The sequence below is a fragment of the Salarias fasciatus genome, chromosome 4 (genome assembly GCF_902148845.1).
Source record: "Salarias fasciatus chromosome 4, fSalaFa1.1, whole genome shotgun sequence".
Taxonomy (NCBI): Eukaryota; Metazoa; Chordata; class Actinopteri; order Blenniiformes; family Blenniidae; genus Salarias; species Salarias fasciatus.
In genome coordinates this window covers 7,070,742-7,210,580 of record NC_043748.1, presented here as the reverse complement: position 1 = coordinate 7,210,580, position 139,839 = coordinate 7,070,742, and the positions used below count along the sequence as shown (strand labels likewise).

Below are 139,839 nucleotides of genomic sequence, written 5' to 3'. Positions count from 1 at the left end.
TCTTATTTGAAGTGGGCCAGACCTTTGGGTCATCAACGAGCCAGAGACGACTGGAGCGGCGTGCAGGAGTTGTTAGCCGCATATTAATATTGATAAAGAGAGCACAGGGCCTGTGGGGGCGGAGGAACCAAGCGAGCGGCGCTATTGAGATGCTTGTTGATGATTTGCAAGGTAACAGTGCTGGAAAGCTCCGGCACCGCCAGCAGCCATTTTCTTCAGCTTTCAGCTGTTTAGTCAATCAGCCGCTTGCCAAAAGAGCCTCCCACACATCGCCACAACCCCAGCAGGATAAAGGCAGCTTTCAACAGTTGCAATTCAAAATCACTAATCGGTATATTGAAGAAAGTGGCGTTTAACTCTGTTTTCCCCTCATGCTGTGTGAGACTTGTTTTATTTACCCGATCGCCATCAGGTTCATGTTCGGGACGAAGGTGGTTGATATTTTCCCAGACTACGAGCCACACGTGTGTGTTTCTGTTTGTATTTGCTCTCACCAGGCTCCAGAGACTGCGGGTAATCCTGCGGGGGTTGTCCCTCCCCTCTCTTGTCCTGGGATTCGGCGCCCTTGAGCATCTGAGGCGGGGCGGGGCTGATGGCGGGCGAGTGGGGCGCCGCCGCCACGGGGCTGGGCGCCGGGCAGGGCGTGGAGGGGGTGCTTTTAGGGTGCTGCCGCAACGAAGGGGACTGACAGCAAGGCGACAGGTGGGCCGTGCAGGCCCCCGGGGGCGAGGCGTTCCTCTGAGGGGGGTTATACGAGTAGTCTTTGGTGGATTTCGACGTTCTGGGTTCTGAAATGAGTTCCTCAAGCTCCACCGAGGGCTCATCTGGTCTCTTCTGCATCTGTGGCATTAAAATAAAATAAAATGTGTTCATATCTACAATCAGACACGTCATTTGGAAGTGATTTTTTTTTTTGAAGAATCAAACTCCTTCAGTGGCTCAAAACTCTTGATTTTTCTGACTGTACTCACTTGTGCACTGTGAGGGGCTTGATGCTGCATGCTCATGCCGTGCACAGCCCTGTGTTGCTGCTGCTGCTGCTGCTGTTGCTGTTGTTGTTGCTGTTGCTGAGGCTGCTGTTGCTGCTGCTGCTGCTGAGGCTGAGGCTGCAGCTGCGGTTGCTGGGACTGGTGGCTCTGGTGCTGATGCTGGAGCTGCTGATGCTGCTGGAGCGCGTACAGCTCCTGTTGCCGTAGAAACTGAGAGCGGGAGTACACAGCAGGATGCTGCATGTGGGAGGGTGGGCCCCGGGCGCCGTACACAGGGGGCCACAGCCCTTGCTGCTCCATCACATCTAATGAGAAAAAGGAGGAGGAATGTGATAAGGGGGGGGGCTACCATAGAACAAAAACACATGCGAGCATACACACACACACCCAGAGTTGTGCACACTAACACAATGCGCAACGCTGGAATATTTTAGCGAGGAGAAAACGACTGTTTTCCATATCTATCATTATGTACCTCCCACACAACTTTCTCAAAACAGCAAAAACCATAATGGATCATTTAAAAATCATTGTATATTTACATTTTATAGCAACAACATCTATCCTTTGAAAAAAATGAGTTTTGACTCCACAGAACAACATCTCCCCAGGCAGCAGCAGCAGCGATCCCACACCCTCCCCCGCTCCCTTTCTTAAGAAGTGCTTCGAGAATTTTGGAATGCTGGAAAAAAAAAAAAAATAAAGTTACGACAATGATGAACTGTGAACAGATGACGACGGTTCTAGAGTTGATTAGAGGTCACAACGGTTGGATGAGAAAACATTTGAATCATGGGAGCAAACAGTGTGGCCCTGATGCCAGAAAGTCCCACCTGCCCCACCGAGCCAGCGGCGAGGGACCAGCAGTCAGCCTGGTTCCCAGATCTGTGTTCAGCATTCTTTTATGCCGAACATCCTGCTTCATCGTGTGGGTTTTTCAGAATAACTTCATTTAGGCGATATTCACTGATATAGGTTTCGCTTAGGAAGTGGAAACCCGGCGTTTCTTTTTCCTCTTTTTCACTCCATCAGCAGCATATTACACACTTCCCATTAACAGTTTACTCTAAAATGACTTGATCTTTCACCCAATTTGCAAAAGGCACCCCGCGAATTCAGGCACATAAACTTGGATATGTAAATGCTTCCTGTGGGAAAGTTTCTCTCGATGCACTTCCCCTCTCAGCCGAAACTCCCATGGAGCAGGGAAGGAAATGTTCCGTCAAAGATTGCGGCTAATTAAATTTCACAGCCTGCTCGCTGAATTCGAGTCTACAATGACTTTTGAAAAGTGATCTTTCCCTCGCTCCATCACTTCCTCACACTCTAACTCGTCCTCTCCTGTTGTGGTCTACCGTGAGGCACATACAGCCAAGCATGAGGATCCTGACCCACTGTGAGCATTGCTTCTGAGCTCATCAGTGTGTGTGTGTGTGTGTGTGTGTGTGAGAAGCAGTCTTTACAGGAACCTCCTGATTGTGAACAGTGCTCTTAACGTGAACAACAGATTAAAACTTCGTTAGAAGTGTTCCTTTGTTTTTTAGTCACGGTTTAAAGGCGGGGTCAACAGCCGCTTGACAATGATGGCAACACACGATTTTTTCTATTCTACTGTGAATAGAAAATATGATCCTATTGTTAAATTCTTTGTACTTTGCAGGGGAGAAAGCAGGGTTGTGTCGTACCCAGGTGATGGGTCGCAGGGTGGGCGGGAGGCTCGGAGGGCAGGACCACCAGCTGGGCAGAGGGGTCCTGGGGCAGGGGCAGGACTGGCTGCAGAGGTCCCGGCATCGCCGCCGAGAAGCCCGGCGGGAGATTCTGGTGCAGGGTTGTATGACCTATACCTGCTGCATCACAAAGATTTTTTGGTTCAAACCAAGGGCACATTGTGTTTTTTATGATTCAGTTTTCCCAAACTGTTGCTGTTCTCTCACCATAAGAGTGTCCTGTCATCCAGAGAGACGGGCTTCCAGTTCTTGGCATCCAGTGATGGTGGGCAGAATGTGCAGCGGGGTCTCCTAACTGGCCGGACTGGAGCGACGTCCCGCCGGGGACCATGAGATGAGAGGTGAGGTCTCCATGACAGCTGTTAGAGGGGTGGATCCTCGCAAACTCCACCCTCTCTTTATTATCCCTGCAAAAAACACAAGCCCATTGTAGAGGAGATTTCCTAAAGTGTATGTTCATTCCTATTCATGGTATTTGAAGCTTCACATCCGCTCACCTGATATATGCATCTCTCTCTCTGTCCAAGCAGGTGAGACCTATTTGCTCCTCGTTCATCCTCTTCCTCTCATCCTCAGCGGTGGGATCTGAGGGATACATGGAGCGAGGCGGTCCTGACGGACAGACAGAAGCTTGTTTTTGTTGTGTGTTTTATGCTCAGTCACATATCCAAGTTTCACATGCTCCACATACCACTCCTGATCCTATTAAGGATATCACTTAAAGAGTAAAAAACAAAGTCTCATTCTTCATACTTGTTTGCCATCGGTCAAACATTTCAGATTTGAGTCTCTCACTTAAAAAAAGGCTGCACAATATTTAACAAAAAGAATGTAATTCAATCATATGAAAATGTGTAACATAGATATCAGAGAGACTAAACAGCTGTAAATGTTACCAGGCATTATGAAGGGATGCTCTGGAAACTCAACATGACTGAATTTCAAATATGAAAGAAAGAAAAAATTAATTCACATCGATTGTCAATAAACTGGTAAAAAAAAATTGGAGCTCTGATATTTTTTTAATGCCTGGTGGCCACAGAATAAAAACAAGCAGCAAAGTCAACAAACTGATGGTTAAAAATGGTCCAGTCACAGCCGGCGTAAACTAAAGAGCGAAGAAAACACTTTAACTTAGACGAAAAAAATCCCAAAGCACAGACATTAATACTGTTATCACAATACTGTAGAAAAATATCACACGGTCAGTTGATATCGAGCATAGATGCCTACTGGAAATGATTCCTTTTATTCTCTTATTCCATCTTGGGAGTGAATTACTATACTGTATACATCCTGCATGCCTGCAGTGTGGGCTGTGGTGAAGTCAAAAGGCTTATGTTTTATCTTTTGTTACGTTTTCATTCCTGTCGTGACTAATCTGTAAAATGTTAAACCATTCTGATACGTGATACACGACTTCTGGATGAACCTCAAGTGATGCGGAGTATGAAAGGGCCGGAGTGGTGGGTGAAGAGAGAGGGGGAGCTATTCATAGACTCTCACAACTGTTTGTGATGAACAAAGGTAAAGGTGCAGAGCTAAATCCAAAGAAACAGGTGGGAGTGTTTTCCAGGCAAAAATGTGAGAATATAATATGTTGATAGACATAGAAAGTGCCTTTAGGGTTAATTGTGGGAGCTTAAAAGTAAACTTACTAACAAAGTCTAATCAAACAAGAATTAAAAGACTTTCAGAAGTTTAGAGAATAAAACACACTGAAAGGAGTTTTCAGTAATTAACTTCTTTGTCATCCGTCCATGAAATATTTGACTTAACACTATTTTTTGTTTCTTACAATATTTTCGCTTCAGAGCATTTTTCTCACTTTTTGTTTTCTTTTTTTCCCTGCAAGGTCATTGGCAGGTCGCAGACTGGAAAAAAAAAAAAAAAAAAAAAAAAAAGGGTTTTGTATTCCTTTGCTCTCGCGAGGCCGTCACCCAGACTGCTTACCTTTCACGGAGGGATGTACCCTGCCCTGCCGGCTGTTGGGATGGCTGTCTGCTGAACGACAGGGTGGCTCCCTTTGTCTCGCCACCGCCACGGCGATTCCCACCGGCGGCTGTCGCACCTCGCCTTCCCCGTGACCCGCCTCCCCCATGTCCCGCGCCCGCCCACTGTAGTCGGGGCGCTCGCCGTCATTGGCCGGGCCCTTCCTGGAAGGGAGAGTCTGTTTGTTGCTCTGCAGTGCGCAGCTCCCCCCAGACGGACCTGATTTGAGATTTCCGAGCCCCCCGAAGGGGCTCTTCTGGGAGAGGAGCAGGGGCTGCTGCTGGTTGCTGTACTTTAGTAAGCTTTTCATGGCGCTGCTCTCGCCCTGAGTTGGACCCTGGGGATCGGGTTGTTGCTGCTGCTGCTGCTGCTGCTGCTGCTGCTGCTGACTGTGGGGGGGTGCAGTGGGGGGCTGTGGAGGGGGCAGATTCATTCCTGGCTGCTGCTGCTGTTGTTGTTGTTGTTGTTGTTGTTGTTGTTGTTGTTGCTGGGAGTGCTGCCCACCAGTGCTGCCTAACTCCATGTAAGACTTCCTCTGCTCCTCGTCGGGCTGCGACATGTGATGCGGAGGCCTCATCGCCCACGGCGGCACCAGCGGCTGCTGGTGGTGGTGCTGCTGCCCGCTGTTGTTGCTGTAGCCGTAAGGGGACATTTCCATTTTCCTTTTGAGTTCCTGGCTGCTGCCCTGGTTCATCTCCGCCGGAGACAGAGCGTCCGGGCCAGGTCGGCCGTGCTGCTGGTGGCGAATCCTGGCCACCTTCTGACCGTCTCTCTGCAAGGAGCAGCTGCCTCCAGGACCGTGGGGGGCCCCCGCCCCCCCGCTGTGCGGACCCATGTTTTTACTTGCGAGTGGTGAGGAGTTGGGCGGGGGTCCCGGATGGGAACAGTCTCTGTAGGGAGAAGTGTTGACAGAATGAGGGACAGAGTGCCCCGCCTTGGGCCCCTGGGGCAGTGAGGGCCGGAACGCGTCCATGTCCACGCCGCTGTTGATGCACTCGGCGCTGCGCGATCGCACGACCTGGTGCTGCTGCTGCTGAGGGTGCGACGGCTGCTGCTGAGGGAGCGGAGGAAGCTGCGACGGCTGCATGTGTTGATGATGTGGCTGCATCCAGTCTGGAGCCTTCTCCGCCTTTCTGTACGGGTGTTGCTGCTGCTGCTGCTGCTGCTGCTGCTGCTGCTGCTGCTGTGCCTGTTTTCTGTGCCAACTGCTGTGGTGCCCGCCGCCATTCTTTTCTACCGCCTTGTCCTTGGCGCTGCTGCCCCCTCCGCCCCCCACGCCCTGGCAGTCAGGGTTACCAAGCTGGAATGGACCACCGGATTTATCCCCTAGGTCCGCCACAGATGGCACGAACGTAGGCCCGGTGACTTTCGGGTCTCGCCCCACATTGACGGGCCCTCGTTCATGTGAGGCCGGGTTGGCGAGCGGAGCCGGCGGGGGCGGGCAGAAAAAGTCCGGGTGGTGGTGTGTGTGGTGGGAATGGTGCGGGTGGTGCGGATGGCTGGGGTGGAGCTGCAGACAATGGAAGCCTCCTGGATGGGGGTGTGTGTGCGGGTGCGCGTGCGGGTGCGGATGGGGGTGCGCCCCTCCGGCAGCAGAACCCATGTGAAGAGGTGGGGGCACGGAGTAGGGCAGAGAGTGGTGGAGTGGTGCCTGACCCCTTTCTAAACAGTCTGAGGGTTGTTCACTGATCCTCATCTCCCCACTTACCCCCTCTTTGGTGCAGCGACTACTGCCACTTGACCCCATATGTCGACCCTGGCTGCTCCCCCCGCCCCCCATGGCCCGGAGAGCCGTGCCCTCCCCTCCGCAGCTCGACATGGAGACCTTAGCTGCCGCTCCAGTTCCTGCATCTCCATTTTGCATCTTGCCGTTGTGCAAACAGGCACTGAGGGGCTTGGCCATGCTCTGCGGATTCTCTTTGCTGTACTCCATGGTGAGGGCGGCCTTGTGCCGCTCCAGAGCGCGACTGTTGACCTCCTCCAGGGGCAGCGGGTGCTGTGGGTAGTGCGAGTGCTGCTGATGGGCGTGGGAATGGTGATGGTGTGTGGGCTGGGGCGGCTGGTGGTTGTGGTGCTGCTGCTGCTGCTGCTGCTGCTGCTGTCTCTCTTTAGCCTCATGTTTGCTACTGGTCCTCTCCTTGTCTTTGACAGACACCACTCCCCTCTCCACCGACCCCTCCTTAAGACCCTTGTGGAGGCCGGCGCCGACTCCCGGATCCCTGTCTCGACTGCAGGACCCCTGAGAGTGTCCTGAGCCGGCCCTGGACATCGGCGGTAAACTGTGATTGGCTGAAATCAGAGGTGGCTGGGATGGGAGGCCTCGAAGATAGAAGTTCTCTACAAGACAAAATAACAAGTAACAATTACTCTGCTGAGAAAAGGATGGTTGATTTCCCAGTACATGCTACTGCATTGTTTATCTGGAATCAAAATGTCACCTTTTTGCGTGTCGTAGAAACGGTGCTGCCCGTAGAGAACTCCACTGTTGGCGTGATGATCCAAGTGGCTCATTGGAAGGAACGTGTGAGCCAGACTCCCTGAGAATCGAGGATACCCTGGACCTGCTGAAAGGAACGGAGGGAAAAAAGGGAAGAAGAGACAGGATAAGACAGGACAACAGCCCCTGAGATGCAGTTATCCAGTGTAATCCTTCAGGTCCAATGCAGCTGGTGGTGTTCATACGCAAATAAGTACTGGCTCTGCCTCCCTTGTTTGCCTTTCCTGTCTGAGTTTAGAATGCAAACAATAAAAGACAAGCTCAGGGATTGCTGTATTATATGAAATTTGTCTTTGAAACATATGGCTCTCTCTTTATCGCGCTCTCAGAACTGGCAGTGACACATCCACCCGTCTGAATTGGAGTGACGGGGACGGATTTGAAGCCCGAGTTCACAATGAGCAGAGAGCTTCATGGCTGACCTTTACTGACCCACATCAGAGGTAAAAGGTCACTGGGATGTTTGGCCTCTAAGCCTGTACACCTGGGTTTATTACATCAAGCCCATCTGGAGGGCTTTTCCAGCACAAATAAACAAGACAAAAAAAAAAAAAAAAAACCCTCATTCTGCAGCGGGACGTTGGAGAACACAAAGCACTTTGGGTGGAGGGTGGAGGGTGGAGCATAGAGAAAAGATGGACGGAGATGAAAGCCCTCCGCAATATTAGGACAAAGAAAACGCATCACTATGACAACCCATTCTCACTGCAATCGGGTAACTATAGCATCTGAACGTGGCAATAAGAATTAAATTAGCCTCTCTCTGCTGTCCAATTTATTAATTATTATCAAAGAAGTGCAAGACAGAGATTGAATTTGAAAAAAAAAAAAAAAAAAAGAAAATCAAAGAACTGTGAAGCACAAAAACGGGGCAGTGTGGTGATGAAATTTCTGGCTGACAGCAGTCCTATAGAGCTGCAGTCGGCTGAGCAGATTATGTAATGGGACGCCGAATGAAACACTGTGAAAAATGTGGCATTGTGTGCCTCCTAAATAAATAGCGGACGGAAATGTGCACTTCCATGAGGAGTAAACCCATTTCAGGAGAGGGGAAAAAACATAAAGACAAGACAGGTAGTCTCATTTCGCTCTTTGAAATTGACTGGCAGGCCAATAACTGCCACAAGCACTGATCTCTGTAACCTCGGTCATCCAGGGAAGTCCAGCAGGTCTGTCTTCATTTTCACATTTTCCCGCTCGTGCACGTGTCCCACTCTCCGGCTTAACTCTCCAACACGACTTACAGCAGGTGTTAAGGAAGAGGGACGAGGAAAAGCGCGGGGAAACGCCGCTCCATACACAGTAAAAGAAAGACGGACGCGTTTATGTTGGCGAGCCTGTCACCTGATCCCGTAAAGCGCAGATGCAGTGTATGTGTGTGTGTGTGTGGCCTTGATTTTTACAGCAGCTTGGAGTGCTGGACGTCTCACTTTCTGCCGGTGGAACAATGAGGCCGACTCTGGGGAGGGAGGAGTGTTGTGGTGGGCTTAATGACCTCGTCTCAGCGCGGCCTCTGCATCCTCCCATCTTAATTAATGAAACGCACAGAGAGGGCAAACAGCCCCGCAATAACACAGGAGGTGCTGCTTTCTGAGGAGGGCAACGGGGTGATAATTACACACTCTCACTTGTTCTTTCTTTTTCTTTCTTTCACCTATTTTCTACCTCTCTTACTCTTTTTTTTCCCCTCCCCCCTTTTTTTTGCATCCTTCTCTTTCTTTGTCGTCATGATTAATAAGCACACACGTTTGTGCCAATTCATCTACCGAGGAGGAGGAGGGGGGGTATCCTTTGTTTAAGCAAGACGTTTCTCTCTGATTTTGGGAGAGAGAGAAAAGCAGAGAGCTGTTTGGCAGTCTTTATCCAAGCTGGGAGAGGTCCTTTTTTTTTTTTTTTTTTTTTTTTTTTCTGCGGCAGCATGTTGTTTGTGAGCGTGACGATTGACGGCGTAATCCCTTTTCACAGTGTGGTCTGGCTGTGCCCGATAATGCCAGCCCGCTCAGTTTCAGCATGCTCTCCACTGGGGCGGCAAGAGGGGGACTGCTGGGCACGGCAGAGCCCATTCAGCCATTAATCTGCCCGGGACAAGGGAGGCTGCTGCCGCCGCCGCCGCCGCCGCCGCCGCCGCCGCCGCCGCCGCTGCTGCTGCTGCTGCTGCTGCAGGCGACGTGAGCTGGGTCTTAGTGCAGTCTGCTGACTGCACAGCAGCAAGTGAATGACAGAGGGGGGAGTTCACAGCGCACGCCCTCCTTTCCACGGGGAAGAGCCGGGGCGAGAGGCAGAACAAACAGTGCCGCATCCCGGGGAGGGATTTCCAGAAGTTCTGAAGGTATTTCGCACAGCGTGGCGGAGCGAGGGAGGCGGACCGAGAGAGAGAGAGACAGAGGACAAAGGAGAGGGGCTCCATATAGGACAGTACCTAGAGGCAGGGGAGAATTAAGCCCGCTGCACGGAGAAACAAAATCATCATCCCTCCATTTATGCTCGCTCCTCAAATACCTGCGATAACATGAATGAGAATGCTGTATTTTTCTCTTGAGGAACGGCTATAACATTACAGAGATGAAGAGATGGAAGGACAGAGAAACGGGGAGAGCACGGCGGAGGAAGACCGAGAGGAGAGGAGGAGCAGCCCGAGCTGCCTGTCAGGTCCGCTAATTGAGAAAAAAGTGACAGAACCATCAAGACACAGAAAGGGAGGAGAAGCAGAGAGGAGACGAGAGATGTTTGGCGGAGGAGGGGCAGCACACTGGTGGATCTCTTCAGGTTTGACTAATTGAAAGGAAGGGATGCAGGCTGGCACAAGAGAGGGAGAGAGAGAATGAAAGGAGCAGGAGTGTGGAAGAGGAGAGTCGGAGGGGGCTGGGGGAAGCTGCTTAAATCCTACAAAAGGAACAGCCAGCAACTGCAAGGAAAGATGGACAACTGAAGATAGGCTTGGAAAGGCGTATCAAACAGAAGTGGATTAGACAGGTGTACGCCGGCAATTGTGTGTGTGCGTGCGTGCGTGTGTGCGTGTGTGTGTCTATACGTGTGGACAGAGATATGAGACAGCGATTGTTTGTGGCATAATGTACGAAGTCATTTGGACCACAGCCAGCTGGCCTTGGGCCTCAGAGGAGCCTGCAGTTTGTTTTTTTTCTATATTTGCTTTTTTCTTTTTGATTTTTCCACTCAGTTGATCCAGTGGGGTTTACTCAAATGTTCCAAATCTAGAAAATAAATCTTTCACAAGCTCAGTGGGCCTAATCCATTTTTATCCAGGTGTTATGAAAACCATTTCATATTTATTAAAGTAGTCACTACCCTGCATCTGGCCGTGTTTTTGGATTATTTGTTGGGAATTTTTTTCACTCTCAATTATTTGGCAGTGCCGTTCTTTCTTTATCTTTGTTAACATGGAGCCCACACATCAGCTGGGCGAAGACAACATACTGTACATACAAGGGCTGATACTGTGTTTGGAAAACACAGTCATTCAAGCATGGGATGCCTTCACCCACCAGGACTTTTCCTTTTAATTTATTTTTAATGAAATTACAAAACTGAGAAATGCGAAAGGTAAAAATCTTTTATTTTTATTAAAACAAACCTTTCTAGAATAGAATTTATTGTATTTATTGTGTTCAATTTAACCCTATATAAATGCCTGGATTTAAAAAAACAAGCATTAAACACATAATTAATTTTGATTTATATTTGTTACTACTTGTAAAGATCTGTTACTATATTTTAAAATCTATTTTTTATTCCACCAAATAGGTAATTTGTAACATTATTACAGGGGGTGCAGATTATATATAAAGATCAGATTAAAATCATGCAGCAAGCACTATAAGAATTATTATTATTAAATGTCCCTTGGAACAGCTACTAACAATAACATCTTATGATTTGATAAACACGCTGAAGGAGATCAAGAGTCGTGGTCCAAACTCAGTGTGAAGTGGGAGCTCTTCCTCTCACGCGCTGAGAACCCCTGGCTTGGATGTAGTGGTTTGAAATTTTTTAAGACTGACGGAATGGTTCACACTTTAGTCCAGACAAGGCATCAGGATCTTTCTTTGTGGAGTCTGCATGTTCTACCTGTGCGTCTGGGGGCTTTCTGCAGGAGATCCAATTTCCTCACAAAGACAATGAATGGGCTGTACTGTCTGTGTTCCCTGCACTGTTGGCTCAGATCGACTGAAGCAGTCCAAACAGAAGACTGAAAGATAAACCCATGTTGATTTTGTGGCTTTGAAATTTAGATTTTTGTTTTCAAATATGTCCAAATTAACCATATTCACACTAACAAAAGTTAACGTTAGCAATTCAGCTGACCTGGAATCCAGAGTTTGAATACTGTGTTAGGCTCATTTTTGTGTGGACAGTGAAGGAAAACAAAATCAATAAATACCAATGTGGGTGTGTTCCTAACAGTTCCAGCATCAAACAGTCTTCAAGCAGATTACCATTCTGCAGGGTTTATTGTTGCGTCAATCAACTTATGACATGCAGTCTAACAACAAAATGAACAACAAATAACTCGCTGCATGTCAAAATTATTTATTCGCCGTTTCATAAATATTTATTTTTGCTGTGAAGTGTATTCTTAGATTGGCAAAGTGATTTTAAAAATAAAGTTTTTGATATTCAATTCTTTTAATGTACTTTTCCACTTCACAGAACGAAAACTGTATTTATGAACTAATTTTTATGATCACTAATTTAAAAAGAAAATTAAACATGTCTAACCTTTGCACTACCTGCAGCATGAGGAGACAGACTCAAAAGTGTTATCTTTAATTGAAAAGCCTTTATCTGCAATATATCTATTTTTTAATGTGTATGATAATTATCATATAGAAAATGTCTTTTTTTTCTTTCCATCAATCCAGTCAGTGACCTCTGAGATATTCCATCCAATTCAAAATGTAGCAGATGTAAAAGTTGATCAACATGTTACAGACGTGTCAGTGCACTGGCAAAACAGAGACTTCCTGCACGGTGACAGGTATATTCCAGAAACAAGACAATCACAAGTGAGGTTTTCAATGCAAATTCAAACTCCGAGGCTTCCATTTGCATGTAAGCAGCCACTTTAAAAACACACTTGGAGAGAGGGGAAAAAAAAAAAAAAAAAAATCAGGAGCACATCTTTGAGGTTACAAGTGAGACACTACTGCACACACACACACACACACACACACACACTCACTCACTCACACACATACAAGCCAGTGCCTCCTCTGCTGCTAGTGGGGTTCTGCTGACACCCGGAGAGAGGAGGCGAGAGTCTGGGTAATTGTGCCGCTCATTTTGATGACTTGCTTTTTATGCAAAACAGGAAAAAGACAATATGCAATTATCTTGAGGAGGGAACAGCTGAATGTGGTTGATGAACAGTCTGGATTCAATCATGCTCTTAGTGCGTTATATGCAATTAAACTGCAATAGAGATAATGGCCTCCATTGCCAACTGAGTAATAATCCCAGTCATAATCACCTCCATTACTTTTATTAGGCTTGGCATTATCATCATCATTCTTAATATTATTTTACTTTTCTACAAGAAGAAAGTGTTTGACAATGAACCCTTGAAAGTATGAGGTAAAAGAAACATTGATGCTCACAAAATGACTTTGGAGCGAAAATGTTTCTGACTGACTGGATGCTGCAGCCGACGCCTCTGTCGGGCCGACTCCTGCCGTTCCCTCGTGTTTTTTTCCAAGAAGTTGAGCCTCACCTATTCTCCCATCTGTGGCAGCTGTTCACTGACTCAGGGAGTTCGCTGTGAGGCATCCAGTCCCTCCACAGACTCAACAGACTCAGCTGCAGCTCAGCTCCCAATCACGGCAGGCAGGGCACCACTGATCAGTGACCACAAATAACAAACACTCCCCCACTGGCGCATTCAGACCTCCCTTTTTTTTTTTTTCTCCATTAACGAACAGCTGGGCTATTCTTAGAAAGAAATAAAAAAATTTAAAAAAAAATGTTATTGCTGAAATAACAGAAGTCCATCCACTTCAAAGAGCGGCTCGCAGGATGACACCGGGTCGCCATCGCGCCGCGTAATTAGCGAGAGATTATGAACATGTATATTTCAGCGCGACAGAGGTGAGGTCCCAGGAGAGCAGACCTCGCATTAATATATCAGGGGGGTTGATGGCTCCTACATTTACCTGTCATCCTGTTCATGTCAATCCCCAAAATACCCAGCCAGATTAAGCGCACTGATTTATCCTCATCTGACTCCCTGGCCGAAGGAATGCGAGGTGGTGAACTTGGTGTGTGTGTGTGTGTGTGTGTGTGTGTATGTGTGTGTTTTGTATTGCTGAGTGTTGGGTGGAAACCACCCTATTAAGCTGAGATGGAGACACCAGCTGAAAGCTCTGCAATCACTGCAAGTTTTTTTTTTTTTTTTTTTTTTTTTTTACTGGCCCGCACTCTGGTGAGCCTTGAGTGACATTCCTGCTGACGTGAATCGAATACCGCAAGATTCCTTGGCTGAACTTTTGACCCTGTGTCCGTTTTCAGAAACCATAGCACCATAACATGCCGGGCCGGGGCCTATTTCGGTGCACAAATAAAAGGGTGGGAGCCTCGCTCTTGCTAGACGATTACAAGCTGCGCTGTGGTGGAAAGTCCAGAAATACACAATATCAGAGTAACAATACACCCTGCAAAGCCCTGCTCCCCCAAAAACCGCCATCGCTTGAGGGAGCGGGTGTGTGTGTGTGTGTGTTTGTGTCCACGTGTGATTTGAGGTACCTTCATGTGAATGGGGGAACCAGATTTGCGAGGCGCTGGAGTGCGGCCCGCCCCGGAAGGAGGGTGAAGAGGGCGAGGAGGGCGGCCGGGAAGGGTGAGACGGGTGGGAAGGGGGGGAACCCAGACTACTGGCCAGAAAGGTCCCCATGAACGAGGCGGAGGAATTGCCCATCAATCCACTGCCTGCATTCCCACAGGGGCAGAGGTAAAGGAGAGAAAACATGGTTAAAGTTAGAGGGCTTCACACACACACACACACACACACACACACACACACACAACAAAAATAGAAATAAAAACCGCACTGGATGTCAGAGTGGATGTAAAACGGTGGAACTCATCAGCTATTTAGGTGGAATCATTAAGCCATGGCAGATTTGATCACTGCCCATGGGGAAGAGTGAGTGAATGAGTGTGTGTGTGTGTGTGTGTAGTGAGAGACTCTCCTCCCCCTCACTGTCAGCAGAGTCCTCTCCCCTTGTCTTCTCTCCCCTCACACCGCCTCTCCCCATGGGCAGACAGAGGTCTCATCTCACAGCTGAGTACACACTTTCTCAGGCTCTCTCCCTCTCGCTCTCACACACTTTTGCTCCAGCTCCCCAGTGTCCCTTTCTCAATTTCTCTCCCTCCCTCCATTATCTTGTGCTCTCCATCTTTCACTTTCATGCCCTCAATCTCTTTTATTGCTTTGCTCCATTTCACCTCCTCTCCGTCTCTTTTTCTTTCAGTCTTGCGTTTTTCTCTGCGTGACTCTGACAATCCTGTCGTCGTCTTTCTTCTTTGGTTCCATTTCGGCGTTTCGCTCCTTTCCTTCCTCCCTCTGCTTTCTTACAACGGCGGCTTCCTCCGCTCTCTTCCCTTCTTCTGTCCCATTTTGATGAGCCGAAATACGCCGCGTGCACGCCACTTCCAAATCCTCATTGTCTCTTCCTTCCCTGCTTCTCTCTGACACATAGTGTTGCTTTGCTTTGTTCTTTACCATAATGATGGCACCAGCAGAGCAATCTGTCCCTGGCTGGCTGAACTGTGTGTTTAACAAGACTATGATGAGTAATTGACCATTTGTAGCAACGCCCGTGTGACTGGGGGCTGATTGTCTATTATGCATTGCTGGGCAAGCTGGAGAAAACACACTGATTAACCACTGCTTAAATTGCATTCCCATTACGCGCCCGCCAGTGCACTTGAGTGAGGGGCCCGGGTGCCCGGGCTCTTTGCACATTCATTTCCCCCAAGTCACACCACCGTGAAGCCTCATGCATATGTATGAACGTGCCGGGATGAGAGCACACATGCACATGCTTCCACAGACGCACGCCATATATTGCACACACCAAACTAGCTGTGAAAACATAGGGGAGACCGACATGGCAAAAATTCATTATCTGCCTTCTGACGAGCCGATCCAACAAGGATTGCTGCGTGTGATTTGATTTCTTTAAGCATGAATCAGTCCAAACATGAATCGATCTTTTTCTTTTTCTTTCTTTTTTTTTTTTTTCTGAGAGTGTGAGAACGATTGTGTGGAAGTCTTAATCAGCCAGGCGCGGAGCGAGCACATCCTCTGGGCAGACAGGAGGGATAAACCCATCAGTCTGCCTCTCGCTCTGCACCCAGTAGCCTGTGGCTCACAGGTCAGAGCGAAGGGAGCGTGCAGAGGCGCACGCGCACGCACGTGCACAAAGAGATCGCCACGAAAAAAAAACATCACCGCCGAGAAACACAGAAACGCTTCTGTCACACCCTGTGCTGTCGACCCAGACAGGTGGAAATCCCCCTCAATCCCCAAAGTTGGTGCACGCTTCCTGCAAAAACTTCTCTTAACAGTTTTGTTTTGGTAGAGGACCTTAGGAGACAACTTTCAGTTTCGTTCAGTTGGTCATAACTTTACCGTTGTTCTGGTTATGTCCTAAGACGCTGCAGGGATTAAAATAGAGGACACAAGTCTAGGCTTACAGTTCTTGGTTAAATTACTTCTAAGTTTAAGTTTTATTTGCTATGATACAGGAAGTGTGTGAGGTTTCCAATCAGATGACAGGCGCACCTGCTGTTCCACCATGGAAGCTCCGCCCCTTTTATGGAGACCTCTAATAGGATCATTGGAGAAAAAAAATATATGAAGTAAAAGATTAATGCAGTTCTAGGAATGAAAAAAAAAATAGAAGCATTTTCAAAGAAGTGAAGAAGACTCATAATGATATGCAAACCCAGCTGGTCGGGCTCTTGTAGCGACAATATTGTGCATGTTGATGGGAGGCATTGTGGAGTAGCCCGGTGGCGTTGTACAGTATCTGTTGTTTTCCAGCCACCCTCCTCCTCCTTCCCCTCCTGCTGCCACCTCCTATCACCCCGTCCCTGCGGAGCACTCCTGGCACGGCCCTGGAGTTCAGGGTGGGGGTCGGGGGCCAGTCGAGGGTGTATTTTGGCGAGCGTGCTAACCAGGCACACATCCAACCCACATCACCGAGACACCTCGGGCTCCTGTACGCCACCGCCGCCGCCGCCGCCGCCGCCGCCACACCCCCTGCACGCTGCACACTCACTGCCGCCCCTCCTCTCTTTCTGCCTGTCGCCCCCAGGAACCCCAGCTTTCCTCGCTGCCTCCGGCTCACATAAATCAGCTAATCCTCCTGCATTATTAACAGCCTTGCCTCAGAGAGAGAGAGAGAGAGAGAGAGAGAGAGAGAGAGGGAGAGAAAGGGTGAGAGAGACATAGAGAGTGACAGAGAGAGGCTGCGAAGCCCCTCTTAACACACCGAGAAAAGAGAGAGCCTCAAACAGAAAAGCAGCAAAGGAGAGGGACAATACAATAAAAAGGGGATGCATAGATGCCAAGCAAGGAGACGTTTGAAGTTTAAGACGGAATTATGGGGAAAGGAGTTTGGAGTCGTCTTGGATCATGATCATCTTTAGTCGAACTTCCCTATTGGTCCAGTTCATCTGTACTGAGACGGAGACTGAAGCACTGGTTCGAGTAGTCTGTTGGTCAAAGTAAATGACTCGTAGTCAGATCCACTTGGTAGCCTCTCTGTGTGGAGTTTGCATGTTCTCCCCATGTGTACTGATCACTCTCACCGGCTTGTTGGTGTAACTGTGAGTTCGCCTGGTTGTCTGTCTCCCTCGACCCCAATGTGCAAACCAGATGAATGGATAGATGCCATTTCTTTTCTGCAGCTGTCCCAAATTATTCCATGCCAGTGGAGCCCATGCGCATGAACTGGACTCACTCGGCGCTAATAAGACGCCCTCCGTGAACTCATTCGAATCCTAATGAACCTGAGGTGTTGGTGAAAAAGCTCTCGGGTTATTGAAGGGAGCTGGCCTGCTTCGGCGTTGGGACAGTTTCAGTTCAGGGCAGAACGAGTGAAGGTCAGATTGAATGACAGCATCAGTGCTGGACTCAGCATAATTGTTTTTTCAGTGGCTTATTAAATGGCAACACGGATCCAGGAAGTCTGCCTCAACGACACCAGCTCCTTGTTAAAGTAAGGTTTTTTTTTTAATGCTCGTGTGTTTTTCAAAAACCATGTTTATTTATTTCTCCAGTTCTTAAGTGGTGCCAGCAGTGCACTTGTATGGGCTCTTAAGAAAATCGGGTCATGTGCATCCTAATCGGCGCCGATCCCTGACAGCGATGGAGATTAATCCTATTAGGGAATTAAAGGAGAGGGGAACACTGGGATGGGGCAACCCCACCTCCTTTACCGACATCTAAACATCCCGCCCTGACACCCTCACTCGCACAATTATCTTCAAACAGGCCTGCATGTGCAAACGCAGAAACCAACACAAATATCGCAGCACCTCTGGAGGTGGAGGTGTTAACGGGCGCTACCGTTTGGCTCCGGCGTGGGCGTGGAGGGCGAAGGAGACCAAGTTTGTGCACGACTACAAAAACACTCGTGTGAGTGTTTGCACACAGTGATGTGGGCCCAAGCAGAGGCCCCTGAGGACGGCAAGGAGTGAGCAGCAGGCGGGGAGGCGGAGCAGGGAGAGCGAGGGCCCAGTTGTCATGGGAACGAAACAGAAACAGCGCTCCAGGCAAGGAAGCTGAATACAAGCCATTACAACAGCAGTGGGCAGATGCAGTTGGTCAGCGTGCTGCTCAGCAACAACAGTCCTCCCAACATACCTTGAAACCACATCTAAATTGGAATCACACACACACACACACACACACACCTTTCTCTGGATATTAGTGTGTCTTCAATTATACAGCTGCAGAAAGGGAGAGGACTCATCATGTCTGACCTGGATCGGTCACCAAGCTGCTCTGCGGTCACTATTGCCAAGTAAATTGAGAGTGAACGAGAGGATTGTTGTTTGGTGTCCTGACAAGGACGCGATTCAAAAATAGAATGTATAGGAAATTCTTTTAATGAGGACCGAGCAGCGATGTGAAGAGGAAGACAACAAACTCACAAACACAACACGTTCTTCCAAACTGTGGGAATCAGATCCAAATGTGTCCCACGCACTCACGCACAAGTGCAGATGAGTAAACACACACACACACACACACACACGTTTGCACTTTTTCCAATAAAGGTACAGATGTAGATCTGTTTCAATATGCATCATATTTTCCTGCCTGTTCTCTATAAAGGAGCCAATGTGGTCCACAGCTCTCTGCCTTGTTTGCAGATGCCAGCCTGGAGGGACGGATGGACGCGTCGTCTAGACAAGGACACCAGACCGGAGAGCCGAGAGTGATGGTGACGAGGGAAGAAGAGCGGCAGAGAGAAAATTGCAGGTGTGACTGCATCAACCTGCTCTCCTCATCTCAATGATCAGCGAGCGGCAGAGAGAAGAGGCTGGAGGAAGAAAAACTACTAGGAAACAGACACACACACACAGATACACACTCAAACATCCGATCACACAGACGGAGAAAGTTCCTGACAGCTGAGGTTGCACGGTGAGTGGTCAGTAACATGCAGAAGCACACCCTGAATAATTATAACTCATATTGGCCGCTCATGACGTGTCCTTTCCTCACATAATCTAAAAGGAAGCGAGTATTTTTCCATTTTTCTGTAGCATCTGGGAGTTATCTGTAGCACCCAAAAGCAGCTCAACTCGAAAATAAGACCCTAAAACACGTGTTTCCAGCCACGGCTTTGATTTTGATTGGCTTATTTTCTTTATAATTTAAGCCATTAGTAAGTGCTGCGTTCAGCTGCTAAATTCAATGGTTTGGCTCCCAAAGTGCTGGACATGTTAGGAAGGAGCCTCGCAGTAAAATTAAGACACACAGACAATGATGGAATAGACATCTGAATATTGACTTACCAAGTAAAAACATATTGAGCAGGACGCCTCACTCCCAATCCAGTGTCCTTCAAATCAGACTTTCCTACCAGCACAGCTCCATGTTCTGCCCAGGAATTCATCAAAAAAGCAGCCAACCAGACTTTCCACACACACATGCTCACCCATAAACACACCGAGTTTTTGACCCTTCAGTAACACACGGATCCCGGGCTGGAATCGGGCAGCTGTACGCAGCGCCAGCCCCAGACAGACTGCACTCGCTTCCCCGGAGGGCCGCTGACTAACCCAGCGCCGACTTCCTCACAATAAAAGGCAGGAGGAATTTGAAATGGCTACTAAAGTGGGGGGATTTCCTTCAAACAGTCAAAGTCATCTTGAAAACATTAGCACAACTGGTAGCCAAATTCCTCTTCACTTCGGAAACAACTGCAGCAAGAGGGGTGCTTTTTAACTTGCCCCCCTGCTTGACAAACTGCCCCCCCCCCCTCCCCCCCCCCCCCCCCCCCCCACCCCCCCGGGGTGTTCTTGCTGGGTTGGTGGGTGGCTGAATGGCGGGAAGGAGGGAGTAGGCATCGGCACCCGGGAGGCCGGTCTGATCTTGAGAACTCGAGCGAGGGAGCGAGCGAGGCCTGGAGCCGGGCCCAGTGCAGAGGTGGGGGAAAGTGCCAGCAGCGCACGCCTCCGACACTCTCCACACTGCGTGCCTGTGGAGTGAGTTTAGTGGATGTGGTCAGCGCGGGGGTGGGAGAAGTGGAAAGGGAGCGGGAGAGGCGGTCGGAAGGGACGGATGGAGGAAGAGAGCGAGAGAGGCTCTTTCATCCAGGGCAACATCCAGGGGGGGGGGCGGGGGTAAGAGGGGTGAGAGTTGAGAGTAGAAGTGTAGATAAGAGTGTGAGCAACTGTGAGAAACTTTCAAAGTGAAAGAGAAGTGGAGAGCGTGTGGGAGTGTGGGTTGCTGAGCATATGCGTGCCTCCGTGTGTGTGTGTGTGTGCGTGTGTGATTGTGTGTCCGTATGGTGGTCGTTTCGCCGAAGTTGACAGCATGTGTTTGCAAAGTGGCTTCAGTGTCAGCCTCTCATTCACTATTGAAGTGATGACAGTGTTTTTTTTTGTTTTTTTTTTTGCAGTGATACAATGCAAAAAAAAAAAAAAGAAAAAAGAAAAACTGACTGGGTGATTACAACCAGCTGTTCATACAATATATCAATCTACATGATAGTGGTAGGAGAGTCTAATCCCAAACTAATTAGTCCAACTGGCTCACTGTAGCTTGGCATGGAGTCTGAAAACAACAATACAGCTTCAAAGAGAAGGTTTTCCTGAGGAGGATTAGGTTCCAGGTGGGGTCAAATAAGGTGGGAGACTACACATCCACCACTGCATGCTTCTCTCCATCTATTCTCTTTATCACTATAAAGCTTTTGAACCAGCAACCTGTCCAGACAGCACCCTGCCTTTGCCCATAGCCAGCCTGAACTGTGTTTTTAGCTACATCCACTTCTCTTCAGCTTTCACGATGCGACAAAGCAGCTACAAACTTTCCTGCCTGGCCAGCCTCCTAATGCCCCCCAGTATTAATCATTCATAAAGCTTAATTTTCAGAGCGGGATCTCACTGGAGAAGAGGGAAGTTCATCTCCAGTCCCATCATTTCGGGGCCAGATTTGGTGCAGGGGGCCGCGGCGGGCCGACAGGATGAGATAGCATTGTCTGGGAAAGTTCCTGCTGAAGAGGTGTTTTATGAGCACAGTAAATAAAGAGGACACGCAGCTCCTTTGCTGTTGTTTTCTTTTTTTTTTACAAGGAGGCAGATCAGGAAGTGTGCCATTTAAGAAACAAGTGCGACTGCAAGAGTAGGAGCTGGTTCTGGAGTTAAGCATCGTGGGTAAACACGAGCGGAGGAAGAGCCGCATTGTCAATTCTCAAACGACAGAATATACGGTGAAGGTTTTTTTTTTTTTTCTTTTTCCAACAAAGACGAGTCAAGTAAGGTAAAACGTGCACACGCAACCTGTGTTTAGGTCTACACGCTGAGTTCTCCATAAAAAAGCCCAGTTGTTGCTGAGTCACTGGCCTCGTCTGTGGAGAACGAGCAGACATTCCAGACCTCGACAACAGAAGGTGGGAGGATGGACTCAGAGCCGCAGCGCCAGGCCAGGACAAATGAGCTCAAGGCCCATTACCTTCCTTTTACACCCACCCACACATATGTGCACACACTCGTTCCCTCAACGTGGATTTAACGGCGCTCCCAAAAAAAAAAAAAAAAAAAAAAGCCATGTCACAACACATAATCAGCACATATTGTTTTCACTTTCTTCTCGCTCTGTCGTTCGTCCAAGGACCTAAATGTTCATGATGTAACAGGAAGTCTGGATATTACGCCAGTCCAGCGCCGTTTTCCTTGGAAAGGAATTTTATTACGAGGTGTTTTCTCTCCAAGCATCACATTGTTGTTTCCATCAGCGTTTTACATTATTGAATTTCCCTCCATGCTACCAACTGAACCAACTGCTCTTTCTTTTTTTTTTTATATGCAAAGAAACGCAAGCGTTTTTCTTTGCGAGCTTGCAAAGAAAAAGTGGTCAAATCATCTGGTTTTTTTTAGCTACACACGCCTCTACATGCAACATTTTCAATGTGTAGAAACTTTAGCGAGGGTTTCTCGTTAACTGAGCCGTTGTTACGTTGGAGCATTTGAGCGTGGTTTGTTGTGTCTCTATGTTCCTGAGGCATGAAATTGTGATTACCATAGAGGGGCTCATCCACACACACACACACACACACACACACACACACACACACACACACACACGCACACGCACACGCACACGTTAGCATCATCAGCTTTTCCATTTTTCATATTCTCTGCCATATCCTCACTTCTTCAGTTGTTTCTGTCGTCCTCTCCTATACTCCCATACACACACACACACACACACACACACACACACACACACACACACACACACACACACACACACACACGGCAGTGCACCCAAACACAAAAAAGAGCCGCCCACAGCTGCGTCAGGCCATCTCTCTAACAATCCAATCTGTTTTCTTTCCCATGATGTTTCCCATTGGCACAGGGAGGAGAAAATCAGATTTACTCCCCCACAGGGCCCATGCAGTTGCACTGATATGGAAAATGATTTCAGTGCTGCTTGAGCCCATAAACATTATTTTGGTCTCCCCTGTTAATGACACATTTCTTCCCAGCATTGTGGATCTCACAGAGGAAGAGATGAGTGCAAGAAAGAAGGGGAGGGGATAAAAGAAGGAAGGAGGAGGAGGCGGAGAAGAGGAAAGGGGGAGGAATCCTCTTGGGCCGTGCGTACGACAGGGGAGTCCTTCACCCCTCAAAGTGCATCCTGACATCCGAACCCGCTCTCACCCCCGCCTTCGTTCACACGCTGTAACGCAGCCAGTCAGGAAATGAAATTGTAAGAGCCCTCAAATACACAGTCAGTAAAGTAAGTAAGTAAATAAATAAAAAAATCTAAAAAAAAAAAGAGCGGAGTCAAGGAGGGATTTCTCCTCACCTTTATTCCCTTTCACTCTCTCTCTCTCTCTCTCTCTCGCTGTCAGCCCGACTCCAAACACACTGCATTTGGCTCCAGGGCTCAAAGCAGCCTCGCTACAATTGTGTCATGCAGCCTACGTATCTTTTATTGGCGGGAGCAGCCAGTATAGCAGCCCCTCTTCTCCTCTTTAACACAGATAAAATTTATACTTTTAGCGGTAACTTACAAACACTTTACGCCCAGGGCGCGCTGTCAATGAGAGGAGCGTGTTGTTCCCCCCCCCCCCCCGAAGTCCAAAACACAAGTCATTTAATGTGATGGCGCTAAAAAAGAGGCTCCATCAGGCCAACAGTGAAGCACTAAACCTCCCATTTGGCATCCATTAAAACCCATCTGCAGGACCAAACATGAGGGAGGCTAACAGGAAATAGCCACGCTAGGAATGACTAAGAACTGTCCTCCAGTTCGGAGCACTCTCTCACAGGTCTCCAACACTTCCAGACCCCCCAAAAAAATGTGATTTTCACGGCTCTCCCTGTTCCAGTGGAAACATCAGATGGAGCGCACTGGATCTGGTTTGTTTTACAGCTGATGACTGATCCGTCTGAATCCGGCCGCTTTCGTGTTGCGGCCACGGGGACGGACGGGTGACTAACAGCAGCTTGCGTGCCATGTTTCAGCCGACGCAGCCAAAGCTCCGGCAGCCAGGTCACGGACACAGAAAATGCCTGGTAGTGGGGAAAAAAAAAAAAAAAAAGCCCGACAGATTTAAACAAGCGCTCAGCACTATTCTATCTAATTAGTCCCCTGTTAACTTTTGAACTTAATTGGTTAATTGAGATGTGGTTAGACTGGGCAGGTTTCCCCTCCCTCAGGGTGACCATACGGCTCCAGCGTTTCAGCCTGGCACCGCCTGGCGCAGGAGGTGGCCGCCTCCCTCTCACTCTCTCTTTCTCCTCCCGAGCATCCCCGCCGCTCTGGTGACGAGCGGCGACGCCGCACAGGAGGCAGTAAAAATTCTGTTTTGCCAGTGTGTTTCAGCAGAGATTGCACCCATGCACCGCACATATGCTCGCGCCACATCAAAAGCAGGCGCTTGGACGACCCGGTCCTGGGTGGTCTGCAGCGCTCCTCTCTCCGCCCGGCAGTGCTAGGTAGACGGCTTTGGAAAAAGCGGAGTGTGTGGATTGTGGGTGGATGTTCCTTCACCGCAGGCGAACGTGTTCTGTCAAACTCAGAAGTTAGGTTTGCTTTTGGAGTAGACGCGAGGTGGGAGAATAAAAGCGCGGCGCAACGGACACGCGGATAAACACACGCCGCCCCGTCGGCGTCGCTGCTCGAGTTTCTCCGTCTCGTCCGCTTGATGTATAATGATACCCACAATACCACATAAATCTGCACGCAGCTCGATTGATTGGGGCAGATTTTGCCTGCTGTCTTTCCCTTTTTCACTTTCATCCCCCCCCCCTCCCTCCTCGGCTCACTCCTTTGAGCCCCATCACTCACTCCCCTTCTCAGTTTTCCCTTTCCGTCCTCACACCCTCTCCATCATGCCTCCATCACTCTCCCTCCTTCCCCTGCTGCTCAGCTCCATATTTCTGTCCTCCCTCATCACTCTGCTCGTCGTCATTGCGCATGCTTCACAATAAAACACTTTTTTGGGGGGGATTAATAAAGTATTTCTATTCTATTTTAAAAAGCAGGTTCTCTCCCACTCCCCTGTCTCATCAGTGTCTCGTTTTTCTTCGCCGGTCCATCCATGAGTTTCCCCGAGGCCTGTGAGCGTAATGAACGTCTTATTTTATGAGAAGTCGCAGGTTCACCCCTCCCTCCATCAGAGCCCCCCCCCCCCCCCCCCCCCATTAATCAACATTCCAGTGTTCAACTGGCAACCCGGGCCTGTCAGACTGTCCCGTTCTCCCTTGTCCTCCCATCTTCTCGCCCTCCCCTGTTCTATCTGTGGCTCGGCGCCTCCTTTAGGCGGCGCAGAGCAGTGCTGGACACCAGGGGGGGTCTGGACGGAGGCACTGCCTCGCCGCTGCCGTCCTCCGAGTTAGTTCTCCAGGATGAAGCTGTAATATGATAAAGTCCTGAAGTGATGTGTGTGAGAAAAACAGAAGGCAGCTCTCTGCTCTGGCTTCTCTCTCATTCTTATGTAGCCTGTCAGAGACACAGAGACAGAACAGTGCAGATAACAGAGCCGGGAGCTGCCGTGCCAGCCCGCCAGTCCAAGGTCTCTCTGTAGTCCTGAATGTAATTTGCCATTATTTCACAAGAGGAACAAAGGAGAAATGTTTAATTCTTGTAGCGCTGGCTGAGATAAATGCGATCCTTTTTTGTTCTGATATCATACAGACCAGAGGAAGCGAGGCACCTGGGTGACCAAGGCCAGAATTTATACAATATTACCTTGTAAAGAACACACTGTAGAATATCATGTCCATCTCCCTGATTTCTAGTCATAATGACAACACGGGAAATCCAGACATATCACGTGGTAGAATTATTACTGAAAGCATCTGAAGAACTAAAAATAAAAGCCTCTCAAGTGCTGACACCGGTCATCTCTACAATGCTCCTGCCAGGGCCTGCTCAACATCTGCGTTTCCCACATCTGCATAGAGGAGAGAAGCTCACATGGAGCAGGGCAGACATGTTGACTTTCCTCTCCAGTTATCTCAGTGGGCTTTAAGAGGACGGAGCGGAAAAGACAAAATTCAAGGACAAACGACGAAGAAGGAGGGGCCAGTATCTTCCTCACCTGCTTTGTGCTGTCTGAGGTTTTCTGCACAGCCAACACTGAGGTCCTCTATCACCATTTCAGAGATCACATTTGATGTGCAGGGACAGGCAGGCAGGGCTGAGCGGTCACATGCTATCCCTCTCGTCACTCCGTCTTGTGATCGTACGCAAAAAAAATGGCAGAGAGGGAGACCTTGTAGGGTTACGAGAGGCTCGCAGCATCTGATCAGAGTTAACAGATGTGCTGCAGCTGCTCATCTGGTTCGCCTTAGCACATCCTCCAAAACGCACACTCACTCAATGAAAAGTGGCGCAGAAATACCACGCTGCAAACACATGTCGGAGGAACGAAAATTAAAATCATATATTTTCCAGCCGGCTGTGCTCGGTAGCACCGCTGGCACTGTTTTGGGTCTCACATAAAAAAGTCAACATCCCATAGTAACTATTAAATGGACTTTGAACAGCCCAGCTATTCTTACTTTGCCTTCAATATATGCTTTAACCCTTGTGGTCATAAAACATATCAACACCGATGCATCGAGCCAGAGAGCTTCCAGCTACACAACGGTTCTGACCGGCGAAACGATCCGGCGGATCTCTGGGAGGAAAGGCAGCGAAGTTACAGTTGCAGAGCTAAATGGCAGGAAGTCAAGAGAGAGAGAGAGAGAGAGAGAGAGAGGTAGTGCAGAAAAACCTCAGCCGGGAGTCTGCATATCCACAGGAGAGCAATAGCTTTCAGCAGGTTATCACAACGTCGGTGCAAGCCAAGCTCGGGCTGGATCTGGCAGAGGCCATAATGGAGAGGGGAGGGCGGGGGAGACACGAGGAGGGAGACTAAAGAAGAGTTATTAGGGTGATGTGAGGCAATGAGGGTAAGAAGGGCTACTGAAATGTTTTGACACAGAAAAATAGCAAATGTGACACAGGTACTTAAACAAGCGTTTGAAAAGCCAACAACTGATATTTCTTTTCGTGTCTGCTCTCATCTAGCCCTCTTCCTCTTTTTTTCCCTGTTTATTTTGACACACTTTCAAACAAGCGATAGCTGCTACCGCGGCTTAAAATTGCTCGTTCACGTAGGCCCAATGGCAAAATTTGTCTTACGACTGTCAGGCTGCCCTTCATTCTCTGGCAAGCCGAGAAGTGGGAGAGCGGTCCAGGTCCTTCAAACAGATTACTGCGATCTTAAACACCCCATTATTTTCATGGGCTAACATGAGCACCAGGAAGTCTGCTTGCATGAATAGCCTGCGCCGGGGCCACAACTTGATTGTGTTAGCGCTGCGTAGTCCTGCATTATCATTAATGCGCCCGTACGTGCCATATTGCATCGGCGGCGGCGGCGGCAGCTTTTTACTTGAGGTGCCAAGCAATTCATTCCCTTACAGCCGGCGTGTGCGAGTGTGGATTTGTGCGTTAGAGAGTGTGGTTTCTATCCCTTACTGTATTTGTTCTGGCACGGCGCTCTATTGTGGGGCTGGGCTTTGCACTGCTCAGATAAGAGAGCAGTTATGTCAACACCGGGTGCTGTGAAGGAGCCGCCTGGCCGTGTTGACATTCTACAACACTGCTTATTTACTCTGACCACAGAGTTCAGCCATCATCTAGCCTCTAATGTACTAATGACCAGAGGTCTCCGAGGGTGGAGCCCCCTCCTGGCTCCATGAGGTAGTGACCTTCTCTGTGCATGCAGAGAAGGTGGGCCAGAGGAGGGGGGGGGGGGGGGGGGGGGGGGGTAACTAACGCCATGAGAAAAGGCCTGACTTTAAAACAGACTGCCGGCAGATGTAGGGGAAAAAAAAAACAAAAAAGCTTGACAAATGCTTCTTACAACACACACAACCCCGTGTGGACTCAGGCGGCATGAGTCTGCATATTGAGCTGTGCTGAGCAGCTCTATCAGTAAAGAGCCAGTGGAGCAATCTATGAATAATTAGGGTGGGGGAGGGGGTTAATTGACTTCTTTGAGAAAGATCCTGATTTCTATCAGCCAGTCCCATAATCATGTGAGCCAGGGCTCTCATTAAGCCCCCTCCCTCATTTATCTCTCTTCTATTCTCCTCTCCCCTCTAACCCTTTACCCTCTCCTTCACTCTCCTCTCACCCTCCCCGCTTTGGAAACGGGGGTGAAGCCCCAACTGCCCCCGCCGTGTCTCCGGCGGCCCGGGAAACGGGCGAGGCAGATTTATGGCCAGCACCTGAATGAGCGCGGCGCACATAAACACACTCCGCACTGGCATTCACGTGCACACGCGTGCACATTAACAATCCAGACTGCAGTTGACCTGACTGTGACCCCCTCCCAGTGCAATAATGTACTTGCTAGCAGGTATTAGCAGCAAACCCGGTTACACGCCGTCCCTGTGGCCAGAAATGTCAGCGTTACACCAAAAGATCCGGAGCCAATTCTATTTTATCATTTCCAACAATAACACTCTGCACGGTAGCAGGAGCAGCACCATAACAAGAGCTTTGGATTGCTTATTATTAGAAAAGATACACGTTGACGACACGCGTCTTTACCGCAAGCAACATACTTCATGTCAGCACCTATGAATATTCCTCAAAATATATCCACGAAGACGTAACATTTGTTCAAAGTTGGTTTTCAAGATCTGCAAAAAAAAAGACAGCAGCTCCCTGCTGGCCGCTGTCCATTTCACGTCCCGTCTCTTCCCCCTGTTCTCTCCATCTCTGTTCTATGGAAGTATTGAAACATTTGGAGGAGAACCAAACCCCACTGAGAGGGAGCGAGAGACGAGGGAAAAAAAAAAAAAAAGTGATGTGTAGAAACGAGATGAGAAGTGACAAATGAGAGATTTCCTTCACAAGCTCATAAATCAGGAGATGCAGGCTGGGACAGTATGAAGCCTCCCTTCCCCCCCCCAAATTTTTTATTTTTTTTGCACAGCCACTGCTAACCACCATTCTCTCTTTACACATGCACACATACACACCTACAAAAACATATGTGCAAACTCACATACACAAGAACTAACACTTTTCCCTCTCCCTCTTTGCTCAGCCTCCCAGATGGTGTGTGCTGGAATGGCGTCTCCGCAGCTCTACACCAATCTGGTTGTGAAACAGTGGCACAGAGGCATGTCTTGTAAAAATCCCGTTCAGTTATGAGCGGGCTTCAAAGCAAGACGGGTCCAACCAAAAGCTTGCAAAAACAAATCCTTCGCATTCTGTCTTATAAAAAAAAAATAAACACAAGGTGGAGGGAAAGGTGGTGCGGTGGCTGCTACAGGTACGAGTGATCAGGCCGAGAGCGGAAATGAGTCCGCTTTAAAGAATTATATGCGCACAGTGGGGTGCCTCGAAATGGGCACAGAAGTGTGTGAGTCCAGAGGCACCATGCTGGGTTCGGAGGTGCTTTCTGAGGTCATGGGGAGACAACGGGCTGAGTAACGAGAGCAACTGTCAGCTGCCCCCTTTTCGCTCCAGTGTTTGTGCGAGCTAACGCACACTGTTGTTGGATGTGCCGCTGAAAAGCACTGCTGTTCGACTCTCGACATGTGTGAGCAGAGAGGAGAAGGCAGCGGCAGCGTGAGCGCTCAGTCTGTGTTTGAGAAACTTGAGCCCAGCACAGGACCGTCCCGGAGACCGGCGGACTGATGGAGATCCAGCAGGACTTAGGATCTGCTTTCATTCTGAATGTTCGCCATCTGCTTGGCTGGAAAGAGAGCCCATGAAGCTAAGGAAAACTCTGTCAAACGACAGATGAGACAGTGAGTGTAAAAGTGTGTGTGTGTGTGTGTGTCATATGTGTGTACGAGCGCAGACAGTGTGTCGGTATTGATCCTCAAAGCAGCTCCGCTTTCTGAAAGCAGATCTGTCAAATGGGGATACACACAAGTGCTCTTACACACACACACACACACACACGCGCGCGCGCGCGCACACACACACACAACTGAGTACACTGCGGACCTCATAGCATAAATAAAATTCACTCTCCAAACTAACAGACATCTGTATCACCATCACATGTTCCACTCTGCCCGGCGTTGCTCTGCTTCCCACACGGCTCCACACGGTATTGATCCTTCCAGGGTTCGTGTCTCCAGATGACTGTACCCTGGCAGCGTCCCATCACCGAGGATGACCGCGTCTCTCGCCATACTTTGCCGCTTTGTCACACACCAAACTCACAAAGCACAGACCTGAGTCTCCAAAATAACTCACAGGTCTCACTTTATTTCTTAGCAACTGTATGTGACTCAACATGTGTGGAACCGATTTATTATTATATTTCAGCCACGTCAGACACCCAAAAAGCCCCGTCATAAGAAAAGGCCTTCTGGAGTTTTTCTTTTTTTTGTGTGTGTGCAGTCTCTAGAGCAGTGGTCTGAAGCGGTCCAGTCCACCAGTGCGGCCTGACTAACCCAGGACGTAATCAACAGAGACACACACACAGTGAAATTCTTGTGACTGTGTTAACGTTCCCTCTGACCCGCCGACCTCCGGAGAAACACGATGATGTCTGTATTCATTCTGCGGCGTTAAGAGAGAGAGACGACACAGGGCCGATGAGCAAACGGCGCATACGCTCCCGTAACTGTCATCCCATATGCTGGGAATGTGATGTGATTTACAGCACGGTCCAGTTAAATGCAAAAGAGGCCTTTCTTGCAAAATGGGGCATGCACACACCCACAGAAAAAGAAAAAGAAGAACCTTGTGCCTTCTTTGATTTTACACCTGATTATTTCTGCCAACAGATCTATGATAAAAGCAGTGTGAATCCATCTGTATATTGCTGATTCCTGTCACAGGCGTACCAGTTAATCAACACTGTAATTGTGGCAGGTGGATTAACCACATCCTCGACGGCCCTGTGCATGATCGTGGAAACGAGAGACCAATGGAATAAAAATGGATGAGGTGGAATCAGGCACCTGCATCAGCCCCCCCCCCGCCCATCCACCCCCACATGCTGCCCTCTCAGCTGCTTGCCACTCGGTTTCCTCTCTCCTTCCTTTTATGCGATCCCTCAACCACACAGCTCCTTTGATTGCTGTTTCCTGTGGGCATGCACACACAAATACAGCGCGTTGTACACAAAAACTCAAAACACACTTCCCCTGTGCTGTTCAGAGACAGTTGCACCAGCTGAGTTTTGATTTGGAGAGAAAAAGTTGCTTCTACTACAAATAATGACAGGCACTCAAGAAACAAGCGGCGTGCAGTTATCACATTGGAAAAAAAAACATACACACACAGCCGCGCACACACACACACCCACACACATATGCAGGAAAAATGCAAAACTGACAAAAACATGCAAAAAGCACAGAAAACCACTCTTGGAGGAAAGTTTAATCACAGATACACACAGGCAGCCACCCACACATTGCAAACACACGCACACAAGTGCGTTCACACACCCTCCCATTATGCTGTTTAACTGAAAGGCATTCAGCCATTTCAGCAGTGTTCTGAGAGCCAGCCAAGTAAGAGGTCTGTCAGTGCATTAGCCAGCATGTAATCATAGCCCAACTTCACAGCAATTAGAACTAGTTCTAATTCTTCACTGGGAAGACTGCCTTCTCCCAGCACTAATAGTTTACTTTACTCAAACAGCTGACAGACCCAACCCGGCCTCTCCCCAAACACACACACACACACACACCGCCACACTGTTAGCCTGGATCCTGTAGCAGACTTCAACAGTGAGTAAAACCAGGACACACACACACACGCATGCAGATGTAGTTCACAGCTGTAAGGCGTCTGTTGGTGGAGAGAAGATCCGATGGGTCTAGGGAATAGTCCCCAATCATGTCCCACTTGAGCCACATCAGTCCCGTGAGTCTTTAGGCTGAGCCACAGTTCATCCATGCAGCACAACAACAAGGGAAGACTTCTGTTCTCCCTTGGCTTTCCGGCTTTACCAAATAAAATTATTCTGAATTTAAGAAACAATTTCACAAATAAAAAACTGAGTCGCTAAGGGTTCTCTTCAGAAGAGTCAGGACAGGATGGGGCAGTGGCTGGGACAGTGCAAGGGAAACGTTAGCTAATGAAGACTGAGGAAGAGGAAGCCCTCCCTATACTGATGGTATTGCTATTAGCCTGTGAGCGGGTGCACTTGGGTGTCACTTCAAAGCATTCCCCACTATTAATCAGAGACTATCCAGCCCTCCAGCAAAGGCCCCGCCGGCTGTGCCGCTAACTACCCCCCTCAACATCAGCACAATGGAGCTATCATTACGGCCGTTACGCTACGCCTCGGCCAGACAGTGCACCTTTATCTCGGCATATATGTTACATAGTCACAGCCAATTAATTTACCTGCCATGTCTCGGAATAAAGGAGGTGGGGTGGGTGGTGGCAGCGGAGTATGCGAGCGCACATTACCATCACGTGGTGGTTTATGTATTGGGTTGGGGGGGGATGGGCGCCACCTGGCTCAGGTTGCATTCATCAGGCTGTGCATTTGGCCTTGGGGGCTATTTATGAAAGCACCTGCAATGGGCAGCAGTCGAGCTTGTCCAGACCCACAGACCCCACCCTGCCCTGAACTGGCTCTCACCTGCACACCCCCCCTCCCCCCCCTTCCCTGTGAAGGCGGACACCCTCCTCCTCCAAGAGCCCCCTGGCAAACACCAGCCACTCAGCTGGATATCAGCCACCGAGCTGGAGGATTAACCGTCACACTGGCCCTGCCTCTTTAATACTAGATACATTTTATACAATGCTAATCCCCAACATCAGCTCTTTCTTGCTTTTGTTTTGACTGCTGTGATGGACAGCGCTTTCTACTGGGTCCAACCAAGGGCCCAAGGGGCAGGGGTGAAGAATTTATTCTCTCTTTTTTGTTCTTTTTTGTTTTTTTCTGGGTTTATTGTCAAGGCTAATGGAGAAAAGGCTTCGCCTTGTTTTGCTTCTTGCGTCTCGTAAATTTGCACATTCATGTTACATGAGGATGAGAGGGCTTACAATACAAGACACTCTCCCCCTCCCTCTGTGTCCTCTTGTACTGTACTGAGAGACAGCAGACTGTAGCAGCGCTGAGGGGATGAGATAACCGCTCACCATTGTGAGAAAAGGCTGTCAAAGCTTTGTTTTTTTTCCCCTCCCTCTTCTCTCTCTCTCTCTCTCTCTCACACACACACTCCCTCTTTCTCTCTCTCTCTCTCGCAAGAATATAAAAAAAGCTAGAGCAGTAGTTGCAGAAATAGTCCTGTTTCTATAATTAGATGTAAACAGATGAACCAGACTCTCAAGCTTGCTCTGTCCCACTGGCCCCACAGCCTCCTGGGAAGCAAGACGTGTGAGTTAGTGTGACGTCTGCGTGCGTGTGCGTGCGTGCGTGTGTGTGTGTGCGTGTGTGTGTGTGTGTGTGTGTGTGTGTGTGTGTGTGTGTGTGTTTGCAATGCACCAGTAAGTGTATGACAGCATGTGACAGTGTGCATCTAGTCTTGCTGTCGCTTTCCTCTTTGTCTGTCTGTCTGTCTCTCGGCCTTTTCCTCTCTCTCTCTCTCTCTTTCCCGGGCAAACACGCAACCTAACTCGCCCTGCACCCCCCCCCCCCCCCCCCCCCACCCCCCCTCCACCGGAGGGTAGGTCAGTGGCCATGCATAGCAAGCGGAGAAGGCTAATGCATGCAGTAACAGCAGACAAGCACACATCTGTTGCTGTGGAGCCAGTCATTTGCCCCAGATCCTCGGGACGCACACTGTATCAGAGAGAGGAGGCAGTGTAGCCTAGTGGTCACACCAGGCAGAGGGGATGACAAAAAAAAAAGAAAGAAAGAAAGAAAATTGAGAATGAAATAGTGAATACCCACTCTGTGGGGATGAATGGAAACACAGAGGTAGGCGATGAGGGATCAGGTGGAGCAACTTCAGGAAACAATATGGACCCGGATCATCAAAGACTTATTAAGAAACTTGAAAGAATTTAAAGTGTACAACAAATGACTTGGAAAACAAAAATCTGACATTGATTAGATATCATCAGTGTCACAAGGCACTTAGAAAATCCGAGAGAGAGTAAATAGTAGAGGAAAATTCAGAAAGCGAGTTCAACAAGTCCCGTTTGGAATGAGAACTCCGCATCTGGTTGGTTGGTCCCAGGAGACTTATTAAAATGGAATTCCTGATGCTAATCTTTGTTTTCTCACAAAAGGACTGACACAACCTTGAGAGGCATGCTACATGTATATTTAATGGCGTTTTTTTTTTTTTTTTTGCATATATTTAGCAGCGCACCTCATTGTTTGGTACCGTGTCTCACCACCGCCCACCGCTCCACCGACTGCCACCAAACCGCCGATCGGAATTTGAGTTTTTCCTCACATACTATCATTTGCAGATCATACTCATTTGAAAAGAGGAAGCTCAGAAAAACAGAAAATATACAGTGAGGAATATAAACAAAGACAAAACAGAAAGGAAGTGCTGTACTGAAACAGCTGCTGAGTTGTATAATTGTTTCCCTGTCAAAATGATTTCCATACGTTAAAAATACGGTGGAGCCACGGCAGAAACTGGCATCCCCTGCACTAAATTGTGAGAAATTGTGACAGTCAAAACTCATCTCACGTGCCGGGAGAAGAGATCGCTCTAAGAGCATCGCTGCTGGTTTCTAGGAACGCAGGAACCAACGCTCGGGCTGCATCGTGAGCGTGAAACGCTGCCAGGAGCACTAACAGCAGATCCGGCAGGGGCAGACTCAGACGTTAGAGGGTTAACAAAGCACCTGTCTAGGCCTCACAGCCAACCACAGGGTGCCTCGGCGCTAGTGGGGGGGCTGTCTGGAGAACGCAACCCAGGACACACACGCACGCATGCTAACCCACCCACCAACCCAAACATAACCACACACACATACACACACACACTCATACGGTGTCGTCACTGACCGCAAATCTGCTCACAACAATAGGGCAACAGCTCTTTTTTTTTTTTTTTTTGTTCTTTTCACTGAACGATTACAATAATAAAACTGAAATTAAAAAACAAGTAATCTGGATTTTCTGCTTGAGCCGTTAATAATGTCTAACAGCTGTCACATGCAATACGGCCACGCACAGAGGTGGGCCCGGGGCTGCCTGATGAGAAGCAGCCTGATACTGGGGGAGGGAGGGAGACCGAGGGGAGAGGAGGCAGGGGGGGGAAAAAAAAAATAAAAAGAGCAAGCCAAAGAGGGGGATCCGAATTCCAAACAAAACAGCAGTGGCTGCATTCGTCAACGTATCAGTCAATTCAATCAGAATATGTATTTATATAAGTATATATATTAGTATGTGCCAAGGGACGTGAACAAAAGAGTCATCGGATTTCTAATTCAGCTCCTCACTTCCTCATGTTGGGTGTAAAAATAGAAAAGACGGGTTTGAAATCCAATGCCTTGAAATCCAGTACAGGAAGGTATTGCCCTGCCCGTCACTCTCACCCGTGGGTCTCCTTTGTGTTTGCCCCGCGTGCACACCCCGTGCTCGAGGCGAGGGCTCTGTGGCACCGCGCCACATGGCGTAGTGTGGGTGGCGGTCTGTTTGAAGGACCTGCATCTGAGGCAACATGGCCACCAGCGAGCCAAAATCCTCTAGCAAGGAAAAAAAAAAAACAACCCTTGTTTTAAATTCACAAAGTATCTAACTCTGAGGTAGTGCCCTGTTATCAGAGATGACCTGGAATGATTACAAGGTATTAAGAATAGTTTTTAATCATTTAAGCTTAAAAATGTTAAAAATCATTATTTTTTCTTCTTGTTAACAAAGAATTTAATGATTTCAAATATGCGGAGGGCTTACCCTTGTCAGTTTTCAGAGGGAGTGTCGGGGGAAGGTGACAGATGGCCGCAGAAACGGGCAAGGTGCTATTTCAGCCAGGTGTAGGACGCCAAGCAACAACTCCACTATTCAAGGGAACTCCTGCAAGCGGCAGCTGTTCTGAAGTGGAATATCTCACAACTACGTACAAATGAGGGTCGATTCTTAACTTGTTTAGCAGAACTGGAACCATAAAAAAAAAGAAAAAGAAAAAAAAATGGAATGGCGCTCACAAAACCAGAGCTAAATGGAACCTGGCTTCTGACCCATCTCCTGTCGCTGTATGTCCACCATAGGGGCCTCTTGTCTACAAGTGGCTTTGCAAAGATAGCTGAAGATATGAGACATGCTTTTTCACTCAAGTAAGGCTCACCACAACCCATAAAATTGTTGGACTTCGAGGGGAAAAAAAAAAAACAAAAAACGACAGGCGCACGTTTCAGTGGGGCTTTGTAATGTGCTGCTAAATAATTGCGCTGAGCATGCAGCACACTCCAGCCACTACTCTTGTCTGGGGTCAAAAAGGATGGGGGCTGGGTAAAAGGGTACGAACTCTGAGTGCTCACAACATTGGAGCTACAAGGCCAGAAAAGAAGAATCTTTCTCTCTTTCCCACAAACAACCTTCACCCACTCACTGAGGTTTATTCTCTTAAAGACCCTGGTTGTAACCGGCCCATTGCTAACTCCACCAAACACCTGTGTTTGTCTTTGAAGCGTCTTCCCAACAACCACAGACCCATGGGATATTCTAGCAATGAGACGTTCAATAAAAGTCTCAGTAAAGTTATTTATTCTCCTTTGGAAAGAAAAAAAAAATGTGAGAAGGCAGACAGCACGGCTAACCTTTGAAGGGGGGGAGCTGCTCAGATATCCAGCGAGGACATAAAAACCAAGGGAATGACAGGGACATCCTACCAGAAAACAATAAAGGGGGTGGAAGGGACTGTTTTTTATCTTTAACAGCAGCTGTAAAACACACACAAAGCTGGGGTCTGCAACAATGGCCCAGGGGCAGGACGGAGTGGCTAAAACAGAAGTGGCAGGAAGACCACCGCTTCCCAGACACAAGGGTCTTCCTGCTGGAGGGGGGGGAAGAAAGAGGTGATGAGAAGAGGGAGAGAGAGAGAGAGAGAGAGACGAGCGCTCATGGAAGGGGAGACAGGGCAGATGTAGAGGAAGGAGAGGCCGAGCGAGCGAGATGACACAAGTATGACCTTTGATTACATGGGGTGTTTAAAGCAGAGCTCAGCCGTGGACGGCCGTCCGAGCCCCCCACTGCTTTCACACAGCCACACCTCGGCCGGAGCAGGCTGATCAGAACAATATGGCTGAAAGATGAACCCCCAGCCATAAATGCCAGCAGTAAAGACAGCTCCACTGTGTCTCCTGCTCTGACACCATCCAACATCTGAATCCCGGCCTCGCGGCCAAGCGAAGACCCACCCCTGCCTCCGCGCCGGAGCCGGCGGGAGATAAAATTACTCTTTCAAAAAGTCCTTGTAAATGAACCGGCAGAATTAAACAGCATTAGGTGCGTTTACAGGTCTGCGTCTCGCCGTTTCTGCGAGCGTAGAGAGGGAGAAGTTGCTCCAATGTCACGTTCCCAGAACACAGTGCAAGTGTAAACGATAAATTGACCACCTGACATGCATTACAAAAGACTGGCTTGTAGTAGGTGAAGATAGACAGAGGCAAATGCAAACTGACAGAATCTCTACCGGCTCGAAAGTAACATGGTTCAGTGGGCAAGAAGGTAGGAGAGGGCGTTCAAGGCTGCTGCTGCTGCTGCTGCTGCTGCCTGATTGTTAAGAACCGCACCAAAAACAAAAAAAAAAAGGGGGGGGGGGGGGGTTTTCTCCCAAAATATGCTAAAATTCTTTAACCCTGCAAGGAACAATGCGGAGGGAGTGTGCGCTGCGACTGCCGTCACTTTTTTCGGCAGCGAGGGTAAAGGAAGCATTCACAATAAATAACTCTGCAAAGTCAGAGGAGCCCTTTCAAGGAGCCACATCAGAAACCTGCCTCCGAACGCATTTTTACATCAACCCTGAAATATTCATGCTCTTTGTAAAGTATTCATGTGAACCAGTGTGCAAGTTAGTCTCCAGGGGGAAAGTGCAGAGAAACTGAGCACATACTCAGCAAACAACATGTGCTAATGCTACCAGCACACAGGACACTAATGACCTGTCCCGTCCTGATGAGCAGCGTCACACAGCCAGCAAACATCACAGGTTTCACATGTGATATGACTTACTCGCCTTTGTTTAACTGCATAAAGAAAATCATTGTGCGTAATAAACAAAAAAGGATTTAAGTTTAAATATGTTGTGTTTGGTACTATTTTTAATTTTCTAATTCAGAGTAGAACTTTTGATGATCATCACATACATGTACATCTTTATGCTTTGGTAGATGATGGAGCACCAGTAATGCAACACAAAATGCCCAGAAAGCAAGAATTATGAATATGTTTTAAGAAAATCAATCAAGTGTGTCATTTTTACAGAGAAAAAAAAAACATCCCCTGTTTTTACAAAATACCATTTTAGAAATTTATGCAGTGAATAATATTGAATTATGCTTCCCGTCTCATCCGCCTATATGTATTACGGCATGCTTGACATTTTCATTATTATTAAAATAATAAATCAAACATCACACATCAGCAGATCGCAATAACAAAATAATCCCAGTACAGCCAGGAGAAGATTGTGAAACTATGTGAACTTATGTCAAATTATCCCTTGTGTTAATTTAATCAAATCGCTCAAATATAAAGGATTAAATGAATTTTCCAGATCTTGAGGATATTAGGCGGCGCTGCAGTCACGCCCATGTGTCAGTGGCAAGACTGAGGAGAACAATAAACCACCTGTGCTGCTCATTGAACAGTGATGACATTTGGGAGGTAGGTCTTCATGTTGGTGCAGCGCAGCACTACAAAAGAAACACCAAATGTGGGGTTGGGGGAGCACCTGTGCCCTGTAGCCAGCATTAGCCTTCATGGGCTCAACAAAACATCTGCAGAAAAAAAAAAAGGTGTGTGTGTGTGTGTGTGTGTGTGTGTGTGTGTGTGTGTGTGTGTGTGTGTGTGTGTGTGTGTGTGTGTGTGTGTGTGTGTGTGTGTGTGTGTGTGTCTACTGCCAGAAGCAAACATGAATGGTGAGGGATGAATGGCGAACAGCACCCATGAATCCTCCTGAATGACTAATTACGCCTCATGTTTCGCATGATTTTTGCAAATGGATTCGGAATTTTTATAAACATGTTGAATTTGAAAAAAAAAAAAAAGAAAAAAAAAAGAATATCTTGTGCTAGCCTGTCACAATACTGCCTACAGTGCAGCCATTTGGTAAGATGTCAAAAATGTAAATAAACAAATGAGCAAAAAGCAGTAATATCATGCAGGACAAAGGATATTAGAGGGAAATGTTGGAGGTGGCCATCATTCTGTATTCATCCACCTACACTGAGCACGCTAAATTCTGTAATGATCTGAGCAGAAATATAAAACAACTTTAAAGGACTGAATATTCCTTTGCTTCCCTGTAACCCAGAACTCCACAGCTGCATCGTAAACGGGTTTTTAGAGGCCACATTAACATATTCTCAAAGAAAATTGCTTCAGAAGCGTGGCTGTTTGATGCAATCAATACGCCACTGTTTTGACTTATCTTATTTAAATCTCTTTTGTTTTACATGGGTGGGTAAAAAAAAAGAAAAAGAAAGATACACTATCATGCATTTTTGTGTTGCAGCATCTATGCAATAAGTACATTTTTGTAAAACACAAAACATACTGTTATTATTTAATTTGAATCAAAATCAAATAATACAAATGCATGGAGAGCAATAACAATAAAGAAGAAAGTAAAACTGCAAGTGCAAGCAGAGGTTGTGTGTTTTGGGACTGGCTGAGATGCTGTGAATTGTTTAAGCTGAGCTCAAATGTTGGGATTGTTCAACATGGACACACACGTGTGTGTACTCATCTTGGTAAATGTGCACGTTTCATCATTGTACACTTGATACCCAAGTCACTTGTTAAACCTGACGTATGCACAGTGAACACATTTGCACCCCAGCACTTCAAAGGGCCAGGGTACATGGAGGATTTTCTGCTGGTGCTTGTCTTCCTATAAGCACCATACATTGTCACCCAGGAGGACCTGTTCATCCAGCTCACTGCCCCCCTCCTCTCTCCGGGCTCTGCATATGGCCCAGGGCCCCCGTGGCTAAGCGATGGCATCGCTGTGACACTTATCAATTTAACCTGAAGTGACAAAATCTCATTTCAGATTCAGCTGAGGAGCCAGTAGGGAAACCAGTGCCAGTATGTCCTGTCCAACTTCCTACCTTCAAACTAAAACACATCCTAAATGACACCCCCCACCCCCAAAATGCATGGCATTTACTTAACTTATCAATTCCCTATTTGTTTAACAAAAATGTCTTCATTACCTTTGACATATTCAAGCAATAAATGTTGATTCAGCCTAATCAGGATTCCTGCCATGGGTCCTGTGCAAATCAAATTTAACCTGATTTATTGGCCAATATTTGAATAGAGAATTTCTGTCAACAGCCACACCTGAGCAGTCCGTTATTTATACCAAAGAGCCGCGTCTATTATTCTCTTTTGTGGAAAAAAAAAAAATAATAAAAAATAATCAGCTTTGCGCGACACCATGCAGCCCATCGTCCATCATTCACTGAAAAGAAAAAAAACCGCACACGGGCTTTATGGGTAATATTATGAGCAGAGCAAACTAAACTCCGCTTAGAGGGAGAAAATATTTTAGAAAAATCAATTGCAATGTTGCAGTTGGGAGGAAAGACGTGGGACTAACCTGAGTGGGGAGCCATTGGTATGTGTGAGGGGTAGTATTTCCCCGGCGGGAAGTGACCGGCGTGCTGCACGGAGCCGTGGCCCGAGGGAGCGATCCGAGAGGCGGCCCGGTGCACCAGGGCGCCCCGCTCCGAGAGGAGGTGCGCCGGAGCAGCGAAATCCCGTCCTTCCATCCCGAAGAATGCGCAGTAATCCCAAATCCGGATGGGAGCAGGTCAGGAAAATCAAACGCAGCCCATATAATAATCCTCTCGTCCGGATCTATGTGTTGCATTCAGTCGATCGCAGGCTCCTCCAGCCAAAAACGAAGCCCCCGATCATCTTTTCTGTCAGGGGGGAGAAATTCACAGCGATTTCCATTAGCGGGAGAAATGGAAAGTCCATAAGAGAAACACGATGCAAAACACTGGCATCGCAGTCTTGTACAAGCCTATAAAAAAAAAAAATGTGCGAGAACACAAATCATTAGTGCCGCTTCATTGAATCCTGCTGTCACACCTTTCTGTCATATTAAGGATAATTCTGCATCGGGCTGGAATCTGCCTTTTCCCACCTAAAAACTGACGCAGATGCAAACGGCCAGCGAGGCGTCCAGAAGCCCACTGATCCGGGCTCTCTCCAGCTCTATCGATCAGCCCGGGATACGGGCCTAATCATATGGAGACGTGCATTTCATATTCCACACGCACAACCAGCATTTCACTGCTGTGTACTAAGTTCCCTTTTTTTTTTTTTTTTTTTTTTTTTTTAATAATGCTCATATTATATTCAACGCAGACAATTGGTTTAACAACCACGTCAGCAGTAACCAGCTGTCAGTCTTTATTAAAAAATAAATTAATCAATCACCATATTCGTGCAACAATCCCCACGGTTTGGTTAAAAGGGGGAAGTGTGCTGTCCTGTTTGGGTGGGTAGGGATGATGGAAGCCTGCTCAGCCTACATCTCAAGGTGAACAGGGCTGCCTGCCTTGTCCTGCTCGTCCTATTGTCTCGGATTGATGCAGGCGTTCCTCCGCCTCTGTAATCTCCATCCGGCTCCCATCACACCTCGCTCGATCCCCCCCAAAGCTGGGAGATGGACACATGCATTGTGCAACTTCTGCAAAAAAATGAAAAAATAAAAAAAAAAACCCGTTTCTAATGATCTGCCAAATTTAAGAAATCACCTGATGTCACACATCGATTTATTTGCGGACCTTTCGGGCAGAATGAAAGCAGCCCGAGCTGTCAGATCACAAAGTTTAGAATCGGATCATGAAGTGGGAGGTGTGATATTTAAAATTAGAATATAATAAAATACAGCTGCATAACAGAGATGCAGCAGCTCCTGAAAGGCTTGGACACACACACACACACACACACATACACACACATACACCCTCAGTGTGTGTGCGTATTGTACGCGTGCGCGCACTCGTGCGTACGTGTGTGTGTGTGTGTGTGCATGTGAATAACTGCACTCTCACTGTCTTCATCTGCCTTGACCTATTTCAGGTCAGGTAATCAAATGGAGTAGTAAATACATTACAGGCTGCATCCTCTGCGATACCACAGAAATGGCATTATTTAGTCGAGATGAGGGAAGAACCCGGTTTGTAAAGCGTAAATAAAACATTTTCACTGCATTAACAAAAATGAAGCTCTTCTTAACGTGATAGGCCACCTTTGTGCCTCGGTAATAGCTGTGAACAATTCAGAAATAAAGCAGAATGGTATTTTAATTCAATATTTTCTATTAATTAAATATATACATAAATATTTTTATCATAAAGAGTCTCAATCTGGGTTTTGAATGACTTGAGTTGTGATAAAATTATATTTCCAGTATAAATTAAATTACTTAAAAAAAATAACCTTCTGTAAACGTGTATGGCATGTTATTATCATATAGACTTTTCCACTGAGGGTCCAGTCCCCTCCTCATGTTTCCAGTTCCAGTCTTCAATCCAGAGCTCCTACAACAACAATAAAAAGCTTCGCATCAAGCCAGCATTTTCTGGGACCGTCTATACCGTGCATGTACATGTACTGAACGGGAAAACGTTGAAAAAAGGATCTGATCCGGGCGTGCGGGACCGCCGAGTGTCGAGGCTGGGAGCTGCAGAGGACCCGGGCTGAATGGCCGCCCAGCAGCAGGACTCTCTTTGTCTCCACGCTGGGAGAGGGAGCCTTGCGGTCGGCCATTACCTTCCCCTCGCCATGCTGGAGCAGCGAGCCTCTCCTGCGCGCCCAGCCACCGACAAATAACTAATATCAAGCGATCCACGCAGCGGAGAAATGCTGCAGCTTCGTACATGCTCGAAATGTAATTTATGGCGTTCAGCTGCTGCTGCGTAAATATTCACGGTTTTTTTCCTCCCATTTTATCCGGAATTGCGCGCTTTCGGCCGTGAAAAAAAAATTAAAACCTACTTAAAGTTGTGCACAGGCATGATGCAATTCATTACGCAGCTATCAATTTGATTACTATAAACGAGTGCAAAAAGGGGATAAATCAAATTATTTAGCAGAGGTCGGATCCTGCTGGGAGACAGGCGGCCCTCCTTGGCTGAGCTGGCCGGCAGAGAGAGCGCCTCGACTGGGCGTGTTAAGACGCGTCTCCCGCTCCACATCCGGAGGTCTTCACCGGGAAGTGTTTACCGTCTCCGGGAAGCCGGATTCCTCCTCGACCGATAGATTTTCAATCTATATAACTGCGACTCTGACCCGATCAATATGTTTTAACATACATAACATCCTGTCTGAAAATATAAAATACGTGATTTCTAAAATGATGGATAATTACAAATAAAAATTTACAATGCAGCAGAATGACTGAATTTTATATGTGATCCCAAGAAAATTTTGTTAGCACGAACAACGTGCAAAAAAGACAAGAAATAAGAATAAAAAGCATATAATAATAATAATAATAATAATAATAATAATAATAATAATAATAATAATAATAATAATTTATTTCACATGTGTTCATTAAATCGTAGATTTATTCCACACAGGATACACCTCATACATCATCTTTTGTTATTTAGAAAATTAAAGCACTGCACTGTGTTATGCCTGTCAAGACAAATATGACATCTTGGACTAAATACGACCCCTGTCTTTTAACAACCCAGTCACAGGCCCTTTAATATTTTATTAAATTTAAAAAAAATCAAGGATATAAAATTACTACTTACTGGTATGTTAAATCCTTGCATAACAATAAATTATAAAATCACAAAACTCGGGGAGGGAAGGTGCAAGGCCGAGTGCGACGCCCATTTAAAATCAAAATCTGAAATAAAGCATGTGGCTGAGTGAGATCCTACAGTATTTCCATGTGAGGCTGCTGGAGCCTGCTGGTTCAGTCTATGGAAGCAGTGGAACTGGGGCTTCCGGCCCGGCTGGATTGCGGCTCGGATCTCCGAGCAGCGGTTTCTCTCCCGGTGCAACTGCGTACCTCGCGTCTCGGGGCTGGGTAAACACGGCCTCCCATTGGTCGGATACCTGCATGTTAATGAGCTCGTGCCGCCTGCCTGCGGACAGAGCGCGCTGTGATTGGCGCGCGGCGCAGACCAATGGTGTGGTGAGTGGCGGCGCTAAACACAGCGAAAAGCGCCAGATTTAAAGCGTTGGCTGGTCAAATCACTTTGAATAGAGCAGCTTAGTGCACCCTGAGCAAAGCTTAAAATGCACAGTGGATGAAAAAAAAAATCTGTAGAGAAGGGGAATCATAATGTGAGCAATTTAAAAACACATCAAATAGATTCGTGTTTTCATATACATGTGTGTTTCAAGATTCCATAGTATATAACTTCAAGACTAATTAATAAGACAGTTAAAGCTGTTTTATTTATTTACCTCACAATTACCTTAAAATCCTAACAATTGCAAAAAAACAAGAAGAAATTACAAGCATCTATATGAGAAAGTGAAACACAGGAGACATCTGCAATTAAGTTTATATTTTTTCAACAAATGTGTGCATAACTATAATTTAAGATTCAAATCAAAATGATTGACATTACCCCAAAAGCTAAATAAAATGTGTATACACATGGAATTTTCATATAAGAAAAAGCTGTTACAAAGAGAGCATGCAACATTCTGGACACGGTGCAGTCATAAGGACGTTAAGTATAAGTATTTTGTGAAGTATGCAATACACTTTCAGTGATAAGGCAATGCAGTTAAAAGCAAAGTGTGTTTTAATGCCACTTTCAAATGTCAGTATGACTGAAAGAAATACATTTCACAATATAACAATAACATAGACGATTTTAGTTCTACAATAATATGTTTGATATGCTATTGAAGCTAGCCTTATCTTATGTTATTAAAAAATAATTACCTAAAGCCTATTCATATTAGTCAGCCACTGTTTTTTAAAAACATATTTGTATATATTGAATGTTTATTTACTTTTGAGAAAAGGTTCATCTTGTATGTCTGATACACTGACTCACACTGACTAACTCATGATTTCAATATCTCAAAATATGTTACTACTATGGATTTTGGTTATCACAATATTCTAAATGTTTACAAATGAATCCCCCCTTGTATGTGAGGCTGTGATTGGCTGGCGCGGGGCCAGCGCATTGTCACTCACAGAATGTAAACAAGACTGTGATTGGCTGTTGGCCAGTCCGCATTGGGCTGTCCGGAAAAAAAGGCAATAACCGACCGCGCGGTTTCAAGGCGTCCCGAGTTAGATGATGAAAGGGGATAAGAAGAGGCGGTTTCAAGGCGCCCCAAAGGCGGACCCCTATTGGCCCTGAAGCCATATGAGTCAAGCGTGAATCAAAGGGAATACAGCAGAGAGGGGGGAATTATATGTTGGATATTTAAAATAATCGAGGTTAGTTTTCGACTAAATGCGGAGCACCGATGTCTGATCTTGATGAAAAGTTATGAAAACAAGTGAAATGAGCCTCGAAACAAGATAGGTTGTATCCTGCACGGGAGGGTGAGAGGAGCAGCTCCGGCTGCGGATCACCCTGCCGAAGGAGAAAATCTGCATGGGATCTTTCACCTTTTCTTTTTTTTTTCCGTAAATGTTGGCTGCATGAGGTTTGTGCTAGGTTTCTGTGGTAGAATAAATAGCGAGTGGAATTAGTGGAGTCGATTCTGTAGTTTCAGTAAACACGGTGATTTTGTCGCATGCTGCATGTCGCTGCTGTTGTGTCGATAGATTCAGATCAGGGTGTAAAATGCATGCAGTCAGTCTATACAGCGGATGGATCGTGTGTGTGAGGGGACAACGTTCAGACGATCATCCAGGGGAGTGCAGATACAATATTGCTACTCCAGCAACATTTTTAAGGCTTTGTTTTCTTCACTTTTTCTTCGAATAATTGGAAACCTTGTGATTACAACTAGAATAGAAGGTAATGGGATATAAGGATTTATTTATTTTGCCTCCTTGCTGCTTGACTGTTGCTTTCCATGCATTCAAAAATATATTTCTCCCTTAAAAAAAAAAACATATTGTCTTTTTTATTTTTTACTGTTGTGAATCATGAGTTTAAAAACGCCGTCAGTAAATGGTTTAACCTTATGAAAATAAAATATATACAGAAGACTGTTTCCAGTTTTCATTTTTAAAACAGTTTTCCATTGTGTATTTTGGGAGGATATTATGATCCCTAATGTCATTTGATGGAAAAAAAAAAATGTACTGAAAAGCAAAAAACTCATTTCAATAGTGTCTGGTCAAATAACTGCAAATGTGAAAAGAAACACAGAATATTCCTAAATTTAAAGTAAATATTGAAGGATTTTTTTTCAGCGCCCTCAGTGTCTTCATAATGTGGATCCTGTGTGAGGTTTTAGAAATGCTCGGTTGAGTTGCATGAATACTAACTTGTATTTTATCAGAAGCTGCTGGAATTTCACCTCATCATGAGCTCTTCTCAACTGGGTGCATGCAATGTGAAATAGTCAAACGATGACTGGTTGCACACACACACACACACACACACACACACACACACACACACACACACACACACACACACACACACATATATGAGTGCACCCACGCCCACACACAACAGGCAGAGTGATAATTGATGCAGAGTGAGTGATTTCTTTTTTAAAAAAAGGACCAGTTTTATGACTAGAATTGTCCTTGATCAATGAAGCGTGGATGATTGACAGCTTGTGCCTCCCACCCACATCTACATGCAGATAAAGGACTCTTGGATATTAAGGACAGAGAAATTCATTCTCTTTATGTTTTTATTTCCCCACATAAAACACCCAAGAAGACTATAAGTGGCAGATCGTGTAGAAACGTTTTCCCCATGATGAAGGATTCATGTTTTGAAAATATTTTTAAATAGGGAATGAAAATTCACATCACTGCCAAGTTAAAGATACTGATGATTTCATTATTTTCCCATGATTTAGGAATTTATAAAAACGTGAACATTTTTCACAACAATCAAAAAGCAGAGCGATGGTTGACAGCAGATGACCTGTGACCTTGTGTGTGTGTGTGTGTGTGTGTGTGTGTGTGTGTGTGTGTGTGTGTGTGTGTGTGTGTGTGTGTGTGTGTGTGTCCTCTACATTAGAAGTGGTTGAATCGCAATGACATATGGCGTCACCAGAAGCCTGCTGAAGATGGGCACTCTATTAAAAACTGCACCCTGCATTGATCTGTTCTCACTTGGAAAGAACGGAGGTTTTGCTGTAATCGTTTTCAAAAATTTTCAAATGATATTTTTAGATAAATGTAACAGGGGTGTGATGCTGTAAAGGCCGCCTCCTGAAACACCTTGCGATTGTAACAGCAGACCGAACACGTATGTTTTGAAGCAGTCAGTTCTCCTTATTTCAGGTCACACCTGCTGTGACTGAAGGCACAAGATCATTGTGCATGACTGTGCACGTGACACACACACACACACACACACACACACACACACCAACATGTATATTTCAAGCATCTTGCTTTGATGAATGTATTGATCGCATTACAATCAATAAAATAATGGAAATTATTTGCAGAGATAGTATTACAGAGCTAATGCAGTACTCGTTTTTTGTATTGTAATACACCTTTAACATTATTTGTATGTGAAATCTAGTCTCTTGCATTACACCAATGCAACCGTGCTGCATCCCCCGGCACGTTTGCTCTTTACCTTTTTGTGGACCAAACATGATGTCACTTTTTAACCCTCTCATTACCCCCGCGGTGATTAGAGAAGGTTGTGGATGTTTCCTCTGCAACACACAGACACATGATGATGAAAATAGCAGTAAGAGCAGAGTTCATCACCAGTTGCTAGTTCAATTCCTTGCTAATATAGTCAAATGGTATGCTTTCCAACTGCAGCTTAATGCGATGCTCATGTAAAACGTAGTTCTTGCAGGTAATAAATTATCCAGCATCCCCAACCTTCACAGATCAATAAGCCCTCTTAATGTCTTAACTTGATGCTCCCTTGGTCATGGGAGAAAGATGGCTGAAGCTCCGAAGGAGGTTGGGGATGTAGTTAGATGCTGTGACAGATTTCTCCATCCACTCATGTTACACAAACATTGCCTGGAATCCCATGGCAGTGCCGTGCAGCCATCATATTTTGGGGTTCAACCTTGTGCGAGCCCATCTCGTTGCCTCCCTCCTCTCATTCACTGGACTTCTGCATTCATTTCACACAACTCACTCTTTATTCTCCTCCCCTCTCTACACCCGAAATGCTTGTTACGGCTGATTTATTATAATATTCTGATGTCTATTGCAAGCTGGAAAGAGGATTAATACCATGTCATTTCAGTTGGTAGTGAAATAGTGCAACCTCGCCCCCTAAAAAAAACCCAACATATCTGTTGTGAATGAATTTCTGTATAAGTGTGATCACACACCAGTTTAGAAATGACAGAATTGAGGTTGTTAATACATAGTACAATGCAGAGTTAGGTTTTAAAAATAAAGCTTTAGCATAAGTTAAGACCTTGCTTCTCTAAAATCTGAGCTTGGCTGTAATCTGGTATTTTTATGAAGTTTAAATATGATAGCGTAAAATCTGTTAGGATGAATTGGCAGATAAAGGCAAGACACAAGGGAGCCATTCAGTAAAAAAAAAAAAAAAAAAAAAAAAAAAAAATCAGTAATTTTCATGTTATTTATCGTTTACAAATATGGATTTATGAAAAGAGTGTGTTTTAGGCCAGGAGATGAAACCAGAGCCTTATAGCAGCAGTATCCAGGCTCAGTGGACTGCTGCTGAAACAAGAAGAGGCTGAGACTGAGCCACCGGTCACTGATCAATAGAGACTCAGTGAGTCGGACCTTGCAGCACAGCGGGCAGCTGCCACAGCTAATAATGTGTGACTTGGTTAAAAGGTAGTTAAATGCCTTATATGTTGCGTAACAACAGCAATAACAAGCGTGTGCTGAAGTCAGGACATGTTAAAATGTCCCGGCCTCTGATAACAAGCGGAGCAATCAGAGGCTCACTGAGAGCATTTCCCCACTGTTATCTGAGGTACTGCTTTGATTGTAAAGTAACAACAAGATCATGTTAACAGTGTCTGGGTGACTCATTCATTTACTTTTACCCTCTCTTTTTTTTTAAGCAGCGTAATGTCCTGTGGCTCTCTGCAGCCCTGTGGTAAATCCAGCTCAGCCATCAGTCCAACAAATCAGTTTATGTGACATGTATATATTTTTGCATGAAGGATCCAATTAAAAATGTCCTCTCTGAGGCCTGAACCAGTTTTCCTGCTTGCCGTTACTCCCTTACAGCAGATGGGGCTTCTGTCATATTAATTTCACATCCCAATGGTCGATTGTGGTTCCAACATAAAAGTGATGAGCCGTATTTCAGGGTCCCGGCTGATACAACTCCCGAAGATATGAGGGCCTTTTTATGGATTTTCAAATATGCAGTTATCATCCCGCTTGCCCACCTGACAAGCCTGCAGTGTCTGCCAAAGATAAAAGTTTGACAATGCCAGATCATTGTAACAATGCTGCAATAGCGGAGTCGGCCACAGACTTGTTTCGTTGAGCAACACGTGTCGAACAAGTCGAAGGTAACCCTTCAGGTAAGAGATGGGATGACGCACAACGGATTTAGTCGTCATTCACACACAACAGATGACTTCATGAGATAACAGAATTCAAAACACATGCAATTACCAAGCATCAGGGTAACATCTACGGTAACAGCCTTTCACAATAATATCTTACTACCCAGCTTCACAATAAAGCACCGTCAAATTCCTGTTTGCATGAGATGTTTTGCTCTCAGTGCATGCATCTCCTTGCTTGTGTCCTTTTTGTGTCTTTTTTTTTTTTCCAGAAACCTAATAATACACTTTTGTGATTACTTGTAATGAAACGCCAACGCTTCTACCTCCCTGCATGTGTCCACATGCATCAATTGCCACTCTTGACGGAGAAATTGCGAGAAGATATGATAATTGTGTTGTTTGGTTGAATATGATCCAGGGACCGTGCTCTCCAGCCTGAGGAGGACATGACACATGGCCCCGGCCAGAGGATAGAATAATGTGTGGCGGAGTGAATGGCTGCACAGGCTCATTAGTATCATTAATCACCAGGGACAGAGATGCCTAATGATAGAGAGAGGAGGGGCTTCGGAGAGGAAGGAGAGGAACAGGATGTGACAGAGATGAAGGATTCCTCAAAAAATATTAACGTTTTGAAAATAAGTCGCCTTCACATTCGTTTGGATTTGTCTATTTCGAGCAATCCCGGGTCTGGCGGCGTCACGGGGATTGCTCGAAACAAAAGGAACAGTGTAATTATTACCAGGCTTAATTGTCACTCTAAATTGTCATATAACTCTAATTTAATGTGACGTTCTCACTCAGAGTGTGAGAGAAAATTGGACTGAGCGATTTCCCTTGTGGGAGAAAAGATCTCTGTGGGGATCAAATGGGGTGTGTGACATTTTCTCACAGGCGTTTGTGTACTGAGAGATCTCTCTCTCTCTCTCTCTCTCTCTCTCTCTCTCTCTCTCTCTCTCTCTCTCTCTCTCTCTCTCTCTCTCTCTCTCTCTCTCTCTCTCTCTCTCTCTCTCTCTCACTCTCTCGCTTCGGATCTTCTTATTCTCTCCGCCTGGCCCTCGGTTACCCGTTCTGGTGAGCAACTAATGGGAATATCTGGGCCTTGAACCAGATCTCGGGGTGGAGTGTGTCGGGCGGAGGCTCGCAGGTTTCCTCCGTAGCTCCGTGCGGTGAGAGCAAGAGGCCCTGAGCTTGACCGTCCCTCTGCGGCGGTGGAGGCTCCGGAGACGGTGGAGCATGGCGAGTGCAGGCTGTTTGATCAGCACATATTTTTAATTGGCTCCAGGCACCCTGGAGTGTCAGCATTGCCACGGAGTAGACTCATACCGCACCTTTCCTAATTAAAATCATTACAAATTCAAGGCGCACCATAAAGGATTAAATGAGACTTGCGTGTGACTGTGCGAGTGTGTGTCTGTTTTATCTATCGGTGTGCCTGTGCAAGGGTGCGTTGTCTCCCTGATAGCGAACATGTATAGTTTAATTGTTTTTCCCCTCAGTAATGGTAAATGAGGGAGGGCTGGCAATAATCCTGGTCCACTAATCAAAGTACAAGGAAGGAAATCTCGCCATGTATTCACCGGGATTGAACACATTTCTATAAATCTCAGCGAAAAAAAAATCACCTCCCAAAACCCCAAACCTCTACTTTTTGTATTATTTACCTGCATATTTACGCCTCCAAATGAATATTCACATCTGTCCTGCTGTGCATAGCGTGCTTAACAAGAGTAGTTTGTCTCATTTTGAATAATTGATGTCAGAAAAACTGTGCAACTCCATGGAGAATTATTCTGAAGTGCTTGGAAAACAATATCAAGAAAACTTATTTTACTTCAGTGGATATTTAATTCTTCCGCTGGAAACATAATTCTTTCTTTTTTTTTTTTTTTTTTTTAGTATGCAGATGATGAAGATAGTTTACAACCCAGCAGCTCCACTACGCTTCAGGGAAAAAGAGAAGGAGTGGCTTTAGTCTCCAGACAAAGGAGGCTTAAATCCCTTAAATATCTAGCAGTGCCACTTTGCCCTTAGGGAGCGCAGAAACAAGGGAGTGTTTCTTTGGTCTGATATTGAAAGCCGGGGTTCATGGGAGTGAAATACAAGAAATAACTACAGAAGGGTTTTGAGAACGGGCTCTGTCAGAAAGCATGTGCCTCAAGCCTTAACATACACCCTGAGAAAAACACTAAAATCATATGACGGAGAAAATTACCACAATTTATAAATGTAATAACCATGACCAATGCCTGGGATGAATATCTCAGTCATGAGCCATTGTGAGAACCTCTAAAGCATTCGGGAACAATGTGAAAGTGTTGGGTAGAAGCCTCACAGCCAATAGTTATGGTGATGGAGATTGATAATGCCTCTGCTGGAACACAATAGGACTTCTATTCACATCAACAACCAATAAAACTACAGCAACCCATATAATAGTTAATGGTGGGTATTGTCCGGCAATGAATGAACATGCTATGGCGATGTGGACGCAACAATGGACGGCACAAAGACGTTCAAAGGTCCAGTGTAACTCTTCTGGTCGGGGATGTGAGGGCTGAACTGTTTGCAGATTGAAATGTGTAAACACGGGAGGGAATGCAGCGTTTTTAGACGTCCATGTTGGAAAAAGTTCGATTTTTTTTAATTGTTTTGTTCAGTGTCAACACAGATTACTAAAAGAAATTAATTCAACAAATGCTTAACTCAATTAAACAAAATGACTTAGTTTTTATCGACACAACAACAGACAGCGCAGAAAGCTGATGGGGGGGGGGGGGGGGCAAGAAAGTGAAAAATGCATCGGAAAGATGAGCGAGGGTGGGGTGTCTCCTCAACGATCCCCGCTTCCTGTCCGGAAAAGTCCATTCATCATTTTCACGTCTCGGTGTCACGGCTTACTTTGGCAATAGCCAGAAGTGTGGCAATGATGACACCCAGGATTGATGAGGTGCAGGTGGGGGTGGCTAGCAGGGGTTTTGGGGTGAGATGGTCAAACCAGATGTGGCAGGAGGTGGGGCTAAAGATGGACTGAGGGGGGGAGCTAATGAAGGTCATGATATTACCCACAGTCCTCATTACCATATCCGTTTACAGACATACTGTACATGAATGTAGGCCGTGTAGAAGACCCAGGCTGTGTATCGAAGTGTACAAGAAATAAAGCTTTCTTTCCTCTCATACTGGGAGCCTTCGTCAGCAGAGAGGGTTCTTCTTCATATTATAGACTGGCCTGGCTTTAATGATGTTTAAAGGACAAAGAAAAACCTGTATTCATTCAAATAAAAATAAAAACCTTGACGCAGACAATAGAAAATGAAAAAAAAAAAAAAGACGTTTGGTCATTCTAACATGTGACAAGTACGCAGAGATTTTAAGAATTCTGATGCTAATGATAACGGGCGATTCATCATTTGATGAGAATGTCAAGGATAATGTGCTTGAAAACAGTTTCACTTGGCTACACGTATTGGAGTTGCATAATTAATCAGTTATGATTACGTTGAAGTGCTGAATGACAATCTAGAGAGAATGAACCAATCTGAAGATTTTAGCATTTTCACCCATGTCTACAGTGTTATGCACGCTCCTAAACACAAACCAACACACTGATGGATTTATCTGGAATATTTTGGCCTTTTCCTTGACTTCTGTAGCTCCTTTTTTTTACTTTTTCGGCTGTCATTTACACATCACTCAAAGTAACGTCACAGCAACGTTACTGGCCGTAACGCCATTTCTCAGGAAGTGTGTTGTGTCACTCGAATCAGTCCAAACTGACTAACTACAGACTGTTATCTCCCTAGAGTGAATTGTCACATGTACATTGTGAATCTAGTGAATAAATTCAAGCATCTCACATAATATTTCTTGAAAAACGAGTTGCCTAGTACACTGCCTAGTACGCCACAAAAAACAAATACACCAGTTTACAAGGGCTGTGAGGCCAAACTGATTGGAAATGTCTCATATAAACATCTGAGTCGATTCACTGGATCAGATTGAATTTTCTGCCCCGCTTGACAGTCCTTTTGATGCCTCATATAAACAGCTGAACACGCCAGATCGCGTTCTATGACCCAGAGTCACATGATGGCATTAGCAGAAAACAGGAAGTAGGAAATAGCAAAGGCAAAACCGAAATGAGCAGAAGAGCTGGAGGGTGGTTGAGAAAAACTTCCTAACTGAAACCCGGGTCGCCACTGGAACTGTTTGAACGCTTGTTTCAGCAGAAAAAAACACACTGGTAGGCGCTGAAGAGTTCTGACGTTAAAGGTAAAGATCAGCTTTAAACTGCGACCCACGTACACGAGGATTAAACGTGGATCGCATTATTTAGTATTCATAGTATTTATATCGTTTTCCATCAGATTGAAAAAAACACCCATGTACGTAAGTGGGGCCCGCTGAGACAATCTCACACTCACACTAACCCTGGGCGTATTTATAATCTTAATTAACCTTAGTTCTGAACCCCTGACTGTGTGCACTGCAACAACCTATAATGTTTCTTAACAATGAAATAGAAATCACATGAACAAAATTTTTAAAATGACACATATTTAATCTGTTTTCACTTTTTGAGTTTGTTCAAAATGGCAGGCGAAAAGCCAAAAGGCAAACTTGTTACTACTCCTTTAACAAACTACCGATAAACAAATCAATTTTGAAAATAATATTTCAAATCTGTTTCACGATGCCTGACACATTATGAACAGTATAATTTTTAATGTGAAAAAAGTTCCCTTTGCCTGATATCAGCTGGAATATTTTGTCTTTCAAATTAAATAGAATTTTATTGTCACTTGAATGAAATGCTAGAATATTTGGCATTTTTCTTTTCTTTTTTTTTTTTTAAATGTAATAAAATAAAATAAATGATGTAGTACCTGGCAGTGCTGTGGAGATGGATGCTCTTGGGTTTACAACATGAGTGTCCACTGCCAGACTCCCCCTTGTGGTATAATATCAAAACTGGAAGAAAAAAAAAAACTGGCAGAGAGATAGAAACACGAAAATAAAGGAGGGTTAGTGATCTGAGACTGATTTTAATGAAAGTCCAGAGTGGCATCAGGAGGTGTGGGCCCTTCCTTCGCTCTCTCCGCTCGCCGTGCCGTTCATCCTCCGCTGGCACTCCACACACTCCACACACTCCACAGAGCGAGTCTCCGAACTCGGTAGCTGATCAGAACCAGGTGGGTCGGCCTCCATGTGCTTTCCATTTGTCCAGGATGTAAATGGATTCAATTAGATCCAAATGCACAACCTGTCAGCCAGGGGGAAGTGGCAGACTTTCAAAGGCCATTAGATTATGGACAGGATTTAGAATAAAAACTTCACTGGCCTGGATTGTGCCATTAAATTGGTTGATGTGAAGCTATTGAAGTGATTTTCAGCTCGCATGCTGACTGCGTGCTATTTATGTGGGGTGCAAATTATGTCACACAGACACACACTCTCAAATTAACATCAGCAGCACCCCCCCCCCACCCGATTTTTTTCTGCCTCGCTCGTACACACGATCGCACGATGATTCCCATCGAGATGCGGCGTGTTGCTGAGACGCGGCGTCACAAACTTGACTCCGTTACAAACAGGAGCTCTTCACAGCTTTAAAGTCAAATGACTCCCATCAGTCGTGGCTGTTACGACGCCTTACCATAAAAAAAAAAGTAAAGACTGACTGACTGCAACACGTTTTCTTTGTTTTGGGTGGCTGGAACGGTCCCCTCTGTGGATGTGTCACATACAGCGTCTTGAAGGAAAATGCTGCAACAGAGTAATTAAACCTTAAAGCTTTTTTTTTTTTTTTTCACACGTCTGTTCGGGCATGTGCTCTAACCAGATGTGTTAAATACAAACCGGCTTCACTCATCGGGACCCGGGGAGGGGGAGGGGCGGGTGAAAACAAAGGGCCTGCCAGCCAACGTACAGGCAACACACAGGAGAGAGGGTTCAGATGACCTCTTACGATTTGAATGCAGAGAGCCTTCACTTTACACGCCTGATATAGAAGTGAATCAATGGGACATTTCTAAGCCATTATTATCAATCACCATTGCTTAAGACACCCTAATGAGCTCATTAGATAAAATGAACACCAGATTGATTGCAAAATGGGCCAAGTAAAAAAGTAAGATGTAGAGTAGAAGGTGATGGAGGAGAAAGGAAATAGGTCTTATGGATCACTCCAGAAAGAAGAGCTGGGGAGTGAAATTAAATGAGTAAGAGACAGGTCATGTGTCTTGGGCTGTATTTCAGATTCTGTTTTCCTCCCTGAAAATGTCATTATTTTGATCTCTTCGGTTCGTTTTCACCAACTCATACAGATATAGCACACCGTCAGTCTGCTCTGATGGAATATTATGACTTACTGAGCAGATTGAAAACAGGAAAAGTCATAAAAACGTAGTAAAAGTAAGTAAATGAGCAAGAAAGGGGAGAACGCAGAGTTTAAAGTCAATGATTTGGGTGAAAAAAAAAGGAAAAACTCCATAATCTTGGGCCAACCTGGAAGGCCACACATGTGGAAGTGACCCCACAGGTGATGGATTCTGGCCGCTGAGACGCCACCGCGGATTGAGGATTTAAAAAAAGTGTAAGTATGGTCAGCGTGAGGCAGCGGCTTCCCACTCCGTTTCCACCTCGGATGGAACAGATGTGCTCACAGCTCCAGCTGCTGCCAGATGTGGATTTAAAAAAAAAAAAAAAAAAAAAAAAACATCTGCGAGAGCTGTTACTTTGCAAGCATGTATGTGTCAAAAAAAAGAGAAGAAAAGAAAAAGGCATGAAAAAAAAAAAGAAAAGCGAAAGCTTACATGAGTCAAATTGAGTAATGTCACTATTTTAGATGATTTGATCCTGACACTTTCCTTTCCAATTATTCCCTTTCGGGATTATGGAAGATCCCGATCGCCTCAGGGTGCAAGTTGGCTGTTTTACAGGAAGAAAACCGACTAAACGCTTAATTACTGGAGCGCGGTTTGAAGAAGACTTTCAGCACCTTGTCTCATTTTTACCCATCCAAAAGGCAGACGATGAACTGAAGCAGCAGAGAGTTTGATCTTGATTGATCCCCAGAACTGTACCGACACACAGACAGCATTCATATAGGGTGGCTCGATGCTGACGCCAATAGAGCCTTTGTGTGATTGTACACATTTTATTTTTTTTCCAACTCTGGCGTTCATTCATTTCAGCTGAAAGTCTCAACCCAATAGATGTGATACCTATAAAGCCAAAAACGAATTAAAAGGGGGAAAGTCATCTTTTGTATGATCCCCAGCATATAAAACCTGATGAGACATATAAAGCCATAAAGTGTTATGAGACCCCCGAAGATGGCAGATCTAAATGTGCGAGGGCGATTTCCACCAATAAAGGTGGAGACAGCGGTTGCTCCACCGCTGTGTTCTGCTCCGCCGGGCGAGGAGAATGGCCTGAATAGATTTCGGCAACCTTCATAAAGCCCGGACTAAATCCACCTCACAAAGAGGAATAGAAACCAAGCCGATCAATTAATGCCCCCCAACAATAATGAGCGCCGGCCGGGAGAAATGCTTTCAAACCCAGTGAGCGCCTGAAAACTTGCTGGGTTCCAAAGTCCTGTGGCATTGAGCTGCAGAGTCAGGGTCTCCTCTCTGCGGCTCCTTTCTTTGTGCATGTGCATGCGTGTGTGTGTGTGTGTGTTCTAATGTATCTGAGTGTGTATGTCTGCGTTGAAAACCCAACCATTGAATGAGTACATTCAGCAGAGCCCCGTGCTCTTTAAATGCCAATGAAAATAAAGAAAGGGAAATTGTAGGCACTCTGAAGCAACAGGGAAAAAACCAACAGAGCGAGACAGAGAAAGCAAAACCTCACAGAGCCAAGAGGGACTTCATAAGGCTCCGAAGCCCTCCACTCAAATATATAGAGGCCATAAATCCTCCACTTAATGTCCTCTGGGCACCACTTTTTATGGCTAGTGACAATGACAGTGAGTGACTCTTTAAAAGAAAAAAAAAAAAAAGTTAATCAACACAGCAGATTTCAACAAGACCGTCTGGACAAACTCCAGCTTTAGTCTTCGAAAAGCTCCATTCCAGTAATGAAAGTTGACATTACGCTCTGTTGCGCTACACAAGACATTCACAGGGATGTAAAATATTATGTTTCCACTGAAGTTTGGAAGGAGTAAATCATTAAATACAAGGCAGCCAACCCCAATACATGATACTGTGGTGCTGAAAAGAACATAAACACTGATGCTTAAATTTGTGTTGGGTTTCTTTCTGGCATCCTTTCTAGATGCCTGTTGATCCCCTGAACCTACAGTATCTACAACTGAGCAACCGTCCAAGATGTGTTGTGTTTAAGTGTCAACTGTAACATTTTCTAACCAGGGATCAACAGTATCAGTGATCTTTGTGAGGAGTGGCCTCTTTCAGAGGGGTAAATTATTAATGCACAGAGCTGTAAGGAGCGTTCGAATGTAGTTGAGAGAACTACCTCATGCACTGTTGGGGAGTCTCAACTTCTTACTATCACTGACGGAGAGTAACTCTAAGTTCTCTTGCAGTTAATTCTGGAATCAACCAGCTTAAAAAAAAGCCTACTTTAGTGATATTTTTGCCCTTTTTTCCATGAGCTGAATTCAAAGATTTAAGATTTTTTTTTCAATTTACACAAACGGCACATTTATGTTGTTCACAAATTTGTCTTTTTTTGTGTGCATAGAAAAAGCCTTACATCTCTGAGTTCAGCTCATGAAAATGAGAATAAAAACAAGGGTTGCATTAATAATTTTGTCTTGAGTATTTTAAACTGAGACAAGAGTCACTAATAGGAATGGAAATCTTAAATAACTAGAGGAACATGGTTCATCTTTAAAATCAAAATAATCACAGACAGTTATATAATAGGTATGAAGGTATTGGACGTTCAGTATATGCCATATCAATTATTTCTGTTTATTAACAGTAAGACAACACGACCCTTATTATCTTGTAAATATCTTCCTTGTTTTGAATGAATAGTAATAATGCTGGCATTATGTACAAATATATGAGTTTTAAACACAATTAAAGCCGAACAATATCCATCCCATTTAAGTACACTTTAGTTCAATACATTCAGTCATACAGAAAAAAAGAAAACACAACTTTTATGGCAATGCAAAGGGAGTCGCTTCACTGATGACTGACATTTATCTCCATCCTATGTTTCTGAAACGCCAGCAGGCTTTTAGGACAGAATAATGTTGGACTTTGTGTATATTGTTCATGGGAACCTGTTACTCTTCTACTTTAATGGTTACTCTTGTTTTCACTCCCCCCCCCGTGTTGTAACTGGTCCAGCATGGACAAGTGTGCACCATCACTCACTGCGGCACTGACGCGTCTCAACAATCATGCGGATTCCCAAACAATGTGCTGTCCAAAGGATTACTCACTGTTTTTTTTGGAGACTCTGTTTTGTTTTTCTATTTTCTCCATATATCCATGACCGCATATATATCCCGTCTCCGTGATGTCAGCCCTTTCTCTCCCTGTTTGTGGTTGTTCACAGTCGGTTTTGATGCCTCATCAACTTGTCAAGGCCTTGTAGCTTTTATAGCATTCCTTTCTTTATGTCCGAGAGGTTTTCTTTTCTTTTTCGGCGGCGAACACTGGCTGCGCCGTAAAATAACGCCATCAATAGAGCAAAAAGGCTCCGAGGTGCGCTCAAGGCCAGGTTAGGTTGTGCTGATATTGAAGGAGTCTGCTTTGGGCATTGTGCGGGAGAAAACAAAGAGGCTCGTCCTGAAACAAAGCCGCGTGGGAGTGAAGAACACGAGGAGCGGGCGGAAGAAAGTTTGGCCGCCGCGGCCTTGGTTTCACGTTCGGCGGAAGAGCGATCATCAGTAGTGAGAGGAAAGAGGGGAGGGACGGTGACTGAGTGACTCTGTGCCCACCAGATGTGATAGATGCCTTTAATAACCTCTGGCTGCTGTTTTAGTGTCCTCCAGGATTTGTTGTTATTAAGAACCAGGTCTTATTATGATGACCACCTCTCCCGCCGCCTCCCACGTGACGCCGGACGTCAGTCCAGACAGTCAAAACAAACGGAAAGTCAAAAAGCCCCCTGCGCTTGTGTGCTGATGTGGCACTTGTTGATCTTGCCGGCGTGTCTCGAGGAGCGTGTGGCTTCAAACAAAACAAAACCTCCCGCTTTCCGATCACCTGTTGAATCAGTAGGAATCTGAACCCCGTGGCCGCTGATGCAACGTCACTAAATTACGGGGGGAAAAGAACAAAAAAAAACTGCAAATGCGTCTTCAGGTAAACGGCGTGCGATGGTTTCAATAAGTGTTTTGCCATTATGATGTGGATGGAGGGAGGGAGAGGAGCTAAATGGGAAAACACGCAGGACCGCGGGAGCCGTAAGAACTCCTGCTCATCACCGCTGAAAAAACAAATCGAGAACATTTTATTGTGCTTCCATTTCTTTTCGCGAATAACAATCACAAACACTCTCTCCTGTCGTGTGTCTAAGTAGCTCCAAGCTCTATCACAGACGTGGAGTTGGTGAAGACCCATGTTTTATTAATTTGCAGATGAGCTCAGCTATTGATGGCGTTGGCCGCCCATGGGTTCAATTAGGATAATACAGGGAGAGGGGCAGATTATGGGCGGCTATTTAAGTGAGGGTATATCTCTTCCTGACAGTTATAGTCCAAACGCAACAAATTGCACCTTGGCGACTGTGAGCGGCGCCATATCGGTCCTCTGGCGATGAAACATGCCAGTGTGGCAGGTCAGCCGTGCGGAGGCGACACGGGGGCCGCGTGAACCATGTAGCCTGTCCGCTCTGAGCTAACAGCACGGGCCTGAGTGCAGCCTATTCCCATTCAGTTAATAGGGGCCATTTAGAAAACAGCGGTCTATACGGCGGTGCGCTGAGTGCACGCTCTACCCAGTCAACCCTGAACAGTCCCACTTAGCACGACTCCCTCTAAACTATTGCACTTCTTCTCTGCAGCACTCTCCGGATTGAAGGCGCTGACAGCCCAGCAGAGCCAAGCTGAGCCGTGTAAACATCACGTTTTACAAATGCGAGACAGCTTGTGTGAATATTCTCCTCGAGCATCCATAAAAAAAAACCGAATGGTTATGGCCGCTACGTGATGCACAATACTGCTCGCAATGTTTTGTTCCGTCTTCTGGGGGTGAACATTTATTATGACGGATCGGAGGCCTTGACAGTAACTCCGCTCGGCAGTGAAAACACTCGACTGTACGCCGTCACAGCAATGCATTGTGTGAAACTGAATACAAAGGCCGTAAAATGGAAATGGAGACGGTGACCCGCGCACTCAAAGGCCGCCGGTTTCCTCGCTCTCCTTCGTCTGGTCGGCTGAAAGCTTTAAAGCCTGCGGACGGCTCCGCAGGGCAGCGCCGCTGTTTGCTTTCTTTTGCTTTGGGGAAATGGCGACCGCTTCTCAGCCGCATGTTTAGGCTACGGCCGCCGAGATAGCCCGGTCCGCCTCTCCACACCAGCTCGATACAGGATGAAGCAGAGGTGCTGATCTTAAATCGCTGTGGTGTTTTTGTTTTAAAGCTAATGGCCAAACTCCTGCTTTCCTTCAGATATTATGAAGAAAAAAAAATAATCAATTCATGTAAATTTAATGAAAATAAAACCCAATGTCCTGCAACCAACTAAATATCCGTCTCGATTGCCGACCTGTGAATCACTTCATCATCCTGACGCAGGAACAATTCCCTCTCCTTGTTTGCCCGCCTCTCCGTGCTCGCCGCTCCAGCCAGGCCGGGGCAATAGGGCACCGCTAATGTGCTTGGTGGGTCATTAATTTTTAGGACGACCATGGGGGCACCGGAGCAGGCCAGCTTTGTTGTTGGAATATTAGGTGAAATGGTGGTCGGGAGGCAAAGCAGATGTTTGTGTTGGCTTGCCAGAGAAAAAAAAAGAAAAAAAAGAAACGCAATGCCAACCCAATCACCATCTCAAGCCGGGCAACAGCTGCTCAAATATATACTTCAAACAAGGGTGACCGGATCAACTCGAACCACCCTGATTTCTCTCCTCACGTGTTTCGGCGCCGACGGAACACACGGCGCACCGGAAGGTGTTTGTCTTCTGAGATAATCCAGGGCGAGCACGACTGTTCAAGGAGTTTTCATGTTCTGCGAGTCTTGAAGCTGAAGGTGAACCGGACACTGATGAATGCAAAACACACGTAAGGTTGTCTTGCCTGCCCGTATTGTGTTTCTCTGGCGTTCGCCGCGCTCTCAACCTTTTGAGGAGAGATGGGAATCAGCCGCGAGGGCACAAGACGGAAAAGTAGGCATAGACTAACCTAGATTTTGTTGCTTTTTTTTTTTTTTTCTGGCCATGGTAAAAATATAACAATGTATGCGCATACATAGACCCAAGAACAAGGACAGTGCGTTTAACTCTCTCCCGCTCCTCCGCTCAAGTGATATGAGCCATTCATCATCGCCCACCTTCATATCTGCGCGCTGCGAGGGAAGGACAGTGAGAGAGTGAGTGTCTGTGTTTTGTGCGCATGAAAACAGATTAAAGATAAATATCTTCTACATAGGCCACACGTCTGGATCCGGTGGCACCATTCCAGGACAGTTGTGAGTCTTACACTGCCAGGAATGCTGCCGAGTCCAGCTAACGCTCAGAGTGTGCTGCCCTCTACTGTTTCCAGCACAGCTGTCTGTGCATAAAACATCTGCACTGGGATGGATGCACTGAAACCTTTGTAACTAAAACGCATATTGGATCATTTATAGGTTAAAATAACACATTAATGGAAATAAAGAAGCACGTAAAATACAAAAACATGACTGTTATAATCAATTTAAGGCTTGACTTGAATGTAAGGGATCTTATTTGAATCTGACAGAAAAGAGAAGCATTTCTGTGATGCAAGTTTCAAGGACTTGCTGTGCTGGGAACAGTAAAATAATAAATAAATAAAAATCATCAAGCATTTCAGTATAAGAATGAAATATCTGGTTCTGTAAATACACTTTTGATATTTTAAAAAAAACTTGTAACAAAAGTGATTTCGGTGTTTAAGTTTCATCATGTTTCATTCTTTTTAAAAACTAAGAGTAGATAGACTGTTATTTTTGGGATGTCTCCACTATGAGACACTTCTGCTGATCCACAGACAGTAAAATGGATCAAACCATTCTGAGGGAGATGTGGGGGAGGATCTATTCTTTAGAATAATGTTTTTTGCACAGGCGCTTTCACAATCCTTACCAGGATACAATATAATGTATTTAACTGATGTCATAATTCCTCCTTTTCCAAGTAAAGTTGTTTCCACAGTCTCTCCCTCCTGTGATCTCCGTGTTTGGGAGTTAAATGTTTTACAATACAACTTGAATCAGGTGCAGGCTAAGTGTTTTAATTCTACACTTAAGAAAAGCTGCTCAAATAATAATAATAATGTATTTATTTTTAATGGACATTTTTCATTATCAGGTGTTAAAAATATTAGCATAAGCTGTTGGTAATTGCATCCTTCCCAGTGTAATTACACATCAGCTGCACGGCTCTAATGTGACTGTTGTGTGATGATACAAAAGCATTCCTCAAACAGACGTATTGCAGATGATAGAGACTCCCATACAGCTCTCTAATCACCCCCCTCTCTCTATATGTTGCTGTACTTCAGTTCATAAGGAGCCGCGCACCTGAGAAAAGAGCTTTGTTGTCACAAGGCAGGGGCATTTCTAATCCAGAATTTTCAATGGCTCATTTGTCATCTCTAATTTTGCAGAGGTGGAGAGAGAGAATCAAAGGAGGCACGTATAAGGAGGACCTGGCAGCAGCCAGCATGGTAACCGTGGTTACATGTGGTGCATTAATGTATGTAATCTGTTACTGTAGCCGTAACAAGGACACGTAGTGTGCTAATTAAAGAAACCTTTCACTGCTCCTCCCCTCGACTCAGGTCATGTCTCATTAAAGACGGTCGAGGTACATAGGGAGTCATTCATTACCGGCTATTTGGAGAGAAAACAGAAGGGTCGAGGGAGATTCCTGTCGGCACAAATATTACCCAGCATGCAGCCCTGCGAGGTATTTCCTATAGTATGAATTGACAATAGTCAGCTCACCTCTTAAAGAAATGCATGAAGTTCATCTCAAGAGTACTGGAAAGAGTTAAGAATTGCTTCAAGGTACAAACTCTGAATGGCCTGAAGTTAATCTTTAAGGAAAAAAAAAAAAAAAAAAAAAGGTACTCTCTCAAGCTGTGGAAAATATGTGGGAGGAAGATGCTCTATATTCTACAGGTTAGTGCTTTAGGGACAATTAGGCAAAGAAAAAAAAACCCAAATTAAACCAGTTTTGTTCAAAAACAATAAATTTTATTTTTGAAATGAGGAAATATTCACAAGAAAAAAAAAAGCAATGGCTGGTTATTATCATGTACAATACTAAATTACAAAAAATATAATTAAAAAAAATAAAACCATATCTTCAATACCATTTCTGGCACACTGGATAAAAATATCAAGCAGCCGAGCTTGTTCCTGGGTCAGTGCGTCAGTAACAGAACCAATCAAAGAGAAGGCGCCGCCTCGCACCGGGACCCCGGGAAGCCTCGCTGGGTGTTCAGTGAGCAGGGACATTCACACAGCAACCTTTTCCAGTGGCGGTGCAACGGCTGGGTGGCGCGTCCGCAGGTGAAACGGCGTTTTAGAAGGTTTCAGGAATACTGTGAGTCGAGCCTGAGGAAAGTCTCTATTGTTCATACAAGCTGTGCTGCCACCCGCCTGACAAGAGGAAGACCCCATATGCTCCGACACCGCAGCCTATAACCCCGCCCACCCCCCCATTGATGAAAAAAGTGGATGATTGAAGAATGGATTATGAAATTTAGATTGTTCCTTGATGAGTGAATAATGCCTATGATCACTGTAGTTTTTCATGATCACAGAAAAAATATTCTGTTCTCTGAGGACCTCTGGCATTCACATCACTGCTAGAAATTCAGTCCAACATGTATAATTGTGTAAAACAACATAATCTCAGTCTGGGACTGTTGGATTATGCTGGCAGCTGACTGATAACGGTCAAACCTTAAGAATGTAACAAACAGGCTCTTTTCTGTGTAGTTGCATCACTTTAAAGGTAAAATCTGATCAGATATTTCAACTTGTAACGTTCAACTATTTGATTTTATTAACGATATCTTTGAAGTCACAGTGTGTGTTGTTACCTAAACGTCAGGAGAAAACAGTGATCATGTCTCAGCTCACCAATTTTGGAAATATGCATAAGAGACAATCTTACGATGAAGTTTTGCTTAAAAACAAACAAAAAAAAAGAAACAAAAATGCTGAAAAGCCACAAGACTGAAGTAGTATGTTTATGAAGTTTTCACTCTGCACATGACCCTGGATGTGCTGATGAGAAAAATGTTGGCAAATATGTTAAAACAATAAAAAAAAAAAAAAATCCCTGTGTAATGAAATCTAAATGCATGAGCCACTGTAAAACCAATCCCTTTGTCTATACCCTGAATCCTAAACACTACGCTTTGCTCAACTCTACTGTCAGTTTTTGGAAATATTCTATTCGCTAAGTCAGGACGTAGAACTGAGCCTCATTGGCCAGGTTATCGCCAAAAGGTCTCGCAGTCCCCTGTAAAGGATCCCTGTCTGAAGGTCGAAAGCACATAAGCAGTTCGAGACGAGTGCAAATCCTTCCCTGAGACTGGTCCAAGCACGCACACACACACCTGATTCAACACCACACGGCCCAAGTACCCCACTAGAAGACTAAACGGGTCACGCTGACCGGCCTAAATTTGTTTTGGTGCCACTTTTGCAGCTTCACTGTTTCCAACATTTAAGACAAAAAAATACGAGGATTCATTATTATTAGTCACGACAAGGCTCTCGGAGCAGCATGTAAACCAGACTGGTCAGAAATTAGACATGAACAAAAAAAAAAAAAAAATTTTTGGAGTTGGTCACACAGTTATTATTGCTAAAATGATTATCACTTTGATCTATTTGAATGATGAGCCCCTCTCACAAAGACATCTGACCAGACGCTGGTATCCACCCACAGACCTGTGAGATGCCTCAGTAAACTGGAGATGGGTTTAGGGAGGAGCCCGGTGAAGTGGTTCAGCACGTGATGCTCCGACATGCTTCGGGGCATCGATCCTGGGCCGGCACGCGGGGGAACGCCGCGGCATCATGTGTCTCTGAGCTGGGCTCGGCTCTGCAGGCTCTGGAAGTGGGCCTCCTTCAGGATGCGGTTGATGTGCAGGTACGTGATGGGGTCCGTGGGTCCAGCCGCCTCCGAGGAGTAGCCGGAGCTGAGCGGGCTGCAGGGACCCGCGGCGCACTGGCTGCTGCAGCTCCCGGCTGCATGCTCGGGGCTGCTGAGGCTGCTGCTGCTCTCACTGTTGGACGACTGAAAGAAAGACAGTGCTCCTTAAATATGAACATCAGTGATGAGGAGGGTTCAAAATAACCTGGATATCAAGGACAAGTGAGGTAGTGGAATACACAGCCTCAACACAGATGATCTGATGTGTTTTACAAAATACCACAGAGGCCTCACTGACCAGGGCCCTGAAGAGAATTATAAAATTAAGTATTTATTCTTTTCAAAACAAGTCTCGTTTAGTTCAAAAGAAATCTACATGTTAGACCAAATTAGTCAGTATTATGAAAGCTGTGAGAGCATAACCCAAAAAATGAAATAGGTGATCTTGCCAGCTGTGAACAAACCACCATCTTTCTTCAAGAACAGCCATTTTACTTTTCATACAAAATATGAGCCCAAATGGTCGCACTGACATTAACACAGGCTCATATACACGAATCTGGTTGTGTTTACATGTGTACGTTCTGAAGTTACCGTGAAACTAAGGTTAGACATATTTTTGAAGGAGTGTTGCTGTGAAAACTTTGTAAAATGGTTTCATGTGCTTCAGGATTGTCAGCGAGTGTTGTTTGCTGTGTTACACAGGAGTCAAAACACACTGAGATCAGAGCACACGTCTTCATTTGACCCCATCCAGTTGACGTTTTGGCCGATCGCCTTTCGGAAATCAATGACTCAGGAAATAATTTTGACCAATGAGAGATGTTTTACACCATCAAAAACCTCATGAGGTGAAAACAAGTCACAAGAACAATACTGCTGCGACTAATAGGAATACTGATACGAATGGAATTCCTACCTCAGAGTCCCAGGCATCCCTGCCTGGTTCAGGAGAGAGAGGATGCGTGCCGCTTGGCCTCTTGGCTTGGGGCACCAGGTGGCCGCTCTCCTCATCACCAGCACTGCGCTGTCGTTTCCTGTTAAGGGCAAAATCCAAATAAATCACACACATGAACGAGGAGGTACCGACTTCACAGTAGTTCAACAAATCTCTAAAGAGTAAGTGACATGTAGGATCGCCAAAGATCTGAAGCTGTGGGTGAGATGGGTTAATAAGAGAACAAAACTATTTTTCCATTCTGATCTGTTTTTGAAAGGTCAAAAACCTGCAACACTGTTCTTCATTAGTTTTTAATATATTGACATCATGTTGAACAGGCTTACAGTTGGGGCTGGTTCAGACCATTTTCTAGTTAAGCTGCAATAGGTTGAGACCTATCTTTCTCGCTCACCGTGCTTCACCATTACATGTCACTGAAATCTGTCTCTACAGTGTAGTTTGGGTGCTCTCTTCCCTTCTGTAAAATATCAGACAGTGAAACCGGAAGTTTGTGGTCTGAGCCTCATGTCTCCAACACATAGTTGCCATTGCTCTGAATCCTATCATTTTATCTCATATCCCCTGAAACCAGTCAGAATGCCAGAAAATCTTCACCTCTGAGTCTTATTCTGAAGGTTTCTTCCCATTGAAGGGGAGCTTTTTCAATTCACCCTCAAATGTGCTTGCTAAAGTGGAATTGTTGGGGCTTTCCTCTAAAATGATGTCTTGAGACAGCTGTGTAGTAAAACTGAACTGAACACTGACGCTAATAATACCTCATCTAAAACAAACGAGGCAGTTCTCATAACTATCGTCACTACAGAAGGACTAATTAACAGACAGAGGCAATCAACTAACTATCAGTAGATTTCTGGTCTGACCAGCTGCTGCTTGAATGTGTGATTACATTACCATATACTGACTGCTTGAAGCTGGCCATAACGCTGATCCCGAGAGTTTGAGACAATATTTCATGATATAAACTTATAGAAGCTGAATGTGTCACTCACCTGCTTTCAGTCAACATATGATGGCACTTATTGATCCAGAGGTGTTGATATGTTTGTGCTGTGATCAGTCCAGGCTGCAGACCTCGTTATCGCAGTTTGTTGATCAATGGCCTGCTACCTTAGTAAAGCTAACCTCGCCTAGCTAGCTCGTTATGCCGAAAAACGAAGCAATCCTGACATCCATTTTAGAAAAAATAAACAGCTGTCGTTGTGATTTAAGCAGACGCTTCGGGATGCCGTTAATTGTTTGGTAGTTTGGTCGTTGACGAGCTACGATCCGCTCCCAGGGGCTTTATCACTGCTTACAAGCTAATGCTAACCGCGAGCTACCGCTAACATTATTCTTGTTTGCACTCTAATAGCTGACCGCAGTTTATAGTACACACATCGCACCAACTATGTCTTACAAGAAAAATAATTTCGGCGTATTAATTTATCGGAGCAATGGTTTAATCTAAAGAAAAAATGGCACTAGCTCCTTACCACCTCACCAAGCGCGACTGTTCTGTTTACATGCTACTGCGCCTGCGCGGAGACCAGTCATGGGGAGTTCACGTACTGCTAGAAAATTTTGCACTAAATCTAACCCACCCTAACCTCGCGAATCAAAGCTAAGATTTCGAGAATCAAAGTATAATAAACGCTAAATATTAATACGTAAATATTTAAAAAAAAATGTTTTATATGTTTGTTTTCTATGTATATATTAAAACCCTTGAATTAAAGATGTTTTAGAAAATAGCTTAAACGTACGAGCCGTGCTAAAATGCAACATCAAATTGCCCAGGCGCACACTCTTCATTTGAGTACAATTAAGTTTCCAACCGGTTCAGGCTGACTTTCATGAATTTAGTCACGTGTTTTATAATCACACTGTGATTTTACAACTAGTCTTTATTTGAGTCATCCAAGATGTCATCAGGGAGAAGAGTGTGAAACGATATTCACTGTCCAGATGATGCCGCTGTTGTAATAACAATGGCATTTTTTCGACACATTGCAACTTGTTATTGATACAAGAATTGAAAAAATGAAAATAAAAAGATAATTATTTAAATAAATGTGTCAGTCATTAGTCTCGTATTTTATTGCTGTTTTAATTAAATATTATACATTTCAAAAATCATGACATTCGATCTGCTGTTTTTTCGACGGTATAACATTTAAAAGGTTTAAACAGAGGGGGAAAAACAGAGTATTATCAACCCGGAAGTTACACCCTGTAGTGCAGCCTGCCCGTCCAGCCAACCAATGGAGTAAAAAAAACGCCTCCGCCAATGACTCAAGCGACGGACGGAGGTGAGATTATCTGGGATTCTCTGCTGCAGCGGTCCTGTTGGGATCAAGAGAAATAATCGCAATGGGCAGCACCGACTCCAAACTGAACTTCAGAAAGGCGGTGATCCAGCTCACAACCAAAACACAGGTATATGGATATTGATTTATATACATACGCGTCTCTGCAGCACTGAGCCACGGAGGCAGCGCGCGCACCGAGGAGCAGCATCTCCGAGGGGATGAGACATGACGCTCATGATGTGCAACACAAATAACAAACCGTTTGTGTCGCTTAGCTGGAATATGTCTTTATTTTTCATCAAAAATGACAATATCTATAAGATGTGTTGCTTCAAAACAAAAGCCCGAGTGCGCAGAACGTGTCGTGCTTGTCGCTGTCTGGATGAAATGATCGTCGATCGCACGTTAAGATAAACCAAACAGCCCAGCTCCTGATTCTGAGCCGAGACAGTCGTGTCCTTGGTGGCGTACAGCTAAATCACAGCGGATGACGTCCGTCCGGACGTTTGCCGATGCGGCAGGTGGACTGTGCTGTTTGGACAATGTGCCTCATAATAATGCTGCTCTCTGTTTACACTGTCATCACGCAGGCCCGAGATGCTCTGTGCGATTTGATCCACATCATCAAACATATGCAGGAATATAAGAAAGAGCAGGAAGACGTTTTTATTAAAATGCAAAGCAACGCCCACCACGTCATTTAATTAAATCTGGCAGGAATAACATGCTCTATTTGTCTCAAGGGAACTGAAATGTAAACATCTTCTCTCCAGCCAGTAGAAGCCACAGACGATGCCTTCTGGGATCAGTTCTGGGCAGACACCACCACCACGGTGCAGGATGTTTTTGCACTGGTGCCAGCTGCAGAGATAAGAGCCGTTCGAGAGGAGTCCCCTTCAAATTTAGCAACACTCTGTTATAAGGTACACACTAAATCAACATTTGTCACATCCGTGCAGTACTGATTGGTCTTTTGAGTGGAAATCACACGTGAGCACGGCTATGTCCAGTTTGTGCTATGGACTGATGTTTTCAAAGTACAGATTTTTGCCCAGCGGAGCCGTGCACAGGCCTTCAGACCTTAGAATACATGAGTCAACTCCCCTTCCTTTCCCCGTGCTTCCCGTCTCTTGCTCTCAGCTTCCTTTTGAAGCTGCCTATCAGAAAGAAAACAGACATAATGGGGCTTGCAGCTTAATCAAATAAAGAAGAGACGAGAGGCTTCAAAGCCCAGCTGGTTTAAAGAGTTTGCTTCCTAATTTAGTCTCAGGCTTCATCAAGCTGTTGATGAAATCTAGATAATGACTCATCAGATAAATAGGTGTGAAGGTAGAAAATGATTAACACATACCTTCCTTTGTAAAATGTGCTTTGTCAATGTTAGTGTTAAATAAGATTACAAAAACACAAATTGTATTGACGAAGTACAGGTGTCAACACGTTAATGAAATATTCATATACTGTTTCTTCAGTTTTAAATGACTGAATAAACAACTGCAACACGTTTTAAGTAGTTGTGTACCAGCTCTAATATCACAAAGTGAGTTTGACCTAAACACACTTGCAGAACCCAGCAGCTGTGTTTAGAATGTTCCTGAACAACCACCCTCAGCTCCCATGTTTCATGACTGCAGGCCGTGGAGAAGCTGGTGCAGGGGGCCGAGTCAGGCTGCCCCTCTGAGAGGGAGAAGCAGATTATCTTGAATTGCACACGGATCCTGACCCGCATCCTTCCGTACATCTTTGAGGACCAGGACTGGAGGGGATTCTTCTGGTCCACAGTGCCTGGAGCTGGGAGGGCCGGGGTGAGTGGGCACGGGAAAGAGGAGCCGGATTTGTCAGTGATTCAAAATATGTGTTGCCCAATCAGTACCTCTGTTAAAATAAGATAAAAACGTGATTGAGAATATACAACAATGTGATTTATGTAATAATCTGACTTTGGCTCACTGCCAAAATGATTTGCTTCGGCTGTTTCCTGAGTGCCGTTGTCTTTCTGTTGATCATTTAAGTTTCCTCATTCTCCCCATGAGGAGGTGTATCGTACTTTCCTCTTTCACAAGCAGAGCAGGAAATATCACTTAGTACAATACTTAATGACAAAGCATTTTTCTTGTTTCACATTTTTTGCCACTGTAATCTCAGTGAAAGGAGAGCTCCGTGTGTCTGGATGTCTCACTCCTGTCGGTTCTTTTCAGGGAGACGAGCTGGACGACGATGACGGAGCTCGACCGCTGGCTGAGTCGCTGCTTCTCGCCATCGCTGACTTGCTCTTCTGCCCTGATTTCACTGTGCACAGTCACAGGAGAGGCCCTGTAAGTACTGTACCCCGTGTACCGTCTAATGTCCCTAATTTGCCATTGTATCGCTAAATTCATTACAAGACGCACAAATGAGCAGCTATTACCTTGACCTCACCTCAACGTTTGTCAAGGTTTATTTCTGGGCTGAATCTCCTTCTACCTGCATCATAGTTGCTGAACTAACCAGTCATTCGAGTTTACCTGAATAAACAACTTGTCCGTCATACCAAGAGGAAGCCATCATCCCTCATGACTTTAGCATGGAAGGAATGTTGCACATCAGACTGCAGTGTTCTCACTGTGAATGCTGTTTATTGTTTGTTAGTTATTTCACCCCCTTTATTTCACAAACCGTGAAAAAAAATGCTGTTTCCTGGCAGGCTGGGTCATAACCTTGCTAAAGGTTAGCTTTAGCAAAGGATGGTAGCATTATTATCACAAATGAGAAGTCAAAATATCTTCTACAATCAACATCAATGACAGATCCAGTCATCAAGGCACCAGACAAAGAATTAACCATGCTGAATTTTTGATGAACAAATGTGGTGAATGTCTAAGTTTCCATTTGAATTAAAAATACTGACTGTGCAGGATTCAGTGGAGAGCATGCAGTCTATAGACAGCTGTGAGTACATCTGGGAGTCAGGAGTAGGATTTGCACAATCTCCGCCTCTCAACTACATCCATGATCTGAATCGGTAAGTGAGCCACTTCAGTGTAACAGTGAAAAACAAACCTCTATCCTAAAATGTCTTTCTAACTTTTTGTGTGTGTGAACCACTTTGATTCTTCTCCCTCCTACATGTTTTGGTCCTTTGCAGGTCGGAGTTGCTGAGATTATTGCTGACCTGCTTCTCTGAGGCCATGTACCTGCCTCCCTCTTCAGACAACAGCGTCCTCAATCCTTGGGTGACGTTCTTCTGCTCTGCAGAAAACAGGTGAGGAGATGAGATCCGAACATGTTTTTAAAACCCAGACACACTCATAAGTATTCCTATTTACCGATTAAAGTGATCTTCCTTTAGTCTGATCTTCATGTCTTGGTTCTCAGACACGCTCTGCCTCTGTTCACGTCCCTGCTGAACGTGGTGTGCGCCTATGATCCGGTGGGCTACGGCATCCCCTACAACCACCTCCTCTTCTCCGACTACCGGGAGCAGCTGGTGGAGCAGGCCGTGCAGATCCTCATTGTGACGCTGGAGCACGATGGAGGAGTCCCCCACCGCCCTCCCTCCCCCTCCAGCATGGAGGAACAAGAGGTACGAGGAGGCCGTGACAAAGAAAAAAATCAATGTGAAGAGCGTGCATTCTGAGTTTAAGGTCACTGGAATAACTTTGTTCTTTGTGCAGTCTGCCGGCCCTGAAAACTTATTTGTGAATTATTTGTCGAGGATTCACAGAGAGGAGGTACGTCAGTCATCGCTTCTTTAGAAAATCAACCTTGAAGTTTTTCTGTCAGGATTCCTGTTCAAAGCGTTTTTTTCCTGCTCTCCCTCTGCCAGGACTTTGATTTCGTCCTGAAGGGTCTCGCTCGCCTGCTGACCAATCCATTAACGCAAACATACCTGCCTAACTCCACCAAAAAGATCCAGTTCCACCAGGAGCTGCTGGTGCTTTTCTGGAAACTCTGCGATTTCAACAAGGTTGGAAAGGAGAGCTAAGCTTCCTAAATTTGGAAATTGAGTCACCCTCCCAACAAAAATCATAATTCATTGTGTGTTATTTTTTTTAATTTTCTTTTTTCAATCACAGAAATTCCTGTTTTTTGTCCTGAAAAGCAGTGATGTGCTGGATATCCTGGTCCCGATACTCTATTACCTGAATGACGCCCGGGCCGACCAGTGTGAGTATTCCACAGATCTCTCACGAACACAAATGTCATTATCACTCTCTGACGGGATTTCCTCGTGTTGCAGCGCGCGTCGGACTCATGCATATAGGTGTGTTCATTTTGCTGCTGCTGAGCGGGGAGAGAAACTTCGGCGTTCGCCTAAATAAGCCCTACTCCATCCACGTTCCCATGGACATCCCGGTGTTCACCGGGACGCACGCTGACCTGCTCATAGTGGTGAGACAGACGCCGGTAGCGTTCCCGATCGCCGTCTAATTACAATGCAGTTAAGCCTCACAGCTGTCACTCTGTTTATTTTGTAGGTGTTTCACAAGATAATTACTACAGGCCATCAGCGTCTCCAGCCTCTCTTTGACTGCCTGCTCACCATCGTTGTAAATGGTGAATTGCTTTTCTTTCTTTTTTTTTGCAGTTTATTTGACAGTGCCCATATCTTTTTTGGCACCATCAACATTTAGCACATGCTTTTGGGAAACAGATGTTTGAATTACAAGAAAATGTACTTTTTTATGATTATTTCAGCCAATATTTCTTCTTCTGTTTGGTTGCCCAGTTTCCCCTTATTTGAAGAGCCTGTCAATGGTTGCCGCTAACAAACTGCTCCACCTGCTGGAGGCTTTCTCCACCACCTGGTTCCTCTTCTCCGCCGCCCAGAACCATCACCTTGTTTTCTTCCTTCTTGAAGCTTTCAACAACATCATCCAGTACCAGTTTGACGGTATGAAAACTCTGAAAACTGAAATGTGATACTGTCTTGAAGTGATCTGACTTTTAAATTGACTGTATGGATATTAATGTGCTTTTCCTCGGGGAATCTGTTCCACTTCTTCTTACTTCTAGGTAACTGCAACCTGGTGTACGCCATCATCCGCAAGCGCAACGTGTTCCACCAGCTGGCCAACCTGCCCTCTGACCCCGGCTCCATCCAGAAGGCTCTGCAGAGGAAGAAGAAGTCCCCGGATGTCATTTCCCGCACGAGCTCCCAGGAGACTGTGTCCATGGAAGGGTCGCACCCCGCAGTGCCCGCCGAACCGGGAACACTCAAGACCAGTCTGGTCGCCATGCCAGGTACACACACCATCAATGAAGTATTATTCACTGACTGGGTTTGGACTACACTTGTCATGTCGTTTGACGAAATGGTAATCAAATTTTACTGTATTCCAGTTGATTTCCAAACATGTAATAGAAAATGGAAATCAAATATATTTCTTAAGTCTGGTTTCACTCCTTATGGTCAGATTTGCTGACAAACACAATTTCAAATCTACTTCTATTTTGAAACAGGCATTGATAAACTGACTGAGAAGTCGCAGGTATCAGAGGACGGCACCATGGTGTCCGTCCCAAAGCCCAACTCCTCGCACGCCGTCCACTCAGACCAGGGTGCCGCCGCCGGGACCAGTGACACCGAGTCCAACTCAGGCAGAGACAATGAAGTAGGTGTGCTTTGAGTGTGTGTTTACTTAAATCCACGTGTGTATTTTTAAATGCATTTCTTCACATTTTCAGGACGTTTTCTACACCGAAGCCGAAATGGAGAGAAGACGTCTGTCGAGCGCGTCGTCCACGTCCTTCTGGGCCGCGACGCCAGAGTGGGTCAGTGTGTACCGTTTTGCCTTCAGCCTCTCCCGATCATGTTGACAGATGGTTTATATTTACTGCAGCAGAACTCAGATTCACTTCAGGCCTGCTTCCTTTTGTCCAAGGTCATGTCCTGGAAGTGTAAGTTACCCCTGCAAACGATCATGCGCCTCCTGCAAGTGCTTGTCCCTCAAGTGGAGAAGATCTGCATCGACAAGTATGTAAAGTAAACACTCCTATCTGCTCAGATTGTAGAAGTCCAGGTTTAGCTCTTATCGAGTGTTACGCAACGTGCTCTGTGTTTTACCGCAGGGGCCTGACAGATGAATCAGAGATCCTGAAGTTTCTCCAGCACGGCACGTTAGTGGGCCTGCTGCCCGTTCCTCACCCCATCCTCATCAGAAAGTACCAGGCCAACGCAGGCACCGCCATGTGGTTTCGCACCTACATGTGGGGTGTCGTTTATTTGCGGTGAGTCAGACACGATAACTGAGCATCACGGAGACTGACAAACACACACACACACTGACTGAAACTAATTGAATATTTTGTTTTTCTAGCAATGTGGACCCTCCGATCTGGTATGACACCGACGTCCGCCTTTTTGAGATCCAAAGGATGTAGACCTTGTGATTAAAACGGGACTGTTTCCACTCCAGGGTTCATCCTTCCGTCAGTCTGTACTGATTTCCTGGTAAACCTCACTGTGTTTGACTTCCCACATAATCATAATGCTTGCCTCACAGAGCGCTCTTTGGGAAGGAGAGTTGTGAGGTCGAGGTTCCTCTCATATTCAGATGTTTGAATTCTCAATATCATCTTTAAACAATTGTTTGTACATTTCTCCAGACCACAGAATGTCTGTCAAAGCTCTCAGACGACGACTGAAGGACGATGCTCAAGTTCTTGACAGCATTAAAGCAAAAGGGGCAAATATTGTTTAACCTTTTCGTCTGACTTGTTATCAAGGATGTGATGCTTTTTAGTGAGGATTTGCAACATATCCTGGATGGCACAGTATTCACGTTTCACATTATTTGTTGTACTTGATATGCTTTAAAGTGAAACTTGCACCTTATTGCGTTGTTATGGATGTAGTTTGTGATGTTTGGAGAACATAATACAGATTGTATGGTTTTATGTATTCTGCTCAAGATGTTTTAAACTGTATTTTCGTTAACCTGTCCTCAAAATATATATTGATATGCATCTATGAAACCTGTGTTTTTCAAATTACTGAAGGATGGTGACGCAAAATCCACAGTGAGAATATTTTCAAGCTTAAGTCTTCCAATGCATGCACTGGAGGTCTATCAATGACTCTTAAAATGTAGTGTAATGGGATCAGTTCCAGAGCCATGCAACGCTAAATTGGATAAAACTTGCATAAAAGATGGAAGGATATACATTTTTTTCCATTACCCCCCGCCATGTCACTTATGTCATACTTGTATGATAACCACTAGAGGGCGCCAATACATAATTTTAACCATTTGTGCCTCAAGCAAGCGGGATCAGCTCCTTTGTGAACCAATATTGCTTCCAATTATCTAGAAAGTTTAGATATTTAACAATAGCAGACAGCGTAATCTATTTTTATTTTTTCAGACTGAAAGATAGTATTAATTCTAGTGCAGATTTGAAACGGTTTATTCCAGTATGAGCTGTTTACAAAAGTTCCCATCAAAGTACTTATCAAACAAGATTAAAATTTCATCATGTAAACCTTGTAACCCCTCATTAAACCCAAGTCCATATGTTGAAAATCCACAACATGATTAAACAGACAGTATTTTTTAAACAAAGTATGTATTTAAAAGGTTTAAGAAAATATTTAAAATTCAAAATTTCTCCAAAAGTCAAAGTAAGACCCATTATTTGGTTCAGCTAAGACATCAAGTACACCTCAAAGAGACTGGCGATGCAGTGCATTCGATAAAAGATTCCAAAAGGAAGTCCGATGTTCACAATGGAGGTCCACATTGTGCGTTTGAAGAAGTGCGTCTCCACGTGGTGGTCAAACTGAGGACGATCCCCGAAGGCCGGCATGATCCACAGCTGCAAAGGCAAAGAACAGAGATAAATTGTACATATTTTCTTGAATCATCCCTGATCTCTTACCGAAGAAACCGAGTATTACTACAACTTACAATAACATTAGAAAACAGCAGAAAGGCACAGACTTCCTTCAGAACTTTTCTCTTCCAGTTTGGCTTATTGGAACATGAATTCAGGCCAACTGCAGTGTTGACTTCAGGGTGTTCTTTGAAGGCCTGGCCGTTCGTCCGCAATGCTGCGTCCTGTGTCACGTGGAAAGCCCTATAAACAACGCAGCCAATCACGGTGCAGACAGACATCAAGCTCACGATCGCTATATTCCTGACGAAATGCATCAGCAGAACCTTCTCTCTCTTCTGCTTGACTTCTGTTACTATGTCCAACTCGTACAATATAAAGGTCATCAGTCCAGTGATCACCAGGAGTGATCCAGAAACAGATCCAACAAGAGCGTCCTTCAGATGAAATATAGCTTTGCGGTGGCCATGATCCTCCGCGATGCGGCCCACATTTTTCCGCATGACATAGGCCATAGCAGAGGCAAAGAGAAACGGAAAGAAAACGGTGTTGAAAAGTACATTTTTCAGGCAACACATGAATATGCTACTAATAGCATATTCTACAGAAAAGATAGTAGTACAAAAATACATTGTAGTAAAGTTACCTCGTGAAAAAAGGTGAAGCAGGTCCTTAAAATGTGCTTAGCTACATTTTTCATTAAACACTTTCAGGGAGGACAATTTGTACTTCGGAAAGAACATCAATATGCAGCGTACAAACTTGAGGTTCATGGTTCATGCACCTGATCATATACATGTTTCTTTGGAAAGTGAATCTGTGTATTACAGGTTGAAATATGATTTAAGCCAAAACAGCTGAGAAGTGTGTTGTCAAAAAAATTAACAAAAATAAAAAAATATATCCTCTTTACTGTGTTTCATTAGTAGTACTGCAGTAAAGGAAGCGTGTACGTTTTCACATATCTTCCTCCTTGTCAATGACACACTAATTACGGTACCTGTTTTTTTTCGGGTTTTCTCCCAGAAGAATGTGTCTTTCAGGCATATGCCGATAGGAAAATTTGAGATCACGATATTGGTGGCCCAAAATATCACGATTCATGATATTATTACAACAGTGGCGCGTTGCTTTTAGTACTATTGAAAATGCCCCAAAACGCTGAAACCTATCAACATCATCTATCAACAACACTGTGAATTTCAACATGAGCAAATTTTGATAAAGTAGAGGAAAAAAGGAAACTTTTACCCTCGCCTAATTTTTTTTTCAGATTCCACATTGAAAAACCCCATGGTAACAATGAAGCAGCCATAATGATGCCAATGAATGCATTCAGCAACTCCTGGACTACAACTGTAGCAAGTTTCATGAGAATAACACAAAGCACAGAGATTTTTAGTGCTGTCAATTTTAATTGCGATTAATCCATTGAGGTCTGCCAATTGGGTCAAAGAAAAGAACAAGAGGATAATAGTGTTTTTTCCTGACATTGGGACTGATTTATGAGGATTAGATTCTTCATTGCAATTAATCTCAACTTTAAAAAAGTTACTTGTTGACAGTTCTCCATGAATTAATTACGATTAATTGTGATCAATGCGATTAAATTGCGATCAATGCGATTAAAACTGACAGCACTAGAGATTTTATAAAGTCTTTAGTTTGGATAGAACCCGGCAAACCCTCCATTTGGCCACTCGAGACCAACCTGTGCCAAACTATACTAAGTGGGTTTTTAACTTATTTGAAAGGAATCTGACTTTAAAATACTTTTAATTTCCACTACAGGAGTCTGTATATATACAATGCACCCTTTGGCTCTGACATTGAGCCGCTATATTATACATTTCTGCACAGTTTTTGTGCAGAAAGCAGCCGCTAATTGCCAACCATTGGTCTAGGTTAACTGGCTAATTAGCTGTTAGCATACAGCTAACTCACTGGAAATACTCCGTGAACGATGTTTTGTCGGATCTGAAGCTCTGTGGCTATTGAAGAGTGTCGCCAACAGCTTTCAACAATATTCCCATCTGATCTTTACTTACTTTCTACTTCAGTCAAAGAGGCTGATTTTACTTGAACTTTGTGCTGAAGGTTACCAACAGATGTTCTGGATTAACTGGTTTTCATGTTAATTGGTGACTGACTTCCTGTAGCATCTGATGTTGAAATCTAGCAGAAATCCTGAGCTGTCCTAGAGAACCTTGTTTAAAGGGCCTGTATCATGCTTTTTTAGCGAGTCCAAACCCTATTGTAGGCATTAACATGGTAATTGTTTATTTTTGGCGCTAAGGAAAAGTCATTTTGTGTGAAATAAAAGACTTTCTGGGGCTAATTCTGAAACCCGGAAGAGAAAATGCTCTGTTTCACTGAAAATCCCTCCTCTCCCCCTGTGGACTTTGACTGACAGTGTACTTCAGCCAATCAGCGCTTCAAAACAAATACGTCATGCATTAGCTTCTCTAAGGGTTTAGCTTTAGCTTTAGCTTCTCTGCACACAAAGACACGCGAAAACGTCTTTTCCTGTTAGAAACTCACCAAGCGCAGACCCTTCAGACTCTTGCTCTTGCTTGATTGTTGCTTTCAGACGATGGTTAAAGTTTATCTCCGTATTCGGAGATACAGAAAGCGGCAACGCTGATTGCCGAGGGCCTGCAGGGTGGGGGGACTCAGGGGAGCCATCGTCTCTCATTGACGTCACTATGGGTTAACAGACCGTTTTCATGGATACGGCAGGGGCTGCCTCTCTGAGCAGCAGAAAAACGAGGAAAGCTCAAACACACAGGCACAAAGGGAAAAAAACGCCTTGGGGGTGTTTCTGATGAGTGCACAACTATATAAAAAGGTTAAAACATACAAAAAGTGACTTTTGCATGATACAGCCCCTTTAACCACATTTACAATGAAGTCTATATCGCATTACCTTTTATGAGTGAACATTTGATGAACACAAGTCAGATAAATAGTCTTCTGGCCTGCTCGGTCACTGAGGGGTCGGGGCTCTACTTTCGCTTCCACAGCACATTGAGGAATTATGTGCTTCACCATAGAAGTGATCTTAAATCGATCAGTTTTCAACTTCTATTCTAGTTTATTATAAACATCAGACACGGGGGACACACAGACATAAACAGAACAAAATTAACTCATAAACTGTTCAGGCTGATTGAGATTTTTATTGAAAGAATTGATATACTGATATGTGGAGCACCAACCCTCAGGCTAGTGCGACAGCTAATCTCTGGCTGCCGGCCACTGAGAGTGGAGCGAAACCCACTGAGCGAAGAGCACTCGTCAAGCTGCCTAAATATAGCGGAGAAAGGGATCTCGTCCGGTACCTAGCTCAGACGGAGCTAGCAGCGTAGCAAAACGGCTGGAACCCTGAGGAGAATGCAGCGAGCCTTGCGCTTGAAGGAGAAGCAGCCCGAGTGCTGCTGGACCTCAACCCGGCGGAGCGGCAGGATCTACAGACCCTAACCACTGCATTAGAGAGAAGATTCAGCGAGAGCCAGTCCACCAACAAGAACCAAGCACAGCTGATTAGTCACTACTGCCAAGACAGGGAGAGACTGGGAATCTTCACCGCTGATGTGCAGCTACACGCCTGGCAAGGCTACCCCCACTTCGATGCAGGTATCAGAGCTGGCCCATTCTGCCTTTCTGAGAGGTCTCACACCAGAGAGACTACGACAGCATGTCTGCCTCGCTTCATCGGAAACACTAAACAAGGCACTGCAAGAAGCCGATCAGGCAGAACGAGCGCTCACGTCCCAGGCCGGCTAGCCTCCCAGAGACTCGTGCCCCAGGGCTGCACATCAGAATGGATGAGTGCGGGCATGAAGAAGAAGAAGAGCAGGGGACTTGGCCGCCCGTTTCGCTGTGTCTCCGCCGTTCTGCCGACAGATGCCACAGGTGCCAGTGTAACCATGCCAACTGCTGGTGCTGGCAGGTTCAGTTCTGTCCTTTATGACTCTGCGTTGTGTTTTTGTTTACTTCAATAACGAGGAAGGAGACGATGGTAGAAATTTCGCCCCGCAACAGCCGTTTATTGCTTCCTGCACAAGCAATGAATGAAAATACCGGTCAGTCGTCACATTGGCTTGTAATCGGGCCACAAACACAAACCCTGCAGGAGATCATAAAGATGTAATGTTGTACTATTAGTTACCATAGCCTCTATCATTAAATATCCAAAACACAGAGTGCAGGGGGACCCAACTTACCTCAAACGCCTCCAACCTCAAACTGATGGGCACCAGCGCGCTGATTCGTGATCATGTCAGTAGGAGGAGGAGACGTTCAAGGACTAACATGTGACTCGGACAAACCAAAAGAGTGACGGCAAGTGGAATAATGAATTACTCCGTTACACCAGGAGCCCAGCCAAATTGCATGGGACTACCCAGCGCCGACCCCGAGAGACCAAACTCCGGGGAATGAGAAGGGGAGCGGTGCTATGAGGGAGCCGCCACTCCAGACAATCATCCCCCACCAAGGACAATGCATGCTGGTGGGATGATGTGGTCATTCTAAGCGGCTGTATCTGTCCTGCCAGATCGACAACCATTATTGCCGGGCACTGGAAGACACTGGGTCTACCATCTCGCTAGTGCGCCCCGGTCTCCTTCCCGGCTTGACGGGCTGTCCCTCCACAGCCTGGGCTGCCACCGACATCAAGCTGATGACGGTCTCCGGTGAAAAGGTTGGCATGGGTGGGAAGAAGCCGCTAATAGTCCATGTGGGCGACCGAGAGGTAAGACACGAGTTCTCGCTTGCTGATATCCAGGCCCCGTGCATCATTGGCTTGGACCTGTTGAACCACTGGAGGGTGCGGATCGACATCACAAGGGGAAGCATGGGTTCCCGGACCTTTAAGCTTCAGCTGAGCCCAGAAAGCCATGTCTTGAGAGAACGAGAGGTTCACTCCTCCGCCGTTGAGCAAGCACAATCCTCGGCTTCAGTCGCTGGGCGAGAGGATAACTCCGCCGTCACTAAAGAGCAGAAACAGTCCTCAACTACGTCTGCAGAATAAGAACAGTACTCAGTTGAGACCACGCACCAGGCAGGGCTGCAGGGCGGCAGCACAGCAACGCTGACGCACTGTCCAGGCGTCCCTGCACAGTGGCCGAGTGCAGCTACTGTCGGCGGTGGCAGGAGGAGCAAGGTCTCAAGGTCCAGAACACAGCGGTGGTGAGGGCCATCCATGACCTCTCATTGTCCTCTGATGAGTTACAGGAACACCAGACTGCTGATGAGACGTTGGCCCTGCTCCGGAGTTGGCTGGAGGTGGGGCAGCAGCCGGAGTGGTCCGAGGTGTCCGCTTGTGGATCTGAGATGCAGGCCTATTACACCCAGTGGGTCAAGCTTGAGTCCCATGGGGGACTGCTGTACCGGAGGTGCCAGGCGCCTGGACGGGGTAGCGAGATCCTACAGTTACTGGTTCTCGGGGTGCTCCGTTTCCAAGTCTTGCACACGGTCCATGGTTCGGTGGGGGCCGGCCAATACGGGACTGCCAGGACCCTGTACAGGCTCCGGGTGAGCCTCTACTGGCCGGACTGTCGGAGGGTCCGGGTGTTCTTCTCAGTGAGAAATAACAGGACTGGGACTGCTGATGCCCGACCCCCGGCCACGAGCAGTGAAAGAGGATCCGAGCCGTTCTACGTGCTGCTGGAGGCAGCCTGGACATTTGGATCCATTTGCTTTGGACTAAAGGAGTTTCAGGGACGTTTAAACCCTTTAGGTGGGGGCTATGTAGTGACCCGGGGGTCTGCCGCAAGGCATGCTGGGAGGGGCTTGTTTGAGCCGTTGAGGCCTTTTTTAGGGGTTATTTGTGGTCAGACCGTGAGAGGGAGGGGTTGCTGGGTGAGTGACCTGGGGCCTGCATGCCACCACATGTGTATATGTTCCTGGTGCGCTTTTGAAATAAAAGACCTTGATGACAAGAGAAGCCTCCTACCTACCATTTCTCCTACCTGGAGTCGCCACTTGATTCTACAATATGCAAGAATATGTGAGAGAGCAGGAGGATGTATTTAATTAAATGCAAAGCAATGCCCACCACGTCTTTTAATTAAATCTGGCAGGAATAACGTGCTCTATTTGTCTCAAGGGAACTGAAATGTAAACATCTTCTCTCTAGCCAGTAGAAGCCACAGACGATGTCTTCTGGGATCAGTTCTGGGCAGACACCACCACCACCACGGTGCAGGATGTTGTTGCACAGGTGCTTGCTCTTTGTCTCTTATTAGCAGGTAACGCTGTCTGTTGCCGTGCAGCGGTAGAAGGTGGAGGTGTTGAAGGGTTGAAGAAACGTTCCTCCCGTGGTTCTACCGCGGTGTCCTTTTCATGGGCTGGAGGAGAGGATCCTGGGCCCAGGTGGCAGTCAGACGCTGGGGCTGACTGGTGCTTGGCTTGGTCGGTCAGTCTGCCATGTGCTTGTGGCTGGAGGCCGGAGATCCTGCTGCAGGCTGAGAGAGCTGGTCCCTTTGCCTGTGGAAGTCTTAAAGAACAGTTTGTGAGAGTAGAGGCGATGCTCCTCTGGCCTGTTCTTGTGGTCCTTGGTGGGGCCTGGATCCTGGATGCCGGTATCCCCTTTCTGGTTAGGCCCTGGATCTGAGGGCGTACCCTTCCTTTCTTAGCCGTTAGCAGTGCTGGCTAGCCAGCGGTGGGAACTGGACAGTCCCTTCCTCCTCTGAGGTCAGGCAAGAACTCTCCTGGAGAACCTTCCTCTTCGAAGGTCCATCTCATGCAGTGGGGTTTGGAGGAACCACAGGGCTGGGCAGTTTCTGTGAAACCTGACCAATAGCAGTTCATCACCTCCTCTTATAGGTGGGCTTTGAAGCTCGGTTCAATTTCAAATGCTTTCCCCCCCCCCCCCAGTAAGGGCGGGTGGAAGGGCTGGCCTCCCCCCTGCTGTATGCGTGCGTACACACAGCAGTCATGGCAAATAAACACCTTCCTGGTGATACCCACGATCCCCAAAACAACAATGTCATTTATATAATAATCTGACCTTGGCTGATACACAAAATAATTTGCTTCGGCTGTTTCCTGAGTGCTGTTGTCTTTCTGTTGATCATTTAAGTTTCCTCATTCTCCCCATGAGGAGGTGTATCGTACTTTCCTTTTTCACAAGCAGAGCAGGAAACATCACTTCATACGATACTTATGACAAAGCATTTTTCTTATGTTTCACATTTTTTTCTACTATAATCTTAGTGAAAGGAGAGCTCCGTGTGCCTGGATGTCTCACTCCTGTCGGTTCTTTTCAGGGAGACGAAATGGATGACGATGACGGAGCTCGACCGCTGGCTGAGTCGCTGCTTCTCGCCATTGCTGACTTGCTCTTCTGCCCTGATTTCACTGTACACATCACAGAAGAGGCCCTGTAAGTACCCTCTAATGCCCGTAATTTGCTATTGTATCACTAAATTCATTACATCATTAAATTGAGCTCACCCCAACCTTTGTCAAGGTTTATTTCTGGGCTGAATCTCCTTCTACCTGCATCATAGTTGCTGAACTAACCAGTCATTCGAGTTTACCTGAATAAACAACTTGTCCGTCATACCAAGAGGAAGCCATCATCCCTCATGACTTTAGCATGGAAGGAATGTTGCACATCAGACTGCAGTGTTCTCACCGTGAATGCTGTTTATTGTTTGTTAGTTATTTCACCCCCTTTATTTCGCAAACTGTGAAAAAAATGCTGTTTCCTGGCAGGCTGGGTCATAACCTTGCTAAAGGTTAGCTTTAGCAAAGGATGGTAGCATTATTATCGCAAATGAGAAGTCAAAATATCTTCTAGAATCAACATCAATGACAGATCCAGTCATCAAGGCACCAGACAAAGAATTAACCATGCTGAATTTTTGATGAACAAATGTGGTGAATGTCTAAGTTTCCATTTGAATTAAAAATACTGACTGTGCAGGATTCAGTGAAGAGCATGCAGTCTATAGACAGCTGTGAGTACATCTGGGAGTCAGGAGTAGGATTTGAACAATCTCCACCTCTAAACTACATCCATGATCTGAATCGGTAAGTGAGCCACTTCAGTGTAACAGTGAAAAACAAACCTCTATCCTAAAATGTCTTTCTAACTTTTTGTGTGTTAACCACTTTGATTCTTCTCCCTCCTACATGTTTTGGTCCTTTGCAGGTCGGAGTTGCTGAGATTATTGCTGACCTGCTTCTCTGAGGCCATGTACCTGCCTCCCTCTTCAGACAACAGCGTCCTCAATCCTTGGGTGACGTTCTTCTGCTCTGCAGAAAACAGGTGAGGAGATGAGATCTGAACATGTTTTTAAAACCCAGACACACTCATAAGTATTCCTATTTACCGATTAAAGTGATCTTCCTTTAGTCTGATCTTCATGTCTTGGTTCTCAGACACGCTCTGCCTCTGTTCACGTCCCTGCTGAACGTGGTGTGCGCCTATGATCCGGTGGGCTACGGCATCCCCTACAACCACCTCCTCTTCTCCGACTACCGGGAGCAGCTGGTGGAGCAGGCCGTGCAGATCCTCATTGTGACGCTGGAGCACGATGGAGGAGTCCCCCACCGCCCTCCCTCCCCCTCCAGCATGGAGGAACAAGAGGTACGAGGAGGCCGTGACAAAGAAAAAATCAATGTGAAGAGCGTGCATTCTGAGTTTAAGGTCACTGGAATAACTTTGTTCTTTGTGCAGTCTGCCGGCCCTGAAAACTTATTTGTGAATTATTTGTCAAGGATTCACAGAGAGGAGGTACGTCAGTCATCGCTTCTTGAAGTTTTTCTGTAAGGATTCCTGTTCAAAGCGGTTTTTTTCCTGCTCTCCCTCTGCCAGGACTTTGATTTTGTCCTGAAGGGTCTCGCTCGCCTGCTGACCAATCCATTAACGCAAACATACCTGCCTAACTCCACCAAAAAGATCCAGTTCCACCAGATGCTGCTGGTGCTTTTCTGGAAACTCTGCGATTTCAACAAGGCTGGAAAGGAAAGCTTCCTGAATTTGGAAATTGAGTCACTAATTGACCTTGTCATTGAGGTCGAGGTTCCTCTCATATTCAGATGTTTGAATTCTCATTATCATCTTTAAACAATTGTTTGTACGTTTCTCCAGACCACAGAATGTCTGTCAAAGCTCTCGACGACCCCAAAGGCCGATGCTCAAGTTCTTGACAGCATTAAAGCTAAAGGGGCAAATTTCAACTTTTCCGTCTGGCTTTTAAATCAAGGATATGGTGCTTTTTAGTGAGGATTTGCAACATATTCTGGATGGCACAGTATTCATGTTTCACTTTGTTTGTTGTACTTTATATGCTTTAAAGTGAAACTTGCACCTTATTGCGTTGTTATGTAGTTTGTGATGTTTGGAGAACATAATACAGATTGTATGGTTTTATGTATTCTGCTCAAGATGTTTTAAACTGTAATTTCATTAACCTGTCCTCAAAATATATATTGATATGCATCTATCAAACCTGTGTTTGTCAGATTACTGAAGGATTGTAATTGGAAACCCACAGTGAGAATATTTTCAGGCTTAAGTCTTCCAATGCATGCTCTGGAGGTTAATCAATGACTCTTAAAAGGGCCTGTTGAGGTAAATGATTGTTGGCTCTATGATGGACTACTGTCAGTTCCAGAGCCATGCAACCCTAAATTGGATAAAACTGCATAAAAGATGGAAGGATATACATTTTTTTCCATTACCCCCACCATGTCACTTATGTCATACTTGTATAACCACTAGAGGGCGTCAATACATAATTTTAAGCACTTGTGCCTCAGGCATCTATTTTAGATGAAGTGCAGATTTTTAACAATTTTTCCAGTATGAGCTGTTTACAAAAGTTCCCAGTAAAGTAGGCCTACTTATCAAACAAGATTGAAATTTCATTATGTAACTTATAACCCTTCAATGAATCCAAGCCCATATGCTAAAAATCATGATTAAACAGACAGCATTTTTTTAAAACAAATATTTATTTAAAAAGTTTAAAAAATTTGAAATGAAAAAATTCTCCAAAAGTGAAAGTAAGACCCATTACTTGGTCCAGCTAAGACATCAAGTACACCTCAAAGAGACTGGCGATGCAGTGCATTCGATAAAAGATTCCAAAAGGAAGTCCGATGTTCACAATGGAGGTCCACATTGTGTGTTTGTAGAAGTGCGTCTCCACGTGGTGGTCAAACTGAGGACGAGCCCCGAAGGCCGGCATGATCCACAGCTGCAAAGGCAAAGAACATAGATAAATTGTACATATTTTCTTGAATCATCCCTGATCTCTTACTGAAGAAACTGAGTATTACTACAACTTACAATAACATTAGAAAACAGCAGAAAAGCACAGACTTCCTTCAGAACTTTTCTCTTCCAGTTTAGCTTATTGGAACATGAATTCAGGCCAACTGCAGTGTTGACTTCAGGGTGTTCTTGGAAGGCCTGGCCGTTCGTCCGCAATGCTGCTTCCTGTATCGCGTGGAAAGGCTCCCGATGGAGGCCTTCAATGATGAAGTAGTTCTGCAGCCCCAGCTGCAGCACCACTACGACAGCCAACGTGAGGTTGAGCGCGTTCATGTAGCCCTTGGCTCCCGTTGCCACCACAGCAACGATAGTGAAGTAGCTGATGATGAGCTGCCCCATCGAGGCTCCGACCAGCAGCCCCACATCCAGACTGTGACTGGGGTTCTTCTCCGATATGTGCTGCCTGTGGTCCAGCCTATAAACAACGCAGCCAATCACGGTGCAGACAGACATCAGGCTCACGATCACTATATTCATGACGAAATGCATCAGCAGAACCTTCTCTCTCTTCTGCTTGTCTTCTGTTACTATGTCCAACTCGTACAATATAAAGGTCGTCAGTCCAGCGATCACCAGGAGTGATCCAGAAACGGATCCAACAAGAGCGTCCTTCAGACGGAACTTAGCTTTGTGGTGGCCGTGACTCTCCACGATGCGGCCCACATTTTTCCACATGACATAGGTCATAGCAGAGGCAAAGAGGCTGTACTCTATGTTGAAGGGGTACAGGTAGAAGAAAGCCTCTTGGAAGGTGTCACAGAGCGTATGACTGCATTCACACTTCACGTCTCCATGGCTGGCTGAAACGGAAAGAAAACGGTGTTTAAGTTTTTCAAGGTAACACGTGAGCACACAAGAGCTTACCTCTGTGTGTCTTGTGCGAGACATTGACAGCCAGATGAGGAATCTCAGTGTGATGAACAGACTCTTCAGTCACTGCTGCCATCCACACCACCAGGTTGGTAGAAAGTGTGAGCGTCAGCCCGCACCTGAAGAGTGACGTCAAACGAGAGAGTGACTGAAGGCATCTGGGATGGACTTTAGATGATAAACACATGGGTTTACCTGGAAAAGATTGTGTGTTGCTGCACACAGTCTTTTGCATGGATCCACAGGAAGTATGTCTAAAACAGATGTTTCCCCAAATTTTGCCCATGTAGCAAAAAAATTATCACATTCTTCAAATTCGATTAAATTGCAGCTACCTGAACAAAAAGAAATACCGCCTGTATGACAGGCAGGGCCACTTTCACAGCTGAATCGCAGTGAAGATATCCCACAAAATTGCCAATCTTAAAGATATCCATGAGGAGACTGAGCAGGCCGAACACCAGAAGTCCAACTGCAACGAGAACACCGACGTTATTAGACAAGAGAAAACACACTCGGTGAAAGCCGAGAACCAAAAGACATGCACTGAGGTTCTCACCTCGGAGCCACACAGGTCCAGCATGGCTGTCTTTGAATGAAACCACATCCCTCCGTGAGGTAAAAGCTATATACTCAAACATCCATAACATTGTGAGGAGGAGGAGGATTATGACAAATATTTGCCAGTGCACGGCAGTGATGGCCACACTGTTGAAGGCACTGCCGCTAACCAAAGCACAGCCCAAGATTAGGATGTTGATGCAAATTACGGAAGACAGAAACCATCCAGCACGATTGTCGTCTCTCTTCATTACCGCTTCCAGGCGGTGGCCTGCATTTCCAGCCGAATTTGCACTGGGTGGGCTGGACAAATGCTGGATATTGTCCATCTGTGCTGCTGTTTCAGAGTTGGATTGATGGACTTCTACAGGAACATTTGCTGTTTTTCTGGAGAACACAGGAGTTGTTGAGGTGATTAAACAGATGTATAAATCTAACAAGTCAGGATTTACAAATGCCCAAAAGAGGAAGAAAAAAAAAATTCCAGACTCCCTGAAGAAAGAGTCACTCTAATAATCTTAACACACAGCTTGAGGCCATGCTTATCAGCCCTGTGTAAGAACAGATACACTGCAACAGATAAACACAGACAAAAAAATGCATTGTAGTAAAGTTACCTGGAGAAAAATGTGAAGCAGGTCCTTAACACGTGCTTAGCTACAGTTTTCATGGAACACTTTCAGGGAGGACACTTTGTACTTCGGAAAGAACTGTGCATCAATACGCAGGGTACGAACTCGAAATAAAATCCACACGCCACGCCTGAAAGTTGGCTCTGCAGGAATTCCTGTTCACATCTGAGACGTGCAGAAAGGCGCAGCACGGCACGAGGTGTGGTAATTGAAGAAAAAAAAAAACAAACAGGTGCACAGTGAAAGCATAATTTCCCGCCGTTGCGTCACTGGTGGCCACGCCCACCTCAATTTCCATTTCACTCCGCGGCGCGCTTTACGATATTTGGCGCTAAAAACAACGTGTCACTGTGACGCGTAAATGGCACCGGCTACAGGAATGTGGAGAGTAATGAGTGCGTGTGGACTGAGCTGTTATGCAAATCACTTGAACCTGGAAGCAGGTGGAAAAAAAAACAGAGTCAACTTCTTGGTAAGGCGGGGTGGAAACTCAGAAAACACTTAGTGAGTATTATATTACACACTATGGAAATCACCTAGAGGGTGCTTCAGAGAGCAGAGGGCCGAGAAGACTATATGATTTCAGGGGATTATTTATATTTTTTGAAGAGTCTTTCCTAGATGCATAACAATTGTATTACATTATTTTATTTCTTTGTCAGATGAGGTCCCTATGGAAATTTGAATTTTTGTTGAAACACTCAAGCATAACCTCCCCCTCAGGTCATCTCATCACCTCCCCCTATTTTCAAATCTCACTTGAAAACTTATTACACTTATTTGTGAAATCTGGTATTCCAAGAATACAAAACTCTGGTCTTTTAAGGACACTGTGACACGTTGGTGTGAGTGACCAAAACCTCACTTTATCACAAAATTCATAAATAAAATTTTAAATTTATGGATGTCGTTCTTGTTGAGGTTTTTGTGTTGCGTACCAAAGGCCAACAATTTAATTATTTTATGAAAAAAAAAAAACCTTCCTGTACACTTGATAAAATATTTTAAAATCTATCAATAGTTTTTTTTTCTTCTAAACATTATGAAGTTAGATGAGTGACTCTAATTTGGCCCTCAGTGTGAATGTGCCTGGTTGTTTGTCCTGTGGTGGACTGGAGACCTGTCCAGGGTCGGGAGCTCGTAGCAAACTGGGATTGGCACTCTGTGACCCTGAAACGTATAAAGATGAATGGATGGAACAGAAACTAAGGAAAACATTGCAGTCATTTGAAAAAGTAGTACAATTTGGTATAAATTCTTAAAACTCCAAAGCAAATGCCACTGCACAGCAAAATTATTTAATCTGGTGCTGACTGTTATAAAACATATATTTTGCACGAAATGTGACAAAATGATAAAGGCACCAAAAATGGTCATGAACAGGTATTTATCATACTTTTCATTGTTTTGGATCGAGGCTGTTTAAACTTGTTGTCTTGCAGTTCTGCCGCTACAGAAAATGTCAATCTTTTACAGATCACCTGTTTGGGCAGGCTGATGTGGTTCAGACCTCATGAACTTTACGGTGTCATTGTGAGCATCATGTGTGAGTCACGAGGTTGGAAACAAAGGTCACATATCACTCTCTGTGCTTGTCAGAAGCATTCAAGATGCTGAAAACACCGGACCTGCTCCTGCTCCTCTGTGTTCTCGGGGCAGTGGACGGCCTGTACAAACAGTGGATTCCTGACACCAACTATGAGAACAAGACCAACTGGGACAAAGGGGATGTCCCCTGTGGAAGTGACACGGCTCACTTTCCAGCTCAGAGAAGAGTCGCCGTGTTTGTGGAGACCACCCATGCCGTGCAGGAGATGAGGCTGCCAGTCGATGGAGAGTTCATTCTGAATTCTGGGGCTGGATTTTATGTTGTGGGCGGACAGGATCCAGGCTGCGGAGCAGGTGTGACAACGAAGTTTAAGGACTCAGATTCTCTTCAGTGGTTCAACCCGGCTCTGTGGCAAGCAGCTTCAACCCCGAATGACCCGCAACAAGGAAAATTCCAATTCTCTGTGCATGAGGAGCGCGTCCCCTGCCAGTACGACGACGTCGTCTTCAAAGCCCACTCCTCTTTCAGGGTGGGCGTCAGCTGCCACCAGTCCGTAGTCCCTGTGAGGTCTTTGTCTGTGCTGGGGAAGACCTTTGAGACCAACTCTGAGTTCTCAGAGTATCTCAGCTCACACACCGGCCGGCTGCAGTTTCACGGCTCTTCTGTTGTCACAGTGGGAAACCCAAGCTGCGAGGATCCATCTGGCTGTGAGTGTGGGAATTCAGTACACCACCAGCAGATCTGTAGCTCAACAACATGTGACTCTGTGAGCTGTGAAAAGCCTCTTCTTCCCGTTGGACATTGCTGTGTAGTGTGTGGCGCCATTCTGACCATCCGGTATGCCGCAGGCTTCAACCTGCAGAATTACAGGGAGCGAATTTATGACCAGTTTCTTTCTCAGCCTCAATACAAATCTATTCAGGTGGGCGTGTCTAAAATCTCTAAGCCCCAGCGGTTATTGGGGATCATCCCTTTTGGTACATCACCTGAGATCCAGGTAGTTATTCTTGATGGAGCAGGGGGAACTCAAGCAGAGGCTCTGGCCCAAGAGCTGGTGAATGATGCCAATTCTCACGGCTCAGCCCTGGGAATAACCGAGGTTGAACTCCAGACATCTTCTGAGAACACCACTGACCCTACTGGAACGAGCACCGCCATGGTGGTCGGTGTCGTATTTGGAGTTTTAGTTTTGCTCACCCTCATTACCATCTTGGTGGTCCTTGGTCGAAGAAGGGTTATCAAAATGCCGCCGATGCCATCGCTGAACATTTTCAGGACGAACACGGACATAGGAGAGCTTGGTGGGGATCTTGACCGTGGGTTTGACAATCCCATCTTTGACAAACCCCACATGATGCCTGATATTCCCGGTCTGCACGGAACTGACCCTAACAGTGGGATTTCCATGACCCAGACAGGCGTCTACTTTGTGAACCCAGCTTTTGATGAAAGTGAACAAACAGATTTTAATGCCTGAAAGTTTAATTTGACTCATGAGGCAGGTTTTATTGATGAAGTACTTGGTGATTTTACAACAATCTGCATAGCTTTGTAAAAACTGACTAAGCTCATGAAATGCTGACTAACACTTTAAATGTGTAAAACACTTGTAAACCTGTTGAAGAAATGACTGAGTTGTATCTCAATAACAATTTATCAGCTGTAAAGATGCAATAAATTCCTAACTTGCACTTTGCTTCACAGGTTTCTTATGTGGTAGTAAACTTAACAGTGTTTTAATGCACCTTGTTCTGTAAGCTAAAAAAAAAAAACATTTTTTAATGTATTTTTTCTTTCACAAGCTCACTGTCAAATCAGGTCATCTGTCTTAAAATACATCATCTGGTATTAACCAGAGACACCACATTGTCTTTCTTGGACAGCCAGACTGCCACATATAAAGGCTCTGTAAAATCAGTACTGTATTTGTGGAGTAACCTCATACTATCAGTCACATTGTAGAAAGACACACAACCTCCATCAAAATCCAGATATAAACCGATCCTGGTGAGATCCGTGGCCTCCAAGACTGCCTCGACAGCGGCGTGCCAGGCAGAGAAACCTCGGCTGTTTCTTCCCACGCACCAGGAAAAGTCATTCCCGGTGATGCAGCCGGCGCTCTCCTCCCCCTTACGGTCGATGCTCTTGTAGGTGACGCCTATATGGGCGCCTTCTCCGCTCAGCTCGGCTTCAATGAAGTGTCTGCCCGAATAAAGGCTGTCCGAGGTCACGGCCTGGCGCCAGTGGGCGAAGCGATCGGGGTGGTCTGGGTAGCTGTGCTGCCAGGGGCTGGTGTTGGTCAGCTTGCTGTTGTCCTCCATTAAACGTAGGAAATGATGGGTGGTGTCGGGGTCAAAGGTCAAGCTCCGTTTATCTAAACAGCAGAAATACAGACGTTTCTTACATATTAGCCAAATGCACAAATAATTCAGGAATTAATGAGTTAAACAGAGTATTTACATTTTAAGAAGTCTTCTAGCGTCTCAGGGTCCGGCAGCGATACAGGCAGCGATTTCCTCATCTGAGATTTAGTGCCTGTTTGATCATTTTGCACAGGTGTTATTCATACACAAAATATATTATTGACGTGGTTTTTTTTTTAAATTGAATATAAAGAATCAGTCATGCTGGTGGATCTAATCACTAATATTGACTAATTTAACATACAAAACATGGACAGCTGAAGCTCATGAAGGAAGCAAATATTTGAAGCCGACTTTATATCAGCGCTAAAAATATGGAAAAGTTACTGAAGATATCACATCAGAGCAAGATGTAAAAAATCTAGATAGAAGCTGCTGAGACGTTTCACTCAAACTCAAAAATATGGCAGTAAAGGTTTAGCAAACATCAATTTAGGGATGCACCAAAATCACTGATAATGAATGCCTGTACAAAAGCTATGGTGTCTACAGAATAACTGTTATGTGGATAAACACACCAGCTCAATTTCCAAAGTAGGTATGCAAAGCAGGAGAATGAGATAAAATACAAACCTTCTTTGCAGATTGTGCTCAGTTTTTGCCTGTAAGAGGTGACAATCAGGTTACACAACTCCTCCGTGGCGTCGGTCACAGCTTGAACGTAGGAGGTCAGATGATCCATGCGAGCGATGTGCACGCCGGGCACGGAGACGTCCGTCACTGCTTTCCTCCACTCCGAGTGTTCCTGGAACAGGTCAGAAAAGGTTACTAGCTGGGATCAGGTAACGCTGCATCTCATTTTCTCCAAACCCGAGCGCTTCTCTGGGCAAAAAGAAAAAAAAAAAAACTGGAAAAGTTGAAATGTCTGCTCTGTGTTCAGTGTAAACACGAAACATCCAAAATAAACTCTTTCTCACAGAGAACATCCTGTGCTAATCCTATATAATCAACATAGATTTACACCCGCTAGACCGTGTAATTCCTCAACCTATGTACTCTTCTTTTTTTTTGGCTCTACCTGCAGGAAGTCAACATCAGACTTGATCCTGGACAGTTTGTTCATTTGAGACACGGTTTTCATCAGTTCCGCCCTCCTCTGTTCCAGATGTGCTTGCATGCCGGCTGCCTGTTTGAAGGCCTGTTTCTGCTCTGCGTCCAGCTCCTCCACCACCCCTCTCCTGGCCTCCTCCACAGTCGCCTGCAGCCTCAGGAACTGCCCTTCAACTGCAACACAAACCTCCTGCACTTTAGACTGGAGTGGTACAGAGGGAGGGAACAACAAAACAAAAATAATGATGGAATTAAAGCAGTGTTTTCAGACTATATTGCATTCAGTTAATCCACATAAATTTGCTCATAAAGTTACCTTAATCAGCTCATTGTTGTTTTGCAGCTTTTCCTGGTATTTCTCAGTGGCGGACACAGTTTCACTGATCTCTTTGTGTTTCTGCTGCAGTTCAATCTGCAAATAATCACCACAAAACAAAGAAAAACTTGACTGTAACATCCTCATGTTAAAAACAGTCTGAATGAATAAATCGGAACGTGTGCGGGGTTCCTCAGACCTCGATCTGTTTGCGGGCGTCCTCCAGCGATTCGGTCGCGTGTGTGTGGTGCTCCTCTCCCTCGCAGTCCGGACACACACAGCTGCAGTCCGTCAGGCAGTAGCGCCTGAGAGGAAGCTGATGAATGTCGCACGTCTGGCAGTCGATGTTGTGGAGGGGGTCGACCAGGCGGTGGTTCTGAAATTTGGCGTTCTCCAGGTGGGGCCTGAGATGGGCCTCGCAGTAGGAAACCAGACAGGTCAGGCAGGATTTCACCGCGTTGCTTGGGCCGTCCATGCAGGAGTCACATAACACATCTTGCGGCTGCTGCGCCGTGGGGTCCTTCACGTCCTCCTTTGCGTCCACGTCGAGTTGATTCTCCTCCAAACGGTCCTCATTCTCGCTGAGAGTCGCCATGCTTCCGAGTCCCTCTATGCCTCAGCTCGCTGAGTTTTACACCGAGATAAGGCCTGCTCGCTTGTTTTCCCCTGCCTTCTCTGAGATCCAAACACTCTTGAGAGTGCATGAGGGCAGTATTGAGAACCACGCCTAAACTATTTTGTTCCTAGCCTGCTGAAGCTTTCTCATTTTTCACCCCTCCCAGCCTTTACTCTTGTCTTTGTACTGTATCCAGCCTCTCGGCGCTTAAGACTCAGCAGATTACACAGACGAAGGGAGGAAATGTGTGTATTATGAGATTGCCAGTGGGGGTGAAGAATGTCCTCCCTAACCGCTTATTACCGACATGTGGAAAAACTTGGGTTTTATTGTGTATTTAGAAAACATCACTGCGGCAGGAAAACCACTGCTATTGAACAATGTGCTGTTTTCAAACTTATCTTGCATAGTTTGTAGGGGAACAATTTCCTTTTCCTCCTGATAACGGCGCAATGTCAAGGAGCCTCCAGACAACCCTGACACTGGCTGATTTCCTGTCACATGTGACAGAAGCATGTAGGGACTACGTGAAGATTATCCCACTGGCTCTGGATGCCAAAACACGCTTTTTTCCCAGAGTTCACATGCACTCTCAGAATAGTGCGTGCGCGTCTCGGCGTAAACTACTGTAGTGTAAACAGGTAGTGACTCAGACAGGATGATTGCTGACCTGTAAAAAATTTTGCCGAAAACATGCATATATACAAACAGCGACGGTGAGTGGCAGAGTTACATAATAATGTCTTAATGATACTAAAAATAACAGTCTGTGTCTGAGACTGCAATAAACAATATTTTATAATTCTGGATTAATTGTTGTATTTTACAGGATCATGCCATGAACTCCTCTGATGTGAAAACTAGTTTGAAAAGAATAAAAATAATTGGAAAATGTTAGTACTTACATTTTATTTACAGAAAAATCCACATACACTTGTTAAAGATAGCTGTGACATAACATATGTTACTGTGCAGACGATGCTATCAAAAAATAGAAAAGGTAGAGACTGTTGGAGAAATATCAGACTAACTGAGGAGTGGTGCACAAAAGGTAATACAATTTTCAGTGTCGGTTTAAGGTCATATAAAATGTCACATTGCAATAAAATACAAATAAACAGCTCTGTGTTTTCACACAGTTTACAATACTGCAGTAAATCAGAAAAGTGACCTCAATACACACTTGGCTGTATTTAGCAATGAACCATATTCAAAATGTGAACGCTGCTCAAATGGGTGTTACTGAAAGAGTTCTTGCTGGGGTTCGAACGATAAACGACAGGTTTGAGCAAACGCACAGGCACAAGCGATGCAGGCACATGAGGAGGCGAGGCTTACCCCACAGGGGAAAACATGTTCAGGGGCCACAGACCCAACAATCAACTCTCTGTTAGCGGCGCCGCATAGCGCACAATGACACCGCACATCAATGCACTCTGATAATTGTCTTTCACTTTGTGAATCCAGGCAGCGCGGAGGGAGGAGGGGGGACTCCGACCGGCCAACCGGCCCCAAGAGATATTTACAGCGACGTTCCCATGCTAACAAGTCACTGTAAAGGAATCCTCTTCCGAACGAGTCTTGCACTCGTCTCTTTTTGCTTGACATATTCATCCCGACAGTGTCCTTTCTGCTTTGTTACCACCGAGCTAACAGCAGAGCTAAATCACGATGTCCTTCCTGCTCATATGTGACATTCACTCCACAGCGCCTCACTGACCTTTAAGGCTGGTTGAGCGCACAGTGGGATGACCATCCACCACTTTTATTATCTGCAGAACAGAATGAAGAGGAGAAGAAAAAAAGAAAGCCGTGCTTGTAAATGACTGTTACGTGAATCATTTTTGCAGTAGATGCATCTTAACAACAACAACAAAAAACAAACTACAAGTCTAAAAATGCGAACAAATTGTGAAACACTGTCAATTCCTAAGTCCTTTTTTTTTAATCAAAGCCTTCTGCAATATTTTGAGCAATACTAGACCTTGTCTGTTGGATCAGCCTTCACTCCCCACATGCATAAAGGAACAAAGGGCTCTATCACTGCTTCTCCTTCCTTCAGCCATTTTCAACAGATACTGAGCTCTGCAGACTGGTAACACCAGAGCAACGGGTCTGGCAGTACTGTGACACTAATCAAACCTGCTCTCATCATTAAATGGCTGTCTGTATCTCTTTGTATTTACACCCAAAGATGAAGACATCCTCTGGACCATAGTGCTGTGACTCATTGTTGTATCTGCTCCAGATTCTAGTCAATCACATAAATCAATACATAAAGTCATTGCATATTTGAAGAGCTGATGTTTAAACTTAAATTAGGTTTGGAATGTTTCCATTTACTGCCATTTCTGTCTGTATTAAGATAATTCAAATGAAACTTGGCAGTGATTGCTTCTCTGGGGTGACCGTCTGGACTCATGTTTGACAGCATGTTCTGCTGATGAAGGCAACTAAAGGCGAAAGTTTCATGGACTTTTATGAATGAGATGAGATGGTTTTGGTGTGCATTTATGAAAACATGGGAGGTGTAATCAACAGTCGACTGCAGGAATACTCACAGTTCAGTGTCTTCAATGCTGTCAGGGTCGTCGATCGTCTCCAGCCGCCTGCTGCATGCATCTAGGATCTTCTTCCTCGGCCCCAAGGGAATGTGGATACTTTTCAGGTCATGGTCAGAGCACAACAGCAGCGCTTCAAGATCAATCTTCTCCCGCCTGAAAATGGAATAAAACTCACTCATGCTCTGAGAGGCGAGGAAGACCTCCAGAGGGCTGGTGTCTGGCTCGTCGTCGTCATCCAGCCCTAACTCTACTTCCTCCCACGGCAGCTCTTCCCGGTTCCTCTCCTGAAGGCTGCGCGCACTGCCAATGCTGTCCTCGTCCATGCTGGGGTACTGCTGCAGCCGACTCCGTAAACGCACGTTGTGATGCGACTGACTCTCGCTGGTCGCGTCTCGGCCGCCCAGATCAAACAACCCCCCGCTGACGTAGTTCCTCCTGAAGACCATGGTGCCCAGGCCCGGCCGGTTGAACAGGGAATCGTGTCCGGAGTCGGTGCTGATCTCAGAGTAATCCACGTCCGTCCCGTGGAGGTCGGGCTCGCTCATGGCACGTGAGATGGCGTCGTCGTTGTCTCTGGGGAACATGTCGCGGACGTTGCGGCGGCCGCGCTGGTTCGGGTTGACGTAGGTCCCCTGTTTGACAAACATGACATCATTTCCCAGCTGAAGTCCGGAGAGGGAGCGCACGCTCTTCCTCCCATCTTCGTAGATTTTAAAGGTGCCATCTCCTTGTTTCCGCTTCTCCAGCTTCTTCTGGATCTTTGTTTTGCCCCGGTTTGTGGCGTGGAGAGTCGCCTAGCACAACAGCAATATCAAACACATCAGTTGTACAAAAACAACACAAACTCAAACCTTGAACACTGAACGGATAAAAATCCTAACCTGGGAATATGGCACACTGGCAGTGGCTGTGCTAAAGTTGCGTAGTTTGTGGCTGAGGGAGCTGCTGCTGTAACTGGAGAAGCTCATTACATCAGACGCCGACGCCTCGGACGCCTCCTTGTGAAACTTTCGCTCCATCCGTTTGTGGTGCTTCTTCTGCATCTTCACGCACGCCTTGATCCGCCGCTCGGCGTCGCGGAACGCCCGGTCCTTCAGCTTGTTGATCAGCTTCGGATTGAGGCCTGTTTGCTTGGTAGCAATGGAGTCCAGGTATCGGACGCAATCCATGTGGTTCTTCGTGGCGGCCATGTCCAGCGGCGTGTGGTAGTCGTTGTCCAGGCACCATATGTTGGCCCCGAAGGACACCAGGAAGAAAATGCAGTTGAGGTGACCATTGGCGGCGGCGAGGTGGAGGGGTGTGTTTCCCCAGATGTCGCACTTGTCTGGGTTTCCTCTGCACACAGAAAGATATAACATACAACCTTTGAAGGCTAAATCACTGAATAAATATTTGAATCCTGGATAAGACGGTGACGCATATTATGCTAGGAGGTTGCGTTCTTCTTGGCTGCAGTTCAGATGACTCAGTCGAGTAACCATGCACTTTCTTGAATCTGCTTTAAACCCTGACCGGCAAGGCATGGGTGTTAATGAGACCTTGTTTAATAATTTAAATTACAAACATGACATATACACTTCTGTTGAAACTGTTTTTTTTTAAGGCTTTTAAAAAATAAGATGATCTATCTTTAAAAAAAAAACAATCCTTCTCAATAGATTCTGCCTGACACAGAGTACCCTGACCACCAATATAGGACACATTTCCCCTTCGAGGACATTCCCCGACCTGAGAGTTACCTTTACGTGCAATGCGCTGTTGCTGACTGTAACATGACCGCAGGCCTGCCAGCACCGCCACCGCGCTACCTGGATCTTGTTTCAAGGGAAGGCCACCTAGGCTGTGCCTGACTCTAAAAACTCCATTGTCCGTAGCTGTTGATCTCACACTGAATTCCTGGAGCCAAAACATTCCGTGTGACACACTGACGAACTCAAGTCCATGAGGTCAAAATATTGTATATATGTCTTTCCCACCATCAGAAATTCCAATTTACCAAAAATTACTAATGAATGAGTGAATTTCTTTTGTTAGTATGACTATTTTCTATGTAACTTGTAGATAATTCATAATATTTAAAGAAAATCTTTTTTTTTCACAATATGCGGCATCTTTGTGAACATGGCAATAAATTGAGCTTAACTTACTCAAAAGTTTCACCTGTTCATTTTTTCCTCCTATAGTAGATTCTTCAAGTATTTATTTATTCTTCCTTGTATTTACGTGTTTGCTCAACCGTCTTGTCCTTGTCCTCCAAATGTAGCCACATACAGACTGCTGAATATTTGATGCGATGGACAAGAAGCTACTGTGGAAGTGCATATGTATTATTGATGGCAGGTGTTGTGAGGTTTTCATGACGAATGTGTGTCAGATCCATCGGATCCAGCTCACACAGCGATTAAGGAAGTCTGATTTCAGCCCTCTGTTCTTTTATTCTTGGCTGGATTAAGAGCAAACATGTCAGTCAATATCAGAAATGAGGGCAGAGCTGCTACACAAAATTCTTGATTTATGTCCTCTTATCTCCAGGACGCGGTAAAGCAACATAAAAGGTTATATATCGGCTCAGAACAATAAACAGGAATTAGCCATGTTCGGTTTTCCCATTGTGATGAATTATCACCATCGGTGCTCAAATATGTTTTTCCTGACGGGGGGGAACTTCTACCATGATAGCTTTATGTGTCAAAATTTATGTGCATCCCAGTAAAATGCTGACCACAGCTGTGATAGGTCTGCTCACTTAATCCAAGCCAGCTCTTTATCACGTCCGCGGCTGTTTGCATCCTCGCTGCCCGTGACAGCTTGATTTTACTGCAGGTCACCCGATGCTGTATACTTGCCAAATATAGCAGACATGGCGTCTTTCCCATGAAACTGTTTGAGCGGCATTAAACTTCTTTTCTTTATATCTCCGGGTCTCGCATGTCTGAGTTACGACTGCCATTACTACTGAATGTTTAAACCTGGTGTCAATCAGTACTTTATGTCTGCGGCTATCAACAGAGACAAACTGCGTGCCAAGCAGATGAACACCCCTGCAGCCTCATTAAAACATATTTCATGGGAATTACTGAATTTATCACATAGCAGCTGAGAGCTTTCTTTGATGTGCAGCTGATGTGCTTCAGAAAAACCTTAAAAAAACACCCTAAATTCCCAAAACATCCTCAGTTGTTGTAGTTTGCTTTTAATGATTTGATGGAGGATGCCGCTCTCATTCAGATCTGCACAATTATTCAGATTCATAATGGATCCTTTCTACTCTTGCTGGCATGCAAAGCAGCTCAGCCTGACATGATGAGGAACTGGCAGTTGAGAGTAAATCCCAATCATTGTTGAATACTATGCCACTAGTAAACAGCCTTCTGAAAATATGTTATCCACTCGTAATTCCGTAATTCTCCTTTGAAATTAATTATCAAAATAAGTAACTCCTAGACAGCTTTCTTTTAAGAAAATTATATATATATATATATATATATATATATATATATATATATATATATATGTATGTATGTATGTATGTATGTATATGTATATGTATATACATACATATATATATATATATATATATATATATATATATATATATATATATATATATATATATATATATATATATATATATTACACATGCATATTTTGGAAATTAGAATAGACATAAAACTACTGATTTTGATCACCCTGAACAGCTGCAGTTAGCCCAGGGTATGGAGGCTTTGAATCGTGTCCAATTAACAGTCCCAAATGTCAAACTGTATTTTGTCATCATGAATTTATAAACATGTTCAGCTGATGATGTTGTGGTGATAATAAGCCATTGCAATATTACAAAAATCCAGGAGGATTTCCATGAATTGTACATAATTCCAACATGTAAGCACCAGCAGATTAAATGTGTTATTGGAGCAGTATTATTGGAGCACAAACGCACTGGCATGCTGCGTTCACGTGAGTCCAGGATATTAACTGCAGAAGTATTTTAGAGATGCACCACTCCCAGGATTAAAATACAATCATATAAGTTTCCGTACATTGTTTTAAGCAGGGATCGAAGCCAAGGAACACTGTGTATGAAGGTCCTCTTCAAACCGGGTTAAGCTGAAACTGATGCAACCCTGCAAACAGTGACCTATATGGCTCGTGGTGTATGGTTACTTTAGAGGCTGCACTTTTTTAATTAGATGGACATTCTGGATTTTTTTTTTCCATTTAAATTGCTTTGCTTCATACACATTATTATGTTTTTGAAACTGACAGACAGCATAAATGTTCCCTCTGTTCATGCATGTTGTGCGTAAAGAAGAGGATGTATGTGAATTCTTAAGGCGCACGAGCGTCCCGGTGCTTTCATACCCACCCCCGGCCCACGATCAGCCGCAGAGCCTCCAGGTTGCCGTGATAAGCGGCCCATAGCGTCGGTGTCATGCCATCCTCGTCCTGTGCGTTCAGGTCCTTGCGGGTCGCCTCCTTCAGCAGGTCCAGGTAGCCGTCCCGGGCCGCTTTGTGGTACCTGTCATTCATGGCGCGCGTTTAAGGCTCCCTGCTCGACTCCATTCCGCTGTGCGAACACCGCCAGCAGCATGGCGGCGGCGGCGGCGATGGGGGCTGACCGACTGAGGCGGACCGTGTTTTCAGCTTCACGCAGAGCCCGGGGGAAGCGCTCCTGGTCGGTGGAGGAGCGCCGGCGGAGCGGCGACGGTATCCAGGGACGCAGAGGCGAGGCGCACCGAGAGGCGAACAGTGCTCCCGGTGGCCGAGGTGGTCCAAAACACATCATTCAGCTGGGGACTGCGCGTAAAACCAACACTGTTCAGAAAGTATTGATAGAATATTTACCCCCCAAAATATAAAATAATCTTTTTTTTTTTTTAATTGGTATCATTATTTGTCAGGATAAATTGAATTCAGCCTTTGTGACTTTGTGAATTAACTTGTCTCTGTCTGTCTGTCCTGTAGGAGTGTTCACACAAAACAATCTCATCAGCAACAAAACCTGAACTCAAAGTGTATGATTGGAATTATTGTCTTCGAGTTCACTTTACACCTGTATACATGTCATTGTGAGAAACTGAAATAAAAGCTACATAAAACAGAAATATTGAAAATGACACCCTGGGTCTCAGTGGGGCCCACCTGTATAAATAAAGGTTAATTAAATAAATAAATTGAATTGACTCTTATGAGAACAATATAACAAATGGGGATATATAAAAGTTTAGTTTTATATCCAAGCTTGTTCCTTAAACAGTATATCTTACAGAAAATCAAAACAAGACAAAAACATTCACTGATGTGTGATTTGGAAAAAGCAGAACATCAGGAAATATGTGCAAATAGCAAACCATTACCCAGAAGTTATGACTACTGACAAGCACACAGGGAAGAACCAGAATCTCTCTGCAGGTATTTTCCTTGTGCGGTTCAATCATCTATTGTTCTCCCTCACACTTTCCTTCACTGGGAGGAAACAGGAGCGCACACAGCACATGGTTTCACGATGGCTCAACAATGGAGTGTTGCAATGAAGAAGAAACCCTGCTTTCAGCCCCACCCTGATGAAAATAATATACTACCTAGGAAGTTATCAAAATTAAGTTGCACAGGTGACAAGTTGTTCGACACATTACAGGTCTAATGTCTACGTGACAACGGGCAAAGGCCAGTGACAAAGCTTATAATAAGCTATGCCTATAAAAATTAGGGTGCACAGCATAAAACAACAACTCTTAATTAAAGAACCTGAAGTATCCTGAAGAAACTACTGAATAAAAAAAACACAAGAAAGTAACGTCTGCTGATCTTGGTCAAGAGCCTGAACTGCATGTGTTCGGCAGCAGCCCGAAAGAGGGTCAAATTTCCAGAAAATGAAAAATAAAGTGACTAAAACTTTGAAATTCTTAGAAATCCAGCGAGACGATGGAAAAATGGTCCTCGGCATTTACGTCACACATTCATCTCTGTCGTCGAGCTTGTATTTTGAGCAATTAAGTAAAAGTTTTGAGAACAAACGGCACGCGTGAAATTGTGTTTTTGTAATATCAACAAATTTTGCTGTTAATCTGGAAAAGAACCGGTTACTGTATTTTGGAGGTCATGAGAAAAGGCTTTTCCTGGAAACGTCTTTTGAACTTTGCAGGGATATTTTGCGCAAAACATGCTGTGTTTGGTCATCATGTGATGTTGTTCACAACAGATTTATTGACATTTACGATTCCCCGTACCGTAAACTTCCACATGTTTGGAGGCGTATATATAAGTCACGACAGCTCGGACCTCCCTCAGAACCAGACGGCATCAGGTAAGATCACCGATACCCTGAAACTTCTTCTTTGGGCTGCATGAATGTTAGGTTTTGTCGCAGACAGCTGGAGTTCTGATTTAATTTGATCTGTTTTAACTGTCTTGAGTGTTTTATTAGATGTGGAGAAAGTTAACGAAGTTGCTCTATTGCATTAGACTGACTTTTATATGCATGTACTTTTTTAAAGAAACCCTGAAACCAAAAACACAGGAAAACAACAAAACAAAACAAAAAAACACCTGTTTTGTCAGACCTTTTGTGTCGGACCAGCAGGGTAGCATTTATGCTGATTTAGTATTCAGGGGAAGGTTTCATCTGGGCGGGCCCTTTCTTTAGCCGGTGAATGGGTGTAGCTGTTAAACCTGCCATGTCTCATTTGGGACCAGATGCAGCAGCTACTCACTTGTGGAGGGATCTTACCGCAGGGACAAGATGAGTCTCAACAACAATGACTGCAACTGTATGAACTCCAAGAATCTGTGTGAACCCCGCAGGATGACGATCAAAGGCACAGAGACGGAAGGGGTCCACCTGTCCAACAACATCAACGCTCCCAATCAGACGGAGAGCTCCTCTGATCCGGACCTGGGAGGATCGGAGGCCGAAGTCGCCAGGGAGCGGCCGAGGAACTGGGGATGGATGCTGTCCGGGATCATCTGTCTGAACATCCTCATCCTGGGCTGTGCCCTGGTCAGCGGCAGCGCGTACAACAACGTGAACATCAGCGGCCCCGACGTGCAGGTTTTCCTCATCATCCTCGTCCTCCTCACCTCCATCTGGATGATCTACTACAGCGTCTACACGGCCAGGCAAGAGAATGCTGTGGTTTTCAGGGATGGTCACGCTGGGCCCGTGTGGCTTCGGGGTAAGCAAACATCCAACCCATTTAGGATTGATTTTTTTTTTTTAATTCCCAGAGAACTTCCTCAATAGTTTAATGATTTGCTTCTCTCTCTTTCAGGAGGACTTGTTCTTTTTGGGATCCTCAGTATTCTGATGAATATTTTCAAGATTGCCAGCTACGTGGGATACCTCCACTGTGATTCTGCGGTGAAAGTTGCCTCGCCTGTGGTGCAACTCGTCTTCATCATCGTGCAGGTGAATTTTGTTTTTAAGAGAAAAAGTGAGAATGGTGATTTTGATAGTCACAAAATATTGAGATTTATGTGATATTTATTTTCAGACCTGCTTCTTGTGGGCACATGCCAAAGACTGTGTGCAGCTACAAAGGAACATTTCACGGTATGTTATTCATGTTGTATTTTTTGATGGTGTTGCGCAATTGTTTAAAAAAAAATAAACCAAGTTAATAGTGTGGCACTTATTTCTTTTGCCTCTTATTTTTGTAAAAGCAAGTTATTTTTCCTAAACTAAACCACAGTTTCTTCTTATTAAATGTTTATGTAAGTGGCCTTTAACCTTGTTTTCCTTGTTTTTCTCAGGTGTGGGCTGATGCTCACCCTCGCCACAAATCTAGTTTTATGGATGAATGCAGTCACCGAGGAATCTGTTCATCAAACGGAAATTCCTGAATATCCAGTCAACGTCACTAAATCCTCTCAACGAAGCGCGTACTTTACAAGAGGTAACTCAGTCAGACGACGCAATCTTAGTGGGCGCAGGCAGTCAGTCCGAAAAACGCCACCTAACCTTTCTCTCTCTGTTTCCTGTCTTGCAGCGAGTTACGGAGACGACCACTGCAAGTGCAGCCACGGTTCCTGCAAGATTTTCAAGAATGCCTATTACTACCTGTACCCTTTCAACATTGAGTACAGCCTCTTTGCCTCTGCCATGGCCTACGTGATGTGGAAAAACGTGGGCCGAGTCATAAGCGAGCATGGCCACCACAACATCAAATTTACCCTGAAGGATGTGATCCTCGGTCCTCTTCTCGGGATCCTTTTAGTGGCGGCAGGTTTGGCGACCTTCATTGTGTACGAGATGGAGATGGTGAAAGAGCACCACGACGACGACGACAAGACGGAGAGAGCCATAATGATGCACTTCGTCGTCAACATAGTCATCGTGACCCTGATGTCCGTTGCCAGTGCGATCGGCAGCGCAGTCTTCAAGGTGGATCACAGAGAGCACGTGTCGGACAAAAACCCAACTCGCAGCCTGGACGTGGGGTTGTTGGCCGGAGCCTCGCTGGGACAGATTATCATCAGCTATTTCACAATCGTCGCCATGGTTGCAACAGGAGCCAAAGGCCACCTGAACAGGCTCAACCTGACCTGGGCCATTCTGATGGTGATCCAGCTCGGCCTGCAGAACTTTTTTGTGATTGAAGGTCTGCATCGGGAGCCCTTCCATGAGGTGCAGCAAGATACTGTAGTGGTAAATCCATGCGTGCTAGAATTGCCCAGCGGACTGTACGGTCTTGAGAGTGCCGACATGGACATTAAAAAACCCATTCCGGAGTCTACAGCGCACAACTTGCCTGGCCATGCAGCAGAGCACAGACACAGGCTCCCGTGGAAGCGACGGATTCTGAAGGAGGTCTGTGCGTTTCTGCTGCTGGGGAACGTCATAGTGAGTACTCACTCTCTTTTAATCCTATTACTGCCCGTTTCCTTTTTCTTTACAATTCTGAATATTAAATTTAAACCTTCTTTTCATTCGCAGCTGTGGATCATGCCTGCATTTGGTGCTCGTCCCCAGTTTGACCACGACACAGAGACGGAGTTCTACAAATTCAACATGTGGGCTGCTGTGGTCAATATTGGACTTCCTTTTGGTATTTTTTACCGTATGCACTCGGTTGCCAGTCTGTTTGAGGTTTTCCTGACGTCATAACTGAGTCACATTAAAGTATTTCAACTTGATAAAACTGTTTGCACAAGCTGTGAATCCTTGTGAGATTTCTGTCTTCACAAAATCATATTGTGAAATGAATGAATATCATCACTTTGATGGTTTTATTATCCTGTAGCATCTACATTTGACAATTAATGCATTTAAAATGTAATTTTTAGCAGTGAAGAAAAATATTCAATGAAGTGCTGATCTTGTCAATTTTTAATTTTTGTCTCAAGCTTTGTACATACTTCATAAAAGCAATAAAAATTTTCATTTTATAGACATTTGATGTTTGTGAATTGCTTGAATGCATGTGCGCGTGTGTGTTTGTGTGTGTTTGTGTGTGTTTGCCTTGTGAGGACTGGTCATTAGCTGAGATCAGCTGCAGAGCCCCGTGACTCTAAACCTGAAACCAGATCAACCAGTATAGAGGATGCATGAATGGATAATTAAAAGCAAAACCCTTAATTTCTCTCTCTCTCTCTCTCTCTCTCCCTCTCTCTCTCTCCCTCTCTCATGTCAACATGACATTAAGGACATGCACCCAAGGGATAGCCTATGTATAAGATTTTAACACAACTAAGACAACTGCTGATACCATAAACATACACAGACATACAGAGATATGATATGGCATTCTTATATAAGCTTGTTTGTGATCCTTATTTTGAAGTTTCCAGATATGCCCAGAAACAACCACCCTATAAAGACACAGGTTTATGCAGGCCTTTGTAAAACAAAATAAAAGGACTGCCCATTTGCAATTGTAGTGCCCACAATGAAGATTTTAAGTTGTGTATATCACTTGTCTTCGCGATAGCCATGTCGGTCTGCACTACCTCTTCCAAGGTTTCACAGGTTCCGAGGTAATTTATCAGTCTTGAAGTAGGTTTTTCGAAAAACTTTCTTCAGACACCACGTTCTGTCACCAAGCCGCCATAACCGGAAGTGAAACCGTTCATATGTAATGCTAATGGGGTATTTTCACAGCTTCACTACTTCCTGAAAATAGCTGTGCACATTCATTTCCTGTCTTACATTATTGGCCAAACTGATTAATCCAGGTGTGTCTGGTTTAGACTGCTGCAACAAGACACACCTGGATTAATCATTTTGGCCAATAATGCAAGACAGGAAATGAATGTGCACAGTTAATTTCAGGAAGTAGTGGAGCTGTGAAAATGGCCCATTAAATAATCAGCATTTTAGAGAAAAAGGACAAAGCTGTATTTTATTCAAGTTCTTCTGTTTGATTTTATTTATAAATATCTATAAGAACAGCTGTCGAGCTGAATCTGTTCAGCTAATGAATAATGGTTCAGTTGTAAAAACCAAAACATTTGATACCCTTATTTAGACTTATTAACCATGAAAGAAATGAGATGATCAAACAACAAAGACACGAGGTCATAAAATACTTTAAACGCATATAAGGTGTAAAATGCGTCGGTTTTATAACGGCAACAACAACATTATTATTATTATCATTATTATTATTATTATTATTATTATTATTATTATTATTATTATTATTATTATTATTATTATACCACTTAATAACACCACTTAATAGTAAAGACTGTAAAGACGTACCTTTCAGTCAGGCAAATTTAAGGACACACCTCGGTTTTGTTTACAACACGTCACAAGGAAGTAACTTCAGTCGAAATGCTGCGACAGGTGATCCGGCTTTTTCTTTCTTTTTCTGCTTTTTAAATAATTGTTTAACTTACCTCCGTGTTGACCTTGCTCTTTGGACATTCTCAGGACTCCCAAGACGCTCCGCTTTTTGGTGAAGATTTGGACGCCGTCGGCAAAAGCAAGTCCAAAATCAAGTAGGATGAGCTGCTTTGCATATGCAACACTCTCTCTTTTTTTAATTTTATCGACCAAGCTACAAATGATTCAAATGCTGCGTGTGCGTTTCAGACACCCCGTGGCCTCTTTCTTCCACGTCTTCTTCCGATCAAGCGCCATCCTGGTTTATTTGCTGTGTGACATCTTCAACAGTGGCTTCATCCCCTGCATGGTGACCATCATCCTGCTGCTGTCATGTGACTTCTGGACTGTTAAGGTGAGAATGTCTAAAATTTGTCTGCAAAAAGTGTTTCATATTTGACAATGAGCAAAGGAAGGGTGCATGGGACCGATCACCAGCCCGACACAGGGCAAACACACAACCGCACACACTCACATTGACAGCCTGGAGCAGTTGTGGGTCACCAATTAACCCGTCAATCATGTTTGTGCGAGGAAACCCACGTATACACAGGGAGGACAGGCTGCAGCTGGTATTTGAACCCACAACATTCTCGCTGTGAGGCGAAACTCCTTGAAAACTCATCCAACCCCTGTTCGAATCTCAGTTCCTTTGTTTGTTTGCTGGATTCGCCTGGTGAACAGTAGCTGCATTTCACTACCGTACTTTTGTTTGTGTATATGACAAATAAGAATCTAATCTAATGCAGAAACAGTGGACCGCCACAGTGCACAGATCTGTTGACAGTGAGAGCTGAACTCTGATTTTATGGTCACAAAACCCTCTAAGTAATACACCACCGTGCTTTATGCGTGCATTGCTGAAGAAGTGGGCTTGTTTTTCAGAATGTGTCTGGCAGATTGTTGGTGGGCCTGCGCTGGTGGAATCAAGTGGATGAAAATGGGAGGAGTCACTGGATATTTGAGTCCAAAAAGGTAAGCTGGAGCTCACCTTTTACAGTAATTTCAGCATGAGAACAAAAAACATCCATTTCCTTAACCCTGCTTGAGATCATTAGGAAGGGGGTCTATTCCAGCTAATGCAGTGGGAAGGCAAGATGGTTTTAGTTATATAATATAGAGTAGCATTAAAAAAAGGAGGAAGCCTTAAAAAAACTTTAAAAAAAAGTCACATGTACCAACACATGAGCTCATTTTGAGATCATTAAAAAGCAAACAAAAAAGCAAAACAAGTAATAAAAAAGGAATTGCATATGAAAGCAAAGCTAAACAACGTGCTGCACGGAAAAGACGCTCACACAAAGAGAATTCACGCACACAGGCACATCCACCGTCAGTTTGGTGTCATCAAACGAACCTGATGAGCAACAGTCTTGCCATTGTGGGGAAAAACCCAAAGAAAACGTTTTCAGTAACAGGAAGTAAAGTAAACGCCTCATAAAATCAGTCCAAGGTCTTTTCAGTGGACGGTTATCACTACAAAACTGTACTATTTAGTACTTTTTATTACTTTTCTTTTAAAACAAATTTGTGAAAAAGAATCTGTGTTTGGGGGTCAGCGTTATCGACTTAACACAATCTAAAAACAAGTCAACTGTCTTCTGAAGTTTGTGAAAATAAACTCCTTCGTGATATCTGCAGATCCTTTCTAGTGTGTAATGTAGCTCCATAACCCTGTTGACTACCTAAGGACAATGAAACGGGCGTATTGTTCCCTTTGTCATCCAACACAATGGAGAAAATATCAGAGACAAACAGCTGTTTCATTTATTTTTAAGTATAAAATAAACTTTTGCGTTCTTTTTCTTAGTGGACAGACGGGAAAGACACAACCTCCAGCGCCGACTCCCGGATCTTCTGGCTGGGACTCGTCGTGTGTCCGATATTCTGGATGTTCTTTGTGTTCAGCACCATCTTCTCTTTGAAGATTAAATGGCTGGTCAGTTCGGAGCTCCTGCCTGCATTCATCGGACGAATCTCAGTCAGTGTAAATATCAGGTAATGATGGGTTCACGTTTCGTCGTTGTTCCTGCTGTTGCCCTCAGGCCGTGGTGATAATGGGACTGGTGTTACAATGGGCCAACCTCTACGGTTATGTTAGATGTAAGGTGGGTGGAAAGTCCGACCTCAGAAAACTTGCAAAGAACTACCTCAGCGTCCAGATTTTTAAGCAGGTATGCAATTTATTATCCTAATATTTTAACTTTCCACCTTTATTTTTGTTGAATTTGACTCCTGCATGCTTTTCATTTCACTTTTTTTCTCTTCTCACTTCAGGCGGCGAAGGAAACTGAGACTTCTTGAGAATGAAGCGGACTCGGGACAACAAAATGCATGAGCACAAGAGTGAATGATTTTATTGATGTTCACTTGGTTCCAGTTGGAAAGGTGTTGCTCATTTTTCAGGGTTTACAGAACTTTTAAAGAGAACTTGAGCTACAAAGGGCTTCACAGTGGTTTGAGGGAATCCTGAGGGAGGAGAGGAGTCGTCATATATAAACTGTATATTATAAAAGATGAGAAGATAATTTATGGGATAAATATATGTATGGCCGACTTACTGTGGCTGCTAATCAATCTAAGTTCTGTCTTTAATGAAATCAAACATTAGAATATGCTTTTTGGGAAATAAAGTCTTGTTATGGCAGTGTGAGATATCATACAGAGAAATGGAGAAATAAATAAGCATCTTTGGGGTTGGTGCTATACAAACAATGGTCTTGCGCCATTGTTTTGGGTCATTGTTCTATTTTACAAATAGAAAAATAAAGTTTTGTTATTTTCCATGCTGAGATGTCTCCCTGACTACCCAATGCAATAACACTTTCAAATCTACCGGCATGACGTAAATAAAAAACTTATATTTGGACCTGCTGCTTACGACACGTCGAGTTATTTTCTGTGTGTCACAGTTACAGTCAGCCTTGACGTTTAAAGCCTGGTCTAAAATGTGGATTAAACTCCTTCCTCCAGCATTCCTCTCTGGTGACAATCAGTCCACTTCACCTCTGCACTACACAGCCTTTCTGACTGAAGTGCTCAGGGACCTTTTTTATAATGTGTTATCTTTTTGATGTTATAAGATACCTGGGCAAAATGGAAGGATTAAAGTGACTGACTGTGCAGACAGCTTCTTCAGCACTGTAGCCGTTAATCATGTTAGATTATTAAATCTGACAAAACAGAAGAGCATAAGTTTGTTTGGGGAGTTTAACTCGGCTTCCATTATCTCTCTTTTTGCTGTCTCATTTAGCGGCTTTGGCAAAAATTGGCTGTATCTTTGTATGAACGTCTCTCGAACAGACACACCCATGACCTAACAAATAACAAAGCCTCTTATCCCTCCGGTCAGCTACATGAAAAGACGCTGAGTAAGATCGGTGTGGCGCGGTAATGATTCCACCGAAAACAAGAAAGGAAAAAAAAAACCCTGTAACAATGGCTTCATCACAAAGGATTATGTTGAGATTTAAACTATTGGGTGATAGAACTACTACAAAAGGTTAGTTAGAAAGTCTGAAACATGAGGAGTCGGGACAGTCGGTAAGAGATCAAGCAGTAAGAGAAGGAGGGGGAAAGGTCATAACGTGGTAGAGGAACAATTCTTTGTTTTGCTGTTGTATGTTTTGTTTTCAGTCTGCGCTGAAATAACTACAGTGATCCTTAAATGTGAACATTGGAAGTGTTATCTGCTGGTAAACTCAAGTTGAAGTATTTCACTTTACCCTCCCCCCACTTATTTTAAAAATTTAAAATAGCTTTATTTGAAAGAATAAACTGTCCTGTCCTCAAATGGTTGAAATTAATCCAACTCCTCTGTTACATAAGCTGACCGAGGTTTTGTAATTATCACAATAAATCATCGATACTATTTATTGATATATGAAACATTATAATTGATTGCCTGTTGAGTTGTTTATCAGTGACTTTGATTTTTATAGCTGATATAAACAGAATCGTGACTGAAACAGTGACAGTGGTCTATCTGTGCTCAAGTTTTTAGCCACTAGGTGGCAGCAAATGCACGTCCAAGATTAGAGGATCGACACTAAACAGGCTTTTTTTTCCTCTTCTATTTGCATTTGAAATACTTATATCAATGAGTATAAGTTCTGGTCTTTGCATTTCTGTGTCGTCAGAAAACTGGCGAAAGCTCAATGGAACATTAGAGCATGCGTGGCTTTGAGTGATTATTATTATTAGGCATATATTTACATTAATAGGTTACTGAAAAAAAGCACAGATGTGTCATATTATGCTGATGGTGGGATTTGATTGAATGCTCATTTTGTTTGATTAGCTACCTGCCAGCTCCTAAAATGATTCACAGAACATTTGTATTGTGCCATCACAGTCATCATGCCAATAAAGTATCCAGTGGTACAAATGAAGTAGATCCAGAAAAAGATCCTGTCCAGCCTGTTGGCAATCTCGAGGTGTCTCTCTTTTTCCGTTTCCGCCGCATCGAGACCATCCAAGAATTTGGAAACGTTTCTGAGAGTCTGACTTTCCTCCGACTCAGTCAGCTGGACGACGGCGATGTCAGGGGTGGTTTCTGCAGAGATTTAGGATGCAGTTAGAAGAGGAGAAATGGAGTTTTTCTAGTTCACCAAAGACCAAACCACTCCCATTCATCCAGTGTTTCCCAATCCAAGTGCCTCCCCTGAGATAGCTGCTACTGAACAAGCACGTGCTCCTCACCTTCACTGACTGTCTTGTCCTTTTTAGCTTTTGAAGTCGGCATTTTGAAACAGCAGCAGAAAAAGAGACAGCCCTCATTGGCCACCCGCGTCAGCAGCATGGACACCAGCATGCTCACAACCAGCAGGACGAGGCAGACGCAGAAGTGGATTCCTGTAGGACAGAGGGTTGGTCAACCTCTGTGTGTGTGTGTGTGTGTGTGTGTGTGTGTGTGTGTGTGTGTGTGTGTGTGTGTGTGTGTGTGTGTGTGTGTGTGTGTGTGATCGCGCAGTCCATGGGGGATGGCTCACGGATGATGGGGCCACACTGGCTGTCTCCAGGGAGCTGGTCGCTGAGGATGTTGAGGAACACGGTGAAGCTGAGAGCCAGGGTCACTTTGAAGGAGTTGCGTTCGCCGCCGGTGAGCGGAAGAGCAAAGCTCCCCACGTCAGCCAGGAGGATGAGTATGCTGGGCAGCTGCAGCGTGATGAAGGGGCTGCTCGGTTTGATGCTCAGGGCCACCTGAGGAGCCACGCAACACACGATTTTAGGGCCTGCTGTGTGTGAAATTGTTAAATATGAAGCATGTTTAAGAAGACATTTGTATGAATATAGGCCTCTGCTATCATTTCAGTTACTAAAAACTAATAAATGATCTACTTCACAGGTTACACCACTTTTAAACCTCATGTCAGTTATATTTTCAGAAGAAGACATATTTATAACTATGTCAATAGCAATTAATCTTTAATTGCTCTATGGAGAATTATGAATATCAGCTGCATGTTGATTCAGAACACCTCATTTTAGAGACAAAGGGGAAGTTATCATACATTTTAAAAAATAGTACATACTCTCACACTTTTCTGGTACACCCACGTTTTTGGGATATTTGCAAACTCGGTGGTTTATATGGACTCCACTAGTGAGGAGACAATTTTTTTCTACCCTCTCTCATAGTCTCTTTTCATTAAAAAGTTGCTTACCAAGATGTAACCAGAGCCGTAGTATTTGTTTAATTCAACACGGTCTGTTTGCCAGTCTCCATGGGTGCCAGTAACGTACACCAGTCCACCAAGATTCAGCAATGTGCCACATTCTGAATGAAAAACAACATTCTCAAACATTGTTTCTTTCAATTTTGCATTTGTGAACTTAGAAACTTATTTATCGTGTATTTTCAACTCACCATAACCGTACCAGGAATCGATGGCGATGGGACATTCATCAGAAGCGAAGGGGTAATTGAACAAATTGACCTCGCAGTTCACCTTCGTTCTGACGCTGACCTCGTGCTGCAGGGTGCCGTCGCTGCGCACCAGCAGGTCATTGGAAGTGTGCTTTATGTCTGTCTCTATTCTACACACACCAGAGGAAGGTGGCTCAACTTCAAAATGAGAACTGAATTTGTGACAGCAGCTGAAATCTGTTCACGGGAAATCAGCTTACGCGTTTGTCACTTGGAATCGCGGGGTCCAGACCTTGTTCACTGGCAAAACCACTTCACCATACGGATAAACTGTTTGGTCCCACATGAGCTCAGGATCCTTCCACTCCTAATCAAAAAAATCAAAATCGATGCAGTTAAGCTTTATTCTGTTGGTTTCTTAACTCAAAAGTCTCATTCTGCTTACAAACGTGACTTCCAGACGGGAGTTCAGATGGAGTTTCTTTGTATCCTGTTTAAAAACAGATTAGTCAATAAGAGCATACGGACTGATCAAACTGTTGATCTGCTTCAAAAATACTGGAGTTTTAAGATATCATAGAAAATACTTACAACTGACAGAGTTTCATAGAACATATATGTCACGTTAATCTCGTGGAAGCAGTATTCATCCTGTGGCTGAGAAAGTAAACCTTTCTTGATCAACATTTCAGCCAGACACCGGCGACTCGTACAGGTGGACTGAGAGGCAACACGGCCTGAAAGTTGTAAAAATAGCTTAAAAATCTTCAAAGAAGTTCAGTATGATAATTCCAAAATGCAAATAGTTACTTACCTGCAGCTAATAAACTCAATAAAAAGACCACTTTCTCCATATTGTGCACAGCCAATGTGTTCAATCTTCACAGCTGAAGCCTTCGGATTGACTGACAGCTGAGGGAACCTTCCATCCAGCCCTGACTGACAGCCTGCCACGGCTCTTAAATAGGCTCCTCAGTCAGATTTAACCACATGCTCACAATGCTGAGCGGCCCACGCAGACACACAAAGAGACAATATGATGCGGCCGCAACGGTTCAGTGAATACATAGCGTGATTAATTACAGAAAAGCTCAGTAAGCCTGTGCAAACACACACCACGTAAGTCCAATCACAAACATTGTGTGTTTATCTGCCATATAGCGAGATCCAGCTGCTAGATGTGCTCACAGTTAGTTTTGGCACTATTTCAATGGGAGTGTGGCTTGAGGAGGACAGCGCGCCTGAAAACGCCTGATCCCTCGCTCGTGGAAGCAGGACAAAGCCTTCAGGCTGCTGTGGTTTCAGGGTTCAGCTGGAAAGGCATCGCCATTAAAAAACACTTTTGTTGTGCCTTCCTGTGTGGTGAGTTCAGGTTTCTCTCCATTTCGATTATGTCGTTCACATTGATGATCTGATGCACGAGATGTCTCTTCATAGTGCCACCATATTCACTGACTTCTGCAGTTTTGTTATTTCATAATTAATGATTATACAAGCTTGACAACCAAAGAACAGAACAGAAGAACAGAGTTTGTTATGAGTGCTGTTGTTATGTTTCACCCCGTAGCCTTCAGTGAAGCCTGAATTATTCACAATACACCAGATTGCAGCATTCAACTCAAAGATGTTGAATAAAAGTAAAACTGAATTTGCTGGACACAAGTGTCCCTTTTCAAAAAATGCTTGTTTCAAGGAAGTTATCGCCAGAAGTTATTATATTTAGCATCAGAATTTATATGCGCAAATATACACTCTGAAGTCAAAAGTTTGACAGCCCTGATACTGATGCAGATATACAGAGTCTTGTGAAATCGGGGTAAAAGTGAGACGTCTCCATGTTTAGATCTTCAGCATTGCTGTGCCAGATTATGGTGGAGAAAAGACAAACTTTACAGCTTAATTTCACATTTCTATCTGTTATTAAAGTCTGTACTAAAATGTTGATATCTTCCACAGGATGTTGGAACTTTGTACCCTTGTTTCACAGTGAGGAGGACATCCTTGGTTTGATTCTTCGATCAGCTGCTTTTCTCTACAGAGATTGCATGTTCTCCACCATCAACTGGTGACTTTAGGTGTGAGGAAAGGCTTGTCTCTTTGTTTTTGCTCTGTGATGGACCCAACTTGACACCCAGTTGGCTGGGACTGGCTGAAACCACAGGGTGGGTGAAGCAGTACAGAAGATAGATGAATTAGTTTTCACCCACCCCCCCGCTTCTGTCTTTACGTCTCATTCTTTGCATACTTGTCACATTTCGCAGATTCTCAAAGTCAGTCGGCCCTCCCCTCTTCTTTGTCCTTCGCACTCTGTGATCGATGTAAAGTTATCTCCGGAAACAACAGAGGCCCATCTGACAGATCCACTGTCCTCCTGATATTCGTCTCCAGGTTTAGCAGCTCAGCTCAATCCAGCGGAAACGTACAGGTCCATTACTCATTGATCCTGACTTTCCTCTCACTTATTGAATTCATAAACACAATGTACAGCATGAGCCTGCATAGTTTTACTTTTATTTTTGGAGCTGAGGCACAGTCCAACTATGAGACAGCTCAAACAATGGGAAGACGAAGGGCGGAACATGCACGAGGTGCTTTCGCAATCTGTTTATTTATCCGTTTATTTACTTGTTGATTGCTGTTTTGCTTCGTTTTATGGTTATTTAATTTTATGAGCTTGTTATTGAAAAAAGCAAGATGTAAACAGGCTGACTGCAGAGGGGCAGGATTTCATAAACCTGTGCTTCCTCCTTTCCGAGCACGATAACATTTCATTGTGTTCGTTGTTTGTTTTTACTGCTGTATTTTATATGTTGAATCATGTGGTTTATGCATATAATCACATAAGGTTTCTTTGGCAAGTGAATCTGTGTATTACAGGTTGAAATATGATTTCAGCTGAGAAGTGTGTTGTTAGACAATAAAATCAACAAAAAGAAAAGTCAATCCTCTTCACTGTGTTTCATTAGTAGTACTGCAGTAAAGGAAGTGTGTGTGTTTTCACATATCTTCCTCCTTGTCACTGCCACACTAATTACCTGGTTTTTTCAGGTTATCTCTCAGAAGAATGTGTCTTATCTCTGTCTTCACACATCTCGTCACACAAACGATTCACGGCGAATCGCTTAAGTTTCAAAAGGACAAGAGAATCGTCTTCTATTTTTACAAACACAGCCCGGTTGCTTTGAAGTTGTTGACCTGGTTGTAAGGACCTCTGCATGTTCTTATGGCTGCAATAAACGTGGTTTAAGTGTCTCGGCTGTTCATACCAGATCTTTCGTTTCTTATCGGAACTAAAGTGAGGAAAACTGAGACAAAGACAATCCTTTTGCCAATAACAATCAGATTGAACAAAGGTTAACCTCCTGATGAATGAATCATAGATATCTGAAGGGAAATGACCACACAAAAAAAAGATATAACTGAAAAAATTTGAAACCAGATTAACTTATCAATTTGTCATCTCATTTGTTATCCTGTGGAAGAATATATAGATTATACAAGAACTGTGGTATCACACTGGAACGAACAGTTCAAAGACTTCAGGTGTTTTTGTCTCGAGGGACCTCTAAAATATTCCACAGGTCATAAATCTGTCTGGACACTCCAATAAGGTTTTAGAGGGAAGTGATAGCCGTGATATCAGGACAGAAATGGGACTTTGCCTTCGGACCAAGCCAGGCCCCCCTTTCAATGTCACACGGTGCAGAGGAGGTTTACGCAGAACGTCCTTCGTCTGCGGCGACGCAACTTTTAGCGCCTGGGACAGCTGATGGACCGCACTGACGTCTGACATCCTCCAACTTCTTCTCTGAAGGTCAGTTGAGCATTGAAATGATTGCGTTCATTAGAACGGGTGGGAACACAAAAATACAGGGTTTTTATACACACACACACACACACACACACACACATATATATATATATATATATATATATATATATATGTGTGTGTGTGTATATATATATATATATATAGATAGATAGATAGATAGATAGATAGCAGATTTTCAAATCGTAGCAGAAATAATGGTGTTCGTGTGGGACTAAACAAAGATGAACTTTGCAAGCAAATATTACAAAAAAAAAGTAGAACAATGAAAGAAGAATGCAGCCAAGAAAAACTGATACATAGGACCAAAAAATACCATGCAAAACAGTGAACACATGTCAAAAGTGAAGTCAAAATCATTACATCTGCAGAGAATATGTAATGCTGCTCACTTGGTCTGCTTGTTTCGTGCAGCAGTTTCAGTCTGGTGCTGCAAACTTTGCTCCAGTGGTTTCCCTCCTTAGACCTGTGACCGCTGCAGATTATGAAGCGCAGGATATCTTAGTAACTTATTTGTGTTTCATTTGATCTTTTCAAAGCAAACACCGACTCGCAAATCCATATCTGGAAAATGTCACAATGTCCTTTTCTTTATAGGTCTTTTTTTAAGATCACATGAGATGACTGTAACGCGTTGAAGCCTTTTTTTTATACGAATTACGTTGGTGAACGTTCACAATTCTGACAGTCAAACTACCTTAAAGTCACATCCAACTTTCAGAAACTATGTTCGAAAGACTTCTCATGAGCTATTTCACAAACTTTAAGATCAAAACAGTTGACCGTCACCTGTTTGGTTGTAAAACCACTCGCAGGAGGTGTAAAATTAAGCCACTGGAAAAAGATACTTATCATAAACTGCAATCAGTACTATTGACTAAATGTTCCCAGGTGACTCAATGAAGCAATAAAATCTCTGACTGACAGGAAGAACGTGCGAGAAAAATGCACTGATCAATAAGTGAGTGTGCATTGTATTTGACCAGAGTCCTTGCAGTGACACTTTTATCAGTGGAGCTGTCAGGGAGCAGGACTGCAGCCATTAAAATAGCAGGCATATCATGACTTTGTTGGATTTTATATGTCACCAAAAGGAAGGCAGTGTGGTTAAAGTTTGACATTTCGAGCAACATTTGGAGGTGAGAAGCTGTTAGAGGTGGTTAGAGGGTAATAATTTACCCTCGTGAGGAAGAAAGAGCAGACTACCGCATGGCAATGAGGTCAAGATTCTCCTTAATTGACGCTCCCCGCTTTCTTAGCTTGTGCAGGAAGTAACAACACCAAATGCTCTGAAGTTCCTTATTGTTGTGTGTATTTTGTCTGAATTGTACTGACTGCTCACCGAATAACACTTTTCTGGGTCACATCTGGAAGAAAAACAGAAAACAGAAGAGACGAGCCAAAGAGATTAACAAGGAAGAAATAAGTTCCCTTGACCCAAAGCCTCATTTGATCCTTTTAAAGTCAGACTTTTATAGCCGACACCATTAAAACGCTTCATTTGAACAAATAAACTGACTGGACTGAGAAGATCGCTTCAAAAGAAAAAGGCTCCGGATGTGCTGTTTAAAACAGACACAGAGTGTGTGCAAACTAAATATTAGGTTTAACAAAATAACAAGCAGTTTTCTCAAACTGGTCATCATTTTAAAAATCTACATTGAAATGTTCTGGTATTAAAAACTACGTTTTATTGGCTTTTGGATATCAAAGTGTTTTGTCCAGCCAGTATTGCAACTTCTAGTAAATAAGCAACTCTGTGGAAGCTTGTGATTCTGGAATTACTCTCGTCTTTCACATGCTGTGCAGAGCGCCGCTCAGGTCGTTCACCGCCTGTGGCCTGAGGCAGAAAGTGACCGAGGCTGCTTGCTCAAACATGAAGGTCTCAGTTTAATAAACACGTCTGGAAGCCTTTTACATTTCAGCCACACGTAATGAGTAAAATCTCTCCTGCATGAGAGACAATGGCAAAGTCGGGCAGCTCACATCCTAATCTGCATTTTCATTCCATCCCCCTTTGCTTTTGCAGGAATCTAAGAGAATTATAAAAATGAGCCTGGAGAGAGGCGAGCAGCTGATCGACACCTCCACCACCACCGTCCACACGCTGGTCAAGAGAGATGAAAAGCAGGGGCGGCGGCTCCGCTACATGCAGCGGGACGGCAGGTTCCCCGTGGTGCTTCACACGACCCCCGGAGACTGGAGCCCGTACGTCACGGACATCTTCACCACGCTCGTAGAGATACGCTGGAGGGTGATGCTCCTGGTCTTCTTCCTGTCCTACATTCTTTCTTGGCTGTTTTTCGGCCTCTGCTATTTTCTCATTGCCTACGTAAACGGAGACACCGACGATCCAGACAGCGTTCCCTGCGTTGATAACGTGCGCACCTTCACCGGGGCCTTTCTGTACTCCATGGAGACCCAGGCCACCATCGGCTACGGCGTCAGGCTCATGACGGAGAACTGTGTGGTGGCCATCGCGGTGCTGTCGGTCCAGGACGTGTTCAGCAGACTCCTCAACACCATCATCATCGGCATCGTCGCCGCCAAAATGGCGTCGGCTCGCAAGAGGGCTCAGACGGTGGGCTTCAGCAGGTGCGCGGTGGTGAACCTCAGGGACGGCGTTCTGTGCGTGTCCTGGCGCCTCGGAGACTTCCGGGGCAACCACATCCTGGAGGGGGCCGTCACGGCCCAGCTGGTCCGCTACGTCAAGTGGCCGCTGGGCTCCGTCGTGATGTCTCTCCAGGACCTGGAGATCCAGAACCGGGACATCGTCCTCGCCACCCCGGCCACCATCGTTCACAGGATGGAGCCGGGCAGCCCGCTGTACGGCCTGAGCCCGGACGACCTGCTGGACGACGACTTCGAGCTGGTGGTGACTTTCACCTACACCGGCGACTCCACGGGGATACTCCACCAAACGCGCACCTCCTACACGCCGGCAGACATCCGCTGGGGCCAGCGCTTCCAGGACATGCTGAGGGTGGGCAGGAAACACTACAAGGTGGACTACTCGCTGTTCAACGAGACCACGTGGGTGTCGGTACCCAAGCTCAGCGCGGAGGAGTACCACAGGAGGGGGCGTCCAGCAGGGGACGACCGTCCTCTCTCGACAACAGGAAAGACAAATGGACACGTCAGCCAAGAACATGTGGAGCTCACCTCAGAGGTGATGCAGCAAACGTTCTTTTAGCCACAGAGAGAGTAAAAAAGACAGAACATATAAAACAAAACCGTTCCAATAAACCTTTGCTCAAGGCTGTAGAAGTTAGACTCTTGTAAATATGTACATGTGTGGATTTAAAACGCTGTTTAAAGTTTATTTGTGTGTGTTTTGTATTGAAGAGAAATTATGAGAAATGTAATATAAGTGAAATAAAATCCAAACTGGTATGTCGAAACAGTCTTCATGAGTTCAACTGACGCTACTACTTGACCTTCACAGCTCTCTGCCGCCACCTGGTGGTGATTCACTCAATGCCAATGCAGTCTGAACTCCCTCCATCCTCTACAGTGTTTTATTTTTATTTCTTGGAGCCATGCCCAGCTGGATATGGGCTCTATACATACATTATATGTCATATATATTTATACACATTACAGAAGTCACTCTTCTGTGATTCAGAGTGCATGGAGGGACATACATGCTCACCTCAGAGCCTAAACTAGAGGTTAATGTAGTCCATTTTAACTAATTCTTGCTTTTTTTGTTGATGAGTCTACATTGAAAATAACAGACTGGTTATATTGAGCATCAAAATAGAGAAACAGACCTCCAAACCGCAGTGTGTGGACGGAGTCCCCTCGAACAGGCGCTGCGGCTTCCTATTGGCTCTCCCGGCCGGTGGGCGGGCTCAGACGGGGGCACGTGCTTTTAAAGTCCGTCTTTGCCACCACAGATGTCTCCTTCGGTATCGCTGGAGAGGGTTATGGCAGAATTTACATCTCCCAGCGGGAAGCGACGACAGCGGGAGAAAAGCTGCGCAAGAACCAAGAAGAAGAGCGCAGATCTGCAGCTGGAGGATTTTACGACGAGGAGGGGAGACCAGATTTACCCCGCAAGGAACAACAGGTAGGCGAAAGAAGTGGGAAATGCTGCTGGATGGTACATGGAACTAGTTGTGTATCATCATGGAAAATTAAGATTTAATTAAAGAACAATAATTTTAATCCAGAAAAAAATATTGCATGCACTAAATGTATTATTATTATTATTATTATTATTATTATTATTATTATAGAGGAAGTACTACATCCTGTCGTGTATATTAACTTAGTTCATCATAACTGTGCATGGCATGACTTTTTGTATTCCTTTTGTGTTCAAAAGTAATTTTCGAATGAAAAATCTTCACATTAATCAGGTGAAAGCATAAATTGTATAAAACAAGAAAAGTTCACCCTCTGATTGACCACAGTTATTGATTTGTGTGCTCGAAAATAGAGCAGCTTTATGTAACCAGTTTCCATCTGTCACAGCCTGCTGGATCTGACTGAGAACATATACAAAACGGACAAACACAGATTATATTCCATGTAAAAACCTGCTTTTTAAGTCATATGATTTTGGCTTCAAAACACTAAATATTCTGTTAGATGGGGCATTTGACTGAAAGCACAACCAAAATCATGACTGAGAGTTGAGTTTGGCTCCAAATTGTCTGCAGGAAGCTTTGCTTTAAATTGTGTATTTACTTTAAAAATATTTAAGTATCAAATGAAACATTATTTTAAAAAGATGATTCAAGCATTGCCCTATCACAGACTCATCAAACACTGTAAATGAAGTTGTTTGCCACTCTTTGAGTTGTGATAAAATGAAGAACTATATTTCTAATGATGTAAACTCTAGGACGCTATCTAGCAAGCAGTAACAATGTATTTTAGAAAAACCAAATTAAATATGTACAGCAGGATTTGTCTCCTGTCTCTCAGGACTGATCAATGGACAGGAAATCAGATGATTGCACAAAAAAGAGTTTTCATGTCTGACATCAACGTAAACGGAAACCGTTCAACTTGAACAGTGTTGTGTAAGTTACTCCTAATTTTGAGAATCTTTTTTCCCCAATTTTACGCAATGCTAAAAGTGAAACAGGCTGATTTGAAAAGTGGAAGCAGGGAGGGGTGTTTTTTTTTTTTTTTTTTTTTTTTTTTTTTTTTGGCACAAGCCTAGCATGTCTGGCCATCCGTGCCCTTTTGTAGCCTGTGGTGTTGTATTTTAATGGACCTCTCATGCCTCACACACCAGGTCAATAGCTTTTCTAATTTAGCTGTCCTTGTTGCTCTATTTACATTTGATGCAAGGTTACAGATTCATTAGTGGTAGTTCATTGCAGATCTGCTTTTGCTCATGTAATTATTAGTTAGTGAATGTGCTGTAGGGTTTTAAATGCATAGAACATGTAATTGTGCGCGTATGTCTGCGCATAGTTTAGATTTAATGCAGAGAGTGGTCAATGGCCCTGTATCTCTGTTCCAGTGACTCACTGGATTAACATGAACTTGATCTGTAATTTGACTCAGCGCTCTGTGGACCGATCAGCCTAATTAATACTTACATTAAGGAGTGTAAACAACCTTATTCTTTTGTCAGCTATCTGACAGATTGAACAAGATTTGTTCAGCTATTCCAACAACCCCAGTCCAAAATAAAAAAAATTAAATACAGTGTCTTGTAGCTGCTCAGCACACACTGTGTGTTGTTTGTGTATGCGAGAAATGTGTCGCTAACTTTGAGTGTACAATGCATTATTCAGACAGCGTGTAACCACACACCCACATGGACTGATCTTTGCTCTGGTTCCTGCCAATTACTTTAAACCTGCTTTTCTCCTTGTCTGTAATTTCCACAGTCCACTTCACTGATGAGGTCCCAAGCAGACGTCAGAGAGGAGTGACCTGCCCTCGCCGCCAGAGCCCCTCAAGCCCCAGGCTCCCCCCGCTTCCCCGCAGGATTCTGTCCTGTCGTGCACCGTTTCTGCTCGAGTTTGTCCCCGGGATCAATCAAAACTGTTTCTCCAACGCTTCTACCAAAAACTCAGACTGTTTTCCAAAGCAGACTCGGCCCAGCCCTCCCAGGTGGAAGCTATGGGGAGCGTGCGAAGCCACCGCTACAGCATCGTGTCCTCTGAGGAGGACGGCATGAAGCTGGCCACCATCGTCGTCCCGAACGGCTACGGAAATGGCAACGTCAACAAGGGGCACGCGGAGCACCAGCGTCAGAGCCGCTTCGTCAGCAAGGACGGCCACTGCAACGTGCAGTTTATCAACATGAGCGAGAAGGGCCAGCGCTACCTGGCAGATATCTTCACCACCTGTGTGGACATTCGCTGGCGCTGGATGCTGCTCATCTTCTGCCTTTCCTTCCTCATGTCCTGGTTGTTTTTTGGCTTTGTCTTCTGGGTGGTGGCCCTCTCGTACGGGGACTTAGAGAACGAGACTCAGATGTGCGTTTCCAATGTGGACAGCTTCACTGCTGCCTTCCTCTTCTCGGTGGAGACACAAACCACAATCGGCTACGGCTATCGCTATGTGACGGAGGAATGCCCTGTCGCCGTTTTCATGGTGGTCTTCCAGAGCATTGTGGGCTGCATCATTGATGCTTTTATCATCGGTGCCGTCATGGCCAAGATGGCAAAGCCCAAGAAGAGGAACGAGACGCTGGTGTTCAGCCATTACGCCACGGTGGCCATGAGGGACGGCAAACTCTGCCTGATGTGGCGAGTTGGAAACCTGAGAAAGAGTCACCTGGTGGAGGCGCACGTGAGGGCTCAGCTCCTCAAGTCTCGCACCACCGCGGAGGGGGAGTTCATCCCCCTGGATCAGGTCGACATCGATGTCGGCTTTGACAGCGGCATTGACAGAATCTTCCTGGTGTCCCCGATTACTATAGTCCACGAGATAGACGAGGACAGTCCATTCTACGAGATGAGCAGACAGGAGCTGGAGACGTCAGAGTTCGAGATCGTAGTGATTCTGGAGGGCATGGTCGAGGCCACGGCGATGACGACTCAATGCCGGAGCTCCTACGTGGCCAGCGAGATCCTCTGGGGCTACCGCTTCGAGCCAGTGCTCTTTGAAGAGAAGAATTTCTACAAAGTGGACTACTCTCGTTTTGACAACACGTACGAGGTGCCCAGCACGCCCGACTGCAGCGCCCGGGAACTGGCTGAGAAGAAGTCCAACGGCTCCAGTTCCAGGAACTCCTTCTGCTACGAGAACGAGGTGGCTCTGGAAAAAGTCGAGATGGAGGAGGAGTTTGACGAGGAGGAAAGCAGGGAGTTGAGAGTTGCCGACATTGGTGCGCTCGAGGACATGAACCCAGATGCAGTATCAGATTCTGAATGCAACCTGGACCCTTTGCCTTCAGATTCAAGGCCTTTGACGGCAGAATCGCAAATATGACTCGGTGTGTCGGGAAATGCGCTGCGCTCAGATTTGCTCCAACTTTTGTCTTGACTGCTGTTCTCGATGACGCGTGACCGTTGAGACTGTGACAGGATTGAGAAAGTCTCTGTGCAGAAGCTCAAGACGGCGAGGGAACGCAAACGCCGCTCATGGTGAAAATGGCAATAAACTGAATGAAGTCAGACCTATACAAATGGGTAAATGCCTTCTCTTACCCGCTGTGCAGTCTTCATCTGTGCATACTGCATAACTATTCATCCATCCATCTTATACATCACTTCATGCAGTGTAGGATCGTGGAGCGCTAAAGCTAATGTTAGCTAACAGGTCTGGACAGGTTCCCAGTTCATCAGTTGCATATTTCTACTTTGCACTTTTTGCATGAAACATTCTGGGTCTTTTAATGGAACAAAGTAAAAAATAAAAAAAAAATATATATTTAATTCAAGATCAACTTAAAGATTTGATATAAAAGCCACAAAAAAACCACCAGCAGAACATATAGATACGAAAAAAAAAAATTGTTAATGAGCTGGTCTCTTAGCAAAGTTTTTCAGAGTCTTCTTCAGTGTCTGATGAAAACAATGTTCAGAGCAGGTTACAGGCGGGAGTACAGTCGGCTCCTCAAACTATCAACTGCAGTAAAGTGAAATATCTTTTGCAACACGTGCATTTACAGAGGTCCCAGCCCGAGGAGAGGAGCTCGGGTGGTTTGGCTTCAAATGAGCACACATTGCAAAATATTTTCACAGAAAGAAGCGTCTGTGACATGCAGAGCAGCTTAATGCCGCCTCTCGCAGATCATTTGTGTTCTAATGTGCAATACTGGTCAGTGGTAAGGAAGCTCAGCTCTGAGCCGAGGCTATGAATGTTGATAAAAAGTGCTGCTAAGTTACATATTGTATGTTTAGATGGAAATCTAGGAGCCAAAATGTATTATTTGTCTTTTAAAAGTATACATCTTAAAGATTGCAGATGCAGCCCCTAGTGTTATTTCTAACTATAGACAAGCATGATTCTTTCAGTGTGATATCCGATCTTTAGTGCACTTTCTTCCTCACCAGATAGGCTTCCTCCAGTAAGAACTCAAACAGTTTTATTACCCAAAGCCAAATATGTATATACATATAAAAGTCAACCGTTACTCTGCTGTTAGTTAATTTGATACCTGAACTTTTCCTCATCTGAGAGGCTGTTGGCTGTTCAAACACTGAATTATAGCGATTTAATTTTACGTCACGGCGTGCGGGCGACATGCAGAATTCCGACACATCGTAGTTCACAGTCTACTTCAACAAGTTAAGTTTGTCATTACTGACTGGACCTTTGCTTCATTTTACTAGAACTGCTAATTATTATTTTACTCGCAATCAGATGTGGGAGGCAGATTGAGCTCCAGCTGTTTCTTTAGGCATTGTGATGAAATGGTGAAGCTTGAAAAGCGTCTGAGCTTGTCGGAACACTGGAGTGCTTCTCTGGTAAGGAAATCCATGAAAACAATGTAGTTGCTTTCCAAGTGACACTTCTTCTGTTGTAGGTCTTTATTTTTCTACCAGGGTCTTCCCACCTTCCTGCACAAACCAGAGGCTGTACAGATTTTTTTTTAAAAAAAGTTTTTTGTAAAATATAATGCAAATACTGTATGAATATATTATTGCAGTTGTTGAAAACTGTTTGTCATTTTTCCAATAAAATCTAAAAAACATCATTATGTTGATGCTTTAATTGTAATCAGAATATGATGATGCTGCATTATTACATAATTCCTTCCATCGCCCTGTGTTATTCGGTCGGGTGAATTTTTTTTCGTGTGTGTCTGTGTGTGTGTGTATGTGTGAGTGTGTTTGAGGACATGCTTTATGACCAGAAAGGTTTGCTATCGAGGGCTGCAGAGTGAAGGCCTGTGCCACACACACACACAAGCGAATTCTAAGATGCAATCTTACATTTTCATTCACCTGAACATACTTTAATTTTATGAAAACTGCAAAAACCTCGTACCATATTAACTGTTTGTACTGGAAATTATGAAATCATGGAAAATTAGTTCTGTTAAATGTGGAAATGAATGTTTTTTTTCTGAACTAGACTTGATGAAGTGTAACACTGGAGACATGTACTGAAGCCACGAGGCTTAAACAAACAAAAATCCTACTCAGCTGTTTTTTTAAATGCATCTGTTAAAATGACAATTTAGAGAGAGAAAAAAAAAATATTGGTAGTGATCTCTGCAAAAGAGCACATGGACTCCGATTACGCAACAAACGCTACTCCAGAGAGGACGTGCAACCACCACTCGGCGTTCACTCACCAACTCCTCTAATCCAGCATTAGCATAACATGCTATTAAATAATAGTGTGATCAATACAGTTGTATCACGGAGGAATCCGTGTGTGCGTAGTATGACACATCTGTCAGAAAATTTGGTTATTTTTCCATCCGCAGATGCTTTCTGCCAGCGCAGACTGTGTCTCGCCCTGGCAGATTGCAGCCGATTGATCAGACACGTCCGCAGGGAGGCAGTGGGCCGATTTGATTTGTTTCTACATAGGAAGTGTGGCTGCCTCAGGGCTTTTTCCACATTAGCCAATGAAAATGCCACAAAGCTCTATTCTGAGCTAAAAAAAAAAAATAAAAAAAATTGGGGCTGTTTCTTTTCTGTTTAAAGAAAAAAACAAAGTAAAGTTTATTTGCAGTAGGAATACCTTTCTCAGGTTTATTTAAAAAAATGTAAGGGGGGGTTCAATGAAAAGTTATTCTCCTTTTAGCATCCTCATTTCTGCTGTCATATCTAAGAAAGAACACCTTCATCATAATTTAAGATATTCAGCTGTCGCTGATAAATCTATTTGAAAAGACAAAACACTGAACCGAGGGAGACAGCGGTGGAACTCGTACGTGCTGGATGTACTATTTGAAAGGAATTGACGACCAGAGTTGGCCAGGAGCTTCTGTCGATGGCGCTGATGACGTCTCTCTGGCAGATTTCCTTGAACTGGCTTATTAACACCGGGCTAATCAACTTCCCCCAGGATTAAATACACGACGGCAAACGTAAACAATTCACCAGCAGAGCAGAGCGACACGTGATCCAGCATATCTCTAAACTCATCTGCTTTATGTTCAGTAACACTTACAGGATTTTTTTTTTCCTTTTTCTGGAAAAAAATGGTTGAGACCTCTGTACAAAATGATAAAACATTAATGATATGACCAGTAAAAGTGCGGCAACGGCTCTCCCGTCAATGCTTATTCTGCTGAAACGCCCCTGGGTTCTCTCAAACTCTGTCACTCGGATAAAGTTTATACGCATAATTTTCAAGTGTATCAAAATCAGAGGCACATTTATTGCCCAGGAGGAAGCATGTGCAGTCTGGACAAAGTCGCTCGGAACGGCATCATGTCAGAAATATTATCATACGACTCCCGTCATATGTGGGCTACATCCGCAGCTTGTTGCAGTATAAATAGCTGGAAACGTGTGTGTGGACGGGATTGGTCCGGATTTAAGCTCCGGGTGCGATGCAGAGGTCACTGGGTAGGTGTCATTGGTATTCTGGGAAAATAAAAAAGATTAATTCCTTCTTTATTTTGGAGAAAAATGTTAGTCCTGTGACGCGAGTGTGTGTGTGTGTGTGTGTGTGTGTGTGTGTGTGTGTGTGTGTGTGGACAAGGAGCGTGATGAATGACGATAACTCTATCTCACTTTACTGTGATGGACTGTTGTGCTAAGTGTGTAATTCATTCTGACCACAGTTCCTGCAGGTGCTCACACAGACTGGACTTAATGTTTTATTCAGTTTGGAGTGTCAGTCTTTGAAACATAAGCAGTGTGATCTGTTTCTGCAGATTTTGGAAAAAACTTTTTGAAGTGATACCAGTGACCTCATTTTCTCGGCCCGGAGTTTGACGGCGGCGTGCAACGTTCACACAACTGTAAACATTCAGTCAAAATGACTCATTGCTTCAGTCTTTCTGGGGCTGAAATTTGCAGACAGCTATTTTTCTCCGAGCGTGAAACTAGATACAAGTGTGAGGGATGTGCTTGATGGTGGCGTTGACCTTAGTTTTGACAGGCGCATAACTCACGCAACGCACTTGATTTGTAGCAAAGCAATAAGCATCAGGCTCCCGAAGACTGTGATCTGATACTCCCGGATAACCTGGAAATGCCACCGTTTTCTAGCAATTTGAGGTATTATTCAGAATTCCAACATCGTCATCGCTGTCATTTTGTAAAGCGAGGGAAAAAAAGAAGAAAAATCACAAAAAAAACTATAATGGATCTTCCTAGAGTGCAATTGGATTGAATTAGGCAATTACATAATTCTGATGACATGGTCATTGCGTAAGTCTCTGACAGTGTAGTGAAGTCCTGCTGGCCCAAAAGCCAGTCAATGATGGCAGCATGATGACTGATGAGAGGGTGTGCTGCAGAGGGCAGAACACTGATACTCATCCCATCTTCAAACTGCGCGGCCGACGGTGATCATGTTGCCAGACTTCCTGCAGGAATGCTAACCCAATTATGCAAAGAAATGCAACTCTGACTCTGCGTCGCCGTGCTTTGGCAGATGTGCAAATGCTTTCACTTCAAATGTTGTATGCACAATTTGGGAAGAAGTCAACTTACAGATACGATCAAGACATCGGTTGTTGTACACTTTCAGCAGCCTGGGCAGCCAGTTACGACTGGCTTTAGCATCACACGGTTAATAACACACCTACAGTAGGCTTACGCCTTAATAGGACACGCATGAGTTTAGTTAACTTTAAAAAGGCCAGAGTATCAAATCACGGATAAATGTGCTTCACCACAGAGCCAACAGCTGACACACTTGACAGAAATGTGGGTGTGGGTGTGTGTGGGTGTGTGAAGGGGGATTTTGCCAGGAGACAGACAGAGAAACCCCCTGTATCTAAATCTCTCATCATCATCATCAATCATTCTGACTTTCTATTAATGCAATTGGAATTTTTATTTACAAGGTTTTGGTCAAAGTTTTGATCAAAAAAACTGGCATTTACAATATTTTGGACAGGATTCAGGCTTCATACGTTCGCCGAACCTGCTGAATGACAATTTGTAAATCCACAATGTGTGCGTCTGGTCACACAAGCAGTGTTTGTGAGGTTTAACTTTGCTGTTCACATTGTGCTTCCCCCTTCCATTCAAACACACCTCTGTTTGTGTGTGAGTGTTTAACACACATTGGCAGAGAGGGGTAGAATATTGTGTGACACGGCCGCATCTCAGTCAGTAACTACTCATGTGTTCATACCTCTGACCTTTATCTCACTGGCTCTGGCTCATCTCACCTTGACAAACACACCCTGAGCCAGGAAACTAAAGTGATACCTACTTTATGCTCATTCTTGGCTCTGGACCAGCGGCACCTTGTTCTAAAAAGAATCGGCTCTCTGTTATGTCGCGCTGCTTTGGCGTGCGTCAGTAAATCGGCCATAATAACAAATACAAAACCTTGCAGGCCTTCATTTACCAACAAGCTGGTGATTTGAAGAAAACGTTTAAAATTGCTCAAAAAACTATAATTTACTCTGTTGTTTCTATAGCACTGATACTTCTTTGCATGATTACTTTACCCTCGTCACTGCAATAATAACCTCTTGAGCTCACTGACAAGTAGTCTGGAAATGATCAATTAAATGAAACACAGTGAGAATACACAGAAGAACTCCAGCAATTTCAAAAATGGGGAATTGAAGGAACGTGTGATATCTGAGAGGGGCTTGTTTCCGAAGACAGCTGATGAGCGATGGATACCACTGAACCCAGGCCAGCCCTCCAGAGATGAAGGTTAGCAACAAAGTAGTCGTGCCAACCAGCCAGGCAGCCTCGGCGTTCCCACCAGCTGCAGCTGTAAGTGCCAGTCAGGAAACATAATCTGCATCAACTGAAGGAAAACCAGCAGTGACTGCAAGCATTTTTTGTATTCGCTCAATAAAAGGGTTATTCAGACTTTGTTGTTTCACTCTTATTCTCATTCATATTGTTAAATGCTCTTAAATTCTGGACTCTGTGATACACAGATATTCTCAGGACAGTCAGGAGCTCCACTGTGACCACAGACATGTTTCTGTAACCAGCTGCAGAGCTAAACTGTTCACTCACAGTCGTGTTTTTGTGAATGGAGTTGCAATCTTTCCACTGACGGTGTGGCGCATCAGTCCCCCCGAGGACCAAGCAGTTTCCACACCTAAAAGAGCCAAGAAAGGCCAAGAGCATCGGTTACTATAACGATACCTGGGCAACCGGCAACGTCAGCTCCTCTTTGAATTCCGGAGACAAGAGGAAAGGGGAGCTGCTGTTGGCTCATCCTGCAAAAGCAAAGGCTATAACATGTTTCATCTTCCCTCATCAGGGACATTGAAATATTTCTTTTTGTTCTGGATCATGTGTACAAGATCTATTTTTCTTTTTGTCTATGTATGTTGTTAAAATCAGCAGGAGAAGATGTTTCATTTTTATTTAGTTAAGTTGAACCAGGAAACCTCGAAAACTATAAACATTCATTAAATAGATTCATTGATTTCATCGTGAGGGAGGTTCATCCTCAAGTTATATACTACATTTATATATATGATCACTGCTTTGTGCTTGATGTTTGTAAAAATGTCAAATAGCAGCTGATATGAAGGACGCTAACGGCCTGCGCTCATTAGCTCGTAGCATGCTACACCGGGTAGCGGTTCTTTTCACCAGGTCCACGCCGTCCGGGGCATCTGCTCTCACAGCTGTGTTACTGCCGCAGCCACAAGTCCTCATAACCTCACGAGAGTGGGTTTGCTGGAACACGTGTTGTGCTGCTGACCCTGTCCTTTACAGGGTGTGACTCCTCAACCACGTCGAAACTCTGCCCGGTCCGCCATCGTCGGTCCACATGTGGCTGCTCACCTGTTCCCAGTAGCCCACCAAATTAGGTCCCCAACAGGGAAGCATACTTCCGAGTTTATAGTTAGAATTCTGAGAAAAAAGTGAAAACGCAGAACGCAACCCCCCCCCAAAGGTCTGAGTTTGAAATTATTACAGAGGTTTTTTCAAGGTGGTGGTTTTATACTTTCCAATTTCCAATTTGATATAACTGTAAAGGACTTACAGAGTATTTTAGACAGTACTGCATATATAGTTGTTTATTTACCTTGCTTGAGGCAGATTCAAGGCAGGTCAGTTGCACTGAAACACATCGGCGACTGAGGATGTGGATCATTGTGACTGACTGCTCAAATCATGTCAAAATTCCCTCAGATTGAGCAGATAGCTGTCTCGAGTCAACACACACTCACACACACACACACACACACACACACACACACACACACACACACACACACACACACACACACACAGAAACAGGGCACGGGCTAAAGTGAATACAATCCTCCTCCTCACTTTGGATTTAATTCACGGCGGACGAGATTAGAGGATCCAATCAGTGATGACATTGAGCCTGGCACCCGCTGCAACGGGACACCAAGAAGGCCTAATCATTCCCACGTCTCCCCTCTGCTGCTGCAGGCCAATCAAATCCCACTGTGGGCCAAGCAGATGGTGGATATCATGTCCAGTCTTTTCTAGGTGAGATTATCTGATTTAAGACTTTGCCATGTTGACTGCGGCGGTTTGGTGCTGGTGTTGCCCTGATGTCCGGCTATGGGAATCCCAACATGTAGGAATGAGGAGAACATCCAGGCTGTGTCCCACAGAGGTCTACTAAATCACCACGGGAGGGGATAGCAAATGAATATGAAATGGGCGCCAAGCATCTTTCTATTAAAACACTTCGTTATCGTTAATAAACACTCTGCTACTCCAGTCTATAAATAAGTCTGTTAAGAAAGCAATTTCTCCCAACAAGCAGATTATTTCTTACGTCACAACACAATTTTCTCTCCTGTCCCGCCTGTCCCGAGATTACAGAGGTGGCTTAAATGCTGGGTCTAAGCAGGTCTGCCATAAGGAAAACGGCTCTGCGTCCGATGACACGTGAGTTGTGATTGTGATTGTGAAAGGTAAAGAGAAGGAGCGGACCGAAGTTGACAAAAGAGGAAATAATTCTTTCCGGTTTATATCCTATTCAGATAATATCAGCCTCATCAGCCTGTGAGCAGTCTGACAAGCCTTCAACAAACAGTACATCCCAAGCAGAGCTTAAAACAAGTGTAATAAAGGACACGGACATGTTTGAGCACTCCTGGAACAGCAAACATATTTCAGCTGGCACGATGCCAGAGAGAAAAACTGGCTCCCCGCTGAGGTCTAATTAATGCATTGTACAAGACCGAGACGTGTAATGGAAGCCATCCCTGCTCAGTGGAGCACTGAAAGCAGGGCAAGCTTTCCATGTCAAGTAACAGCGACGGGTAACAGGAGAGGAGCAGCACGCCACTTCGGGACATCTTCACAGCGGCGGCAAGGCTCAGCGTTACACCTGGAGGCTCAAGTAATCAATGTTGTCTTCTGATCTCTTGACTTTGCTCGTCACTTACGAGGGAGGGCCTGGACATAAAAAGTCTTCCGCTTGGTATCAGAACAGACGGATGACAGGAAAGAACAGTTGACTGGTCAGTGTCAAGCAGAAGAAAAGAAAAAGTCAAGGGACATGTTAAGGAATTTGTCCACTTGTCACTATTGTAGAAAGAACTGGATCATATTCTTTGTCTTTCCAACTGAAGCATGGAACATACAGATGTTCAGCTCAACCAGCCACTCAAACATCCAAAATTCATCATGTAAAACTTAATTTTATCACTTCATCTTGCCTGTCCTGACCTGGTGGTATCTCTGGTATCTCTGGTTCCAATACGGTGCCAAGCTATGGTCTCAGTGGCTGTATAAAAATACAACGCCCTCCGAGGCACAGATTATAACCACGGCCTGGGTCAGATTAGGTTTCACCGCCTTCACTAGACCAGAAGAGGTTTAAATATATAAAGTGATGCCTCAGTGGTGTGGCTCTCTTTTCGCCGTGGTTGTTTTGCATTAACAGGCACAGACTTGCATTGTGCCACCCTTGATGAGAAGCATCTCTCTGCGCTTCCTGTCACTGGGGACGGGCGTGTTTCCATTAGGCCAGCTGGGCTGCGAGCGCACACCGACAGCCTGGATCACAGGGGCGCTGCTCTCTACTCTAACCATTTTCTGCTGCCGCTGTGAGAAACCAAGGTTGTGTGGTGGCAACCGAGGAAAACAAATAGCGAATCACCGACTTTACTCGTGTCAACAGTAACAGGTGTGCAGAGACTGCAGATTCAAAACAATCAGTACTGAGGAAGGCTCCTTTCCTTTTCATAATGATGTTAGAAACATCAGACTCCTACAGGTCCCAGCAGATATTTGGCCTCCGAGATCAAACCGATCCGTCAAAAGCTTGTTTCTGATGTTCTCAATGTAAAGTGGAATAAATCAGAACAATTAACTCTTTTACTAAACTTCAGTTTACTGGAGAACACGGTTGTGCTGAACTCACGAAACCCTCCACTTCCAAGATAACGTTTTTAAAGAGTTCCACCTTGGGAGCCATTTTGAAAAAGTCCTGAACACTGTAGCCATGCAAACAGACACGCAAAAGTTTTCAGTTTTCACTTGAAAACATTGTCGTGTAAACAAGGCCGAAGTCCTCCTCAAAGCAGCATGGAGTAGTCTTTAAGTAGAACTAGAAATGCATCATCAGCCTTGTATTTAGTACCAGTCTGAGTATTGTTTGGATTTTTTAGACTCTTCTCAGCCAGTTTGCTGCTGTTTCTTCTTGTCATACATTTTATAGAGCACCTTCCTCAAACCAACTGCTGTAACCTCAACCGAACCAATCAATAAATCAATCAGACTGACATCCTAGCAACTAAATATACACTGAAGTAACTCGTCCACTTTAGAAGAACTAATTCTACTGAAATTCATACACGGGGACCGTAGTTCAGGTTGCGTCATTACAGTCTGTTCTCCAGAGGACAACTTCCTAATTTCAGGTCAGTCCACACACACGTTGTCAGAAATTAAGCGATCGACCAAGCAGGCTTTTGTTTCTATAGGGCTGGACTGTTTTCTGTAGCAACACAGTTAAAGCTTGTCTGTGTGGGTTTGTTGTGTCTACAGGCCACAGTCCGGCTGAAAGGCTGCGAAACACCTACAGCGCTGTCTTTCACGCTGTTTTAGAATATTCTCGCAGTATATGAGTGCCTGTTTAAATGGTGTAAGCAGGGTCTGCTAATTTGCTTGTCTGGCTGTGGCAACAAAACTGGTAGATCGATAGATGCTTGTCAGTAATGCTGGAGGTCATCAATGGACGCATGGAAACACATTTATGTAATCAGGCAGATGAGAGGTCAAAAAGAAAAGATTTTCTCTCTTCTTTTTGGTGGAGCCACAGTCTCTCTCTGTGTGAAGACTTTAAATCGCGAGGACTAAATATACATAGATATATACAGTATGTTTATCGGTGAGGGAATCCGACCAGCTTTGGGGAGCTGTGGTGTGACGGGACAGCGGACGTTGTCTCACAGCAGCTGCTCCACTTGTTGACATCAGCTCCAGGCTCTTCTGCTCCAGCAGCGAATGTGAAGATATTAGATTTCACCTTCTTTGGCTGTCTCTGGGTTTTAAAATAGTCCGAATCATGCAGTAAACAACACACGCCCACCTTGTTTGCTCTGCAGCTAATCCCCCCACAGCAGTGATCTCGACGGCAATTACTGATATGAGATTACAGCAGCTAATATAGCCGCGTGACTTAAAGGTTGACCTGGGTCTTTGTAGTTTCCATGAGGACTTGATGCTTGATCATTTCCCTAAAAAAGTACATCTTTTTGTTCAAACAATAAAGGGAAGCAAAACTGCCGATCACAAATAAGTGAAATATAAGCCTTTTTTTTGTGAATGGAAGAAACCTGATCTCTTCTTGGGTTCTGCTCTGGCTGTCAGTATCACAGTGTGAAGCATAGAGTCCTCTCAGGATACAGAGGTGAAGATACGTCAGTCCTGTCCTCCACAGATCATGTTCAATGTTTAATCCAGCTTTGGCCTCATATTCCATGCGATGTGCTGTAAATCCCATGACCTGATGGGAGTGTGAGATCAGCCCATCAGAAGCCCAAAAAGAGTTTTACTCCACACGCTTTATTTTTATTACTACAATTCTTTGCTAAAATTGATAATCAAACCATTTTTTGCATTTGCAATTTTAATGATTAAGTATCACAGTAATTGTCACAGGATTTATTTTTCAGGGGATGTCTGAAGAAATGATACTAAATCTGAGAAATGAAACTAAATCTGAGAATTCATTAGGCTGCTTCATTTCATTCATTCCTGGAAACTGAAGAGTTGAGACGTCTGAAAACTTCTATCAGAAATGCAACTGCAGACGTTCTCAAGCCACTGCTCCCTTTTTTACTAGCAGAGATCTCACAGAAACGGAATTATGTAATTGCCTCTTCCTGTACCAGTCCCTCTGAGACATTTTCCTTTCTGCCAAGATTTTTTTTTTTTCATCGTCCAGCATTTGCTTTGTCACCCAATCCTTTGAATCCAGAGAGCACAGAACTCCCCTGGAGGCCTTTCATAAAATGACAGAAGTTTACATTCTGTATTACAGAAGCTTTCACTGCACTTATAAGAAACATGTTTGTGTTTAAATATGCTCTTTTTTTTAAGGTATGAAGTTGTTTTTCTTCACCTAATGATGAGCTGAATTCATGATGGGATCAATTACTATTCAGATTTTTTTATTGGGACAGCAATAAAGAAGCATTACGTTCCAAAAAACATTCAATGATACATTCTTAATTACTTTGTTCATCCTATTTGTTCTGATTTTTACTTGAGGAGCTACAATGCTGTGCATATCAATTATTATAAAGTAGTAAATTAGCACAAAAAAGGTTGCAGAAAGCCTGATGGAGACTTTTAATGTCAGATAAGTCGCCCTGTGAGCGTGGCCACTGTTCCTGATGATCAACACTTCAGGTGATCAGGTCTGTCTGAAGCCCACCCTCCAACGCTCTCGGCCCATTTACAGTGCAGCATGTTGCATAAGGCCCGTGGTGGCGTCACGGAGGGCAAGGAAGACCCTGTTTCCATAACGGTTTCTCAGTAATTTCACCCCATTCTAAGTTTCCATCACAGGCCGCCCAGTGGAGATGTCATGTCTTCTCTTTTTTTCATAAACAACATGCCAATAACTATGATTTACTTTGAAACACTTAAAGAGAGAACAGTGACTCAATGATGTCCCTAAATTGCCCTATTTACAAAGATCACAATGCACAGTTCTTATAACTGGCACCACGCTGTCATCAGTGGGTTGATTGTATGGGACATTGTGTGTGTGGCGCTCTAATGAGTTGCTGTGTGGTTTTTTAAAACGCTGCCACTGAATTTCCATCTCCCGGACATCAGCAGGTCAGAGGATCGTGAGAGCTGGCATAAGATTAAGGAAATGTTCCCAAAATGGGGTAATGCACATACTTACCATGTCTTGTCTGGCACTCTTCAATTCATCATGACCCTGAGGGCAACAGCACAAGTTCCCAAACTTCACTTCACTGGTCAAAAAATAGGCCCAGATTTAATCACTTGTTCTTGTTTGCTGGATGGGACCTGCCTGAGAAGAAGAAAGGGAGAAAATGGCGAACAGAAAGGAGGAACAAGTATGAAAACTGCCTCCCTGGCTGCAGAGTGATTAATGGTTTATGAGTAAAATGTGATTACAGATAAGAACTGATTCAAATACTTTGTACTGGTGGAATGAAATTGTAACAAGCTTATTATTTTGAAAGATTTCATACCATCCATTCATCTGTGGGCAACAGCAGGGTGCATCGCAGACAGGTTACCGCTCCATCGCATGACACACACACTGATAGTCACACCTGTCATCAACTAATATCCTCAAGTCCTCCTTTGTGGGACTGTGTGATGAAGTAAAATGTATTGACTGGTATATGTCTTATCCAATGACTCTAAAATAGAAAGGAGAAATTGATTAAAACGGTCCAGAATCTCCTTTCACTGCTACGCTGATGACACTCAACTCTACATAGAAATGGAAACTCATCCATCGTCATCCATAGATGGATGTGAACAACAATGTTGTGTTATGTTGACATTAATTATGTACATGATCAGGATTGTGCGACGGTCCAATGTTGGCGCCACCCTGTCGAGTTAATAAAATGGCCATTTGCACGGAGGTTATGATTCATTTCTGCATCAGAGTCCACGTTCAATTAAACCCGGACAGTAATTCAACTGGATGTTGGCTGTTTCCCGCTTCACACGGCGGTCTTTTCAGCAGCATTACGTAAGCGGCCCGTCAAAGGCCTCCTTTCCTAAAAAGAGTGCGTCTATGATTTGGCTGCCGGTCCCTTCCACTGTACAACAGCGGGCAACTGCCTGCAGTCTGCCGCCTTTGAGTTTTCTCACTGCGGCATGAAGTCATCGCTCTTTCACGGCGACACTCAGAGGAGAGTAGCCTGCTCCGAGTGAGCTTTTGTCAACCTGCGCTGTTAACATTCACAGGGGGGAGAAAAGCACTCAGAAAGAGCCATCCAAATGAGATTCTTCTCTCTTTTCATCACGCACCCTGAAGAATCGCGACTTGCCAAGAAGTGTGCGTTCACATGTGCACTTACATAAGGATGTTGACACGAATGCAAACTATAATGTTGAGGGCAACACAAATTATAAAGAAGAATATTAGTCTTCCTGACAGATTTAGGTGCTGAAAAGTGAGACATGTAGACTGCGGCCAAGGAGAAATCCTCAAACTTGGCTCCGGTTTATCAGCTGGATCAGTGGCAGTGTGTCTTATATCTCCCAGTGCTGGGTTGCAGGAGCCTTAAGTGGAAGCGTTCAGTGACAAGGAAGCACGGTTTAAGTGGGTCAAGGATCATTTGCACGAGCAAAAGAAGCGGTGAAGATGGCTGTGAGAAATACGCAAGAAAATTCAAGGTAATTAAGTATGCAGGAGGAAGTTACAACATTTTTGTCTCCACACACAAAACCAGCTTTTCAAAAGGAAACTTCTCTGTTCCTCAAACTGGCATTTTCCCATCAGGTTACTTAATTTAGGCCACTGCTCGGGAATAAGCTGACATCTTTAAATTTGCCTGATCACTGGTGTAACCTGTTTGTTGCTTTATTGTAAAACTCCTTTCTCTTGTCATCTTTTCTCAGACCAGCTAGCAGTTTTTTCAAACACTATCTTGATCAACATACCGTACGTTTACAAGGGCCTTTTTATTCCACTATAAAATGACTATGTAAATGCCTGAAAACTTTATTCAGAAAATAAACTGACCGGCAGGTTTATTCTTCTTTGGAAGAGGATCTGGTCGTGCTCCATTGTGATGACACAATTTTCCAAGATGGCGGCCCGCGGTCCTACTCGTATGGGGATGATTTATTTAGCGGCAGTTTTAGAAGAATTTGATATCATGCAACGAGCGGATCGACGGGCGCTTAACAAC

General features: G+C 44.8%; 13 protein-coding genes across 24 annotated transcripts in view; 7 read left to right on the top strand and 6 right to left on the bottom strand.

Moving 5' to 3' along the window:
• Positions 1-43,571, bottom strand: part of bahcc1a (BAH domain and coiled-coil containing 1a) — a 62,782-nt gene extending 19,211 nt beyond the window's left edge. For 3 of the 9 annotated variants that reach the window (XM_030090333.1, XM_030090338.1, XM_030090337.1), the window contains exons 1-10: positions 43,330-43,571; positions 40,146-40,470; positions 13,962-14,144; positions 7,147-7,272; positions 4,670-7,045; positions 3,214-3,328; positions 2,924-3,123; positions 2,675-2,836; positions 972-1,294; positions 495-840 (exon numbers count right to left, since the gene is read on the bottom strand). In XM_030090333.1, the coding sequence (XP_029946193.1) occupies positions 495-840; positions 972-1,294; positions 2,675-2,836; positions 2,924-3,123; positions 3,214-3,328; positions 4,670-7,045; positions 7,147-7,272; positions 13,962-14,144; positions 40,146-40,317 (4,003 nt within the window). In that variant the 5' untranslated portion in view covers positions 40,318-40,470; positions 43,330-43,571. Of the gene's footprint in view, positions 1-494; positions 841-971; positions 1,295-2,674; positions 2,837-2,923; positions 3,124-3,213; positions 3,329-4,669; positions 7,046-7,146; positions 7,273-13,961; positions 14,145-40,145; positions 40,575-43,329 lie in introns of all 9 variants that reach the window. The other 6 variants (XM_030090336.1, XM_030090339.1, XM_030090335.1 and 3 more) reach the window with 4 other exon arrangements.
• A 19,979-nt stretch (positions 43,572-63,550) lies between these two features.
• LOC115387729 (protein FAM104A) lies at positions 63,551-67,938 on the bottom strand. The gene is made up of 3 exons (XM_030090568.1): positions 67,427-67,938; positions 66,396-66,513; positions 63,551-65,620 (listed from the first exon to the last, which is right to left on the bottom strand). The coding sequence occupies exons 1-3, from the start codon at positions 67,441-67,443 to the stop codon at positions 65,399-65,401; spliced, it is 357 nt and encodes a 118-aa protein (XP_029946428.1). The 5' UTR covers positions 67,444-67,938; the 3' UTR covers positions 63,551-65,398.
• Positions 67,939-68,684: 746 nt separating this feature from the next.
• On the top strand, positions 68,685-75,677 carry hid1a (HID1 domain containing a). The gene is made up of 19 exons (XM_030089782.1): positions 68,685-68,852; positions 69,499-69,648; positions 70,360-70,530; positions 70,924-71,040; positions 71,620-71,726; positions 71,850-71,966; positions 72,080-72,287; positions 72,379-72,435; positions 72,531-72,671; positions 72,781-72,871; positions 72,945-73,096; positions 73,183-73,261; positions 73,434-73,598; positions 73,721-73,948; positions 74,168-74,319; positions 74,393-74,479; positions 74,590-74,681; positions 74,777-74,935; positions 75,025-75,677. Exons 1-19 carry the CDS (start codon positions 68,787-68,789, stop codon positions 75,086-75,088), a joined length of 2,403 nt encoding a protein of 800 aa, XP_029945642.1. The 5' UTR covers positions 68,685-68,786; the 3' UTR covers positions 75,089-75,677.
• Positions 75,678-83,724: 8,047 nt separating this feature from the next.
• On the top strand, positions 83,725-86,002 carry LOC115387178 (protein HID1-like). 2 transcript variants are annotated; one of them, XM_030089784.1, is made up of 6 exons: positions 83,725-83,930; positions 84,477-84,583; positions 84,705-84,821; positions 84,935-85,142; positions 85,233-85,289; positions 85,371-86,002. In XM_030089784.1, exons 2-6 carry the CDS (start codon positions 84,492-84,494, stop codon positions 85,620-85,622), a joined length of 726 nt encoding a protein of 241 aa, XP_029945644.1. In that variant the 5' UTR covers positions 83,725-83,930; positions 84,477-84,491; the 3' UTR covers positions 85,623-86,002. The 2 variants fall into 2 exon arrangements, with proteins under 2 accessions (XP_029945644.1, XP_029945643.1); XM_030089783.1 differs by lacking the exon at positions 83,725-83,930 and having other exon boundaries at positions 84,283-84,583.
• Positions 86,003-86,515: 513 nt separating this feature from the next.
• On the bottom strand, positions 86,516-89,013 carry LOC115387415 (proton channel OTOP2-like). Of its 2 annotated transcripts, XM_030090124.1 has the most exons (6): positions 88,883-89,013; positions 88,264-88,652; positions 87,900-88,176; positions 87,699-87,823; positions 86,850-87,634; positions 86,516-86,757 (listed from the first exon to the last, which is right to left on the bottom strand). In XM_030090124.1, exons 4-6 carry the CDS (start codon positions 87,778-87,780, stop codon positions 86,587-86,589), a joined length of 1,038 nt encoding a protein of 345 aa, XP_029945984.1. In that variant the 5' UTR covers positions 87,781-87,823; positions 87,900-88,176; positions 88,264-88,652; positions 88,883-89,013; the 3' UTR covers positions 86,516-86,586. The 2 variants fall into 2 exon arrangements, with proteins under 2 accessions (XP_029945984.1, XP_029945983.1); XM_030090123.1 differs by having other exon boundaries at positions 87,699-88,176.
• A 1,267-nt stretch (positions 89,014-90,280) lies between these two features.
• amn (amnion associated transmembrane protein) lies at positions 90,281-91,992 on the top strand. Its single transcript, XM_030089839.1, has one exon. It carries the CDS (start codon positions 90,508-90,510, stop codon positions 91,921-91,923), a length of 1,416 nt encoding a protein of 471 aa, XP_029945699.1. The 5' UTR covers positions 90,281-90,507; the 3' UTR covers positions 91,924-91,992.
• Positions 91,933-95,022, bottom strand: LOC115387221 (tripartite motif-containing protein 16-like protein). The gene is made up of 6 exons (XM_030089838.1): positions 94,435-95,022; positions 94,236-94,331; positions 93,888-94,121; positions 93,443-93,614; positions 92,907-92,981; positions 91,933-92,820 (listed from the first exon to the last, which is right to left on the bottom strand). Exons 1-6 carry the CDS (start codon positions 94,828-94,830, stop codon positions 92,285-92,287), a joined length of 1,509 nt encoding a protein of 502 aa, XP_029945698.1. The 5' UTR covers positions 94,831-95,022; the 3' UTR covers positions 91,933-92,284.
• Positions 95,023-95,743: 721 nt separating this feature from the next.
• On the bottom strand, positions 95,744-102,116 carry ush1ga (Usher syndrome 1Ga (autosomal recessive)). 2 transcript variants are annotated; one of them, XM_030090565.1, is made up of 4 exons: positions 101,782-102,116; positions 98,297-98,750; positions 97,413-98,209; positions 95,744-96,623 (listed from the first exon to the last, which is right to left on the bottom strand). In XM_030090565.1, exons 1-4 carry the CDS (start codon positions 101,943-101,945, stop codon positions 96,620-96,622), a joined length of 1,419 nt encoding a protein of 472 aa, XP_029946425.1. In that variant the 5' UTR covers positions 101,946-102,116; the 3' UTR covers positions 95,744-96,619. The 2 variants fall into 2 exon arrangements, with proteins under 2 accessions (XP_029946425.1, XP_029946426.1); XM_030090566.1 differs by lacking the exon at positions 95,744-96,623 and having other exon boundaries at positions 97,409-98,209.
• Positions 102,117-104,093: 1,977 nt separating this feature from the next.
• On the top strand, positions 104,094-106,808 carry otop2 (otopetrin 2). The gene is made up of 6 exons (XM_030090631.1): positions 104,094-104,590; positions 104,687-104,823; positions 104,909-104,967; positions 105,168-105,310; positions 105,404-106,257; positions 106,351-106,808. Exons 1-6 carry the CDS (start codon positions 104,158-104,160, stop codon positions 106,519-106,521), a joined length of 1,797 nt encoding a protein of 598 aa, XP_029946491.1. The 5' UTR covers positions 104,094-104,157; the 3' UTR covers positions 106,522-106,808.
• Positions 106,809-108,165: 1,357 nt separating this feature from the next.
• Positions 108,166-111,035, top strand: LOC115387211 (Golgi apparatus membrane protein TVP23 homolog B). The gene is made up of 7 exons (XM_030089825.1): positions 108,166-108,204; positions 108,292-108,359; positions 108,454-108,598; positions 109,129-109,218; positions 110,054-110,182; positions 110,289-110,417; positions 110,521-111,035. Exons 1-7 carry the CDS (start codon positions 108,193-108,195, stop codon positions 110,545-110,547), a joined length of 600 nt encoding a protein of 199 aa, XP_029945685.1. The 5' UTR covers positions 108,166-108,192; the 3' UTR covers positions 110,548-111,035.
• LOC115386768 (5-hydroxytryptamine receptor 3A-like) lies at positions 110,581-115,034 on the bottom strand. The gene is made up of 9 exons (XM_030089237.1): positions 114,927-115,034; positions 114,704-114,849; positions 114,558-114,602; positions 114,373-114,479; positions 114,113-114,282; positions 113,910-114,022; positions 113,235-113,445; positions 112,945-113,097; positions 110,581-112,798 (listed from the first exon to the last, which is right to left on the bottom strand). Exons 1-9 carry the CDS (start codon positions 114,964-114,966, stop codon positions 112,527-112,529), a joined length of 1,257 nt encoding a protein of 418 aa, XP_029945097.1. The 5' UTR covers positions 114,967-115,034; the 3' UTR covers positions 110,581-112,526.
• Positions 115,035-119,991: 4,957 nt separating this feature from the next.
• LOC115386767 (inward rectifier potassium channel 16-like) lies at positions 119,992-121,134 on the top strand. Its single transcript, XM_030089236.1, has one exon. It carries the CDS (start codon positions 119,992-119,994, stop codon positions 121,132-121,134), a length of 1,143 nt encoding a protein of 380 aa, XP_029945096.1.
• A 754-nt stretch (positions 121,135-121,888) lies between these two features.
• Positions 121,889-127,055, top strand: LOC115387564 (inward rectifier potassium channel 2-like). Its single transcript, XM_030090330.1, has 2 exons — positions 121,889-122,013; positions 123,797-127,055. Exon 2 carries the CDS (start codon positions 124,032-124,034, stop codon positions 125,346-125,348), a length of 1,317 nt encoding a protein of 438 aa, XP_029946190.1. The 5' UTR covers positions 121,889-122,013; positions 123,797-124,031; the 3' UTR covers positions 125,349-127,055.
• The last annotated feature ends 12,784 nt before the right edge of the window (positions 127,056-139,839 follow it).

Bases quoted from the DNA above. Each gene is read 5' to 3' on its own strand.
- LOC115387729 (XM_030090568.1), bottom strand. The intron at 65,621-66,395 runs GTAGGAATTCCA...TCTTTCTTTCAG, and splicing joins GGGATGCCTGGGACTCTGAG to TCGTCCAACAGTGAGAGCAG.
- hid1a (XM_030089782.1), top strand. From the start codon at position 68,787: ATGGGCAGCACCGACTCCAAACTGAACTTCAGAAAGGCGGTGATCCAG. The intron at 68,853-69,498 runs GTATATGGATAT...TCTTCTCTCCAG, and splicing joins AGCTCACAACCAAAACACAG to CCAGTAGAAGCCACAGACGA. The intron at 74,480-74,589 runs GTCAGTGTGTAC...CTTTTGTCCAAG, and splicing joins GGGCCGCGACGCCAGAGTGG to GTCATGTCCTGGAAGTGTAA.
- LOC115387178 (XM_030089783.1), top strand. From the start codon at position 84,435: ATGTCTAAGTTTCCATTTGAATTAAAAATACTGACTGTGCAGGATTCA. The intron at 84,584-84,704 runs GTAAGTGAGCCA...GGTCCTTTGCAG, and splicing joins TACATCCATGATCTGAATCG to GTCGGAGTTGCTGAGATTAT. The intron at 85,143-85,232 runs GTACGAGGAGGC...TTCTTTGTGCAG, and splicing joins CCAGCATGGAGGAACAAGAG to TCTGCCGGCCCTGAAAACTT.
- LOC115387415 (XM_030090123.1), bottom strand. From the start codon at position 87,990: ATGGGCAAAATTTGGGGAAACATCTGTTTTAGACATACTTCCTGTGGA. The intron at 87,635-87,698 runs GTAAGCTCTTGT...TTTCCGTTTCAG, and splicing joins CTCGCACAAGACACACAGAG to CCAGCCATGGAGACGTGAAG. The intron at 86,758-86,849 runs GTAAGTTGTAGT...TTGCCTTTGCAG, and splicing joins TGCTGTTTTCTAATGTTATT to CTGTGGATCATGCCGGCCTT.
- amn (XM_030089839.1), top strand. From the start codon at position 90,508: ATGCTGAAAACACCGGACCTGCTCCTGCTCCTCTGTGTTCTCGGGGCA.
- LOC115387221 (XM_030089838.1), bottom strand. From the start codon at position 94,830: ATGGCGACTCTCAGCGAGAATGAGGACCGTTTGGAGGAGAATCAACTC. The intron at 94,332-94,434 runs GTCTGAGGAACC...GATTATTTGCAG, and splicing joins ACGCCCGCAAACAGATCGAG to ATTGAACTGCAGCAGAAACA. The intron at 94,122-94,235 runs GTAACTTTATGA...GTACCACTCCAG, and splicing joins ACAACAATGAGCTGATTAAG to TCTAAAGTGCAGGAGGTTTG.
- ush1ga (XM_030090565.1), bottom strand. From the start codon at position 101,945: ATGAATGACAGGTACCACAAAGCGGCCCGGGACGGCTACCTGGACCTG. The intron at 98,751-101,781 runs GTGGGTATGAAA...TTCTGTGTGCAG, and splicing joins CGGCTGATCGTGGGCCGGGG to AGGAAACCCAGACAAGTGCG. The intron at 98,210-98,296 runs GTTAGGATTTTT...CTGTTGTGCTAG, and splicing joins CCAGTGTGCCATATTCCCAG to GCGACTCTCCACGCCACAAA.
- otop2 (XM_030090631.1), top strand. From the start codon at position 104,158: ATGAGTCTCAACAACAATGACTGCAACTGTATGAACTCCAAGAATCTG. The intron at 104,591-104,686 runs GTAAGCAAACAT...TCTCTCTTTCAG, and splicing joins TGGGCCCGTGTGGCTTCGGG to GAGGACTTGTTCTTTTTGGG. The intron at 104,968-105,167 runs GTATGTTATTCA...TGTTTTTCTCAG, and splicing joins CTACAAAGGAACATTTCACG to GTGTGGGCTGATGCTCACCC.
- LOC115387211 (XM_030089825.1), top strand. The intron at 108,599-109,128 runs GTGAGAATGTCT...CTTGTTTTTCAG, and splicing joins GTGACTTCTGGACTGTTAAG to AATGTGTCTGGCAGATTGTT. The intron at 110,418-110,520 runs GTATGCAATTTA...TTCTCACTTCAG, and splicing joins GCGTCCAGATTTTTAAGCAG to GCGGCGAAGGAAACTGAGAC.
- LOC115386768 (XM_030089237.1), bottom strand. From the start codon at position 114,966: ATGGAGAAAGTGGTCTTTTTATTGAGTTTATTAGCTGCAG. The intron at 114,850-114,926 runs GTAAGTAACTAT...TACAACTTTCAG, and splicing joins ATTGAGTTTATTAGCTGCAG to GCCGTGTTGCCTCTCAGTCC. The intron at 113,446-113,909 runs GTAAGCAACTTT...GTGGCTCCTCAG, and splicing joins ACGGCTCTGGTTACATCTTG to GTGGCCCTGAGCATCAAACC.
- LOC115386767 (XM_030089236.1), top strand. From the start codon at position 119,992: ATGAGCCTGGAGAGAGGCGAGCAGCTGATCGACACCTCCACCACCACC.
- LOC115387564 (XM_030090330.1), top strand. From the start codon at position 124,032: ATGGGGAGCGTGCGAAGCCACCGCTACAGCATCGTGTCCTCTGAGGAG.